General features: G+C 37.1%; 5 protein-coding genes across 9 annotated transcripts in view; 2 read left to right on the top strand and 3 right to left on the bottom strand.

The window, feature by feature from the left end:
- Window positions 1-23,836, bottom strand: part of LOC135775799 (uncharacterized) — a 78,196-nt gene extending 54,360 nt beyond the window's left edge. For both annotated transcript variants that reach the window (XR_010543940.2, XM_065286300.2), the window contains exon 1: window positions 23,544-23,836. The gene's annotated coding sequence lies outside the window, so the exon portion shown is untranslated. The remainder of the gene's footprint in view (window positions 1-23,543) is intronic.
- Window positions 23,837-32,363: 8,527 nt separating this feature from the next.
- Window positions 32,364-105,613, top strand: nkain4 (sodium/potassium transporting ATPase interacting 4). Of its 2 annotated transcripts, XM_065286301.2 has the most exons (7): window positions 32,370-32,636; window positions 56,299-56,436; window positions 60,829-60,909; window positions 68,537-68,725; window positions 84,838-84,898; window positions 97,766-97,850; window positions 102,811-105,613. In XM_065286301.2, the coding sequence occupies exons 1-7, from the start codon at window positions 32,583-32,585 to the stop codon at window positions 102,818-102,820; spliced, it is 618 nt and encodes a 205-aa protein (XP_065142373.1). In that variant the 5' UTR covers window positions 32,370-32,582; the 3' UTR covers window positions 102,821-105,613. The 2 variants fall into 2 exon arrangements, with proteins under 2 accessions (XP_065142374.1, XP_065142373.1); XM_065286302.2 differs by lacking the exon at window positions 97,766-97,850 and having other exon boundaries at window positions 32,364-32,636.
- A 2,044-nt stretch (window positions 105,614-107,657) lies between these two features.
- birc7 (baculoviral IAP repeat containing 7) lies at window positions 107,658-114,367 on the bottom strand. Its single transcript, XM_065286303.2, has 7 exons — window positions 113,698-114,367; window positions 112,991-113,090; window positions 112,735-112,816; window positions 112,479-112,518; window positions 109,408-109,629; window positions 109,050-109,115; window positions 107,658-108,080 (listed from the first exon to the last, which is right to left on the bottom strand). The coding sequence occupies exons 1-7, from the start codon at window positions 114,260-114,262 to the stop codon at window positions 107,878-107,880; spliced, it is 1,278 nt and encodes a 425-aa protein (XP_065142375.1). The 5' UTR covers window positions 114,263-114,367; the 3' UTR covers window positions 107,658-107,877.
- A 492-nt stretch (window positions 114,368-114,859) lies between these two features.
- ddx23 (DEAD (Asp-Glu-Ala-Asp) box polypeptide 23) lies at window positions 114,860-122,717 on the top strand. Its single transcript, XM_065286304.2, has 17 exons — window positions 114,860-114,966; window positions 115,458-115,630; window positions 115,731-115,838; window positions 115,944-116,037; window positions 116,132-116,197; window positions 116,321-116,459; window positions 117,005-117,138; window positions 118,577-118,689; window positions 118,903-119,046; window positions 119,223-119,448; window positions 119,556-119,701; window positions 119,804-119,981; window positions 120,125-120,367; window positions 121,065-121,216; window positions 121,300-121,408; window positions 121,829-122,003; window positions 122,119-122,717. Exons 2-17 carry the CDS (start codon window positions 115,458-115,460, stop codon window positions 122,340-122,342), a joined length of 2,424 nt encoding a protein of 807 aa, XP_065142376.1. The 5' UTR covers window positions 114,860-114,966; the 3' UTR covers window positions 122,343-122,717.
- Window positions 122,718-128,143: 5,426 nt separating this feature from the next.
- Window positions 128,144-144,179, bottom strand: part of cacnb3a (calcium channel, voltage-dependent, beta 3a) — an 86,293-nt gene continuing 70,257 nt past the window's right edge. For 2 of the 3 annotated variants that reach the window (XM_065286305.2, XM_065286306.2), the window contains exons 13-14: window positions 141,216-141,386; window positions 128,144-133,431 (exon numbers count right to left, since the gene is read on the bottom strand). In XM_065286305.2, the coding sequence (XP_065142377.1) occupies window positions 133,057-133,431; window positions 141,216-141,386 (546 nt within the window). In that variant the 3' untranslated portion in view covers window positions 128,144-133,056. Of the gene's footprint in view, window positions 133,432-139,591; window positions 139,640-141,215; window positions 141,387-144,179 lie in introns of all 3 variants that reach the window. The other variant, XM_065286307.2, reaches the window with a different exon arrangement.

Here is a 144,179-nt window from a genome sequence, read left to right on the forward strand (position 1 = left end):
ATAATGGTTGAGAAACATTGTCCAAAGCAACCTTTATCTGCCTCCTAAGTATTTTGCTTGATATCGTTTTTGTACCAACATGCAACCTGGCAATCCAAAGCACTGTTTTTGATGGGGAAAAGATTCAACCTAAGACATACAGTACTTGCTTACGAATCTGGAGGTCACGTGTTTGTGCCCGTGGCCCAGTGGCATTTTTCACAGCCTGACAACACCTCTGGGCTTTCAGAAACCCATATTGCTCTATAAACCTTAGTGGACCACCTTCACTACTCACAGACTCATCCATCAGCTCTCTCAGAATCCTTTACGCCTTCATACACACCCATATTTCCCAGCGGAAAGCTCAAACGTCGGAAAACAATCTGAGTGCTAAAACAACCATACATACAGACAGGAAGAACCAATTTGTTGGTGCAAATGCTCTTTTATTCATTTCGTATGACTTTTTCGGTCTCTGTTCCTGAATTATGCCTCTTTTGCTATTTGTCACAAAATCAGACCTGACCGTTTTAAACCAATATAAAATTAATAAACGCTATTATAAGATACAATTTAACCAAAAAGTTACGGGGTGCAGCTGTATCATGTCATAGGAGAACTGGCCCTCTCGGCTAAGGTTTTTTCTCTACAAGTGGAGTTGCCACTGTTGCCCAGTTGGCTTACTGGGAGACTGCAGACATTAGCTTAGCATTTTGTAAAATCTGCTGATATAGCTATTGTATTGATCCAGCTACAATATTAAAGACATAACTTTGTACAGTAGGTGTGCAGTGCTGAGAAGCACTTGATGTTGTTACAGTTTCTATGCTTTTTTATGGTATTATTGCAAATTCCTTAAGCCTGGGTTTCCCCATGCTGCCTTGCGCACAAATTTATTCATGGTGCAAGTCTAGCATGGAAACTATGGACTTTTTTGTCCCTGAAATAGGGAACCAATCACAGAACGGGGAGGGGGCAGCAAGACGATGACGACATCTATGCGACACACCGATTGGCTATGAGCTATGTACAGACGCATTTGAGCGCCCAATAAACGGCCTGGGCATATGTAAACCACGCATCAAATACGAGAAAATGAACATGTGGTTCCCAGACCACGTCTCATTCTCTATGAGACTGGTCTGGTGTTAGCCAGGCTAAAATTCCTTAGATAATTTATATAACGTCCTCTTATATGATTTTTTCTTCTTTTAAGGGTCATTTTCATGTAAGATGGAAAGGCATGTCTAGTCTAAAGTTGCCAAAGAATAGATAAAATATGTTAAATTGTGAGTAGAAAGTATGCATAGGAGGTCATAAACCAGAAATGATTTTACATGTCCATTTACAACCCTAAGAAATACTCTATTATTACCTTATTCGGAAGGGTCATGAATAATAATGTTGAGCTCTGCTCGGATTGGTTGTAGCTCACATTAGTAAAAAGACCTTACGTTTGAGCCTGTATCAGATGAAAATAAAGATTTTGAGAAAAAAATCAATTATTCTGAGATTGTAAATGGACGTTTCTGAGTGGTAAGTTTGTGTTTTTTCATTATGGACCTGCAAAATGTAACTGTAATGTCAATAGTAGAACTTCAGCTTAAACACTAGCATATAGCATTAAAGGTAGGGTAACACATTTGATCCTGAAACATTTTTAGTTATGCTGGTTAAAAGTCTCCTCACATCCTGATAGAAGTCACTGTGTTAAGTTGTTTAAATGTATTTGTAAAAATGTATGTCATCTGTGAAAGGCGTAGGACCAAAAAATGTTCAACAAATCATAGATTTCGGTCCGAACGGACGTTTCCTTTTATGTCCCTCATACGTAAGCGTAATTTGAATTCCCACCGCGCAGCGAGTCCACGCAGATACCATACGTCATCGGCGCGTTCACGTGCGCTCTGTCTTTAAACAGCGAGAACAGCAAACTTTTCTGCTGAATTGACAACCTACACAGGAGCAACAAAACTAAATGCATCTTTTATAACAACAACAGCAAAAACTGCCTGGATCAGCAAGAGCAAAAATCCAAATTAACATCGGTAACTTTACTGCTTTACCGCGAGATGCAAACAGCTACAGGAGGCAAAGGGTCTGAAAGGGTCGTTGCACTGTTTATTTTGGTAAGGTAGGTACGCGATATGTTTGTATTGAGATGGATTCAGATATTCTACTTTGATGAAACATTGTGTTGCTTATTAAATTTGTGTTCGTTTACGGATAAGCATAACGATATAGTTACTACGTCTACACAATCGAACGTGTGCTTAAACTAATTCTGATGTAAACCAGTTGTTTATGTTGGTTATTTTGGAAGTGTTATTCACTTTGTACTGCAAAGTTTTCTCACTGGTGAATGAGACATGAGACGTGACCGTCTGATCTGTGCGTGTTCATGTGTTTGGAAAGAGGCGTGACTTTGGATGGCGATTTGACTTGAGGGTGGGATCGAGATTTCATTGCTAGGCGGCTACCGTTAGCATTTTTCAAAATGTGTTACCCTACCTTTAACTAGCATATAGCGCCGCTAACTCAAAAGTCACAACTTTGTTTTTAGCATTGTAACAACATTTTAATTCATTTAATGTTGGGGCGTACATCACAACTGTAACGTCAAAGTTGATGTTATTTAGAGATTGGTCTGTTTTTAGTGGTATTTTGAATACACGAGGTTTATATTAGAAGGAGGAAACAATCATGTACAATATGTCATTACCATATACAGAGTCCTTATTATTCATCTATGCCTAGATAAATACAGTTTTTACATTCTACGGCAACTTTAATATGACGCTTGTTATTTGAACTAACTTAATGTCCGATATTCGAAGAGAAATTACCATTTTATTAGATTATAATCTATCTATGAGGATAATACAATGTGCAATTAAACTATATAAATATATATATGTGTGTGTGTGTGTGTGTGTGTGTGTGTGTGTATATATGTGTATATATAGTATAATTGCCCATTTTAGTGTCCTCATAGATAAATTATACTCTAATATCTATCTCTCTCTCTCTCTCTCTCTCTCTCTCTCTCTCTCTCTCTCTCTCTCTCTCTCTCTCTTATATATATATATATATATATATATATATATATATATATATATATATATATATATATATATATATATATATATATATATATATATATATATATATATACATATATATACATATACACATATATATACATATACACATATATATATATATACATATGTATAGGCTACTTTATATACAGCAACAGAACAAATTAAGAGACCACTCCATTTTTGCCTTTGTATTGTGGTCATTTCAATACAGTGTCTGTTGAATGACAACCAAAACAAAGCTCAGGAGTAACAATAAAATCAATTAAAACACATAAAAGATTCCATCAAATATTCACTTTTAATACCTGTAAAACATTAGCATTGTGTTGTTTAAAAATGAATATAAAATCTTTTTGTCAGCTTGTCCGGTTTCCGTTTTCTGCAATAGCTTTCCATTGATGAATGGTTAGGATAGGACAAAATTAATAATGATAAATAACTTTTTGATATATTTATGGTAAGAAATTTACAAAATATCTAAACCTGATCTTTAAATAAAAAAATCTATCCTATTTTTGGCATAAAAAACAACAATTTTGACCTATACAATGTATTTTTGGCTATTGCCACAAATATACCCGTGCTACTTATGACATATGGTTTTGTGGTCCAGGGTCACATATTTGCCACAGCCATAGAATCACCTCTTATTTACCAGTCTAATCTAATCACCAGTATAATCTAATCTAATTGAATACCTCTTATCGTAATAGGACTGTTATCATGCCCAGGGCTACACTGTTTTCCATTTATTTCACTATTTTGGGCTTGAGTTTGAACCATCCTCTGACTGTGTATTTTATTATAACACAAAACAGCAAGGTTAATCCATCATTAACCTGCATTATCATGTGTGTGCACGCATTTGTGTTTTTTGACATTTGTGTGATGGCAGCCCCAGAGAGTTTAGATCTGCTCTTCCTTCTGTGGTTTAATTTTGGATGACTCACCCACTTTCCACCTTCTTCTGCAAAGGTGCAGGCAACCTCCACCCTGCCTCCACATCGATGCACGAACCCACACCCACACGATACTGCACCCGGGACGCATCGTGATCAAACGCCCCGAAACACAGAGACCCTTTTAGCATCCAATAACTCTGTTTCCAATGGGAAAACAAAGCAGAAAGGCGGGAGATCGTCTGTGGCGATAGAAAGAGTAACTGTCATTTCCATCCACGATCATATCTGTGAACCCGATACAGAAAAACTCCTTCGAATTTTCAATGATTGTTCACAACGCAAGCACCGTTACATAATTCTCATGTGAATAATATATAACAGCCATGTGAGATGTTTGAAGTGTACAGTATGCAGCAGAAAGACGGCGAGGGGTTTAATAATCCCCCATTAAAAATCATATCAAACATCAGTCCTCAAATAGAATTTCAGAACAATCACCCAGAATATTCTGGCTTATTTTCAACCAAAAAGTCTTTGCGTTTGTGTCTAACTTAACATTTCTGCTCTTACAAAAGCTGTATAGTCCCATATACAGTTAATTGTAAGCAAGCCATTCCTACACCAGTGACGCGCTGGTCAATGTATAAACAACCCGCACCCGACAGACGTTTTCAACTAGGCCGCCCGCAACCTGGACCGCAAAAAAAAATTGTACCTGACCCACATTTTTTTTTTAAAGTAGTAATTGTTTAAAATAGTTAATTGGCATCTTTATTTCAAAAGACCCGACCGACCGCGACCCGAATATCATAAAAAATATTTTTGAAAGACTCGTAACCGGATTTCGCTCATTTCGGATCAACCCGCGCATCACTGCTACACAGTCAGAAATAAAGGTACAAAAGCTGTCACTGGGGCGGTACCCTTTCAAAAAGTACAACTTTTTACCTAAAGAGTGCATATTAATACCTCAACGTTACATATTGGTACCAAATGTAGACATATCTGTACCTAAATGGTACATATTAGGACCTTTTGTACCTTTTTTTTGTGTAAACACCGTCAAACTGACATAAAAGACGGGGTGCATGATTTAAAAATAAAAAATAAAACGGGAAAATGGAGTGGGGCCGACTACCAAAACACACTTGTAGCCAATCAGCAGTAAGGGGCGTGTCTACTAATCAACATTGTTGCTTGAGTTGCGTATGTGTGGGGCGGGTCTATCAAAAGAAGGTCCAGATTCTATTGGGGTAAGGGCGTGTTTGTTTAGGTGATTTCAAATATAAACATTGGCTTTCGAAGATCATGCACCCCTCCTTTAACAGACAATGCTTTGATTGGTTGAGCATAACAACCAGCCTGACACAGCTAAGCTTGACTTTAGGGTGGGGTCATCTGTTTGTCCAACCAATGGAAGACAAGAGAGTGGTTTAAAATTACATTTGGCAATATTAGTTAGGCAAAAATTAATTCTCCATGGGTTTTCACTGTACTGTAAGTGCATTATTACAGTAGAGATTTTTTTATTGAGAAATGAGAAATATTATAGCTCCTGTGCGTAATTTAAAAAAAATTTCTTTAAGTTGTATCAAAATAGTTTAAATTCTGGTAAACAAACATTTATCAAGGCCTCTGGAATCAATTTCATTGTGTTTTCATGCAAACGGGCATGAATGTAGAATATTTTAGGTATGAGACATTTCTGAAGTTATCTGAAGGTTATGCATTTTTCTCGGTTGTTTTTTTTGTATATATATATTTGTATATTTTGCTAATTTCACTGTCGCCTGGTCTGTTGCTCTATAAAGTGTTTGTATGCCTTTATGAACTTTTAGTTGGAGCGGTGGAGTGAACTGTTACAATCACAGGTTAATGGTGTGCTCATTGATTTTATAGTGCTTGAAAGCCGGAGCAGGTTTACGCCTGACAGACTTATGAAAAATGTAGTCCCGGGTGAATTTAACCAACATCTATCTTTCCTTGAAATCTTTTTCTCACTCAATCGTTGTGTCCTTTCTTACTTATCCGTTGACTATTTTTAACCTTGTGTGTGTATTGGTATACACAACATATATTTAATCAAGAATACATTCACTATTTTAAATTATTCAAATATATGGCCACCATATTACAGTTTTTCTGAATTGCTAAAACACTAAACCCCAATCTCTGAACCAAATTCATAGTGGCCTGAACCCATTTGTCAAATCATGCACTCTTTTTGCAAAATTCTAAACACAAACTTCTCACTAAAACACACATTTCACACTGCAATGCACTTGTTTTATAAATGCTAAACACAGGCAGGCAAAAGTTGAACACAACTAAAACACCGTTATCATCGAGTAAACACAACAACTCAAAATTCTACACACTTTTATCTAATGGTATTTTTTACCAATTGTGTGAATTGGAAACAGTCTGAGAGGCAGATGAAGAGTATGAGGAAGAAAAGGACACTAGAGACAATGCAATTGGCAAAATTTGCAGTTGGATTGCTGACTTTTTACAAAATACAAGTGCTGCTTACAGTAATATTGAAAACTTACTATGACTTGCAGTACTTACAGTAAAGTATTCACTATATTCACTGAACTAAACTTGTGATTACAGTAATAGAGATTTTTAACAGTATTTGTCAAGTGTGTTGTTATGTACAATAAACATGTATTTTTCTGTAAGCAGATCTCCTGGATGTTGTGTTTTCCATTTTTTAAGGTAGTGTCTAATGGATGCTTGTAGTGTTTTATATTATAGACTTATGTGTGTATGATTTGAAAGCTTAGTTTGATTTTGAGTACAAGTGAAATGGTTTTGAAGCAATTGTTTGATTTTGCTGGAAGAGTCAGGGGTTCTGTGAATTTTGTTTAAAATTGGGATTTGTGTTTAAGGTTTTGAGAAAATGAGTGATGGTTTCAAAAAATGTGTTTTAGCAATTCAGAAAAACTGTATACCTACTATACAGAACTTGATCCCCTCTTTATATGCACTGTTGCACTGGATATAATTGTTTGCCTGAACATAAACAGAAATGTTAAAACTAAAGTAACCCCTTACGAAAATTAACCATGGTTTTACTACAGTTAAAACCAAAAAATCATGGTTAGTGTAGTAAAACCATGGTTTTGCTGATAGACACCAAAAACCCATGGTTATTACACTTTTACCACAATAAAACCATAAGGGACAAATGTGGGCCAGGTTATTTTCAAGTCCTGTTACATCACTGAATATTGATATAAAGTTCTCTCCCTTCAATTAAGTAATGCTAACCTATTGATTGGACTGACCAAATGTACTCTTTAACTCGATAAATCGTAAAGGTCAAACCATATTAAAAGTCTAAAAACTAATAAAGATGATTGACATTCATTGACTCTCAATCAGGATGATAATAATCCATTTAGTCTATTTATGATATGGTGAACCGAGCATAACGCTTTGAATAAATCATGAGCTTATTTTGCAACTAATTGGGTTACTAACAATCTCATTAGGGTTCGCTGTAGTTCACAGAACAGTCTACCTATTGATCAAAGAAATCGATACGACACAAATCTATTCATCACGTCCAATAAAACACAACCTCACTGGGAATGAACAAAAGTGACCTTTTTAATCATCTGTAAAGAAAGAAAAAGGGACAAAATGAAAGAAAGTGTATGTGTATGTGAGATAGATAGATAGATAGATAGATAGATAGATAGATAGAGAGAGAGAGAGAGAGAGAGAGAGAGAGAGAGAGAGAGAGAGAGAGAGAGAGAGAGAGAGAGAGAGAGAGAGAGAGAAACTCATGAGTTCCACTAGGGACTGTGGGATGCTTTCATGTGGAGGTGCATGCATAACTAAACTAAATTAATTTAACAAAGAAAACTCCAGAAATAGACCTCCCTCAAACCTACACTAAGAAAGGATGTGTTAATTTTTTAATTGCATTCAACCACATGTTTTAGCAGGGATTTTAAAGAATACTTTTAACATTGACCCTAGTCTTATCTGTTGGTTGTTGAATTTTTTAACTAATAGATCTCAACGTGTAAGAGTGAATGGCATTTTATCTGATGTTCTTTTTACCTCCACTGGTTCCCCACAGGGATGCGTCCTCTCCGCGGTCTTATTTATATTATATACAAATGCATGTCAAAGCCAACATACTAGGCGTCATATTATTAAGTATGCTGACGATTCAGTGATCGTGTCACTGTTGACACACAATGACCCCGTGCATGGCGCTATTTTAAATGATTTTACAGAGTGGTGTAAGTCGTCCTTTATCAATATCAATACGGAAAAAACTAAAGAAATGTTGATAGATTTTAGAAAGAATCCTCCACCCCCCACCCACTCTTCTATTAATGATCAGGATATAGAAGTGGTGAAGCAATACAAATACCTTGGAATTATTATTGATGACAAACTCACCTTTGAGCCACAGGTAGACGCTGTCTGTAAGAAATCACATCAACGTATGTTTTTTTAACGTAAACTTCGGAATTTTAATGTTGATAATACTTTTATGAGGATGTTTTACTGTTGTTTTATTGAATCCACTATTTCATTTGCTCTTGTGAGTTGGTTCGGGTCCCTTTCACTTAAAAACAAGAACAGGCTTCAAAACATAGTGAAGGTGTGTGGCAAAATTTCCCACAATCCCTTGCCTGATTTAAACACTCTATATGAGACTAGGACTGTCAAGAAGGCACATTCAATCTTAGCTGATCCATGCCACCCATTGTACGGCTGTTTTATTTTGTTGCCGTCAGGTCGTAGATTCAAAGTGCCTAAATGCAGGACCAACAGACACAAACATTCTTTTGTCCCCGCTGCTATAGGTGGTCTTAACAAGTTAATGTGAGTTGCGGACTACTGTGTTGTATGTATTTAATTTATTTCAGTTGATTGTATGGTTGTTGTTTTGTGTAATGTGTATTGTAGCCTGCTGCACAACAAATTGCCCCTCGGGGATAATAAAGTTTCTTGAACTTGAACTTGAACTTGTTATCCTATTTAACACCTTATGTGTTATTTTAACATGTTATGTGTCATTTCTTGTTGATTTTGAGTTCAAATAAAAACAATGTGTTAAACAACACCAAGTGTGTTGTTCTAAAATAACACAGAGATGTGTTAAGGACAACACACTAGATGTGTTGTCCTTAACACATCTCTGTGTTATTTTTACACATTCGTTTTAAGAGTGTACAAGTCAGGCATAAAAGCTTTCTTATAGAGTATAAACAGCTAGCAGCTATATTGGCATCATAAAAAAGCATTATGATTTATTTCTCCATCCAACACAATGTAAGATTTTTATACTCTTAAAAGAGATGTCTAATATTATTTCATGCATTTCGACTTATTAACACTGTTAAACAGTTAGATTCTCATTCTAAACATGAGAAAAGTTAAAATAAAAGACAGTTGGACGTATGATGGAGGATTTCTGTGAAAAAAAACTTCGTCAGGATTCGTACAAATTTCGTAAAGTTTAAAAACTGTTTGTCTATGGTCTGTATGAATAACACTGTTACCATGCTAAACATGGTAAAAAGTAAAAAAAATAAAACACGGTTGGACGTATGACAGAGGATTTCTGTGACAAATACACTTCGTCAGGGTTCGTACAAGTTTCGTAAAGTTTTTTTGAGTATGGTCCTGTATAAATAACACTGTTAAAGAATTCGATTATCACGTTAAACATGGAAAAAAAGTTAAAAGTAAAAAAACAGTTGGATGTATGACGGAGTTTTTCTGTGCCGAACACACTTCACCAGGGTTCGTACAAATTTCGTAAAGTTCATTTGACTATGGTCTGTATGAATAACACTGTTAAAGAGTTAGATTTGACGCTAAACATGGGAAAAAGTTAAAAATAAAAAACGGGTGGACGTATGACGGAGTATTTCTGTTCCGAATACACTTCGTCAGGGTTCGTACAAGTTTCGTAACGTTTTTTTGAGTATGGTCCTTTATAAATAACACTGTTAAAGAATTCGATTATCACGTTAAACATGGAAAAAAAGTTAAAAGTAAAAAAACAGTTGGATGTATGACGGAGTTTTTCTGTGCCGAACACACTTCACCAGGGTTCGTACAAATTTCGTAAAGTTCATTTGACTATGGTCTGTATGAATAACACTGTTAAAGAGTTAGATTTGACGCTAAACATGGGAAAAAGTTAAAAATAAAAAACGGGTGGACGTATGACGGAGTATTTCTGTTCCAAATACACTTCGTCAGGGTTCGTACAAGTTTCGTAACGTTTTTTTGAGTATGGTCCTTTATAAATAACACTGTTAAAGAATTCGATTATCACGTTAAACATGGAAAAAAAGTTAAAAGTAAAAAAACAGTTGGATGTATGACGGAGTATTTCTGTGCCGAACACACTTCACCAGGGTTCGTACAAATTTCGTAAAGTTTTTTTTGTCTATGGTCTGTATGAATAACACTGTTAAACAGTTAGATTCTCATTCTAAACATGAGAAAAGTTAAAATAAAAGACAGTTGGACGTATGATGGAGGATTTCTGTGAAAAAAAAACTTCGTCAGGATTTGTACAAATTTCGTAAAGTTTAAAAACTGTTTGTCTATGGTCTGTATGAATAACACTGTTACCATGCTAAACATGGTAAAAAGTAAAAAAAATAAAACACGGTTGGACGTATGACAGAGGATTTCTGTGACAAATACACTTCGTCAGGGTTCGTACAAGTTTCGTAAAGTTTTTTTGAGTATGGTCCTGTATAAATAACACTGTTAAAGAGTTAGATTTGACGCTAAACATGGGAAAAAGTTAAAAATAAAAAACGGGTGGACGTATGACGGAGTATTTCTGTTCCGAATACACTTCGTCAGGGTTCGTACAAGTTTCGTAAAGTTTTTTTGAGTATGGTCCTGTACAAATAACACTGTTAAAGAGTTAGATTTGACGCTAAACATGGGAAAAAGTTAAAAATAAAAAACGGGTGGACGTATGACGGAGTATTTCTGTTCCGAATACACTTCGTCAGGGTTCGTACAAGTTTCGTAACGTTTTTTTGAGTATGGTCCTTTATAAATAACACTGTTAAAGAATTCGATTATCACGTTAAACATGGAAAAAAAGTTAAAAGTAAAAAAACAGTTGGATGTATGACGGAGTTTTTCTGTGCCGAACACACTTCACCAGGGTTCGTACAAATTTCGTAAAGTTCATTTGACTATGGTCTGTATGAATAACACTGTTAAAGAGTTAGATTTGACGCTAAACATGGGAAAAAGTTAAAAATAAAAAACGGGTGGACGTATGACGGAGTATTTCTGTTCCGAATACACTTCGTCAGGGTTCGTACAAGTTTCGTAACGTTTTTTTGAGTATGGTCCTTTATAAATAACACTGTTAAAGAATTCGATTATCACGTTAAACATGGAAAAAAAGTTAAAAGTAAAAAAACAGTTGGATGTATGACGGAGTTTTTCTGTGCCGAACACACTTCACCAGGGTTCGTACAAATTTCGTAAAGTTCATTTGACTATGGTCTGTATGAATAACACTGTTAAAGAGTTAGATTTGACGCTAAACATGGGAAAAAGTTAAAAATAAAAAACGGGTGGACGTATGACGGAGTATTTCTGTTCCAAATACACTTCGTCAGGGTTCGTACAAGTTTCGTAACGTTTTTTTGAGTATGGTCCTTTATAAATAACACTGTTAAAGAATTCGATTATCACGTTAAACATGGAAAAAAAGTTAAAAGTAAAAAAACAGTTGGATGTATGACGGAGTATTTCTGTGCCGAACACACTTCACCAGGGTTCGTACAAATTTCGTAAAGTTTTTTTTGTCTATGGTCTGTATGAATAACACTGTTAAAGAGTTAGATTTGATGCTAAACATGGGAAAAAGGTAAAAATAAAAAACAGTTGGACGTATGACGGAGTATTTCTGTTCTGAATACACTTTGTCAGGGTTCATACAAGTTTCGTAAGTTTTATTTTGAGTATGGTCCTGTTTAAATGACACTGTTAAAGAGTTTGATTTTCATGCTAAACATGGCAAAAAGTTAAAAATAAAAAACAGGTGGACGTATGACGGAGTATTTCTCTCTGAATACACTTCGTCAGGGTTCATACAAGTTTCGTAAGTTTTATTTTGAGTATGGTCCTGTTTAATTGACACTGTTAAAGAGTTTGATTTTCATGCTAAACATGGCAAAAAGTTAAAAATAAAAAACGGTTGGACGCATGACAGAGTATTTCTGTGACAAATACACTTCGTCAGGGTTCGTACAAGTTTCGTAAAGTTTTTTTGAGTATGGTCCTGTATAAATAACACTGTTAAAAAATTAGATTCTAACGTTAAACATGGAAAAAAAGTTAAAAATAAAAAACAGTTGGATGTATGACAGAGTATTTCTGTGCCGAATACACTTCACCAGGGTTCGTACAAGTTTCCTTAAGTTTTTTTTTAGTATGGTCCTGTATAAATAACACTGTTAAATAGTTAGATTCTCATGCTAAACATGGGAAAAAAGTTAAAAATAAAAAACAGTTGGAGGTATGACGGAGTATTTCTGTGCCAAATACACTTCGCCAGGGTTTATAAAAGTTTCGTAAAGTTTTTTTTTTTGAGTATGGTCCTGAATGAAAAAACAGTTGGACATATGACGGAGTATTTCTTTGCCGAATACACTTCGTCAAGGGTTTGTACAAGTTTTTTTTTGAGTATGGTCCTGAATGAAGGACAGAATTCCTTGTATGGGCACTTCTACCAGAAAAGCACATATCAACCACAGCGAAAGCAAGAGCATGCCCCATAATATTTGGGATGTGTATCAGCAAAAATCTTATGATACAATATGCATCAAGATAAAGGGGTTGTGATGAAATATGTTGCAATACATTGTGATGCTGTCATAAAGAACACACCACCATATGCAAACCTTAAAAAGAATGCTGTCAAACAACAGCTTTCATGATTTTTTATATATATCAATATTGTTTTTTTTGTTTGTTTCTTCACTCAATATCGTATTGCCAAACAAAATATCATGATGCGAACATTTATCAATATTTTCTTTCACTCTGCTTTGTTTGTCCATAGGTTTATTAATCAATGCATAAATATTGTTCCTGTAGCTCAGTAGCAGAGAATTGCAGTAGCAGTGCAAAAGGTTTTAAGTTTAATCCCAGGGAACACACATACTGATAATGCATACTTGTTGTAATGGATAAAGGTGTCTACCATTTGCATAAATGTAAATATTGGGGGTTGTAATTGCTCATTTTAATAATTAGGTGGTTACCTCCTCCCATCCTCTTGGCAACCACGCCCCTGGGTACAGCATGCCACTGCCAACATAAAGGATGTGGGTTTGAATCCCATCATAAGCATTTGCCAATTGCATGAATGTAAAACATATTTTTATCAGGATTTTTTAAAGCTGTATGTAACATTAAAGATTCATTTATTTCGTGCATACGTACAGTAACAGATAGCAGAGATAGCAAATGGTGCTCTGCTGCCGAGCCACATTTTAACATGTGCCTGCTTCTTGCAAGCATTTGCTAAAAATAGACCAGCACTAGTCTGCTGTTAGTTCACACTGGTAAGGAAGACAGTACTGGATGGGTGTGTGTGCGTCACCATGTGTATCTGAACGCATCTCTGGGTGCCATCGTGTGTTTCTTCACACGTAAGACCACATAGTCTTTGAACTACCACAACTGATTTCCTACCGCACACACTGTTTTACTCTTTCACCTCCTGGCAGACTGCAAAATGTTGAGACTTAATACAATGTGTAGGTGTTGATAAGTATGCAGTTGCCGTTTGCCAGAGCAACAGTGCAGAGATTATGTGATTGTAAACATACTGACTATAAATAAACTCTACGATGTCTCTATCGTAGTCTCCATGGTGCCGTTTAACTGACACTATAATGAAAAACAAACCAAGCACTCGATTCGTTCAGTCCGCTTTTAAATCACACATCCTGTTTCCTCACCGTTTTGTGCTGAAACATCTCAGATTAGTCAGTATATGGTGGTTAAATGACTCGAATCGACTCGATGTCTGGCTTCGCAGCAGACAGTCGGGTCTCTGGGGATGCAGGAAGGATCTGCTATATATTCTGTAAGGGGGTCATGGGGCTGATCCAGAAGTTCTGTCATATAGGATGGATGAAGCGGTGCATTGTGGGACATTTGTGTGGGAAGAATCCGAGTACGAATAATTAAAGAGAGCGTTTGTCTTGGAACAGTTTTGTGCATGATGTAATGCACGAAACATACATTTGTGCTTGGAAAGATTTTTTAATTGTAAAAAAGATATTAAAAGTGTGTCTCACATGATTTCTTGTAAATGAGAATTTTTATCAGGCTCCCATGTTTAGATTTGGTGATTTCACTTTAAAAGAAAACACCACTGTTTTCAATATTTTACTATGTTCTTACCTCAACTAAGATGAATTAATACATACCTATCTTTATTCAATGCTTGCACTTAATCTTTGTACAGTGTGTTGTGAATGTGTTAGCATTTGACTAGCCTAGCCCAATTCATTCGCAAGGATCCAAACAGGGATTAATTTAGAAGCAACCAAACACTTCCATGTTTTCCCTATTTACAGACGTTCTAATATTGACGGAAGTTTGAGCGAGAGGGGGAGTAGTCAGGAGTGATGATGTTACTGCGTGCTGAGGTCAAAATGCTCGTCCGCCATACAATATAGTTCTCATTTTTTATTTGCTTAAAAAAATCACCATTTTTTTTTGTGCCATAATGTACTTACTCGTGTAACTACTCATGTAACAGTCTTTAACTCTTTCCCCGCCATTGACGAGATATCTCGTCAATTAAGAGAAAACGCTTCCCTGCCAATGACGAGATTTTCCGTCTTTCCGCAATACCGCTATTATCCAGCGGGTGGCGCCCTTCCGCAACTTTTTAAAACCGGAAGTATTGCCCTATGGCAAGCTGCTGCATGTCCGTGTCTGTTTTAAAGATCGCTCTGAATGGGATCTCTATGAAAAGTCCGTCATAAAAATGGAATTATCTCTGCTTTTTGCTCAAAATATGGTGTTTTTGCAAAAACCTACCCATATTCAAAAGCTGATTGCAAAAGAACCACTAAAGGTAGGATGAAACGGTTTTTTTGTTTGAAAGCAGAGGGTCTGTTCTTTCATATGGTATATTGTATGTTTATATATTTAAAGAAGAACATTTTCTGGAAGGCATTAAACTTTGGTGAAAATCATGAAAAACGCTGGCGCTGGCTGGCAACTTTTTTTAAAAATGCTGGCGGTGAAAGAGTTAAATAGGGACAACATGGAAGTGTTTGGTTTTTCTAATTTCATCCCTGTTTGGATCCTAAGGAATGAATGGGGCTAGGCTAAATGCTAACACTTTCACGACGCGCTGTACAATGTTTAAGTGCATGCACTGAAAAAAGATACATCTAAATGGAGATAAGAACATAGTAGAATATTGAAAAACTGTGGTGTTTTCCTTTAATGGCAATGACAATTTTATTAGTCAATAATTGAGAAATGTCACTTTAGTCATTTAATTGGTTTTAACAAATTTGACGTTTTTCCAACGCCGTTTCATGGCAATTCGTATGCATTTTACGAGGTGGCTAATTCGTATTAATTCGTTCAACCACATTTGTATATTTTTGTACGATTTGCTTTTGCCCCGTGACATTGGGGTTAGGGTTGGGATTTCGTAATTTTTTTATAAAAATCATATGTATTTGTACAATTCACTACGTACGAATTCATACGAATTAGCCAGCTCGTTAAATACATACGAATTCTGATGAGATCAGGCTAGTCTTTCTTCTAAAACACCAAGTCCTCCAGTTGTCTTCAGGACACATTTTTAGGTATTTTTGATGAAAACTGAGCGGCTTGTGACTGTTTGATTTAGTTGACGTAGTTGCCAGTGTACAGACACAGAATATGCTAGCAAGTAATTTATGAATTTTTATGGGCTGTTTTTTAGTATAATAAAAAATTAGGGCTGTTAATAACGCGTTAACGCAAATTCATTTTAACACCACTCATTTTTTTTAACCCCACTAATTTTATTAATGCTCGATTAACGCAACACGCAATTTCTGTTTGACCCTTGGTCTAGCCCACGGCTGGATGAATTGAAACACAGCAAGTGACCCATGCTGATGAGTTGGAGGTTTTCATAAAAATAAGAACTTTAAGCTCTCGTCTAGCGAATCCAATGCTCTAAATGGTCATTAAACATCTAAAATGATCTTTATCTGTACCTTTCCTGAGAGGTGGACCATCCCAAATCCATAATCTAAAGCAAAGACGCGTCTTCATTCACTTGTTCGTATTTTGTTTTTGTTTTTAAAGCATGCAGAGAAATTATAGAAATTATAGAAAATAGACTGCAGGACTTGCTTGATGTTAAAATAATTATTAAGAGAGAGAAAGTTCAAGACCCAATTGATGTTAAAAGAATTATTAAGAGTGACAAAACTCAAAAGCGATCTTCCTGACGCTGACGTCTGAAGCGCATGAACACAAACGCACGAGTGCGCAACCCCAATATATATATATAGACATCTACACAAAATTACAGTTTTAAAAATATCTGTTTTGACAAGAATTCACGCAGGTATGACCTATAATCTGGTATATCTGAAGTGAATGTTTGGTTAACTGTTGAGGAAAAGTATCTGTTGTGTAACATTATATTAAACCCTTGCATTAGCCTACAGTATATCTTAAAGCGGTCTTTGCCAGCACAGGTCAAAAATGATGCAGCAGCAAACAGAAATGGAGAAAGAACTAGGTCTTCTAAGGGAAAATCATGTATAAAACTATGGCTAATGTTCGGTTGAAAATGAAAACAGGCTGTTGTAAACATACATTTGCATATAGCATATACACATCCAAATCCATGTTGATTAGAGCATTAAAAACTTGAAAAGTGTTAAATTTAGGTCAATTTAGAACAGCTAAAAATGTTAGATTAATTTGCGATTAATCGTGAGTTAACTCATGAAATCATGTGATTAACTCTAGATTAAATATTTAAGTCTATTGACAGCCCTAAAAAAAGTTAAAAAAAAAAACAAAAACAAAAAAAACGTTGGCGCCTACTTCAGCAGGTGATGTCAGCTCGTAACATGCACTGAACAACCAAGGAGGAGAACAAATTGTTGAATAAAATATTTTGTTTTCTTTCCGCACTCGTCGCTTCATAATATTAATATTGAACAACTTATGGCACATGGATCTTTTTTGACAATGCCCTTTTATTCTTTTCTGGGCTTGATTGTCTAAATCAAACTACAGTTTATGGGACAGCCTTGTGGTTCTAATTAAACGTATCTATAAATGTGTTCTGAAGACAATTTTAGCACTTGGTGGTTTAATTAGAACGACACATGACACGTCATTTTAGGGTGAATTAACCCTTCAAGCTCTTTAAATATTTATTTTAAAAAAATCATATTTAGGATTCTATAGGTAAACAAGAAGATATATTTGAGTTTTGGTGTCGACATAGGGGTACTTGAGTTTTACTGATATGGCTGTGGGTGTACATAACACAAAGATTGGGAAACAATAGCATACAATTTATTTCCAGTGTTACTCAAGCATTCCATCGCTACCTCAAATATCTTTATTTTACAGACAGATCTGTGGTGTGTGTGTGTGTGTGTTTTTCGGGCGGATGCTCTGCAGCTTACAATCGCGCTGCACTTTTCCTGTCGCGTACAACCTTGCGTAACAACACTCTATTACCCCAACCAGAAACCAGGACCCAGAAGAGGACGAGGAAAGCTGATTTCAAATCATACTTAAAATAATACATAACCACTTACAGACATCCCTTCAATAGGACTGTGATTTGTACTGTATATGTCATCTTTCCCAAATGGCTAATTTCCAATATATTCTCACTTTCGTTTAATACTCACCCTATAGAGCATCATAATCTCTTTCAGAAGCAGAAACTAACAATGATAACGGCAAACTAGTGGCATCAATAACACCTTTCACCTTTCTTTAGTCACGAACGAATTATGCCTGTAACTTTTGGTACCGTTTGGAGACGGCGTTGCTATTTTAAAGTCAGAGAACCGTCAAAGTGATTAGGCAACATGGGTGATGATGAGTAGAGAAAATAGATAAAGGCTATTATGCCCTTCGCCCCGAAGAAATGAATCAATATTGTGTAGTGTTATGGATGAAGCCTGTTAGTCTAATGCGTATCACAACAGGCCCCGAAATACTGCTAAGTGCTTAAATGCCTATCGAGTTTGATGCAGCCCATTTCTATTTCCTGATCATATGATAGCCAGTGATGAGAAATAGATGGCAAGGGGGGTTCCTGTCTGCCTGTATGAGAGGAACGGCAACATGAATCTTACTTTCTGTCATCCGTGGTGGGAAGAAAGAAACAAGAGAACGGCTCTCCGCCGGGGCACCACCTCTCCACCAAGCACGGCACAGAAGATGACGCCAATGAATCTAAGGCATTCAGGTCATTCAATAGCTACAGTTTGTGGGATTAAACCTGACTGTGGATAACAAGGCATTGTTTTAAAAAAATCTACTAAAAATCCCTATACTCTTTCAAAGTGCACTATTTGAAGTGAAAGCAAAAATAGTGAATATATACTTCATAAGAAGGTTCATAAAGTTATCGATGATCTCTGCATATTTAAGCCTAATCTGTGGTTGTGTGTCACACGTTGACCACTCTGCGTATTTTTGACGTAGGCTGCATTTGTGGGTTTCCCTTCGCTCTCATCTTCGTTCCTCCTTTGGTCTCCTCCAGCCCTGCTTCTGTATAGTGTTAAAATATTAAGGATATTTTTTCCAGTCACTGCATTTGATGTCCTAAACCCTCCCCACGGTCACACATATTCCTCTCTGATCCATAGGGACGATTCATTTTTCCATCTATCACACACACACACTTCCTCTGTTTGAAGCGTAGCGGTTGTTACGTGACCCTGAATACACGTTAACACAAACAGTGACAGGAGTGCATCGCGTGCATACTAAGCCCATGCCGTGCACAGCGCACGGGGGAGAGCGTCAGCAGAAAACGGATAGAGAGTCCAAACTGACCGAATCGTGCACCTAATTCACAGCGAGCTGGTTTCTGCATCCTGCTGCAAAAGCGTGACAGTCACATGATAACACAGACTCCGGCCATGTGGTTAAAAATAACATCTGTCAGGATGTTGCAGGTTTATAAATATACAGTCAACAAGCGGAAGAAGTAAGCTTTTTAAGACTGTTAGTGGTTTTGGTGGACAGAACATGACATGGCCTTTTTTTGAGGATGCACCACTTGAAGTCCAAGTTTAGTTGATGCAGGCCTTTTTACACCTGGTCACTTCATATGTTTTCTCTAATCAGATAGTTATCTGATTTTTTAAAACTGTTCCATTTACATTTGGCCACATCTTGGTAAAACGGATTAGAATCTGATCTTTTAATCCCGCCCAAAATGCAAATACACTATTTATTACTCCGCCTTAAAAAACTTAAGACGACGTTTATGCAACAGAAGGCAGCACTTACTGTATGTTGTACTGTATGTTGGGCAGGGGACGCGTGTCTCCTTGCTCAGCATGAGCCGAAGCTCGCCGTACAGTGCAGCAGGAGAGTGACGAAGCGGTGATTTAACGTACAGGTCCATGACTTTCACTTTTAAGTTTTATTTCTTTGTTTAATATCATTAGAGTTTCTCATTAAGACTCTTTTATTGGTTCTAGGAAGCTTTTTTACCCGCTGTCGTTGCAACGAGCGTGTCGTCTTTGTTTGTTTACTTCTTTGACGGCTAACTTTCGGGTGAAGTGCTTACGTTTGGGAGGAGTTATGCACTGAAAGATGTGGTTTCATCAACCAGATGTGTTTAGATTTGTCCAGTTTCGTCTGAAATGCGTCCCAGACCACCTCCTGAAGTGGTTTGAGCGGATTTAAATTCGTCTCGAAAACGTTTCGAAGGGCATTTACACCTGGTCTTTTAACGATCGGATAGCTATCCGATCAGAGAAAACGCATGAAGTGACCAGGTGTAAAAAGCCCCTTAAAGTATAAGCTGAAGTGTCAAGTATTTAGGGTAAACTTGCCTTTCACTTGAGCAACAGCAGGCAACTGCAGGATCTCTTAAACCTAAATAAAAATTAAATCCTAATTCTAATCGAATGACTTCAGGACTTTTTTTGTTTGTATCTTAAAAAAAGTGAAAAATAAATATGGAAGGACATTAAAACTTTGCTAAAATAACAATGCTGGTGATGGTGGCCTAAGACTTTTGCACAGTATTGGTGCACGAGGCAAAAACTAACGCAGGGTTAGTTGTAACACGGACTGTTTACATGTTGCACAAGATTGAGCGTTTTGGTTTTCCAGTATTTTTTCACGCCGCCAAAAGACGATCTCCCGCAAATTATTGGAAATGTATAATGTTTTTCCAGAGAGTTATTGATGAACGAGTGTTTTTGTGGCATGTAAGCACATTTTTTCATCATATGTTTTTTTCGGTTTCTAAGTTTGGTGTGTAAGATACCAAATCCAATGCTATGTCATATTGATCAGTGTCTTGTTGACTAAAACATAGCATCGTTTTGAAATATGTCTGCAGCTCTTAGCAACTTTTTTGGTGGGCTTGAAAATATTTTGACCCAGCGGAGTTATTTGTAATGCTGTGTTACAACTCACCCCTAAGCACTTACGATATAAAAAACAGCTAATGTTAAAGTAATTCTTGCTTTTGTTTTAAATAGGCTACACACAAATGATTACTGGCTGCCAACAAAATAAACATGCCTGTCTTATCAAAAATCGTGTGTCAAATAAATTTTTGTTCATATCTTTAATATTGATTGAATAAGGTCAAGTCAAAGATTGAAATTATAATGAAATGAATGGCTAAAATCAGACTTTAATGCTCATTATCTCAGAATTTGATTTTGAAACTGTAGTATGGTTATTACAGAAAATATATTTGTTATACAGTAATTGTGTTGCTTTTTCTCACATATTTAGACATTTGTATCCATTTATAATTAAACTATTGTTAGAAAAGGGTTGGATGAATGAATACAGTGTGGATACCTGTCTATTGGCAGATATATAAACAATATCCACTTAAGTATATAGACAAAATAGTATTGAAATATTTGCCTGCAAACTTCATTTAGCAAGTGTTACAACTAACCCCCTGCCTGTTCCAATTAACCCCACCTTTTTAAGTAAGTTGTAACGTTTGCACTTCTGTCACGTTTGGTGTAATTGTCCAAGAATGGTAAGTAAAAAAAAAAAAAACTTTAAATGTTCATTTGTAGCAGAGATGTGTAAAAATATAATTAATCAAACTCAAATATTTTTTAAATGATTGAGCCAAAACTAAAAAGCGTTAGGTTGTGCCCCGCTCTCCCCTACTGTTTATTCATGAAACCCATGTCAATTATGTATAATTGGCATGGGTAGGGAGTGAGAGTGGTTAAATAATACACTGTCAGAAAATTGGTCCAAATATGTACCCCAGCTATCACTGGGGCGAAACGCTTTTTAAAAAGTACAGCTTTGGACCTAAAGATTTCATACTACCTTATAGGTACAGATTGGTGCAAAATGTCTACATATCTGTACCTAATATTAGGGTACTACTGCCCCGGTGCCAGCTAGGTACATATTTTGACAATTTTTCTGACAGTGTACCGTATAGGCAAATTATATACAGAAGGTGTGATTCAATGTAAATGTATACTTAAAGTACATGTATTTTATAAAGATATAGACATATACATTATTTTATATAAATTGCATACATTTTTGTCTGAGTATGACATAATGACAGGTGAAACAAAACGACTGCATTCACTGAACCCGCTAAAGTATGTAGTCCACACACACACACAAACACACATTCTGGTTTCCATGTTTTGTGGGGACATTCCATAGACGTAATGCATTTTATACCATACAAACTGTATATTCTATTCCCCTTACCTGCCCCATTCCCTAACCCCAACCATCACAAAAACCTTTCTTGTACCTTAGATTTTCAATTAACATCATCTTGTTTGATTTATAAGCTTGTTTCCTCATGGGGACATCAAAATGTCCCCACAAGGTCACAAAAACACTGGTATTCCTATCTTTGTGGGGACAATTGGTCCCCACAACGTGATAATTACCAGGTACACACACACACACACACACACACACACACACACACACACACACACACGCACACGCACACACACACACACAGTAAAAGCTTGACTTGCAGCGTAAGAGGATTTCATTCATCCATATTCACTACATTGGACAGACTCTGGCAGTTTTTTCGGTCAAGCATGCGCTGAGGGACATAAGCTCCTGGTGTGAAGTCACTTTCTTGGTTGAATGAAGTCTATCCTGCTGCACCCAGAATAACTTGACACTTAGGCATCACACTATTAATTGCAGTCTCCGAATGCAGACACTACGAATCACAGGTGCTAGGAAACACTAAATTAACATTAACCAGTCGCACCAATACATCTACACTGTCAAAACTATGTACCCAAGCTGTCACTGGGGCAGCAGTACCATTTCAAAAAGTACCCCTTTGTACCTAAAGACTTCATATTAGTACCTTAGAGATACATATGGTACCTAATGTATACATATCTGTACACCCTAAGAAAGGATGTGCTTATTTTAACACATTGTTTTGTGTTGAACTACTTAACACATTATGTGTTATTTTAACACTTTATGTGTCTTTTCGTGTTGATTTTGAATTCAAATAAATGAGATGGACAACACAAGATGTGTTAAAACAACACAAAGTGTGTTATTAAAAAAAATAACACAGAGATGTGTTGTCCTACAAGGTGTGTTAATTTAACGCATTCATTTTAAGAGTATACCTAATGGTATTAGGACCTTTGAAAGGGTACCGCCCCAATGACAGCTGGGGTACATATTTAGATTTTTTTTCTGACAGTGTATGTATTTTTAATATATTTGCATATTCATGTACCATGCAATTGTAAGACCACCTAACATGGATATATATCCAAAAGTCCATGCAGTATCATGGATGCTCAATAAACCATGCCATTGTGTACAAAAATCCTATAGATATTGTAGTATTCTTCTGTACTATTTCTCTGTAAGTGGAACAGGACAATGAGAAATTCATTCAGGGCACACTTATAACCCATCTTTACCTCATTACTTTACTCTCCCCCTTTTACCTCACATCTCAAGAAAATACAGAATCGATAAGGACATCAATATGAGCCCATTCAATATTCTCAAGTCTACTCCAAAAGATCTGAGTGCAGACTTAATTATGTTTTTAAACATGTACTGTCATAAATGTTTCATATCTACTGCATACATTTAGCCTATATAGAATGGTTATATAAAGTGCCAGATAAGAGTGTATTAAACTTAACATCAACAATGCAAAGCATTAAAGGCGAAAGAATAACCATCAAAGTTAAGCATTTTTGTGATATGCGTAATGTGGCTATTTATAAACCATATGCATGGAGACATCATCGTGCGCGCTTACCGTGCGTTTCACCAAGCCAGAGAGACTGATGCTGCGCGCAGGATCTCCATCCTCTTCGATACACTTCTACTGTTCGCGATCATAATGTGAATGTGCAGAGAGACGCGAAGATTATAAGGTTTCCTCCAGGACACAGAGCACCAGACTGGGCAGCATGGCTGGTATATGTCGCTAAATAGATCTGGTGTAAAGCGCAGTCAGTTCCGCCTCCTCTAGACTGAGTTTAGAGAGACAGCGAGCGGAGACTGCGATGATCGTTCACTTTCTCCTGGCATATGGAGCATGTGATGGAGAATCATCCCTCCATCGTCGAGAACCCGATCAGCGCCACCCAATGGAACAAAAACTCATTAAATGAATGACTTTCTCTATAGTCTTCTAACGCAGGGGGTTTTCAAAGCGCGGGGCGCGCCTCTCAGAGCATCTCAGGGGAGGTGAACAATATATACACATTTTTACATTATTTATAGATATTAGTTGAAATTACGTTGCTACCGTCATGAATTTAAGTACTGATTATACGTTTGTGTTCAGGAGCAGTTTACAACCGTGTTTTTTCGGCGAAGCCCTTCCATGTCAACGGAACTTGCTGTAACGTCACTATTTAGTGTTTAGTGAATAACGTTGACAGAAATGCGCGTCATATGATTGCTTTGTAGTATTATTAAGCAGCCGATTTTCTCACAACAGCTGCGCTATAATGCAATGCAGTACAGTATGCAATGCAATGCAATTAAACGCGCAACTCATTGCGCGGCGCGCATTCGAGTGTTGCGTTGGTATATGGGGCTCTAGCACATAATGCAGGGCCTATCTTTTACAAAATAGTACAGTGATGTTTGCATTATTATAAATAGTGATTTAAATTTCAGTTTTTGTATTTCTTTTACATTTCTTTTACCACTTTTAAGTCTTCTGATTGTTTGGACTCCATCCACGGTTGATAAAGAGTTATTGCAATTTCAAATAGCTATGTTCTGATATTTAAATATGGAGCAGCATAGTTTTGCTCTGTTATTTTTCATCATTTGCAATATAGTATCAGTCCCAGGCTAAAATGCATGTCTGAGCTGCATTCATTTAAAACACTTTGCACTGACATATCTGAACATTAATGCCAGTGTTTTGTCTCAAGATGCATTGTTTTTTGTACTTAAATGTCCTAATATAACTAAGGCCTATCTAAGCCCTGTCCAGGAAACTGTCCCATAGTGAGTTTTAATCTGTAATAAAAAATTGTGTTTCGCCAAATTAACATATGTTTATGTTTATGATTTATATTTAATTTTACATAGGCTTATTCACATTTTTGTTAATAGTTTTGTCAAAATGTAAATATTAAATCACAAAATTACATTTTTGAATTAAATATTGTACATTTTGTTTGCATTTTTTAAAACTTAAATTTATCCATAATATTTAACATCAACACTGTATATTCCATAAGAAGTTAACACTTTACGATAAGACCCGAATCCATTCATTTAGAAACTAGACAGCGAGTCATACATAAAGTAGTATAAAGTACAAAAGGCTGTGCTGTTTTGTGGAATACGTTTACAGCTAAGGGTGTTGTTAGGCATGACGCAAAGGCCTTCAGCTGTGACATATTTAATATACAGTACTAGCCTTGTGTACCTTATTGCTTTTATAAAACCATTACCAAACAATACAAATATTAAAGCAAACATATAACTTTCATGAAGTAAAACCACTAAAATCCTTCCGCTGGAAAAAATGTATTCTGACTAACTGTAAACAGCAACAGAATGTTTCACATATATTTACGTTGCTAAGGCTGCTGAGCAAGGATACACAGAATTGTTGGGGGCACTGGTCATAGCTGTTTCATCATAAATAAAACACACACTGTAAAGAGTAAAAGTTGGATCAACTTTTTTTAATTGCTCAACTTGAATTTTATCGCTTTAGGTTTTACAATTTAAGAAATGTTTAAAAGTTTATTCACCTTTTGGTTTAAGGTGAATAAAAAAAGTGAAAAATAAGTGTTACCAATAAAAGTAATTTTTAAAGTAGATCCAACTTTTTACTAGTGATGCACCGATGTATCGGCTCACCAATGTGTATCGGACGATTTTTGATGAATTTGAAACTATTGACATATAGGCAATAGCATGAGAAAGGCCGACACCGATTGTTTATTAATTAACTGCGTGGAGGCAATACGTTGCATGTCTTTGGCATAATCCAGCATTTAAAAAAATATCAAAATAATTAAATACTTCCCAAAATAAAATCTGTACAAATTATAGTTTGTCAGACGTGCAATGAAATAGATAAAATAGTAAATCACGTAGTTAATCATGTGAGAGATTAATCACTCACGTGAGCCATGCGGTCACAGTTAGAGTATTTTGGAAAATGTCTGCAGTATGCAATCTTTTCAAAATCTTGGAAAAAGACCAAAAATTTGCAAAATGTTATCTTACCTCTCTTATTAGAATGTTTGTCAGTTGAATGTCAAATAGATCCAATCCGTGTTTAGTAAAAACTATTTGATGCAGAAATAATTTTTTTATGTTTAATATGGGTATCGGTATCAGCCAATAGTTGTCTGTTTAAATCGGTATTGCCCCCTTAAAAAATCATATTGGTGCATCCAGGGGCGGACTGGCCATCTGGCAAACCGGGCAGTTTCCCGGTGGGCCGACGTACTTTTAGGGCCGATACATCTCATACTATCTTTGTCTAAGCAGCCCAGTTAGCGTCTTTTTTTCCTCTAGACAGACCGGCCCACTCTCATTTAAGCAGCAGCCCATTGGTTATTTTTTTGAATGACATTAAGCTGGCCCAAACACCGATTTGGTTTCTGTGCAAGCGAGCGTGCGTCGTTGGTCAGTTCACGTGTCAAAATAGAGAGAGAGAGAGAGAGAGAGAGAAAAAACGCAAAGGAGGCGCAGAAAAACTGTATGACAAAAAGAAGCAGGCTCTTCAGGCAGACGATTTAAAATGTGTTAAAAAAAAAAAATGTTTTCTGCGGCAGCAGGACCTTCAACTCACGTCGCTGATGATGATGATGGTGGTGGCACTGGCAGCAACAGCACACAAAGTGTCAGTGAGGAGAGGGAGAGAGATGAGGGAGAAGTGAGTTTAGTGCCTGCGGTAAGCAGAACTGCTTTCAAAACACAAGTGTAGATAGATACCCTTGATAAAACTGAGTCAAAAACACAACATTATGGTGATAAAGCTGCAATAAAATAATTGCACTCTTGTGACTATGAGAGTGTTTCTGATTCGTAGATTTTTCGTTGATCTGTCTGTTTCAAAACGTATCATTTCTCTTCAAGCAAAATAAAACAATCCAGGAGATCTGCTTACAGAAAAAGATATGTTTATTGTATATAACAACACACTTGACAGATAATGTTAAAAACCTCTATTACTGTAATCACACTAGTTTAGTTCAGTTAATGTATGATTTCCTGTAAGTACTGGAAGTAATAATCATTTTTCAATATTACTGTCAGCAGCACTTTTATTTTGTAATAAGTCAGCAATCCAATGGCAAATTTTACCAATTGCATGAAGCTTGTTTTAGGATTCATAAGTGTGGAATATACAGTTTTATTGCATTAATAAATAACACGTTCTAGAAGTGTTTGTTGTGTCAACTCTCACTCTTTTCTACCTGCTATTAATGGGGTTTAGTGCTTTTATGAAATTGGAGTTGCTATTGCTATACATATGTAAAGGCGTGCAAAGATGTGTGGTATTTGTAATTATACACTGCAAAAAATGATTTTCAAGAAAAAAAAAATATCTAAACATTCTTAAAATAAGATGCTTTTTCTTGATGAGCAAAATGACCCAAGAAAATAAGTCTAGTTTTTAGACCAAAATGTTTAAATCTAAGTGATTTTGTGCATAAAACAAGCAAAAAAATAAATTTTTCTTGCATTTAGTGTTTAAGAAAAATGTTAAAGAAATTTTTGCTTACCCCATTGGCAGATTTTGCTTGTTTTATGCACAAAATCACTTAAATTTGATATTTTTGGTCTAAAAACTAGACTTATTTTCTTGGGTCATTTTGTTCATCAAGAAAAAGCATCTTAATTTTAGAATTTTTGGATATTTTTACTGAAAACAAGACAAAAATACTAAAAACATTTTTTCTTGAAAATCTTTTTTTGCAGTTTATGTAGTGTGGGCCGGTTTGGGCCAAAATGCCAGGGCCGAATTTTTGTCCCAGTCCAGCCCTGGGTGCATCTCTACTTTTTACAGTGCAGCTGTTGAACAATCAGAAAAAAGGACTGGTACTAACTGTTTTATATAAAGTACAAGTAGTGTCAGTTTTAGCAGATGTTATCTGGGATAGAGAGAGACATTGGATTGTTGTGACTGACCAATCTGAATCAAGTATTCCAAAAAGTGGAATAGTAATAGTTAATGCATTACCTAACAGGACTTAACTACAATATAAGATGGAACCATATTGAAGTGTTACCCGTAAGATATTATACATTAGTTATGGTTGTTATTCTACTTTACATTATTGTATAAAGCCATAAATTATATTCCATAAATAAACTGTAAAAAATCTGGGATTATTTTCATCCCAATCAACGTGTTGTGTTAACTCAGAAAATCTTTATATTTGACCCAGCAATGTGTTAAAACAGCCCAGCATTTGGGTTGAAATATCCCAATGGGTTGGCCTCGTCCCTTTATTGATTTTGGGTTGAAAAGAACCCATCATTTTTAGAGTGTATACTTAATTATACACATAATATGAATAATAATTCATTTCCCACACTTATTTCTATACTACAATGTCCTTTTGCTATTTTTGTACTTTCACCAACAATGTGATTCATTCTATATGCCCAAAATTACCCCTCAGGGAATAGTAAAGTTTATTGTACTGAACTGCAATATAACTCTTTCTTGTACTCCACAAAAATCAATAAATGTAATCAAATATACCAGTCACACTTTGCATAAGTACTCATGTTATGGTGTATTACAGTATTACTCAGTACAAGTATGTAGGCTACTAAGACTAATAAATAACACATGCTCAATATGCTTGTGAGATTATGTGGCTTGAAATGACACACTGTTATTGCTATATTTATATTTATATGTATGTGTACATAAAGCTTCTGTAATATAAAGTGGTTTCTAAATAGGTTTAGGGAAGAAATACCCTGCTCTGGCTATCTTTTATGATATTTAAAGACACTAGTGTGTTTTAGTTACACAAAGTTAACAGACACACATGCATACGTTTTTAGACGTAGCTCATGATACCACTAAACTGACTTTATACTCAATGTCATTGTGAGCAGGTTTTACACTCCTCCTTCGTCTGATTGTAGTCTTTATTTATGTCTGGCTCACAGCACAGGTCTCGTCTGCTGACCGACCTGTCAGATGCATTAGCTCCTGCTGTTTAAATGATGTACAATACAAAGCTCTAAAGCTCTGACCCTCCATTTAGCGCAGCACACACCAGCAGGCTTAACTGGAGGAGACCTAGGATCTCATCAGATACTCTTACACATATAATACAATTTGACATTGCCACAGTTTTGTGTCTGTGCGTGGCTATGCAGACATTCCTGAAGTATTTAAGGTTCAAATCAGTAGGGACTTAAGTGAATTTTAAACTAACTGCAGTATAGGATTAGGGTTAGTTTACACAGTCAAAAAAAAAGGGGTCAAAAAATGGTCCTTGGCTATCACTTGGGCAGTGATAGGTCCTAATATGTACCATTTAGGTACAGGTATGTATACATTTGGTACCAATATGTACTAATATAAACTCTTTGGTGCCTGGTTTTAGTCTCTCCTCCGTCAGTCTTGTGTGATGTGATGGTTTGGACATCGTTTTGCCCTGTGTGTTTTCTGTTTTAAGCACATTTTAAGGCATATGTTGTTGTTCATTTGCTTTCATTTATGTGAGCTGTAACTAATATTTAAAAAAAAAAAGTCTTATTGTGACATCAAAACAATATTATTATATATATCTTCACACACACTTACTAAATATAGTTTCTTAAAGAACAGTACTTGCAGTTATCACGTTCCAGAATATCACATATAACTATTTATAGCACTTTGTGTATAAGCACTTCAGTGTGTGTGTGTGTGCATGGGAGAGATGCTTTTAAGAGCGGAAGCAAAGGCTTCAGTGATGTAATAGGAAGCGAAGTGTGCCAAGGCAATACAGCTCCTGTTTGTAAAAGATTCATCACATTGCTTCATGTTTAGAGAAAGGAGAGAGTTGACCAGCACAGGGGAGGAACAGATTTTAGGGGCTTTTCTATAATAGATCGGCCCAGAATCACAGCTGTCATAGATAGAGGACAACGGTTAGGACAGATCACGTGTGAAGAAAATATTCTTCAGTTGATTCTCAAAATACTGCATCATTAATGGGCATGTTTTGTTTATAAATTTGTGTAACATTTTACTGCTTTCATGTTTATATTCATATGGATCTAAATGTGAAACAGAAATGGGTGATGGAAAGAAAAAAGAGGAATGTACTGCAGATTCAGGAGGATTTGAAAGTTTCAGGACGGCAAATGCAATGTTTTGTTGTACTGCCTCACATTCATATTTGCTTAAGGACATTAATATTAAATATGTTTATGCATATAAAATAAATGGTCTGTTCTTGTAACTCATCTGGTAAACCCTCAGAAATAAAGGTACAAAAGCTGTCACTGGGAGGGATGGGGAACTCTTTAAAAAAGTACAACTTTGTGCCAAAAGTTACATAATATATATTTTTTTGTAGTATATTTTAACCTTTGGATGTTTTTTGTGTTGATTGATTGTAGCGCTTTGCGTTTAATAAAAGCGCATTAGAAATAAAATGTATTATTATTATTATTATTATTACATTGATACCTCACAGGTACATTTATGCATTTAAATGGTACATATTAGGACTTTTTCTACACTGCAAAAAATGACTTTCTTACTTAGTATTTTTGTCTTGTTTTCAGTAGAAATATCTCAAAATTCTTAAATTTAGATGTATTTTCTTGATGAGCAAAATGACCTAAGAAAATAATACTAGTTTTTAGACAAAAAATAAAATTTAAGTGAATTTATGCTTAAAACTAGCAAAAAATATTTGCCAATGGGGTGAGAAAATTTTACTTGAATTAAGTGTTTAAGAAAAAAGAAATCTTATTTCACTTTTTTTTTCTCACCATTGGCAGATAATTTTGCTTGTTTTAAGGACAATTTCACTTAAATTGTATATTATTTGTCTTAAAATTAGACTTATTTACTTAGGTCGTTTTGCTCATCAAGAAAAAACACCTTAATTTAAGAATTTTTAGATATTTCTATTGAAAACAAAACAAAAATACTAAGTAAGAAAGTAATTTTTTGCAGTGTAAAGGTATCATCCCAGTTACAGCTTTTGTACATTTCTCCCTACTAAAAAGATAAGCTATAGACCATCATATGCTGGTTGGCTGGTTTTAGAGAGGTTTTGGACACTTTTTGACACACCACCACCTTAAATCAGCTTGACCAGGCCGGGAAGCTTGGCCAGCTTGGCTAGGCTGGTCTTAGCTGGTTTAAGATGTTAGGAGCTGGTTTAAGCTGGTACTTCCAGCCTGGAAAAGCTGGTTTAGCAGGTGGGTCAGCTGCCTGACCAGCTAAGAGCTAAAAAGTGCCCAAAACCCATCTAAACTAGCTTGCTACAACATCTTTACCACCTTAAACCATATACTGACCCTTACGAAGAACAACCATGTTTTCTTTTTGTAGTAAAAGTGTGTAACCATGCTTTTTTACAACCATGGTTTTATTACAGTAACCTTGGTCTTTTGGTTTTAACTGTATTAAAACCATGGTTCGTTGAAAATTAACCATGGTTTTATTGTGGTAAAAGTGTAGTAACCATGTTTTTTTGGTGTTTTTATTACTATCAGCAAAACCATGGTTTTACTACACTAACCATGGTTTAACTAGGGTTTTTGAAAACCATGGTTGTCAAAACCATGGTTATGTTGTGGTTACCATGGTTTTACTACAGTAACCATGTTTTTTTTGTTTTAACTGTAGCAAAACCATGGTTAATTTTTGTAAGGGGAATGCAATGTGTCATTTAAGTCGCATGTGGATTGAAGCGTCTGCCAAATAAAAATAATCTATATACTGTATTGTACAAATAGTAATCAAAAAAGGCCTAAAATATACTCAGTTGTAATTAACAGAAAGCTATACCACAGAGCAAAATTTTACTTGCCTTTAACCCTTTTCAATATCAATGTTTACTAGCAATGTGCATGAACCACTGTATTTAGAGGGGTGCTGTTTTAATACACAGCCGGTAGATGGCGCCTTTGAATTATTAATGAATTTCAAAGGTCACGTCTCTCTCTCAGTTTATGAAATAGTTACAAGTCACAAATCACGCAAACTTAAGTGTAACCTATACATATTAACTGAGTGCGTTTGTTTTATATTATAAACTTGGGATAATATAGCTAAGACTTTTATATACAGGTGCAATAACTACCACGCGAACCCTTACAAAAAATACCATAGCAACCATAACACCAAAGCTGCAGCCTTGTATTAACCACCATAAAAGAACTAAAAGAAATACATTTAAATTAATTGCTTCGGATTTGTGACTTTTTAATGAAGATTTAATATTAGTTTAATATTGTTTTACAGTACTGTAGCAACTATTGGTCAGATACTATGGTGGTCCAAGTGTGAGGACAGAAATCCCATGCACGCGCTCCCGCTCTGGCGTATTCACTCCCGGGCTGCTTGCGTGAACCAGCTGTAATTTACATGCGCGTGATTTAAACACCCCCTTTTCCCCACGCTACCCCTCCCCTATTGCCCCGTACACCCCATTCTTCTGCCTCTTTCTTCTTTCTACTCCACTCACTCACTGTCTCACGCGCTCGGCTTCACATTCATTGAGTCCAGCTTTAAACAATGAGAATGGAGGCGCTTTGTGTCGGACAGACATCGACTCGCGCCGTTGTGTTTGTTTAATACTTTCTGCTCATATTCGGGATCTCGATAAACACAATGGGGTGCTGCAGCGGACGATGTACCCTAATATTTCTCTGCACGTTTCAGTTGGTGAGTTTCTTTTTTGATTTGTGTTGGATAAACGCGGATAATAATCAATGTGTTCAACATATGATCGCTCTCTGGTGTACTCCATTCCTCGTGTTATTGCAATGTTGCTTTATATACTGTACACAATGAGTCCATTGTGGCAGCTGGTAAACAATTGTGACACTTCAGCTTGTGTTTCCGTTTGAAGTCTTTTGTCTTTAGTTGGGTTGAAGATGTGTTGTGAAGCGATCCTTCCTTCAGAAGTGACACAGATGTAGCCTAGAGTTGTGACTTTTATTGCTCTTTATTAAATTAGGTAGCGGTCAACCAAACCATACTCGTCTCGTGCTGTACATTACGTATCTAAAGGACTAACGCCTAAAGTTTTGTTTCTGTTTTTTTCAACCTAATTTATATATTTCAAATTATTTTAATAATATGGTACTCATTGTCATGGATCATATAAGTTGTGACAGGCAATAACATAATATTTTGCTTTAAAAGTGTCTTATATAGCTGGAAATCATGATTTTATGTTGTCTGAATTAGTCAATTCTGTTTTTATCAAACTCTTTTAACAAGGTAACAGTGTTGGCAGTATGTAACAGAGATAATACATGATAAGAATACAGGATACTTTTAAACAGATGATCAGATTTAGCAGATTATTTTTTAAGTCATCTACATTACAAACAAAACATGGCTGGGTTTGACAGCTGATGGTGTTGAAATCTTGTTGCGTTATCTTGAGGCTGATTCACACTGATCTGACAAACACCAAAAAACAAATAAATAAACAAATTGTTCTATCACTGAAATAATTTTAGAGACATTATTTAAAGGTAAAAATACTACATAGTGTTGCTTTAAAGAGCATTAAGAAAATTGCCTTTAAAGTTGTCCAAATGAAGTCCTTGGCACTGCATCCACTCACAAAAATAAAAGTTTTGATATAGTTATGGTAGGAAATTTACAAAACATCTTCATGGAACATGTTATCCTTTTAAAATCGGTAATTTTGACCCATACAATGTATTTTTGGCTATTGCTACAAATATACCTGCACTACTTAAAGGAACATGCCCACATTTTGGGAATTTAGCTTATTCACCATATCCCCCAGAGTTAGATAAGTCCATACATACCTTTCTCATCTCCGTGCGTGCTGTAACTCCGTCTGACGCAGCCCCCGCTAGCTTAGCTTAGCACAAAGACTGGAAGTGAATGGCTCCAGCTAGCATACTGCTCCCAATAAGTGACAAAATAACGCAAACATTTTCCTATTTATGTGTTGTGATTTGTATAGTCACACCGTGTACAAAAAACAAAGTCATATGAGACACAGCCATCTTTTAACGGTATACATACTAGGAACTATATTCTCAGAAGGCGAAGCACTGCTACTTGGACTGAGGGATTTGCACAACTCTGACAGAACTCTCAGCTCCACACCAGGGGGCTTCTCGGGTGCTGCGAGCAAATCACTCTGCCCAAGTAGCAGTGCTTCGCCTTCTGAAAATATAGTTCCCAGTATGTATACTGTTAAAAGATGGCTGTGTCTCATATGAACTTGTTTTTTGTACACACTGTGACTATACAAATCATAACACATAAATAGGAAAATGTCTGCATTATTTTGTCACTTATTGGGAGCAGTTTGCTAGCTGGAGCCATTTACTTCCAGTCTTTGTGCTAAGCTAAGCTAGCGGGAGCTGCGTCAGAGAGGGTAACAGCACGCATGGAGATGAGAAAGGTATGTATAGACTTATCTAACTCTGGGGGATACAGTGAATAAGCTAAATTCCCAAAAGGTGGGCGTGTTCCTTTAAGACACATAGGTCACAAATTGTTTCACATAATAGATTTAAATATTTTTAAACATTAGTATGTAAAAGTGCAACGTGAGGATTCAACTCTACAGTTTCACCCTTGGTGCTAAATTGATTTGTTTACACTCCAGACAGATTTGGGAGGAGCTTTGTTTAGTCATTATTTTAGTGTTCCTGTCAAAAACAGATATTCATTTCTCCAAGAAGCTATTATACTGTGATTGTCACATAATCTTTATTGATGCTTGCTTTCATTCATCGTATACAAAATCTTTATAACTCCTTTGTCAGTGGTTGGTGTCCTCTGTGTCATATAGGAACGTTGAGCAGCTGCCCTTTGCATTGTTTCAGTATGAGCCTCCCCCATCCGCAATCCATGACAGCTAAACTGATCTCATGACAGCATTAACAGCCATGGTGCACAGAGACAGATTGAATGACATTAAAATATGACTGCCGTTAATACTGTAAGGTAGCAACCCCCTTCCCACGACGCCAATGGCTCTCCTCTTGATGCGCCCCAAAATCTTCTCTGACAGGGGCATTGAAAAGTCGCTGACACTTGTCCCCTTAAGACTAATGTGTAATACACCTTGGCCCCCATGCGTGTTTACACGTCACACAGGCTTCACTACTGTCAGCCCTTCTGCCAGCTCTGAGCTTGACAAGACCCTTCCTTTCATTTTAAAAACCCCGGGGAAAAAACATTCTTGGGCTTTGATGTAGCTCTGCTCTCTGATTTGATATACGATCTTTTTATATCCATGTCACTGAGTTTATCAAACTAGTTCAAATGCTGTCCATACTGACATCACATGACTCAATCATAAAATTAGATGATGTTACACGTGTGATTAAAAAGCTGAAAGTCTGACCATAGCTTTATATCCAGTTGTTTAGACCAGTGGTTCTCAAACTGGGGGCCGCGAGATGGTGCCAGGGGGGCCCCAGTTTTATGACATTTTATAAAATACATTCATTTATCATGAATTCTGTGTAATTAAACCTAAAAAGTAATAAGCCAACTAACCAACAGCACTACTAGGTATAATTTTATATGTTTTGTTTAATTAAAATATTACATTTTAGAACTGTTTTTGTCATCAATTTTCTTTCGGGGGCCGTGAAGGAATGCACTGTACACAAGGGGGGCCGCATGCTGAAAAAGTTTGAGAACCACTGGTTTAGACAGTTCAGTATTTGTCTGTTTCTTCACTCACCCACCCTGAACTACCTATTCCTGTCTACCTGAGACTCGTACACACCTGTTTCTGTGCGAAGTTTTGAGAAACAGATAAACACAAGAGCGTGAAAACCACAGGTGAACAAACACAGATACAAACTCACGTTTTGGACTCGACCCTTTTTAGCTCCCGAGGGACATTTGGTTTGGTATTTTATCTGTGCTAGAGGTAATAGATGGGGAGTTACTTTACAGACACTTGAAGCTGTCATCAGCTGGTTTAAAGAGACGGTGAAGGGTGGTGAAGGGTTTTTCACGCACTTCTCACATTTATTGCCTGTATGAAGTCTCTATTTGTTAATTGAATCGGACTATTATCAAGCAAATCATTTTTCTTTGCTTTTCTTGTTCAATTTGCACCAAATGTATACATATCTGTACCTAAATGGCACATATTAGGACTATTTTAAAGGGTACTGCCCTATTGATATTTTTTGACAGTGTATTTTATGAAGTCATACGGTAGCTTTGTCGGAATGAGATGATAAGTAAATGATTTTGTGTAATAGATGTCTGGATATTGCATGCATATACACAAAACATGCACTTGCTCATACAATAAATGTCCTCCAGAACATCTTTCTCCTACAGAAACTGTACAAACCAGAAAGTAGAGCTTATCAGTCAGAGACAGAGATGTACTTGTGTGCTAGTTATTATAAGAAAGACATTAGCGAGATAGATGTGTAACATAATGGTGTGTGTGTGTGTGTGTGACAGCTGCTGAATTGTGAAAGTGATTGATGAAGGATTTTGGATAATAGATGGTAGTGGCTTTGACCTCTTTATAGAAGAAGCAGAAGGACTGGTGGAGAAATACAATAATGAGGTCAGGATGAGGTTATACTCTGACTGCTGACCCGTAAATACACACATGCCACATCAAGGCCTGGATGCTTGTATGGTTATCTTGTACAGCTTCATTATCTAATGGTTATAAGTGCATGTTACATGTTAACAGTGGAAAATGAAACCATTAGCTCGGTTGGATCAGCTTGGAATAGACCATTTGCGTGTAGTCGTCACAGTTACGTCACTGCAAGATGCGTGCGTAATGTGGTGGCAGACAAACATTGGAAATGAATTACACATAAGTGAAACAAGTAAGATACCTCAAATGTCTTGTTGTGCTGTTGAGTGTCAAAATAGTAATACAAAAAAAAGATGTCCTTCATTTTGTAAGATAATCGTAAGTGTTAAAGGTTGCAATCAGCCCTTTAACGGACAGACTGTAGTAATGAAATCATCTAAAAATCTTTTAATAATTAAAAAATAAAATAATTAAAGAAGATGTCCGGTGTTGTGTAAATGTCGGATCCTTATGTGTTTCTTATAGCGTTCTCATCATGTTACGTTTATAATTTATTTAGAAATACTAAAGATTTGAATGGGTTAGACTGAAAAAGCAATAATATCACAATAAATATTTCATAATTTTTCCGTTTTCTATAATATCTTCTTCCTGTTTGTTCTAAAATTATTATGTTTGCGTACTTAATAAATATATAAATATAACACACACATGATGTTATGTGTTATTAATATATAAACAGTCAGGGCCGGCGCCACGTCACTGGCACTATCCCGCCCCCTCAGATCACCATTAATGTTGAATGGGATTTTAATGATAAAATGCGCTATTTAAAAATCACGTTTGCCTTGTGTATTGTCTTCCTAAAGTGAATTTTAAAGTGTAATTATTTAACAAAACAAAAAAACAAGTGTGCATATATTACCGTGACACACGCCCACTCATGTGTAGCCTATAGGCTTGTTCGAATTCATCAGGCGAAGACGTCAAAATGCCGTGAGAGCGAGACGAAACGACACATAGTATGATTTCTCGAATCGTTCTCGCGGTACTTTGACGTCATGTGGTTGTTGGTTCTTGCAGCCGCGCCTGAAGTTGAACAAGTTTGTGTTGACGGCTTGAGGCACGCCGACAATGAGCCCGCGTTCTGAGTCTCAGAGGGAAATCAAGATGTCGAAGTGGGAAATTATATAAAAATTTACAGACAGGATTGTGAGGGTGACATGGGCCTGCCCTGTAGCAATGGATATATGGAAAATAGCATTGGAAGTTCTACAAACCGGACTCCGGATTGCCGTGGCGTGGATGAATTATCGGAGCATTTCAGGTGCAAAGATCCAAATGTTCGGCTGTCATTAAGTCAATTCGGGCACCATGAACTTCAGCCAGACTGTACATAGTTTTGAAAAGTTCAGATGTTCATGTTCTTCAGCATCCTTGCAAGTCAACGTACAACTAACAGCCTATTATTGTTCTGCATTTAACGTTAAAGGTAAGCCTGTACGATCTCTCTCTCTCACACACCTGTTTATCAGGAGTAAATAGATAAAAAACAGACATTGTTAAATTTGTAATTAACGAATTTGAATTAGCCTATCCTACAGCATAGCTGTATATGTAAACGAGTTATTGTCATTTTGCTATTGTGGTTCTCTAGCCGCTTAATCGCTAGCTTGGTGCATTACTTGTGGCAGTTAAAATAACTACGTTATATGATCAAATTGAACCAAAATGTTGATAATAAAATCTTGCGTTTGGACCGTTTTTGGGCTGAAAACCATCAACTCCATTTGCCAACACTGCCCCCACCATTACGTAAAATGTATTTCTACCTCTGAACTTCAAATGAGTAGTGTTGTGCTAATATGTAACGTTAGGTATGCGTTTTTTTGTTGTTGTTGTATTGTTCAGAGCTCTGTACGTTGCTCACTATAGCTGTAGTTTTTGTGGTTGTATTACAGAGATGTTTGTTTATAACACTTTAAAACTTAATGTACCAAACCTATGTATTTTCTAGCTGGGGGAATTATATGCATTCATGTGATCGCCCCCTCTGGTATTTTAGACGCCCCCTCATCAGCGCTCGGCTGGCGCCGGCACTGTAAACAGTCCTATGAATATTAATTTGTATGTTAAGATAATAGTTTTATAATAACAAAGTTTTAGTTTAAACTAAAACACTCTTTTATACACTTAAAACGAATGTGTTAAAATAACACATCTAGTTTGTTGTCCTTAACTTAACACATCTTGTGTTGTCCTTTTATTTATATGAACAAAAAAAAAAATCTACGAAATTATACTTGTGTTAAAAAGTTTAACACAAAACAACCCAAAATTAACACACCCAGGATGTGTGTGTGTGTGTGTGTGTGTGTGTGTATATATATGTGTGTGTGTGTGTGTGTGTGTGTGTGTGTGTGTGTGTGTGTGTGTGTGTGTGTGTGTGTGATAACATATGAGTTTGTGCTGTGTGTAATTATTATGTATATATAAATACACACACATTCATGTATGTATTTAAGGAACATTTACATGTATATATTTATGTATATTTTTATATATTCCATATTATATATAAATAAAAAATGATATATAAATAAAACATTTCTTAAATGTATATATATGTATGTGTGTGTGTTTAAATATACATAATATTTACACACATCACAAACTCATATATTATGCAAAAAATTACTTTATTTTGTATGATTAATCTATTCTAAATATATATATATATATTCACATACAAAATAAAAGTTTGTGTTTGCATAATATCTGTACTGTGTAAAAAACATAATATTTACACACATCACAAACTCATATATTATGCAAAAAATTACTTTTATTTTGTATGATTAATCTATTCTAAATATATATATATATATTCACATACAAAATAAAAGTTTGTGTTTGCATAATATCTGTACTGTGTAAAAAAATACACACATACATGAATTTAATAAAAATGTTATTTAAGTATATTTTTATTTATATTATCATTTTATTTTTATTTATTATAAAATTTATAAAAATATATAAATATACATGTAAATGTTTCTTAAATATAAACATGTATATAGACCGTTTCATCGGGCGCACGTGCAATGACCCGATAAGTGTCGGTCCAAACTTTACTTCCGGTTTCTATTTGTTTAATGGTCTGACTAGTTGCTGAAACTGAACTCTTAAATAACAAAAAATTCCTATGTAATCTACGTGTTGTTTATTTTGCTTGTTATATAACTAAAATACTTTAAAAGGACTTTGTTGTTATTTATTCTTCGCAGAGTTTACCGGAAGTTACGTGATGACCACAAATGCCGCGTGTTTATGTTGTTACTGCGTAAACCATATATATATATATAAAATAAAATCGCAATTAAATAAATAACATTTTATTAAATTTATACATGTACAGTTTGCGTGTATTTACACAAATATAATATGCAAACACAAACTTTTATATTGTAGTGATTAATCGCAATAAATCTTTTGACAGCCTACTACAGGTATGGTTTGGCACTGCAGTGGAAAAGCGGTTAAACTTTAATCCATGTTTATGGCTACTTTTGCTGCACAATCGTCATAGTAAACATGATTATTGTTTGCGTTCACTAACTAAGGGATGAGTCAAGCACTTTCATGTCATATATTGACGGCATGTTATATATTTCATCAATAGAGCTTAAGTTGTATTGAACTGGTAAAATTCCTTTAATGTACTGTAAACACACCCACCCCATCTCATCTATAGGGGGAGGTAAAATTGACATGTCATGTGTTTTACCCTTAACCCACCGCTGAGAGCCAGACTAACTAAACAAACAGCTCTTCCCATGGAAACGAAAAATCAAGTAGCCAACTTCGCAAAGTCAAAGACCCTCGCGGGAGGACAGAGAACCGGGTAATTTGTGGTTTAATTTGCTCACAAGGTGCCATTACAGGGGCTACAGGGGTTCACTGGTTATGTTGATGGAACCTTTTGCCCTCCCGTAAAGGTTAATTTGCCCCTGTTGGCTATTCATGACAGCTGGGGAGATAGAAACACCCGGCGGTTTTACGAGACGTGACATCAGCCTTTATCCTGAAGACAAATGAAAGCAGAAATGTGCAGCTCTGTTTATCAGCTGATTTGCATATGATCTATCCATTCAGCCCAATATCCAATGTGTATCCCTCACCCAGACAAGCAGATGAATATTTATAATTATAAAACAAAGGACGTCGCCCCTTGTTCTTTTCTCGGTATTAACAACTTTTCATTAATGTACTTGGAATGTAATAAAGTATAATTAGCCGAATAAATCAAGCAGCAGGAAAAGCAAATTTACACCTCTAAAGCTTATAAACAGTTGAAAGTAAGTATACAGTATGAATACAGTTTCAAGCTTAAAGTTTTACTTTTCTTTAAAAGACACGCATTTTAAGGTGTTAGCTAACCTAGTTTAACATCAAGGTTTCAATATGAACATTGGGCATGGCTAGAAAAAGTCAGCCATCTATCCTCATCTCAACCGCATGGTAGTGGACAGCTACAGACTGTATATGTTTACCATGCTAACTTAATTTAATATATTTACTTGAATATGCAGTTTCAGGTTACTCTAAAAGCAAAACCTTCGAGGTGCTAGTTTTATAACTATATGTTTTTTGGGCTCTGATCCATGCTGTCTATTGGCGCCATCTCGACAAAAAAGTATTTTCATAAACAAGTGATCTGAAATGCTTGCCGAGCATATGTGCACCAGGCGGATTTAGCCTGACCGTTGATCCGCGTCTTGCTTTTCTTCGCATTCAAATGACCTTTTTTAGATTCTAAACTTTAGGCACTAAATTGCTTTCATAAGTAAGCCCACTCTTAAACATGAACCCATTTTTCTAATGCTTTCTCAGGAAAGCCCGCTGAGCAGTGATGGAGAACCTGTCAGATGAGGACTCCAGCCAGGAGAATATAATGATACTACCTGTAACCATTATTGATACCTCAGGAGAATTCAGATGAATGATGTTTCTCTCTGAGCTCTTTTCCAAAACCTAGTCAGATGCCTTGCTGTTTACTGCCTACATAGGCATCTATCTTCAACTACTTGCCACTACACACTGTCTGAAAATGAATCTTTTTTTACAAAGTTTCACACATCCCTCGCTTGTTTATTAGTTTTTTTGTGGCTAGTTTGATTATGTGTATAGATGAAAATCAGTCATGTGAACTTTTACATCATGCCGCCATCTTGAGGACCTAACGTTACCGAGTACCAGTAGGCTACTGACAAGCATTGGCTAGCTTGCTACGATATACGGATTTCTTATCTTTTACTCTCTATGAGTCGTACGGATACAGTAAAGGGCTACAACACCTCGACTGTCATATAAAGAAACGCTACTTTAAAAAAATATCTTTGTTAGGGTGTGATGCCTACTCGATCCCTGATGCGTTCTTCCAGCCGCTGTCCACTGCTATGGTGTCCGCTCGTCATCTTTGCCAGACGTAAATAATCGATTTCCGAATGCGAATGAATAAATCTCATATGAGGCTCCTTTTTATAAAAGTTTTTGTTTACATCTAAACTGTGTATAATAAATATGTATATATATAAATATGAACACATTCATGTATAATTTTAAGGAAAAAAATGTATATATTAAGTATTTATATTTATATATAATATAAATTATATATAAATATACAAATGTATATACACATGTAAACATTTCTAAAACATATACATGCATGTGTGTACATTTATTTATACAAAGTTATTATACACAGTTCAAACACATATATGATGAAAACAAAAACGTTTTTCTGCTAACGATTAAATCGCGATTAATCGTTAAGCATCCCTAATTTATATTTATTTAAATTATGTTTATGCTTTTATCCGATTAGTGGAAAAAATAATTGCCCGGTTAATCTATTATGAAAATAATCGTTTGTTGCGATTTTATTTAGTAGTCAGGTTATTCACATGCTTTAAGCGGTCAATATTAAGTGTTGCCTGCCAGATCCGCATCTGTTTGAAAATGCTGTAGGACCAGTAGGTTTCTGACCTCTCAAGGACCAGAATGTGTACATTGTCTTATTGAATCATTATCCAGCCTTGAACCACCAGCCTGTTTGCTGAGTACACAACAAAATGCTTTTGAACAGGGTCGATTGATGCTTTCACTATGAATATTGACCACTTTAAAAAAAACCTGAAGAACCTGTGCTACAGCGGGCCAGTCATTCATCCAGATTCTAATCAATAGCAATGGTGAAAGGTGACACTGATCGTATAATACTCTTAAAGATCATTAAAAAAGAGAAAGTGAATAAAAAAACTTCCTTTTTTACTAAGAGTCTATTAAAATATGCAAAAACAACAAACAACTTTTTCTAGAGTCTATTTTTAATGTTTGCGAGAGAGACACACACAAGCTTTGAAACTAGCGTACTACCACCACAGACACTATTATAGTTTATAGTTATTATAGTTTGAAAAATGTTGTCAGCATCACATTTATTTTAAATGAATTAGGCATTCCCAGAATGCATTGCGACAAGCTCTGGGTCATCCCTTATGGATAGAGTATATTTAATAGTTTACTATATTTAAAAAAACCTTCCTGTGTCTGTCTTTAATTCTTTCTGTTCCCTCTTCTTGAACATGTGAGAATTATTGACTAAAAGGTGCTCTAAGCAAATTCACGCGTTTTAGACCCTAAAAATTTTTTTTGTTACATACAGCAAACATCTCCTCACTATCTGCTTGCTGCTGTCCGCTGATCAAACTGTAAAAAAACGCGATCTCTGTAGACAGCCCAGGCTCCACAAACTACAATAAAAACACAGTGGCCAAACCTAGCACCACGAAACATAACAAAGTCTTTCAGCCAATAAATGACAAGAAGGATTTGGGGGTGGGGGTTGGGCGCGTTCATGAAAGCACGGAAGGGAATGGGGGGGGGAGTTAGCTACGCTCCGTTTGTATGAAAACAGTTCAAACATCAACAAAAAGTGACGTCTCACAGATTCGCTTATAGCGCTTTGAAGAGCAACTGCTCAAATGGGCAGGGGAACCATAAATAGGGAAAACATGAGTGTTTTTTTGGCTTCTAAATTCATCCCTGTTTGGATCCCAAGGAATGAATGGGGCTAGGCTAAATGCTAACACATTCACGACGCACTGTACAAAGATCAAGTGCATTCATTGAATAAAGATAGGTATGTATTAATTTGTCTAATTTGAGGTAAGAACATAGTAAAATATTGAAAAACGGTGGTGTTGTCCTTTAAAGACTAATTATGAGGTTGAACCCCAATACTCAAGGGCTTTGTTATTTGCTAGTTGTCACGTTGTGTATTTAAGGAAGTTGCTGTGCCTCACTGTTACTGTGCGTCACTGTCCTGCCATGTTTGCAACACCTCCAGGTCTTGCTAGAGACTACTGCTCATGCATAAAGTCCCTCCGCCTGATGATGTCATTCTTTACAGTTTATGATTTGCTCTTTTTACTGGAAGGCGGGACTAGATTGGCCATAATGACCGTTGCAATCTCGTTGAAATCCTATTCATAGAAATAGTAGTGATGCATCTTGTTAAAATAAGATAAATATCTTTAACTGAACTTGTAGTAAATTATGTGGTTTTAAATTTGTAAAAGAGGAAGTTGTGCAACTTTGTATTGAACTTGCTTACGTAATTTCGACTGAAACAGGAGGTTATGGCTGGACATATCGACAGGCCCCTCCCTCTTTTAGAAAAGCCAATAGCGTTGAGTTTACCTGACAGCCTGGAATCTGGTGCACGTTCAAGTTCAAACCGGTGCACAACGTTTTGCTACGTTTTCCGGGTTGAATTACAGGTTTCCTGGAAACGGTGTGCAACAGGGTTTTAGATACGTTTTCTCTTGTTTGGTGGGTGTGTCAGAACTGCAGTCCAATCAGCAGCAACATTTAAATAAACCAAGAGGTACTTGAATGTTACATTAAGCGTATTAAACACATATTTATAACAATTTCATCCGGCTCCAGAAACATTTAAAAAAGAACACAAAGAATGGCCTTCTCAGCTACTGTAGTTGCAACACTTGCGCCATCAAAACAGGGTGTTCAACACATGACCGTTTCTGTTTAATAAACGTTGTACATTTTGTTGCGGCTAAACGCAGCCCTGATGAGAAGCCTGTCAATGTTCACTAGCATCAGATAGTTAGGAAACAAAACTGTGGATGGTAAATTTCAGACTGAAACCAATATCGTGGGATCATCTACAGGTTTTCTAAGGGGTCAATTTCATTGATTTCGTGCTGACCCTGAGGTCAGGCATCTCTGCTTGTGCATTCGGTATGTTTGTAAATGTGAGGTGTGTCAGGATGACTTTTAATTGTGGCGATAAACTAGCAACCATGCAATGTCTCCTTTTTCACTAAGCAAAATTTCTCATTGAATGTGCTTAACATCATAATTCATGTTTGAACAGATTTTACTGACTAAAAGCCACTATATGTTTTACAAGCTGTATTCATGTTCTAATTAACGGCTTTATCAACCGGACAGCTGACTGAGATTGGAGTATAATTACTTTATGGCAAATAAAGATGAATTATGATGGATTTTACAATGATGAATGCCACAGAGATATAATTATAACACACTTTGATGAAACACATCTGGCAGCTGTCACGTTTTTGCTGTGTTTAGGAAAAAAGGCAAACTACGCTTCAAAGGAAATGTGATGGGGCAGGTTTCATTTGGTAATTTTTTCATCAAATTAATGTTGCGTTTGAAGTTATTTCCACAGGTCAGTTTAAAATTAAAGGTCGCTCCTTGACCCTTGGCAAAAATTTGTGCCTAGCTATACTTTTTAAAAAAACAAACGGTGCTAAATAGCACTAAAAGAGGTTCTTGGCTCGTAATCATAGAGGAACCATTTTTAGTGCTATATCACCTATGAAGAGCAATACGGGGGTCATATAGCACCACATATGTTTCTACATAGCACAATATGGTTCCGTTGCTACACGGGTACTTCATCAGTGCTATATGGCACTTAAAATGGTTCCTCTATGATTACAAGCCAAGAACCACTTTTAGTGCTATTTATTTAGCACCGTTTGTTTTTAGAGTGTACTGCTCCATCGTAAATTTTAATATTTAAAAAAACCTCTGCAAATACACAATAGGAGACAAACATCAAGGGGAGTTTTCCTGGACAGGGTTTATCCTAGTCCCAGACGGAAATACATGTTTAAGCTGCCTAATTTAAAAACAACTTGCACTGACATATCTAAACATATATCAGTGCCATTGTTTTAACTCAAGATGCACATCAGTAATGTTATTTTGTAAGGTTTGATTGTAAAAATTACTTAAAGGGGCCATGGCATGAAAATGTTAGCATTGCCACTTTGTAGTGTGAGCAAAAATTAGGTCTTTGAAATTTGGTCCTCCTTATGATGTCATAAGGAGCTCTTATTATAATAATACCACCCCCTTAATATGCACTATCCCACCACAGCACTGCCATTTAGTAAAAAAAAATAATTGACAGCACATTTGAGTTTGAATTGCATCAAACCACCATCATTGTGATCAGTGTTTGCACTTCATCCACTCATTTGCATTTTAAAGGAATAGTCTATCCATTTTCAATATTAAACTATGTTATTACCTTAACTAAGAAGAGTTGATACATACCTCTATCATCTTCGATAGGATTTAGCTTAGCCCCATTCATTCAATGGTACCACTCAGAGAAAAAGTTAGAAGTGACCAAACACATCAACGTTTTTCCTATTTAAGACGAGTAGTTATACGAGCAAGTATGGTGGTACAAAATAAAACATAGCGCTTTTCTGAGCGGATTTAAAAGGGTAACTATATTGTATGGCGTAATAGCACTTTTGGGAGTACTTCGACTCGGCGCAGTAACACTCTCCCTCTCCCATTATGAGAGGGAAAAGGGGGGCGGATTTTTCAGCCGAGTTGAAGTACTCCCAAAAGTGCTATGACGCCATAAAATATAGTTCCTCTTTTAAATCTGCTTAGAAAAGCGCTACGTTTTATTTTGTGATGATGATGTCTTTGGACACTTCTAACTTTATCTCTGTTTGATACCATTGAATGAATGGGGCTAAGCTTAATGCTATCGAAGTGTCGCAGTGCGCCCCAGCGCTTACGTGCATGCACTAAGATGATAGAGGGATGTATCAACTCTTCTTGGTTAAGGTAATAACATAGTTTAATATTGAAAATGAGTAGACTATTCCTTTAAAGGACACACCCAAAACGACACATTTTTGCTCACACCCAGGCACGGATTAACGCACGGGCCTACTGGGCACTTGCCCAGGGCACTGGGCCAGCAGGGGGCCCTGTCAAATTTACTGTGTCTATTATTTTCAAATAAATATTTTAATTTTAATTTTATGTTCAGTAAAGTTGTGTTAAATATTGATAATTATGTAGTTTTTTTGCAGTTGCAAAGTATTAACTAGTAAATAAATCAAATAAATAATTTTAATCTATTGCTGCGCTGTTGAGAGAGACATCTAGAGGCGAGTGAAAAGCATTGCGTAATATAAAAGTCACGCGCAGAAGATGGTTACTCAAAAACCAAAACAAAAATGAGTTTAAAACCACAACCAAGTGGATCAATGATAAGAAAGCACAAAAGGACAGCTTTTCCTCACCCTGCCAGTCAGCAACTGTGAAGGAGAACGTTCATTTTCTCTAATGGCAAGAGTAAAAAACGAACTAAGAAGCAAAATGTGTCAAGGACGTATAAATTCACTGTCTTTAGGGGCTGGACACACAAAGCTTTTACGCCCGCGGCCAGCGCATGTTTTCAATTGATTCCAATGGAAACTCTGCGTTTTTCAAATAAGTAAGCAGCTAGCGGGTTTTTTCCGCGCTGAAAACCGGCGCTCTGGGTTTTTTCCGCACTCAGCGCTGAGAGTTCAAAAATATTCAACTTTGAGTAAAATCTCCGCTCGTCAATGTCAGTTCTCACACGGCCGTCCAATTCAAGTGGAGGAGGGGCGGGACATTACCACAGCAACCAACCGGCTTACAGCTACCAAAGCGCTCGGCTGAAAAAAAGTTTTGGTGTTTCCAGCCCCTAAATGCCTGTGGTGAACGACTGTGAAATGTAATGAAATGTCTGCTAAATGTAGAAATGTAAAATATTTATGGAATTTTCTCCTGTGATATGATTTGGAGAGGTCAGAATCTTTTTGATTGAGTATGTTGTACAGTATGTATGTTGACAGATACTGGTAAGATATAAATAAACCAATTTGTGGTGTGAAAGTACAGAATATTGTGTGCATTCTCTCCCCGTGTATTAGTGCCATTGTTAATCCTGTAAAATGGGGCATACAGGCAGAGGCGAACCAACACTTGAGCCCTGTGCATACACGTGCAACGCTGTTGCCCAAAAAATTGGTAAAGGGGGCCTTTGAGACATCCGTGCCCAGGGCACATCATCGCCATAATCCGTCCCTGACTACAAAGTGGCAATGCTAACATTTTCATGCCATGGGCGCTTTAAATGTACTAATATAACAAAGGCCTAGTCCTGGATTAATATAAACCCTGTCTTGGAAACCGCCCTCAAGTGTTTTAATGCTTGACTAAATTTTGTGTAGCAAAAAAGGGTTACACATAGGCCATATCAGATTTAAGTTAGGAGGAAGAAATTACCGTATAGAAACGATTTTGTCTAAACAACGATTTTGTAGTTTAGAGATCAGGGAAAAACTGAGAAACCGGGGTAATGGAAAAAACATGAAATGGCTTTAGGTTTAATTTCTATCTTTGTATCTGTCTGTGATGTTTGTACAGCAGGCGTGTTATCAGAGATAGAAAACAGAATCTCTATTTATATCAGTAGGAATGATGGGTGACCTCTCTAATGAAGACCCATCTCTCTGATGTGGGTATAGTTAATTGCTGTCATGGGTCACGGTCTGGAAATCACACCCTCTCTATCATTTAGAAAGCTAGGAATGCCACACATAGGGATGATTCATTTACTAAAATATTATCAAATACAACCCTATTGTAAAGTCTTACCAGTTTTGTTTTGTAAAAAGTGTGTTTGTGAGGTGTTATGTTTGTCTGAACAACATTTAAAGCCTTAAAGGCCACTAAAACCAGATTAGGGTTGTTCAAATATGTTCAAACTTTGCATAATTGGTTTCCCACTAAGCAACCTTATAGATTTATTAGCCCTGAACAAAGCGTTTGTTGTTTCGTACGCTTTAGAGAGATGGAAAATGTTTCTCATTCTCCAATTTGTCCTCATTCCTAATTCTACCCACGTTCGCATGCATGCATAAGTATCTTCTCCAAATGATTTAAAGGCTTACGCGCGCGCATTTATAAGATTTGCGCCACTTTAAACAGATGATTACGGCAGCGGAGCGTGGCCTCGCTGTAATCGATCAGAGACGACAAAGCAGCATTACACAAGTTGATTTGTGGGCTAGCCGAAGCTAATCTAAGGGAAATGGCCGGTTTAAGGAGCGGGGGTGAATTTGATACTACGGAGCTCGGACAGCTTTGCCAGGAACCTTTGCTTCATCTTTCAGCTTCTAAAAGCATTCGGCCATTCCTCCACATGCTAATGAATCCCACAAGTGAGAGAGGAGAGGAAAAATCCTCATTCTTCATCATTAGCCGTTTAGTGCATGTCCTGTATGAAACACTAAACACACATCTGTCCTCTTCTCTTACACTTGAGCTTCCTAGAAGTTTAGATAGTGTGAGATTTACAGACCTTTGTATTGACATATTATTGGATAATATGTATTTTATGTGTATTTTCAACATAAAGGCTGTTTCAGACTGTAAATTATTAGCAGTTATACGCTGTTATGTAACATACCTCAAAGTGGCTGAATGTTATGGCAGCATAATGTGGATTCTTTACAGAGAATGTAATCCCAGAATGCACTGCAACATGCATGGTGTAAAAAACAAAAGGAGGGGTCCTATGGTGTCAAAACAAAAAAGCATCGTTATACGCCTTTCATGTCACCATGCCCTTTTCACACAGACATTCCAGAAAAATACACAGAAAATGCATCCTGGATTTTTCATTCACACTGCCAATAATTTGCCGGTATCTGCAAGGTCGAGTGAAGACACTAAAGGTAAAACTAGGTATCACAATGTAGACAAGGGGTCTCCAACATGGTGCCCGCCAAAGCACATTGTATTAATAGTCTCAATTTTAATATTTATATATTACATGTTTTTTATATTAGCTTGGCTTGGTTTATGCATGTTAACATTTGAAACACTAGTAAAACATATCAACAAGTAAAATAAAATAAAATCAACAAGTAAAACAAAAAAGTTTTGAGTAGACTATATCAAAAAGTAGCCCTCCAAATTGTTTAATCCATGCCACAACTGCAGGAATTACATTAAATTGCTGGTACTTTTTTTATTAACATCATTATTGTGATTAGATGTCAAATTTCTGGCTTTAAAAGCAATCATTGACATATTTCTTATTTTATTTATGTTATTACTGGTTAATAATATGTCAACCAATTAATACAAAGGCCCACCATATTAAAAATGTAATTCCATCCATTTTCAATGGTCTTGCTGTTGTCTTAGTCTTGACTGCTTTAGTCTCGGTCTTGTCTTAGTCTCGACCTCTTAAAGTCTTGGTCTTGTCTTGACCTCGACACTCTCTGGTCTTGGTCTTTTTTGCTCTCGGTTTAGGTGGTCTTGACTACAACACTGTTAGACAAACTATGAATGCCATTGCTTTCAATGGGAAACCACAGGAGTGGTTTAAAGTAAAAATATACTGTATTAAAAAAGATTTCTACTTGTACACATACACAAGCCAAACAACTGAAATTATCCTGCATGTCAAAAATTGGCGATAAAGGAGGGGATACACTGTGCGTTAAAAAGTGCCGCCTAGAGGTACCTTAAGCATCTTCAAAGTGACTTGAAAGACATGTCAGGATGCTTTGTTTTCTTGATGTCTTGGGAGTGAGAATGTGTTGCAGCAATTTATGTTATATCTCTTGTGCACTCGTAATAAGAGTTATCTGTTTGCCGCACATGTTGCTACAAAGAAATCATGGTTTTTCCAGACTTTGACCAACTAACAGAGTCACACCCCCTACCAAATTCCAGAAGCGGATTAGCCTAATTCCCACACTTAACAATAAGAGTCTGTCTTTCGGATTTTTGGCTGCTCAGAAGATTACTAATGCGTCAGTTATCACTGTTATCCTCTTGTGTGTTGTTAGAGATGATTTGATTTCTCTTTTTTTTCCGGCGAAAAGCCATTAGCTTGCAAGTACTGGTTTGTGGTGTATATATTTGACATTTCTCCACAGCAAGACAGCATGTTCTCCCTAAATATGTGGTCAGCTGAAAACACGGTATACTGGAAGTTAGTGAACTACTGCTATTGATGTAATAAACATTCAGAGTCTTATTGTACACATGAAGTGCATATTACACTGGGTGCAACCTAGAAGTATTCATGGGTCCACTTGAATTCGAAACCCTGAGGTCCAACCCGTGTGGGGTTAGTCGGGACTAAAACGGGTCGTATATAATCTTAGCGGCCTTGTGTAATTTAAAATGAATTTGACACGAGAAGACCCAAACTATTTTGCGTTTGTGCATGGAGTCCTTTTCCAACCCCTCATCTGTTTGCCAAGAGCGTTTCAATGGAAGCTTGGTAACTTCCGGCGACATGAGCGACAGTGAACGTTGGCGACTAAATGGGGCGTGTGCAGTCGCACAACAAAGTTGAGAAAAAATTAGCAACTTTCAGGAGTGACTACCAATGAGAATGAAGCAGTGGAGTTCACGTCATCCGTCTCTCGTCAGTTACTGGAGTGGACGGTACTCATTTGTTTATGTCAAGCAGTTTTTGAAATGCCTCCTAACAAACTCATTGAAAGAGACGAGTGACACAAAATCACTTATAATGTGAATCTACCTCTAGTCTTTACTGTTGCATAGTCCAACATTAATCGCAACTAAAGCTTGCTTATAGCTGGGACCATGTTCATACGGTCTGACTTTAAACAAACATAAGGACTATTTAAATCATACAGTGTGCAGCGGTGTAATTGTACACATATTTTTATTGAACGATCTCTGTACAGGACTTCCAGTTTGGGGCACTTGTGTAACGAATGCAATAGAAGTAGGTAACACTAGACTTGTTTTATCTGCGGAACATACTTCAAATCCCACACAAATATAATAAGTGGCGGACCGCAAGTTTGACCATTACACGCATGTCTCCTACTTTATACGATTCAGTCAATTTGCAATGAATAAAAGTCCCGCCCTGCTTTTATATCTCCTTCATTTTCCAGTTTCCTTCAGAATGTGGCACACTGCAAAAGATGCATTTTTGCAGTGTTCAAAATAATTTGCTTTTTTATTAGAGTTTGTATTAGAGTTAAAGTCCCTAAAGCAATACGTCTGTGCTAAAAGCTGAGCTGACCCAGAAACAGCTTGATAATTCCGTAATGATGGAATTATGAGGTGTCTGCTGCTACACAGTGTGACTGATGTTTATAATTGTACAAGACAAATCTCTGTAATTAAATCACATGAGTCATATCACTGAAATGCATTCACTGTTTTGTACTGACTAGTTCTAGGTCGCATTTACACTGCCTGATTAAAGTGACTTAATTCCAACAAAAACATCTGTGGCACAGAACAGATATGGAAAAAAATGCATAGATTCCAATATTCTCCGATTGGTTTCAGGATTCATTCATATGTGGAAATAAATCTGATATGAATTGGATACATGCGTTCGCCTTTGCAATTTAAGCGGGCAGAATGGATATTCCCATTGCAAGATGTTTCATGCGTCATTAAAAATTAGACACTGGCAAAAAACCTTAACTCAGGTGGATACCACCTGCGATCACATGACTATTCTTAGCAGCGCAATGGAGGACGACGTCTACACTTAGGGCGCACTCATATTATCCAAACCAAACCATGGCCCAGCGCGATTGTCCCCCATCCCTACTCCCCCAGAAGCATGCACTCACACTGTACTTTGACGGATCATTAGGATGCGATTGTTTTGAAAATAGCAGGAAGTAAAGCGCTCTCTTAACACTGGAACCCATCATAATGTTAAGTCTATGTTTTTTATTAAAAGTCATTTGGTGCGCGATGACACACAGCCCTCTCACATACCTATCATTTTGCTTAGTTGACCTGTCGCGTGTGCAGTGTAGACATTCACGTAACCCTGCTGCGTGCATCATAAGGTTTTAACGAAGGCAGATGAAGGTGATTGGTCACGCATTTGACGTCTCGCCTTTTGAAACGCACTCGGGCACAATTAGCGAACACTGCGCCTTCCGTGCCTGAGCCCAAGTGAACCACGCTCCAAGGCACGATTAACCAATCCATGCCCGGGCACAGTACAGAGCAATCACACTTGTCAAATGAACAAGGCTTTTGTGGTTAAACGCACCAAAGCACGGTTTAATTTGGATAATGTGAGTACACCCTTAGTGGAGTAAAGACTTGCTACAGAAATAAATCTCTATAATCTTGTATAATCATTTTGTCTGTGTCCATTGCATGTTGCGACATTTTACTTCCTCTGAGGCTTAAGCTGGTCTGAGTCAGTATGTCTACCTTAAAATAGTTTTCCAAAGTGTTCAGTGTAAATGCAGATATCGGATAGAAGTCACTTTTAAAAGATGATGTAAGCGGTCGTTTACATTGCTGTAAAATCACTGTATGTGTAAACACAGCTCTCTCTCTCTCTCTCTCTCTCTCTCTCTCTCTCTCTCTCTTTCTTTCTGTCATTTGTCAGCAGGTTTTAATGATGCTCTGCCTGCTTCTCTATTTCTTCATGATCACTCCTGACATGTTTTCGTTCCGTTCTTTTATCTACTCATTGTTTTCTCATCCATCACCCCCACCCCCTTTCTTTTTTGACACAAGCTGCCCCACTACTGTGTGTTCAGCTCCTTCTGTCTGCTTCAAACAATGTCCAGGATGATCACACTTAATTGTACCTGCCAGATCTGCACTTGTAAAACGAAAGATGATGGAAAGGGTTCTCCACGATGCCATTGAAGAACCATTTTTTGTTCCAAAAAGAACCATTCAGTCAAACGTTCTTCTAAGAACCATTTCATACCTTTTAAACAATCTAATGAACGGGTATACACTAGAAAGGACCTTTTATGAAACAGAAAGGTTCTGCAGATGTTAAAGGTTTTTTATGGAATCATACAACCAAAAATGGTTTATCTCTGGCACCAGGAAGCACCTTTATTTTAAGAGTTTGTGATGCGTCCAAAGGCCACAATCCCCCATCACTCATGATGTCATAGGATGCTGGGTTTTGTTTCTTCTGGGATTTGGTTCTGAAATGTCAGCGCGAGGGCTGGGCAGTAAAAAGAAAAGGAGTCATGTGGAACTGTAGACTTTCTGGGTATTTATTTGATTATTATACTTCTTTTGGATGAAGTTAACAAATACCGGGCATTGTGTCTGTCTCCAGATAACGGTTTTAATAACTCTGTACCATTTTGGCTGAAGATTTCTCAAGGTTCCTGTTTGCTTTCTACACTACTGATAAAATGTATAGCCTGACTACACTATAAGTCACTACTGAATGTATAAATGATTGATTGTGTTTCGGGAACAAACGTAACCTGTGTTAAAAGTCAGGAGTAGTTTACCCAGTCATTGCTTATTGGTTTGCGTGATATTGAAGCAAAGTGCGATAATAATGCAGTATTATGGGCCAGATTTGCGCCAGTGCAAACCATCATTTTGGTGTTAAATAACGACTGTTGGGATTTACTAAAGACAAGCAATGGATAATTGAAATGGTCTAGTTGTGGTTGGGACTGACCTTTTTGCATATGCATTTCTAGGAGTTTCCCTTTCAGAAGGGAGGGGAATATTTAAATGATTCCCGCAAAGGGATTTTACTAATGTTTGCGCGTTTGATATAACTGGTATGGGAAAAAATGTCTTAAACCATTTTGCACTTGAAATGGCTGCAATTGTAGCTGATAGGAGAAGTCTTGGTAGAGATCAGAGAATACAGGATTTTTTACATGTAACAGTTTATTTGGGATGCCAGAGGAACATATTATTCAAAAATGTTGTTTGCCAAGCCATGTTATTTCTTTTTTTGCTGGAGGAAATAAAAGAGGATTCACACAATACCAGGTGTTTTAAAACTTCTTTTAAATCTTCATTTATTGTCCTCCAGTTCTTTTCAGTGTACTCTGGCTTTGTTACAGTAGCTGCGATGTCCGTGGTGCTGAACTCAAGTGCATCAGGCATTAGTAGATCACCCGCACCTCATCAGCTCTGCTTATTTGCCCGGCTCTTAGTAGATTGCATTGATCATTATGGAAATCAGCTATTGTGTCCATTTAATTTTGCGCCTTTTTAGTAAATAACCCACAGATATTACCACTCCCATTTGTATTAGCTTTTATGTAATAACTTGTTTTAATAAAGCACTAATTCTGAATTGGTTCTCTGTTGCTTTAAAGTTGCACAATTGTCTTTGTTTTAAGGAAGAAATTGAACCCCCATTTTATGTGCAGTCTTGTGGCATTGAAGTTATCTGTGTCTTATTTTTTCCTCATATGATAAGGAATTAGAGTAGAATTTAAATTGCTATATTTCCACTTGACATTTAATTGGCATTTATGATTGAAGAGAAATCTCAGCGTGTTTTATTCAAGGTGTCATACAGGATTTTTTTAACAAGAACGACATTAACGTTTGCATTTCATTAGCATATTTTACAGAATTCATTGGCAATCCATGGTTTCCTTTCATTCATCATCTCACAGCATGTGCTTTCGTCCAGACACAGTCTGACTGAATTCTTATTAAACAGTCTTTTACCACGAGTCACAATGGAGGTCCGAATGACACTTATGCTTCATATAATACACTCTAAAAAAACAAACGGTGCTATATAGCACCAAAACAATTGCTTTGGATCGTAACGATAGAAGAACCATTTTAGTGCCATATAGCACCGGTGAAGAACCAGTGAAGCACCAGTGAAGCACCAGTGAAGCACCAGTGAAGCACCAGTGTAGAACCATATAGGGGCCATATAGCACCACATATGGTTCTACATAGCACTATATGGTTCTACACAGGTGCTTCACTGGTGCTTCACTGGTTCTTCACCGGTGCTATATGGCACTAAAAATGGTTCTTCTATCGTTACGATCCAAAGCAACTGTTTTGGTGCTATATAGCACCGTTTGTTTTTAGCATTGTGCATTATTTGATAAGTGGAGTTACGTTGACTGCAAATACACATAAGAATCAAGTTGTAATGAAGCAGGACATGTACATCTTAACAGCCCTTACACAAATTAAACATGTTTTTATGTGGTAAAAGTGTAGTAACCATGTTTTTATGGTGGGTTGATTACTATTAGCTATTTACTACATGGTTAATTTTTGTAAGGGAACATCTAATGCTGTACTTGAAGAGACGTCTTGATGTCTTGTGTTTGTGTAATGCTGTTATACCATAGTAAAAGTAAAACAAATCATTACAGAGATGTTTTTCTACTTTGAAAGTGTTGAGTAGATTAAAAAGAGTTTGACACGTGAAGTTTCTGCATCAAAAATCCTTTGATAGTCCTACAAGCAAAATCATCAAAGAGAAAAAGTTAAAAATGAGTTGTCATGCAGATCAGTTTCTTTTAACTTGAACTTCAAATCATTCCTCAGCTAAAATCTGCATATTAATATATGTTGCCTCTCTTTCTCTTTTAGATGGTGGCATTAGAGAGGCAGGTGTTTGATTTCTTGGGCTATCAGTGGGCTCCCATCCTTGCCAACTTCTTCCACATCCTGGTTGTTATCCTGGGCCTGTTTGGCACCATTCAGTACCGACCTCGCTACATTGTGGTGGTAAGTGCTGCTTTTAACTAATATTTAACTCAAAGGAAACCATGTCCAGGTTAAATTTCAAACCAAAATCTAAAGAAAAATGATATATTTTGCAAATTAAAAGAAAAACCGTGTCTAGAAAAAAGTCTAGTGTTTTAGTTATCATAAAAATATTTGAGTAACTAATAATGTCTAATATTTTTATAAATAATAAGTTAATAGTGAGTAATTCCAAAGTCCCTTTCGGTCATGCAAGACTAAAGTCCTATCTACTTGAATCGGGAAAGACATATATCTATAAAATCTCATGATAAAATCCCAATTAAACCACATATTTATGATTAACATTAAACTTGACTTCAACTTTACAAAACTGGCACCTCACAAGAGTTCGCTTTATAGAGAATCATCAGATTTTATTGAATAATGATTGGTTCTTTTAATTGGAAGCTGGGACTTCCAATTACCAGAGCAGCCATATTGTGTCTTGCTTAACATATTTCACTCATATCTGTAGTTATTTCTGTCATTAAAATCAACAAGTACAAATACTAATGTTATACAAATACTAATAAGCGTTTTGCAATGTAAATATAACCCCTGGTTCGAGAAATCTGGTTGGGAGATTGATAATAGCTATGAAATGTTATTGGTCGTAAAAATATGTTTGGTTTGTACAAACAACATGTAATATCTTATATCTTTTGACTTGGGGGTGAAATAGGACCAATACATTTTGTGAAATGCACTCAATCATGCTAAGCAACTGTTAACAACAGTCCGTTTGGCTTATATGCAAATAATGTTTTTCAGCCCATGCAAATCTACTTACTGTTGATCAAAGAAAACAGTCCAGTGAAGCCCAACTGAGCTCAGTATAAAGCACTCAGCCTCACAGTCTCTGGACTGGCCGACACACTCAATGGCATTTTAATTCACTAAATCTGCAACCAATTACCATGTATTAAATGATTAGAGTCCAGATCCTCTCAGTTTCTCACTCGGTCAATCCGTGTCGTAACTTTACAGGATAATTATGATTATAAAGCCGTTAGTTTTGGTTTGTAAGATGGGAATTTAGCTGTTTAAAGAATCTATTTGCTTTTTGAAGGGTATTACACAAGAATGTAGGTGACCCCAAAGCTAACAGACGTGGACTTAAAGGCCCAAAATTCCTATTTTGAATTCATTGGGTATTTTAAAAGGGAATTTTCATCACGGGAGGGTAAACATATAAACCGTCCTATCTATTTACCCTTTACCTGGCACAGCACTTTTTTGAATGGGGGGGGGGGGTGAAAAGTGGGTATTTTTTGAGAAGTCTTGTTTTAAAGAATACACCGTTTTTTACAGAAGTGTCTGGAGGTGAAAACTAAAAACGATTTTTTTTTATAGCAGTTAAAATGTATTGTTATAAATAAAAATAATGCAATATAGTTTTATTTTATACATAAAATTATAAAACAAAATGAGGTTTGTGTTGGTTTATTGTGAGATTTGCTGCATACTCTCGTCACAAATGAATAAATGACAGTCATTGCATTATTACTACTGCTAAAAGGTTTTGAAATATAAAAAATACATTCTTAGACATTTACAACAATATATAGTCTGTCGTGATAGATTAACATTTACAGGAAAATATTGAAGTAAACTTGGGTCTCCCGCTCATGGGACAATGGCAGTTATTGGGTTAAACTCTAAAACTGTATATTATGAACACATATTTCGAAATCTGTAGTAGCGTTAAAAACTTCAAACTAGGTTAATTAAAGGTTAACCCAATTTGGGTTTATTAGAGATTGCGAATTGCAACCAACCTCAATTTGGGACACACGTTGTCATCTGAGACAATGTAGGGATGAAACACGCTTTATAGAGCAGTTTGTCCGTTTAGGGCTACTGTAGAAACAAGATGGTGACTACCATGTAAGGAGACATGCAGTGTATGCAGATAAAAATGGCTAACAATACAGTTCATTATGTAAGGTCTTTATACACCACTGATAATATAGTTATGTAGATTATATTGCATTTATGTCAAGAGATCCTTCTAAAAGTTCCACATTGCACCTTTAAATACTTAATAACACATTGTAATGCATATACGCATATATTTGACTACATCACAAATGTGATAATAAATTAAACTTCAAACACAAAACTCTCACATCACTCATAAACCAAAAGAACCCAGGTGAAAACAGAACAGATATAGTGAGAAATCTTTGACAGCGGAGATGAGAAACAGAGATCAGAGATGTTATGTGCCATGCTGACACTCCTGGGAACGTGAGGGAGTTTTGCTCGGGCTTGTGTTTTTGTGGTGGGTTGTAAATGCTCTTTCTGCTCCACACCAGATTAAAATTACACTTGTCACTATATAACAGTGATTTAACAAATGACTCATGCTATCTCAGATTCGTCATTTACCTTCAGGACATTCATCTGTGGAGAGAAAGACATTTTAAAGCATGGGGTTTTTATCTCAGTGCTGCTGATCTGTTAGTTTCTTTCCTAAGTAGTAATTACAGCACACACAATATCCAAAATAAAACTGATTTCTTTATAGAAATATTTTAAGTGAATACATTTTTACATTTCTGGTATGCTGTTATTTGCTAAATAACTTAAACTCATCCCTTGGTAAACGAACAAAAATATGCATGAAATGCCCTAAGAACGGACCTTTTGGTAGGGTTATAGGAATACTCCAGTTTCCTAAAAATAAAATCCTGATAATTTACTCACCCCATGTCATCCAAGTTGTTCATGTCTTTATTTGTTTAGTCAAGAAGAAAATAGGTTTTTTGAGGAAAACATTCCAGGATTTTTCTTAATTTAAAGGGGCCATGGCATGAAAATTTGACTTTTTCCATGTTGAATTGCTATGATTGGGTCCCCAGTGCTTCTATCAAACTTGAAAAAGTGAAAAAGATCAACCCAGTAACTTAGTTTTAGTAAACCATTCTCTACAAGCACATGAAAAAATAGGTTGTTGAAATTTGGCTCTCCTTATGATGTCATAGGAGCTCTTATTATAATAATACCGCCCTTTAATCTGCACTATCCAACCACAACACTGCCATTAAGTGTAGAAAAAGAGAGAGAGAGAAAATAATTCACAGCACAATAGGCTTTATGCCCAGCTGCACTACATCCTGAACTTCAGCCAGCTCCTTGTTTCCTGTCCGCCATTATTGGACAAACTGATTAATCAAGGTGTGTCTGATTATTGTTGTTGTGACTACTGAGGTCATGCACACCTGGATTAATCAGTTTGTCCAATAATGGCAGACAGGAAACAAGGAGCTGGCTGAAGTTCAGGAAGTAGTGCAGCTGGGCATAAAGCCTATTGAGTTTCAATTACAAACAAACCACCATCATTTTGATCAGTGTTTGCACTTTATCTGCTCATTTGCATATTAAAGGACACACCAAAAACGGCACATTTTTGCACACACTTACAAAGTGGCAATTTTTAAATGTTATAATAAATATTTATATGATATTTTAAGCTAAAATTCATATATAAATAAATAAATAAATATATATATATATTATTTATATATTCATTTCTTTATTTATTTCATTTAATAAAAAACAAATGCAACAACAGCATTTAACATTTAGCTGCCATCTTCTCTAACCTACCGTCAGTGGGTTTTTGACCTTCTTTTTGCCCTCAAACTTAAAATTTGGAGTTTGAATGAAACCCAATTTTTTCTTGAAATCTTGGAGCCCATTTTTAGATTATTTCAAGGAGACAAGCTCTGGATAAAACCCTTTTTCCCCTCTTTCTCTGATTTATTTAGTTGTTTATATGTATATGCATATGTTACAGTGATTATATGTTCAATTGTATAGGAGTATTTATTATGCTTGTTTAATTTTTGCTTTTTTCCCTTAATTTTATTATATAATATTCTGATACTTGTACTGTGCTTGTGATGCTTTTCTTAATAAAACAATTAATAAAAAAAAATTGCAGTTTCAATTCAGCTTCAAGGGGCTCTAAATGATCCCAACCGAATCATAAGGGTCTTATCTAGTGAACCGATTGTCATTTTTGATAAGAAAAATGCAAAATAAGCACCACAACTTCTCATCTTGCACTAGCCGTGTGATGCGCCAGTGCGACCTTACGTATTTGCCCGACCTTTACGTATTATACGTTCATTAAATACTTTCTATTCAGAAATACCAGTGTGTTGGAAGAATCCATTAAAAGTTTGATAAAAAAGCTAATTTACAAGAAAACATGTCAGACGCACTTAGAGGGTTTTGCATTTAAGCTCCTTCATTCTTTCTGTGGTATTCAACCACATGTCACAGATGTTGTTAATAAAATTTTACTTGTATGAAATAAAACGTTTGATCTTCTGAAGTTGTAATGTGTATATCTTTTTACAGTACACTGTATGGACGGCGCTGTGGGTGGCCTGGAATGTCTTTATTATCTGTTTCTACCTGGAGGTTGGAGGACTGTCAAAGGTAAGAGAGCTAATCCCACCTGAGGTCACACAGGGGTCGATCACTCACAGTTTTGGGTCTGAGGTATTTTAATGACCCTGTTTAAGAGTTAAATGAGACAATTAGTGATGTCAGAGGTGTGTTTGTACCTACAGCTTTGTGTCATTCTGGTGTTACTTATCTCAAGTGTTTCAATGGTAAATAAAACAGCAGATTGTTCCAGTAAAGTGTATTTGCAAAGGAAATGAGGTTAGAGCCCTCAGGTGTTCCTGAAAAACAGAAGGTAACAGAAGCAGATGTGAATTCTGTCATCAGTTGCTTGCCCTTAAACCACGTGTGAATTTATTTTGTGAAACACAAACAGAGATAGATATATGAATATCCGAGTGGATCCAATAAGTTATGACTCACTTTAATGCCTAATAAAGAACGTAAGGAGGGTGCACACCAAAAGCGTTTAAAAGCGACTGAAAACTTCAGGCAGATGCCGACTGCCGGCGCTTGCCTGCTTCTTTAACTAAGAGCTTTGGTTGCAATGATACTTCTGCTTTGTTTATCTTTATATTGCTGAAATTGACGACCTGAGCGTTTCACCCAAAGTTGAACATTTTTTTACTCTAGGTGCTCAGCATTGAGCGTGGAAAGAACCCCCGAGTGCGGGCAGTCAGCACAGGAAAAAAGCCAGCTGCTGGCATTTGCACAGTGCTTCCATTAGAAAACAATTGAATTTTTTTGTTTTTTAAAAAAACACTTAAAATTGAGTAAAAACTATCTCAAAATAAAATTGAGGCAGTCACCTGGACGCTTTAAATATTACCCTGATTACACCTGTTGTTAATATGCGATTTGGACAATTGGATCACGAGTGGATGACCCTAAATACAGGTGCAAAACATTTTGAGCTCGTCCACGTTTAATCACATTGAAGCATATTGAAAAAGCATTTTGAACAGCCACAAAAGGCCGTCTACTCTCCTTTTATTGATTTAAGGAAATGTAGGGGAGAGTGGGGCACAACCTAACCCTGTTTTGGTTCTGGCTCAATCATTCAATTACCAATTGTGAAAAGCGATATATAAATAAAATTGAATTGAATTGAAATTACCATTCTTGGACAATTACACCAAACGTGACAGAAGTGCAAAAGTTACAACATACCCCATAGGTGGGGTTAATTGTAACAGGCAGGGGGTTAGTTGTAACACTTGCTAAAAATTAAGTTTGCAGGTTAATATTTCAATACTATTTTGTCTGTATACTTGAAGTGGAAATTGTTTCTATATCAGTGTATAATAGACAGGTATCCACACTGTATTCATTTATCCAGCCCTTTTCTAACAATAGTTCAATTATAAATGGATACAAATGTCGAAATATGTGAGAAAAGCACAATTATGACGAAACATTTTTATATGTGACCCAGTCTGTAATAACCATACTACAGTTTCAAAATCAAATTCTGAGATAATGAAAATCAAAGTCTGATTTTAGCCATTCATTTCATTTATAATTTCAATCTTTGACATGACCTTATTCAATCAATATTAAAGATATGAACAAAAATAAATTTGACACACGATTTTTGATAAGACTGGCACATTTATTTTGTTGGGAGCCAGCAATCATTCATGTGTTGCCAATTTAAAACAACGGCAAGAATTACGCTAACGTTAGCGTTTTTTTATATCGTAAGTGTTGAGGGGTTAGTTGTAACACAGCGTTAGAATTCACTCCGCTGGGTCAAAATATTTTCAAGTCCACCAAAAAAGTTGCTAAGAGCTGCAGACATTTCAAAACGATGCTATGTTTTACTCAACAAGACACTGATTAATATGACACAGCATTGGATTTGGTATCTTACACACCCAACTTAGAAACCAAAAAAAAAAAATTTGATGAAAAAATTTACTTTCCACCAAAACACCTGTTCATCAATAACATTATACATTTCAAATAATTTGCGGGAGATCTTCTTTAGGCAGCGTGAAAAAAATACTGGAAAGCAAAACGCTCAATCTTGTGCAACAATGTAAACGTTCTGTGTTACAACTAACCCTGCATTAGTTTTTGCCCTGCGCATCCCTACCGAGCAGAATGTTTTTACATCGTTCCTGACATCTAGCATGAACCCAAAGTCTTTGGTGCAGATAAATGTAAAATTATTGGGTAAAATTAAATAAAAGTTTAAATTATACGTTTTTTGCACACATGGTCATATAGACAGTTTCATCGGACGCATGATTTGAACTAAGGTAATTAAATGGTTATTTATTTAGCTTGTTATCAGAAACTATCTACTCGAAAGGGTCTCTGTTGTTATTGATCGTATGCGGAAGTCTACTGGAAGTAAAGTTTGGTCCACAAAAGCTGTTTGGTTATTTTGTCCTATAGCGTGCAGAGCTTCTCCTCTGAAGGCAGTCTATGTAGGCATCTGGCTTCGTAAGTGGCTTCATAAGCTGGCAAGCTATCAGATAAAGGTGTCAGAATGTACGTACAGTATGTGGTCACTATGTTGAACAGCCAAGCACAAGTGTACACTAGCGTACTTGCGAAAACCTGGAAAAACTTCTCTGGGTACATGTGCTGACAGGTCATGGAAACCAACTCTGAAACCCAAGGGGGCTAGAAGTGAGAAGTGGACTCGCTATATAATTTACACATTCTCTCTGTACGTTCTTGTTTCATGGACTCACATTTCTTGTTCAAACAACAAAAAGCACTTATTCACTTTCAGAAGGTGGAGTGAGATTGAATTATAACATCCCAAAGTCTCAGTAGATGCCTGAAACAGAGTAAATCTTGTACACTTGTAATGAGCCGCTGTAATATTAGATGTAACCTCATTTGAGGTGGTTTTCTAGAGCTGTGTAGGAAAAATTGGCTAAGATTGCGACATAAATGTTAGACAGCTTTGTGGGTGGCTAGCGGATGTTTTATCCAAATATATTGCGTTCGCAGCATGCTTGCAGACAGCAATGTGCATGCAAATCTAGACTTATTTTAGGGGGGCTCCCTAAAAAGGTGCCAGCTGTCAAGACATAAATCTATGATCACAAGTGTCAGCATTATCACTCAAGTGATAATAAGATACTGAATCCAGGAGATAATGTCTAAATCTATTTTCATTAAAATGAACTTCTTAATATAAGCTCATTATAATGACTATAACAAAGATGACTTTAACAATCTGTCCAAGTAAGCTACATGAATGCACATCATTGCAAAATCAGAGCGCAATCGATAACACAACAGAAAAATGCATTGCATTCTCAGTTTGGACACAGGGGGCGCCATTTTTACATTGTAACATTTTTATGCATTTGGCAGATGCTTTAAAGGCAGGGTGCGTCATTTTTGAAAAACACTTTGTAGCAATTCAGCAGTAAGGGGCGTGTCTCTTAACCGACATCGTTGCCTGGCTTGTGTATGTGTGGGGTGGGTCTATCAAAAGAAGGTCCAGATTCTAATGTGGTGGGGGGGGTGTTTGTTTAGGTGATTTCAAATGTCAACATTGGCTTTCAGAAATCGCGCACCCCGCCTTTGATCCAAAGCGACTTACAGTGCATTACAAGGTATAGATTTTTTATCAGCATGTGTGTTTCATTTTCATTTCAAATTGAGTAAAGAGCATTTTTTTACAATTCACCAGATTGTCCGACCTCCTCACTCACTTTTTTCCAAGCAAGATCCTTTATATTCCTGTTTCAATAAAAGTACGAAGATGTGTGTCCGGGTGTCCACATACAGTGACAATGATTTTGTCCTCCATTGTTGTTTCGCTAAGTCATAATCATGTCACTGTTAGAGCAAACTCCTGATTGGTTAACACGGCATGAAAATCTACCAAAGTTCAGATTTTTCGACTGCGGTACGCGCATCAAATGCCCGAAATGCTTAAAGTGATTTGCGCGAATCGCGCCGCAGGATGTCTATCACGTCTTTGCATTGAGTTGACATGTAAATCACTCGTTCTAAATGCTTCATTCGTGTCTGGTGTAAATGCACCATTAGAATCCTGGTTTGTCTTTCATAGTCTGGCTCTCTCATGCTCATTCACACCCTTACCTCTCTATACTGTGCTGTCACAGGTGGGACGGTTTTCTTCACAAAGCCCCCCTTCCCCTCTGTAAACTCAAAACACATGAATATTCATCAGACAGATCTGCTGTCCAGAATGCATCAAGTAGAACTGCACTGACCCTTTGTATTCCCTCTCTCTGTGTTTATATCTGTGTGTAAGCGTTTGTGTTTCCTTCATTAGGCACTTGCCGCCCTGCCGTCCATATGTAGCAGTGGTGTGTGTCCATCTGTTGTGCTAATGCCCTTGTGGAGCCCTTAGCCACCTGCTCCCCATAACACCCCATCATTCACCCCTGCAGAACCCCAGACACCCGTTCATTAACACAGCCCATCCTAAATCTTCAATGAAACACTTCAAAACATGTGCTGTCTCACCAATAGCAAACAATTAAACACATTCATATTGAGCTGGGAACTTAGATTAAACTGTGCTGGGTAATCACTTTATAACAGTTTATACTTTCTGCACCATTTACGTAATGTTGCCGCAGAATGGCTTGTGTTGAAATTGCAGAGACAGATGAGTATAGTTGCCTGCACACCTTAGCGACTACATTATGTAAAAAAGCATTTTGTACATTTTGTTCTAATGAAAGCTGCTCTGTTGAGTTTAACCTTGCTTAGTACACAGCTGTATGCTTTACTGTGTAATGTAGGAATACATGAATTTGTAACACTATAAAAATGATGTTTTCAAATCAACACATATTTTTGTGTTACTTTAACTTAACAAAAAAAGTTGAACAATTTTAATGTGTTTTTATAAGTAAGCGTTAAATTTGTCACCTATTTTTAATTTAGTCTTAGTCTTGTGCCAAATGTCCTTGTTAGTTTGAGTCATTGTAAATAGATTCAACACACGCTCTCTTTGGTGACGTGGTTGATTACGTTACTGTTGATCATCTGTCCATCATCGTATAAAGAGCGCCCTGACAATTTGATTGGTCGACCAGCTTTGGGTCTCGCATAGTTGCTCCTCAACAGAGAAACCCAAGACCGATCTTCCTGTCCTTAAAATGTTGTGGGCGGGGCTAAGATCGGCTGGCACCCAGGCTAGGTGGTTTCCAGGGCAGGGATTATCCTAAAACAGGACTAGGCCTTAGTTTAATAAGGATAAATAACTAGTTTGAACAAACATATACACTAAAAACATATATTGTGTGCATTTTGAGGCAAAACAAATGGCACTGATGTGTTTTAAGATATGTCAGTGCAAGTTGTTTTCAGTTTGGACGGCTCTTACGTTTATTTTAGTGTAGGACTAGTCTATTCCCGGTCTGGGAAACCACTCTAAAAGTCTTGTCATTTTAGTCTAGTTTAAGTCAAAAGAAAACTCTATGGGGCGGTTTCCCGGACCAGGATTAGCTTAATCCAGGACTAGGCCTTAGTTTAATTAGGAAATATAACTAGTTTTAACAAACAAACCTTACTAAAAACATTACCTGTGTGCATTTTGAGGTAAAACAAAGGGCCCTGATGTATTTTAAGATATGTAAGTGCAAGTTGTTTTCAGTTTGGAGAGCTCTTAAAAGTGTTTAAGTCTAGGACTAGTCTAATCCCTGTCCAGGAAACCGCCCCTATATATCTTAGTCAAGTTTTAGTTAAATTTCTGAGATTATTTCTGATAACCATTTCAGTCAAATAGTGTTTCACACATCCCAAATATTGGTTAAATATCACCTGACAAAATACACTTGTTGAATGATTTTTGTTGAATGCAACTTTTTTAAACTTGTCTGGAAGAGACGTTGTAAACGAAAATGAAGAGAGATTTTATCTGATTTTATGCAAAACATTTTAGTCTTTTTTCGTCAACACTAATGCATGTTAATTTAGTTTTAGTTAGCATTTTTGGACATCTGTGCAGTCTCGTCATCTTAGTCATGGAAAAAGGTCGTTGACGAACATATTTAGTCTCGTCTCGTCTGATGAAATTTAAACTATTATAAGTTATGCCAACTTATCACAAGTCAAAACTTAAAATAGTAGGTTAAATTGAATTGCAAAACCAAGTTGTTTTAACTTAATGCTGCATTTTTACAGTGGAAATGTATAAAAAATGGCATTGAACTCAACAATTAGGGGGCGTGCACACCGAGGCGTTTACGCCGATGGCCGGTGTATGTTTTCCAATGTTTTCAATGGAAGCGCCACGCTTTTTAAATGCGCAGGCAGCTGAGCGCAGAGAAGGGGCGGGACAAATATCACATCCAGCCCGCGCATTGTTCAAAAAAAGGAGAAGTATCAAAGCAACCAAAGCGCTCACCTGAAAAAAAGCTGGCAAGCGCCTACAGGCGGCGTCCACCTGGCATTTTCAGCCGCATGTAAACACTTTGGTGTACACACTACCTTATGCTGCATGGACATAGACTGTTAAAAAGCTGGACGTAGTGTCCGTGACGTCACAGATAGGTTTCTGAGGAACGTTTTTGAAGCCAATAGTAGACTGTGCTTGCCGTCGCCATCCTGGACATGCGTCACAGTGCATCACTTGCAGACATCTGAAAATGGGTAGAGATTGGACAGTTGCCCCTCCAGCGACACTTATGTCGTTAGGAGGTGTTCTTAAGTGGGATGTCCTAATAACAATTACAAACAAATGAGTAACCGTCCTCTGTGTAACTGACAAGAGACGGATGATGTGAATTCCACTGTAGTCACTGCCGAAAGTTACTTATTATTTGCATGAAGTGGCACTTTTCTCAACTTTGTTGCCAAATTGGATACGCCCACTTCCTGTCACAAAGTCGTCAAGATTTCATGATATAAATGAGATTGTTCATAATTTTTGATTCATAACTACATGAAATGAAATAAAATAAATAAATGACCAAATTTGATATTTTTTTCTAACTTTCTTTCAAAATATTATTAAATGTACAGTATTTCTTTCATATTTCTTGAACAGGAGACTCTATAATACAAAGCATATTTGTTAAAAGGAAAGAACAGGTTGAGTGCTATAGTCTCTTTTTCTCTGTGTCTCATTGATTGTGACATTTCAGTGAGGTTATCCTCTCATGCATGACCTCAGACTGTGCCTGTCAGTCTTATACTGAAGCAGTGATTAAATACGGGACAGGACCGTCTGTATCGACCCGCTCTATGAACACACACACTTCTCCATGACATAATATGTGGAAAAAACAGTGAACTGTCTGAGGATAACATCTGCTGGTGATGATAAAGAGGACTGTCACCTCTATCTCACTGTTAACCAGAGAGAGTTCAAGGACTAGTTATGCACTAATAAACAGATAGGGTCCATAAGTCACTTTGACAACTGGTCCTTTATGTCATATGATCTGGAGAACTTTGTTTAGTGGCAAACAGTCGTGATATTGGATGTCAGCTGCAGTATTAGTAGTACAGGTTAGCACAATACTAAATAAACATGTACACAAGGTATTATAGGTTTCAGTGGTCCATAATCTTGATCTCTCTCTATCTCTAGCAGAATCTTTCTCTGTCTGTGTTAAATTATGCATTGAACGTATTTTATCATCCACCCCCTTGTCACTCACTCGTCTATAATATTGATCAGAGTTTCTCCCCTCTCTCTTTTTAGGACAGTGACCTCTTGACCTTTAACATCTCAGCTCACCACTCCTGGTGGAGCGAGCATGGGCCGGGATGTGTTCGAAGAGAGATCCATGCCAGCGAAGACCAAACACAGTCCTATATATCAATCATGGGCTGTCTGCTGGACTACCAGTACATAGAGGTTCTTCACAGCAGCTTCCAAATTCTTATCTCTGTAAGTCACTTCAAAACACAGACACACACACACACACGCACACAAAAGGTGGTTCTGATTTTGCTTACATGTGGGTGCCCAACACAATCTCATGTCAACGTATTTTACAAGGTGGCTAATTCGTATTAATTCATACGACCACACTCGTACGTTTTTGTACGCTTTGCTTTGGCTCCTGTGACGTTGGGGTTAACAGCGGGTTAGGGGTGGGGTTTCATTATTTTTTCATGATAATCGTACGTTTTCCAATTGGCCAACTCGTAAAATACGTACAAATTTCTGTGAGATCAGGCTGGGGTGTAAACTTAATTAATTTCGATTTTTTTTTTAACCATCTCTTGAAAATGGTTCATTCTCATTTAGGTTAAAATGTTGAACAGACAAACCAACTAATGGCAAAAAAATTCACATGACAAAATTTACTGCTAATATTTGTGTGATGTCCCATCCAAAAAGATGATGACATTATTGAGGTATTAGCCAGTGATTTTCAAACTTTTTGGCGTGCGCCCTCCTTGTGTAGTGTGCATCCCTTCACTGTCCAAAAAAAAAAGACTAACACAAAACAATCTCAAACTTAAAATTTAATTTAAACAAAACATATTAAATTATACAATGTAGAGCTGTTGGTTGGTAGCTATATTTTTTTGAAGTTTGATTACATAGAGTTTATGATGGTCTTTTTTTAAATGTCATAAAAGTGGGGTCCCCCTGTTGTCTGTAGCCCCCAGTTTAGAAACCACAAAAAATAGCTGTACATTTATTACAGAATAAAACAATGTTTAAGGGCTGCAAAAACGATTAATCGCAACAAAAAGTTTGCAGAATAAAATTTAGTGTTAATTTAATGTGTTTACAATTATAAATATGTATATATGAATATAATAAATATATTTATTTATTTATTTATTTATATAATTTAAAGATGTGTGCGTGCGTGCGTGCGTTCGTATGTAACTAGTCAATATTTGATCAAAAAAGTTTATTAAAGTTGTTCTAAGACAAGAATTGGTATTGTTAAAAATTTTAAGACAACTTTTGTGAAAGGTTTTGATCCACTTCAAATCTTGACTAGTGTGTAAAGTAAGGAATAATTGACAACGGGCCATTGAATTATAAGAAAATAATGCACACCCAAGGTGTTGTGCCGTTACATATTTACTGTACATGTGTATATGCATTTATATTGGGTGTGAATTATTTCAATTATTCCTTACTTCATTTATGTATATAAATGCATATACACATGTAAATATGTCTTAAATATATACCTGTATGTGTGTGTATTTATATATACATAATTATTTAACACATTACACACACATATATAATGTAAACAAAAACTTTTATTCTGCAAACCATTTGTTGAGATTAATTGTTATGGAGCCCTACAATGTTCCCCCCAAACATTTTTTGTTTTTATATAAAAAGTAGGGAATTAAAATATTATTTTCAAAAAAGTACCCTAAACACCACCCTGCTTTTACTGTAGTTTATATATATGCTAACTATGTGCTGTATAATACCAGCTTATACATAACATAAACTAAAAGTGTCCCTATATTATGGGTTCATATACTCTTTAATTACCTCCTGTCTGCACTCAGGCAGTCCTTAAAGATGCTTTAAAACCTTGCCAGACCAAAGTGTACCCTACATACACAGTAAATGTATAAAACGCCCCTTTTTAAGGGCTGAGGCCCTGCTGCTGTGCTGAAGTGGCTCTTTGAGTTGAGGTCTGGCACAGCTCCTGGTTTCAGCTGGATAAACTACAACTACAACTGCAGCCAGTAAGCAGAACCAATATGAGCTCATACTCAAGAGATGTTTTCAAGCGGTCATGTACAGTTGCCCCAAAAAGTGCTTGGACACTTAAACTTCACTTAAAATGTATGCATGCCATTGCATTAAACAACACATTTTCAGAAACACTTTACAATAAGGTTGTGTAGTGATGTAGTACTCGTGACCGATTTCTGCTTTCTCTGACTCGTCTCGGACTCGTTCCCTCAAAGACTCGGTCTTGACTCGGTCTCATACAGAACATAGATTCACGTTTATATAGTTTAAACAGAGACAACAAAAAAGTTTGGTGAAATGTTTGCGTTTTCAGTACCCTAAAATGCTGTTGTCATGTAAACGAACAGCCAAACTGCATAAAAACGTTCCCATTTACAGTTGTAATTGTTGTTGTGTAAAGGGCCCCTGCATTTGTACGTAACGTCATAACTTTATTCGGGTCCTGTGATAACATTAACACATTTGACAGACGCTTTAAAGCCCATTAAAAGGTATACATTTTTATCAGTATGCGTGTTCACTGGGTTCAAATCCATGACCTTTTGCGCTGCTAACACAATGCTTTACCACTGAGCTATACAGGAGCATTTGATAAGTAGGAACTTTTGTTTTGGCACACAAGGCACGGTTGCCTTGAACCATGCGCAATTGTCCACCCCCATATGCTTGCACGTGCACTTTCGCTCTGGGCCTGAGCACACTTTTTTTATTAAAATGCGACTGTTTGGAAGAAAAAGGAAGTGAAGCGATCTCTCAGAATAATGGAGCCCATTGTAATGTTAAGTTTTTGTAGCAGAGGCAGATATTGTTTAATGACTGTCACGCAGTTGCCAGTGTTTCACACCTGCTTGTTGCATACACATTTTTCTTTATATGATCGTTGCCTGAATATATAAAGAGCTCGGATGCAAAACCTGTTAAACGCCACCTCCATCATAAATGAGATAATGATATTGACTGAATGCTCTTGGCATGTATTATATCTTCATCAAATACATTCAATTCAAATCTGCTTAATCCCACCCTCAGGCCATTCAGAAACAGTACTTTGTTGGCAGAATCCACTAAACACCACATCGACTTTATACACTTGTCCTCTAAATGCACGAAAGATAAATCAGATGAATGACGACGTGCAAAACGACCGTGGATCACATTCAAACATGTGTCCCTTGTAAGTACCTGGACCTAAATATGTGGACCGTATGTGGTATGTGTCACATGGATCACAGCGCCCCCTAATGTGTGGCTTAGTTTCTTTATTTTAACATTTTGACTTTCATCATTTGCAGTGTTTCTAGTTGCATCTTTAGTGATTTTACAGTTGTTTACTAAGATTTATTTTTAGAAGTGGAATTTTTGGGCCAAAAAAACTTGTATGCAGGGGTGTCAAACATACGGCCCCCAAAGGCGTCCAATCTGGCCCGTATGATGATTTATACAGTTTTATTAAATATGAAATGCAAAACCCTTTTAGGCGGGCGTCTAGTTCGTTTTTAATATGAGAGACTTGCGGAAAGCAGCAAAACGCGGAACATAAACTCAACACAGTGCCCAAAAATCTTGATATTTTATTGTTACCGCTCCGATAAAGATCCACCGATTCTGATAATCCACTTCGTGTTTTCCCGCCCGCTCTGCAGCATCTCTGTGCACTCTCTGCCTGGAGAGCGAAGACGACAGTTTTCCGAAGTTCGTTGCATTAACAGGTAGATTCATTACATTAAATCAGTTGTAAAACAATAGAATTAGTAATTTGGAAGTTTGTTTATGTATTTCTTCCGGTAATGATTTTCTATCGGTGATCTAAAAGTGCTAACAACTTGGCAAGCACACAACAACAAAATATCCACATTCTTAGTATTAACGTTACAATACTTATCTAATCGATTTAATCTTGCCGATCAGATCTAAGTTAATATAAACACTAAATTTGCTGCTTTGTAGACAAAAACACCAATGCCTTGACAAAATAAAGATAGTGAATGGAAAGGGAGGCTGCTAAAGGCAGTTCAACATTGCAAACATGGATTCAAAGCTCCATCAAGCCAGCAGGTAAATCATATTGAATATTTAGCAGATTGTCACACTTTAATTCTTGTTATTATATTTCCCATTATAATCACATGCTAGTAATATAACACATCATATTTATAATACTTTATTAAAACCATAATAATAGTACCACCCCCCTTAGTGCCCTTTTTGGTTTGGGCCACTGCCACTGCCCCATCTTCATTTTCATTTTCTAAATGACTTTTCTCATTACAAATATATTCCAAAGAAAAGTGAATGGTTTATAAATAATTTTGGCATTAAGGAATAATGCAAAGGAAGTAAAATTAAGGCCTTTCAACCTAAGGCCAGTGGGTTTTGTTCAGATGGAAATTTGTGTGTATAATATGTACAGTATGAGTGTGACCTTATGAAATGTAGTTTTCACAGAGCTGTGTGTTTCTCTGGTTTTCTCGCTGAACAAACAAATTAATTAATTGGTTTGTTTAGTTAATATTAACACAATTATCAGCACACTAAGGTTTAAAAAAATTATCCGTCCCTCACATCATGGCGTTATTTACCATCCGGCCCTCAGCCTAAAATGAGTTTGACACCCCTGAGGGTTTTGCATTTTTTTTTTTTTATTTAACCAGGAAAGTCCCGTTGAGGTTAAAAACCTCTTTTTCAAGGGAGTCCTGGCCAAGAGGCAGCAAAAACATAGTCAGTTACATTTATAAAAATTGTTACAATACAAATAATTAAAAACATTTACAATTTATACAGATCATTTCAGGTTCTCTCAATCTGGCCTTAAAAACATTTAAGGAAATAAGTTCCGATAATTTCAAGTCTTTTTGCAAAGAGTTCCATGCAGAAGGAGCGGAGTAAACAAAAGCCCTTTTTCCCAATTCTGTATGGGCAAATGGAACCAAAAGCAGCAAGTTATCATTTGATCGCAATGAATAAGAACCAGCACTTCTCCATGTTATTAAATTACAGATGTAAGATGGTAACAGACCCAGCATGGCCTTATAGATAAAAATATGCCAATGCCCTGATCTTCTGTTAGACAATGATGGCCATCCCACTCTGGAATACAGTTCACAATGATGAGTCAAGTTTTTACAATTCGTAATAAATCTCAGAGACGCATGATAAACAGTGTCAATCTTATACAAACATTGTGCTGAAGCGGTCCTATACACCAGGTCTCCATAATCTAAAACAGATAAAAATGTTGCTGTAACTAGCTGCTTTTTTGCTTTAAAAGAAAAACAAAATTTATTGCGAAAGAAAAAGGACAGTTTAAGTTTGAGTTTCTTCACAAGGTTGTCTACATGAGGCTTAAAAGTGAGAGCATCATCAAGCCAGATACCAAGATACTTATAAGAATGAACCACCTCTATAACATTTCCAGTCAAAGTGAACACAGAAGGAGGAGCTTGAAAAACCTTCTTGCTATTTCTAAACAGCATAAGTTTGGTCTTATCAGCATTGAGAATCAGCTTAAGCTGCAATAGTGTATGTTGAACCACATCAAAAGCCTTCTGTAAAGACTCAACCGCTTTAGCTGGGGTTGATCCAAAACAATAAATAATCGTGTCATCAGCATAAAAATGCATATTAGCATCCGACACATTTTGGCCTAATTCATTTATATACATAATAAACAACAGAGGACCTAATATTGAGCCTTGTGGGACCCCCTTGTGAACCTTCACTAATGCAGAACATAGACCGTCACATTTAATGCACTGAGTCCTGTCCCTAAGATAATTCATAAACCATGAAACTGCAAAATCAGACAATCCCAAACAAAGAAGCCTATGCTTTAGAACAGCATGATCCACTGTATCAAAGGCTTTCGACAAATCAAGAAAAATCGATGCACAAAATTTCTTTCCATCAAGAGCTACAAATATGTCATTAATTACTTTTGTAACCGCAGTGATGGTACTGTGATTTTTCCTAAAGCCTGATTGCAGTTTAGAAAGGAGTTCATTTGTGTATAAAAACTCTTTTAATTGGTCAGAAACAAGGGATTCTAAAATTTTTGACAAAACACACAAGTTAGATATAGGCCGATAATTAGTTAAAACTGCTGGATCACCTCCTTTTAACAAGGGAGTAACAAAAGCTGACTTCCAAACTGATGGTATTTCATTATTTTGAATTGACAAATTAAAAAGAATTGTCAGGGGCTCTGCAACAAAATCAGCCGCCTTTTTTTAAAAAAAAGGCTCTATTAAATCTGGTCCAGGAGGTTTTCTGTGATCTAACGTTTTTAGAGCTGCATGCACCTGCTGTACCGTAAAAGGAACAAAATTAAATTGCTCTCCAGAAAACACAGGAGAGTATGTGCATGGAGTAACAGTGACTACTCCTGTCGTGTCAAACAGAGAACCAACTGATACAAAATGCTCATTAAAGCAATTTAAGACATCAACTCTGTCGTAAACCGGGAGAGAGTTTTTTAAAACAAATTTTGGGAGAACTTCATTATTTTTATTCATAGAAAGGGACTTGATGACTTTCCAAAATTTCTGCGGATTATTAAGGTTTTCACTCGTGACTGCTAAATAATATTCTGATTTAGCCTTTTTAATAAGAGAGGTACATTTATTTCTTAATTGTCTAAAAAGGGACCAGTCAGTGGTAGAATCACCATTTCTGGCTTTAGCCCATGCCACATTTCGTTGATGGATAATATCTGACAATTCTGGAGAAAACCAAGGGTTTTCCCGTCCCTTCACTCTGTGCTTTTTCCAAGGAGCATGTTTATTTACAGTTTTCTCAAAATTCTCCTTAAAAAGTGTCCATGCAAGCTCAACATCAGGCAACAGACCTAGCTGTCCCCAGTTAATCAAAGATAGATCATGATGATAGGCTTGTTCATTAAAATTTTTCAAATTCCTCCTTCTAATAATTTGCGATTTACATTTGGGTATTTTACTGCCTCTCGAAGTAGCAATAACACAGTGATCACTCAGATCATTGCAGAAGACACCCATGGTTAAAAATTTGTGTGGAACATTTGTTAGAATTAAATCAATTAAAGTAGATTTATCTGGATTTTTGAGATTAGGCCTTGTAGGTACGTTTACCAATTGGCTAAGACTGATAGAGTCACAAAAATTTTTAAAATCATCAGAAACAACATTTAGCCAGTCCCAATTTAAGTCCCCGGCCAGTAAAAGTTCCCTATAGTTTAATCTAGACAATAAAAGCTTTAAAGATGATAAAGCATCCCTTGAGGCCGATGGAGGTCTATAACACCCCACAACAGTTATTGAGAGGGGCTTAAATATTTCAACATTTAAGGCCAAAAACTCCATTTGCTTACTGAGAGACTCAGACAGAACAACTGATACTCCAAATCTTGACTTAACATAGATAGCTACGCCACCACCTTTCTTTGGCCTATCACTACGAAAAACATTATACCCATGCACATTTATATCTTCATTAGTAATTGATTTCGTCAGCCATGTTTCAGAAATTATCACTATGTCTGCATCTGTAGATTCAATCCAAATTTTAACCCTGTCCATTTTGGGAAGTAAACTGCGAACATTAAGATGAACAAATTTTAGTCCAGGCATTGATTTAAATTCAGCAGGGGTCAAGACATTTTGCAAACAAGGGCCAGGATTGGGCTGCACATTTCCAGATAGAAGTAGAAGTAGTGTAATCATCAATCTGCATTTCCCGGTATATTTTGAAACCGGCTTATCATATGCCGAAACCAGGCAATGCCTGTCCTTAATTGCAAAAGACAAATTATACAAAGCAAGAAAATTTTGCAGTTTAGGCAAATCCCAATACAAATCCATCCAAAAGTCTAGGTTCCAACAAAAATATAATGGTTCCTGGTGCATATCAATACTGAATTTTGTGCCACTATAACAGGTTTCCTGTATGCCCATCATGTTGTTAAAACAAATCACCCTAGAATCAGTACCCGATTCAAAGTTCCAAGTGACCAACATGGATAAAAAAATAAAAAACAAAGCCATCATCATTAATTTACTAATAATAATAATAACAGTACCAGTTTATCCTGTGGAGTATAGTCCAGCTTCCAAAATGCTATTGCAGGCTTAAGTTTGTTTTCCCAAACTCCAGGAGATTGTAGCAGGCCAGGCCCGTTAGCCTAGCATCCAAGATGAAGAGTAAGACTCAGGCTGTTTAGCCCAAGCTCCAAGAGATTGTAGCAGGCTCAGGCTGGTTTGCCAAAGCTCCAATGAAGATGTAGCAAGCTCAAGTTGGTTAGCCCAAGCTCCAAAAATGTAACAGGCTCAGGCTGGTTAGCCTAAGCTCCAAAAGGATGCAGCCGGCCCAGGCTGGTCAGCCCAAGCTCCAAAAATATAGCAGGCCTAGGCTGGTTAGCCCAAGCTCCAGACAATATAGCGAGCTCAGGCTGGTTTGTCCAAACTCCTGGAGAATGTAGCAGGCTCCAGCACTTTTGCTTGACTCTGTTTAGCCTGGGCCATTAAATTCAATTTGATCAGGCTCAGATTAGCAAAATTAGCTCAATGCTGAGGTATTTTTATAATAATCCACAATCTTCTTAAAAGTTCAGAATAAAATGTCCAAATAAATAACTTGTTTAACTTAAAACTACAACTTAGAAGGAATAAAATACTATGAAATCCATACTATGATGTCCATTTAAATGAAATCAGTCCAGAGAGAGACACTGAGCAAACCTTTTACTAGCTGCCATCTTGGAGCATTGAAAATAAGGCATTTCAATTACTGACTAATAACTTTTTTTATTGCCATTAAAGTGAAAAGATTGAACCTAAACATAAGAGCTTGATAAAAATGCTCATTTACATTTCATGGTTTTGCATCTGAACTCCTTAAATATTTCCTGTGTTTACACGAAGGCTGTGTGTCAGTTCATACTGTTTTCTCCTATCAGGGTATCAGTGGAAATAATGATTTGTAGTTATTTAAGAGCTCTTTGAAGGAGCCAGAAGGAGTGCCGGAAGTTTCTGATGATTATAAGCTCATGTCCCAACAATACTCACTAACACTAAGTTCATAGGTTAAATAAAGTGCCTTGCATGAAGCAAAGACTTCCACACCACACACACACACACACACACACACACACACACACACACACACACACACACACACACACACACACACACACACACACACATTCTGGTTTCCATGTTTTGTGGGGACATTCCATAGACGTAATGCATTTTATACCATACAAACTGTATATTCTACTTCCCTTACCTACCCCATTCCCTAACCCCAATCATCACAGAAACGCTTCTACTACTTCTCATTTTAAGAAACATCATTCTGTTTGATTTATAAGCTTGTTTCCTCATGGGGACATCAAAATGTCCCCACAAGGTCACAAAAACACTGGTATTCCTATCTTGTCCCCACAACGTGATAATTACCTGGTACACACACACACACACACACACACACACACACACACACACACACTACAGTCAAGTTCTTACAGGAATTTTCAGTTTGTAAAGTCTCTATACATTCTAATATTAAACGTGTTCTCAGTTTTGTCACTTTCTACAGTTTTGACAAGAATCATTCATCTGGAATGACATTAGATGGGGGAGAGACATTTGTCACCTGTGTGCTTACAGTGTGTGTGTGTGTTTGTGGGGGGGATTTAAACACTTTATTAACATTCCAGAGATGTTTGTGATGTCCTTTGTGTGTGAATATCGGTGTGTATCTTCAAAACTAGGTCACTATCAGACCAGCTATAGTAAAGTCACTTGTTTATGCTTCAAAGAATTTCAACACAAGTTTTAACAGATGAGAATAAAAGAGTTAGTAGCGGTGATAAGGAACAAATGAGAGAGTCATTAACCCAAGCCCTCTATGACAACTGTGTGTGTGTAAGAGAGAGAGAGAGAGAGAGAGAGAGAGAGAGAGAGCACCATCTGTTTTTCCCATTAGTGTAACCCACGAGGGAAGCTACCTGTGGAAACTCATAAACATTGTCCTTCAGATACAGTTTCTTGTTGTGGTTTTTATCTTTTATCACTGATCTGTGACCCATCTGAAGCACCTGTTTACAGATGCTCACATACTGACAACAGATTTCACATACTGACAACATACTTACAGATGATCACATACTGACAACAGACTTACAGATGCTCACATACTGACACATACTGACAACAGACTTACATATGCTCACATGAAAATAATAAACTTTCGGCATTAGGATGCAATTTTCCACAATAGATATGTATTGTATACGCTGCCTGATCGGGATGTGAAGACGCGTCGTGCTTTTAGGACTGGAGCGCGTCCTTGTAGAAAATACACATACCTGTATCTCTGTAAAGAAATCTCTGTTTTAAAGAGCTGAACCATAACTTCTTATTGCGATGACACACACGTTCTCACTACGGTATGCCCCTTGTGGCATTGTTTCTGTCTTTGTCAACACGCAACATTTTCCATGAAAGTTACTATAGTGTTACTAGGTCCCCTTTACTGGAGCGATCCCAAAACATTTACAGACGTGTTTGTGTTCGCACTGAGGTGCTCTGCCAATGTTGCAGATTTTTCCTGTGATCAAAGTGCTGTGTGAATGGGGTTAAAATGTGTTTCAGTCTTTGCCGTTAGTTCTTCACTTTTCATGTGTTATCAGCATTAGTGGGTGAAGAAGTTCATTCCTCTTTGTCCCTCACTATCTTTCTCTCTGTTTTCTCGCTTATGTCTCGTATCTCAGCTGCTCTTCACTTCAGTGCAGATAAGACAGCATCTTCAGATGGAGGAGACTGTCATGTTAGGCTTGTGTGGGAATTCATAAATTATTTTCCCATTATGCTCTCTGCCCTAAAGAGTCACAGTTTATAGCTGCGAATTAAGGGAACATTGTACCATAAGTTGAAATATTCACAATTTTGGATATAATGTTTATGAATATATTTACTTTATGTGTATACAGTGGGGTCCCAAGAAATAGTTAATTATGGATTTGCAAAACCCAAAGCATATTGGCAAGTTATTTATATACAGATATTTTCAAAGTGGAGATCTTTGTGACAGAGTGGTTATTGACAGCAAAGCAACATAAAAAAATTAAAAAAGAAAAATCATATTTCTTGTGATGCAACAAAGCAAATTCCATAGTTGTCCCTTTTGTACCTAAAGAGTCCATATTAATACCCTCAAGGTATATTAGTACCAAAGAGTGCAAATAAGTACATATTGGTACTAAATGTATACATATCTGTAACCGTAATGGGACATATTAAGACCTTTTTAAAGGGTACTGCCCTAGTGACAGCGTGGGACCATTTTTTGACCCCCCCAAAAAATCAAAATCCAGAGCTCTAAAAGTACGATTTTGAGTAAAGGTTTTGGTTTGTTCCTCACAGAGCTGTCTTATGACTTTAGGCGTCCTAAAATGTAGTTGTATGGACTAGTTTATGGTGCATTTGTTGTGAAGTTTAATAAGACACTTTAATTATTTAGATAAGTCCAGAATATACATTCTGCTTAACTTCTCCATTTGGTTTCCACAGAAGAAATAAAATTGGTTTTGCTCAAATATTGGTGAAATATTTTTTAAAGCATCCCTTATATTATCAAATATCTGGAGTTAGTGCCAAAACCAACAATTATTTAATCAGTAGGCTATTATTAAAGATACAGTATTTGTCTGTTAACTACACAGTTAAAACATGTAGGTATTCTAGGTACATTTTTTGCTCATTTTCTTTCAGCACCTAAACATATTTTTTTAAACCTGTCACGTTCAAACCGTGTAGTGTTATCGCAGGCTCAGCTTGTTTTCACATCCATCTAGACTTTTGTTAAGTACGTGTCTGAGAACGTGATTAAGAAAAGTTTCACTTCAAAGTGTCTAGCTAAACTCCCCAGGCATGTTAAATCACTTATCATGTTGTACACACACATGCAAGTGGCTTTTTGATTAGACACGTTCAGCTCCAAACATCTGAAACCTCTTGGTCTAGTAGTTGCTCTGCAGTCAGGAAAGGTGGAAGTTTTTAATCTCTGATCTGATTGTGTAATATGTGTGTGTGTTGCTCTGTTATGAAGTGATGTTGTAAGTGTTATGAATCTGATGTGATATGGCTGGGAATTCTGCCTCCAGGCCACTGAATGAGAGAGACAGACGTCATTGAACGATTGTGTATTACTGTATGTGTGCACACACTCACACTCAATGGGTTAGATTCATTACAGAAGACATTGTGAGACATTGTTAACATTATGACGAGTTAATGTTTTATACGTTATGTCCTGACCTTCGTTCTCACAGGGGTCTGTTCCCATAAACGCACATACAAAGCAGTAAAGAAAAATTAATGAGAAATAATTTTCTGATAATGAAAAAATGAAAGTATACAATACATAGTTTGAAACAGAACAAACTTAATATTTAACATTTAGTAGTAGTGCTTGCCATTCCCTCATATAAAACTTTTTTTAAATCTAAACCACCATTGAAATGTGTAGCTCAAGCAGATATCAGATCAGACAGTACTATTTCACCAGGTCTAAACTCTGATAAAGTGCAAAGTTTAGATGACAGAACCAGGTCATCTGTGTAGGGCAGGTCTCTTTCAGGGCTCTCTCTCTCTCTCTCTCTTTAACTCCCACACTTAAATGTTAGCTAGTTAACTGAGTATTAATTAGACATTATGAAATAAACATGGAATTGCAATAAAGGTGCTTGATATTACAAATGCCATTCATGTAATGATTGAATACACCTAGTATGTGATGAACATATTCCTAAATCAAAAAGTAAGATCTCATTCAGACTGAAAAAGCAAGTCTTTGGGATCTTTAAATTTCACTTTTATTTTATCAGTTTTTCTTGCAATGCAAAATATCGCAGAAGGAAATAATGTTTTACATCATAATTATCTTAAAAAACCTGGGAGAAGTTTTGTTTTAAAGTTGTTGTAATAGTCAGTCCTTCTAGAAAAACGTGATTATGCCATCGCATGATTTAACGAATAATCATATTTATGCGGGGATGCATTTTTTTAAATACGCCGCACTTTGGCAGCATAAATTGCAGATTTCCTTGCAAGGCTTGCATGATTTGACAATACCCACATTTTCGTAGCAAAAATCGTATATATCTTAGCAGAAAGTTGAGAAATTTTGAATTTACCTCACACAAGCGCAGCCATGTCCCCTGGTGCCATGGGAAAGTTATGAAGTGACATGATTATGTGACGTGAACAACATTGAAAAGCCGCAAACAGTTTTTGCAAGTTACCGCAATGTTTGCAAGTTACCGCAATTTTTGCAAATTCCTGCAATTTCATCGCATAAAATAGCATAAATGTCCCACATATTCCATCGCATTTTTTAAGAAAACATACCGCAAGATCAAGGATTTTTGCTCGCAACAATCACAGAAAATTCCACGTTTTTCTGGAAGGAATGAATAGATGATTTCCTTCTGCGATATTTTGCATTTAAGAAAAAGGAGTAAATGCGAATAATGGGAGATGGAAATGCTTTTAGCAAATGCGTTTCCATCTCCCATTATTCACATTTACTCTTTTTTGCATAAGTCAAAGGGCCCTATTTTAACGATCTAAGCGCATTGTCTAAAGCGCACAGCGCAACGTCTAAATGGGCGTGTCCGAATCCACTTTTGCTAGTTTAACGACGGGAAAAATGGTTTGTGCGCCGAGCGCATGGGTTGGTCCTTTTTTAATGAGTAATGGGAGTATTTTGGGCATAACGTGCAATTAACCAATGAGAGTCTCAGCTCTCATCCCCTTTAAAAGCCAGTTGCGCTGGCGCTATGTCTAATCCCTATTTAGATGAAGGACTTTGTAAACTGAAAAACTATGCAGAGGAACAAGATCCCCAGTTTAAGATTAATGTTCAATAATTGTGTTGTTTTTTACTTATATTGAAATTGTAATTTTTTTTATTAAAAGCTTTAAAACCATTTTTCTTTTAGTCATGGAAGTAAACAAGCAGGCTTTTAATTGCTTTAAATGTACGGCTATCCAATATCATCAAAAAATACTTTATTTGTAACAAACAGGAGATAAAGAATTTACAAACGGCTCTCCTCACGTTTAAGCACTTGGACAGCGTCAGTTTTTTTAAGCATTACTTGTTTAAATGTTTCTCATCTCACCATATCCACAGGTACAGAGTCATCATATACAATAAATCCGTGAGGTAGCATTTAAAAAAACATTTAAAAATAGATGCATTTGTTTAAAGCAAAGCATTTATTTACTTACCAGGCTGCAGGTGAAGCAGCTCTTTGTGCCTTCTAACGTCTCATAATTGGTCCTCATTTATGTCCAAGAGACTCAATAATAATCATTTACATTCAATCCTTTAATCTTTCATATTTAAAAGCGTTGTTTTGCTGCTGCGCATTCATGTAATGTGCCGCGTTGTCGTCCCGTTTATAGGCGCATATTACTAATGCGCTCTTTAAATAACAAAAAACCTATTGCGCCTCAAAATAGCAACACGCCAACAATGCGCCTGAACACACCTCGTTTTCAGACCAGAACGCCCATGGGCGCAAAAGGGGGCACAAATGCATTTGCTATTTAAACAACGTGGTGCTAAACGTGAAAATGATAATTGTGCAGGGTGGAAACTAGCAAAAGACACTTGCGTCGCGCTTTGCGCTGCATTGCGCCGGGTGTAAGATGAAGCCCAAAAACCTCAAGCAAGCGTAAAAACTTTTTTTGCGAATTGAGGGATTTTTATTCGAAATTTGGAGTTTCCATCACTTGTTTCTTATGAGATTCTTAAAAATGTGCATAAAATCATGATAATGGAAACTTATGATTACGAGCCAGTGAACCACTGAGCCAGTGTTATTAAACTGTTGAGTCAATTTCAAAAGAAATGAAATCATACTAAATTCGTTGAAACAATCAAATGTTTCATTTTCATGGTAACATCAAAGTAAATAACAGTTCAAATGAACATTATGTAAAAAAACCGGGTTAAATCCTTGTTCAAAACAAATTCCACAGTAAAACTAAACTCAATTTTGAAATAATCCCATTCATATCTAAGGGTTTATGAAGACTAGACAGAGATTTATATCTGATATGAGAAACACCCTGAGGGTCCTCGGCACAAATGACCCAGAAACCCTCATCTTAACCCCCTTAAAAAGATACTCCACCGAAAAAAAAAAATGAAAATTACCCAATGATTTACTCACCTTCAAGCCATTTGAAATACATATGACCATTTTTTTTTCAGATAAACACAATCTGAGTTATATTAGAAAATGTCCTGGCTCTTCCAAGCTTTATAACGCTAGTAAACAGGGCTGGAGATTTTGAAGCGCAAATTTTTTTTTAAAACTAGCTTACAATAATGTCCAATACACATTCACCAGAGAGTATCAGCGTAGGATGTTATATAAAGCACCTTACAGTGCATTCAAGGTATACATTTGATCAGTAACACACAGAGAGAGACATGTAAATCAATCCACTTTCATTTCAATCCGCTTTCCTCCTGCAGTTGACAGTCTGGCTGTTGACCTTTCCTGTAATGCGACTGGTATTTCACACTCAATCTGTGTAATAAAAACTGAATGGAGCACTGAATCACAATAACATGCACAAAATGAATACGACAGCCTTGTGTCTCACCTGTGCTGTGGCATTCAGCCACGTGTCGGCACGCACAAACCTCTCGCTTCCAAACTTTGCCAGCATCCGATTCTCTCTCTAACACATGCAAACACAATGCATTCGCAGTAGATGTACACAAGGCCCTCTGCCCAATGACAGATTAATTGGATTGGATTGCTGCCACTTACTGGGTGCTGAGTTTGCCCTGTGTGTTTTCAAGCATGGCTTTGCCATCTGCCTTTGTGGCAATGCCATACCCATCAATATGGCCATCGTCCCGTCACACATACACACACACACGCATGACTGTTTGCTTGCCATTGAATTTGTGAAACGCCCTCAGATGTGTCTTTACTGTTATTAGCCGTGTGTTTCTGTGGCTATTGATAAAGTAAGCATCTTGCTCATCCTTTATTTGATCAAATACTGAATGGTGAGCATTAAACTTTCTGTGCATAACTTGTCCTTCAGCCTTTGTGCTTGTGGCTTTCATGGATTTGTGAGTGGGTGTGCAGTAATATTTCTCACAGTGGGAAAAAATGCCATAGACTTTGATTTGAAGGTGTTGAATAAGGAATCAGAGCCACAGCTAGTGACCAGTCTCTCTCTCTCAGCTATCTGTCTTTGTTTTCTTTCTCTGTCAATGAACTGATATGTTTCTGTTTGTCTCTTTAGCTGTTAGGTTTCATCTACGCCTGCTACGTCATCAGCGTTATCACAGAGGAGGAAGACAGCTGTAAGTATTTGACTCTCATGCTTTTTCTGTTGTCTGTATGTTTGGCAGAAAGTAGACTTTTGTCTGGTCAACTAAAAGGTGTTTGTTAAAAGGTAATGCAAAATCTACTTTATAACAGAGATGTTTACATCAGTATTAGTAAAGATCTACTGTATTTCCTTTCATTGTATTGTTACATAACCATTTAGGGGATTGTGGCTCTGTTTCATGTTGTTTTTAGAGGCAAAAAGCACTTTGATGAGATCCAAAGCTTATGAATTTTCAAAAATATGAAATATTCATTTACTGATTTTTAACCCATGGGATGTAAAACACAGTGCTTGGATGTATGATAAAACCTGTTTGTCAAAGTGTATGGTTACTCATGTCACTTGAATAGTGGAAATGTGTGTGCATTTGGCAGCACGTAACCATGCTTAATGTGCATTTTTTTTTTTTAAATCATTGCTCCACCATGACAGTAGTTGACCTGAATGAGAAAACTGATCAGAAAAAAAAACACTCTTTACACAAAAGCCCACTATAGTACCTCTTGCACAAACATAACATGAAGTCTATTGTGTAAGGTTACTGTGTTTACATGTATCGAGTTAGTTTTAAACCTGCGTAGCAGCACACATCTGCATCTTTTTCAAGTTAAGTCTCGTTTATTTATATAGTCTTTTTTCTGTTTTTTTTTAAACAAAAGAAAAAACAGGGAAATTAGTAAATACAGCCACAGAAAAAAAAACCCTACTGGCTTAACTTGCAATCTCATTACTGATTGGCTGACTTTGCTGCCACTTAAAAAATGTAGCCAATTATTTTAAAGGGGGAGTTCAATGGTATTTCAAGCATTCTGACTTCTTAACACAGTCATAGAGTTGTTTCCTCATGCTAAACGTAGGCAAAGTGTCAAAAAAGCAGTTGGACATGTTACAGAGTATTTCTGTGCCGAATGCACTTCGCCAGGGTTCGTACAAGTTTCGGAGAGTTTTCTTCGATTAAAGGTCCAGCTGACGTTTTAGGGGTTTTCTATACGTATCACTTCTTTATATGGGCACTTCCCCGGGAAAACCCCGCCCACCCATCAATCAGCGGGAGACGCTAGAGCTTGCAAACAGCTTATCATGCCACTCAGCTTTGTTTCATTTCAAAACTCAACAATGGCACGAATGAAGAAGTGTGTTTTTGGATGTAAGGAGAAGAAAGCCAGCCTTATGGAAACGATGGATATAGTTTATTATCCGGGATAGCAGCGGAGTTTTGCGTGTGTGTTTGATGCGGTGGATTTTCCCAACCGGGACACGAGTTGCATGCAGTAAGTAAGACTTCTATCTTATAATGGAAATAGGCGCGTGCATATTATATAAATGACATGAACATGTAGTGAATCATAAGTTAAACAGTGTTGTATAGTGTTGCATGACTCGTACTCGCTCCTCCCATGGTAGTAACTCCTCCTTCTTCATTTTTTCGTATGTTATCAGAAAGATTCGGTAAAGCTAATCTTTCTTTTATAAATCTGATTAAACTAAAGACTCTTCGGAGATATAAAGAATGTCATACTACTCTATAGGTACTCTAGATTAACATCAGAAATGCAGAAACAGCGTGTGTTACATGAGCTTTAAAGTGGAGGGACAGTTAGATGCCTGTGATGTCATAAGCATCAGTTTTTCAGATTGGGCCGTTTTCTGGCTGACATTTCTAAAAGAGGAATTTCTATGAGACTGAGATGTTTAGCATGTCTAGAACTTTTTGTATCTTCGTGAATGTGGGTAGACTACCATTATTCAACAAAGACAAGGTAAAAATGGTTTTTCATTCTCTGTCCCCTTTAAAAAAATCAAGGTTATTCCATCAAATATTCACTTTTGAATTGCTACTAAAATACATGTTAAAACTTTAGCATTGTGTTGTTTAAAATTAAATATAAACTTGTTTTTATCGCATTATTCAAAATTTGAAAACATTGCATCTTTTTGTTAATTTTTCAGGGGGGTTTATTTTTCTGCAAGGGCATGCAAATAAAAACATTATTTTTGTCAGGAATTTGGCAGAAATGTTGTTGGCAGTTGTCAAATTTTCATTTGTTGTGTAAGAATTTTTTTTTTAAAGGAATATTTAAAATTACAAAAAACAGGCATACATAAAAATTTAAATGAATTAAATGTGATTTTATAAGAACAATTTAAAAAAAATAAAGAACAAAATGGAAATAAAATGACTGGTAATTTAGGATTATTGCAAATTATATTGTCCTAAATATAAATAGATTATAATGTAATAAAATGGTATGTACTTTTTCTTCAACTATCGAACGTTTAGGGCCTTTTTAAACCTTTAAGTCTTTTAAAAAATTTTAAGGGTCTGTCAACAATGTACTAAAAACGTAAAATAATTAGTATTGAATGCAAACGAAAATGCTGTTTACCGTGTCTGCACGGTTCATGACTTGTGCCAGGGCTAGCATCGCTGATCATAACTTACATCAACTTTTACAAGCAGTGATTTTAAATGGATTTCTCCAAATAGCATGCCAAACTTTACCTGTCGAGTAGAAACTTTGCATGGGAAGCCCAACCTGGGCTGGGTTTCCCAAAAGCATCGTAAAAACGATCGTACGAATCATCTTAGAATTATGGGCCGTTTCCCAAAAGCTTCGTAGCTTAAGTAGCACTTGAAAATCATTGTAGATCTACGAGTGCTCTGGAGTAATCGTTCATTCATAAGTGCATCGTAAGACAGAAGTGTTACAAGGTCACCTGCAGGACAACCAGCAAATTGCACTCCTGCAATAACGATAATGTAATGTTTTAAATGTAGGCTATATTTATTTTTTGGGGGGTTTCTTTGTTTATTTGTTTAAATTACTTTAATATAATATATTTCAAATTCAAACGAGAAATACAATTTAATTGACTAAACATAAATTAATAAAGAAGGAAAACATATTTTGTACTATTCTGGTAAAAGTTGGTACTAGCAAACTGATAAATGGTTCCTACCAATTGCTGCTATAATTCATCTAGGGCTAGGCTACAGTAAAAATTTTTTTGAAGGGTATGGCATCTGATTAAAGAAAACAAATAAATATTTACGGTACAATGCAATAATCCCTACATTATATATATAATCCTAAACATATTACAAATAATAATAATAATCCAAACTATAAGATAAAATGCAGAAGGCATTTTGCAGGGGGACGAGTCCTAACTAAATACGGGAAATAATATTTCATTATGAACCATTTTAAAACATTTAAAAGGTCATTGAACAATAATAAAAATATTATAAAAAATATTAGTGCACATCGGCGAAGATCATTAGCTTAAACAAGCTTCTGCTACAAATTCGAGTCATTCTATTGGTGACATTTCAGCACTTGACAAACGGATAGCGACTCGTGAGTAGCACTTAAAACCCAGCTGCGAGCAATCGTTTCACGTGCATCTTTGGGAAACGCACGTAAATGAACAACGAATGTTCGTTAAGTAGCTCGTAGAAAGCGCTCTTAAGTGCTAAGTTTAATCGTTATCGGGAAACCCAGCCCTGTCCTTTTAGCGGATGCCAGCGTGTGAAATAGTCTCCCAAAAACACTCTGGTCTTGTTTCTTTCTTCATATGCCTTTCTCTTCTTGTCATACAATTCGTAAACAATTTTTCTCTTGCGACCCTCAGACATTTTGAAAAAATACGGTGAGAACGTAAGCTTCAATGAATGGCTGAAACCGTAGACCACCACACATATACACCTGAAAGTGCGCATGTGCAGAAAGCGAACCTAGGGATGAGCATGTACGACGGCCTTACGCCAACATATCATCAGAATGATTGACAACTGGGATGACCAAAAGTCTTGATGATCCACCTGGAAAAAAAAAATCTTCCGCTATACCTTTAAGGTACATTCACATTATAAGCGATTTTGTCACTTTGTGTCACTCGTCTCTTTCAGTGAGATCGTAAAGGAGGCGTTTCTAAATTTGTCATAAACAAATGAATAACGTCCACTCCAGCAACTGACAAGAGACGGATGACGTGAAATCCGCTGCTTTGTTCTCATTTGTAGTCGCATCCTGAAAGTCGCTCAAAATTTGCATAAAGCTAAACTTTTCTTAACTTTGTTGCGCGACGGTCACTGTCGCTCGTGTCTCTAATGTGTGAATTAGTAAATACGATGACGTCATCGTATTTACTAATTCACTAATGCAAAAATGGTATTGCATTCAAAATATTTTTTCAGTTTCAACCGTTTCAGTTTAAGGCCCCCAAAACATTGTCTAAATGCATAGCCAAATGCATACAAAGTTTTCAGTTTTTTATTAATCTCTGTAAATACTGTTAAGTGAGAGAGAACCATATTGAAGCCCAGGGATTGAGAATAACATGTAGCCGTATTCATACAGGTCAAACCACAGCCCTTAACTGATCACTAATGTTTGTTTTTTTCACCCCCTGTCATGAAAAATAGGGAATACTGTATTTTATTTTCCACAGATATAAATCCCTGGAGGGCTTAACCTCTTACAGGAGTCAGCAGACATCACAGAAAAAATTGACTTTTATTCTTTACAGTCATTTCCTGTTTGCCTTTGTGTTGCGATGACCTCCGGTCAGTTCAGAGGACAGGAAGTGTCACGTCTGTTTGTGTTGTACAACAGTGGGTCTGAATGGGAAACATGAGTACAGACTCGTAAAGACCAGTCTGTGGTGAACTTATTATCATCACACACATTACTTTGTCTCTTGTCATATGATGTACATTTACATTTGTGACCCTGGACCATAAAACCAGTATTAAGTAGCACGGGTATATTTGTAGCAAAAGAAAAAAAACAATTGTATGCATCAAAATTATTGATTTTTCTTTTATGCCAAAAATCATTAGGATATAATCTAAAGATCATTTTCCATGTACCTACCCTAAATATATTTAACATTTATTTTTGTGAGTATTTTTGAGAGTGGATGCAGTTGCTAATGACTTCATTTGGACAACTTAAAATGCGATTTTCTCAATATTTAGATTCCAGATCTTCAAATAGTTGTATCTTGGCCAAATATTGTCCTATCAATCCATAACAATTCTTACATCGATGGAAAGTTGATTTATTCAGCTTTCAGATGATGTATAATTGACCCCTATGGTTTTGTGGTCTAGGGTCACATTAATGCATTTTACTGATGCTTACAGTGCATTGGTATCTAGGGCTGCACGATAACAGGACAAATGATAATCACAATTATTTTACTCAAACTTTTGATCACGGTTAATAATCACAATTATTCTTTTAGTGAAAAACGTCATTATTTTTATTACACTTTACAGCCATGTTTATATAATGTATATACACACACACATTGTATATAAAACCAGAACAACCAGAAAATAAATACTAAAAGTTAATATATTGAGGCTTCTGACAATGTTTGTCTCTAACTTTTGTAAAAATTAAACTGTGCCTCTTTTGCATGTCAAATGGTAATAACAAAATTATATTAGATCAACACCACTTTTCTCGAAACCCAAATAATTCCAAACAATGGGTTATGACCCCTTTTTGGAAACTAACGTACGTACTTCTGCACTTTCATCTTGTTGCTCTGGCATTATGTTCATTCAGGGTGAATGACTGTAAATCTTGTAATGCCAACGTACTTCTACCATAACACAGACCAAGCTTGAAATTTAGTTGATGTCACGTCAGACTTCACTTTAGACGCTGTCCATCATTCATTCTGTATATTCTGACTCCGCCCATAACAACAAACAAACACATTGCTTGATTTTAGACCGTCTCTTTTTTTGTGCTTGGTCATTACACATTAACACCACATCAATTTTTATTAATTAATCGTGGGGCACGCATATAGACCAATTTCGTGTTTGCAAACAGAGATGACGTTTTTTGTGGACGGAGCCAAACTGGTTGCAGAAAGTGACTGCTCCGCAGTAGGGTTGTGAAGTGTTTTAGCATTAAACCGTGATTTTTATGGATCCGGTGTTCTGTCGAAGTCTGATTCCCCTATGTTTCCCTTTAGTGCAATGTTTCTTATAACGTTTTAATCACGTTACGTTTATTTTTTAGATAGATAAAAAGTTTAAATGGCTTGGCTACTGATATGCATGTATGTAATGTATATGTATTGTTCTTTTTTGCTAAATCAAATATTTTTACAGTCTGAATCGCTAAAGTACATATAAAAGCAATACTATCATGTATTATATATAATAGCGTTTATTAAATATTTCATAATTTTGCTGTTTTCTATTTCTTCCTTATATTTATCTTACGTGTTTGTTCTAAAACTATTATAAAAGTATTATGTTTAAACATACATTAAAAAGGCCTGTTTATATATTAATAACACTTTACATCGTGTGTGTTTGTGTGCTATATTTATATATTTATTAAGTATGTAAACATAATAATTTTAGAACAAACAGGAAGAAGACATAAGCTAAGATATAAGGAAATAAAAAGAAATAATAGAAAACGAAAACATTATGAAATATTTTTTAAAAATTGTGATTTTATTGCTTTTTCAGTATAAAAAACATTTATTCTGAATAAATTATAATTGTAATGTGATAAAAACGCTATAAGAAACACATGGAGGGAACAGACTTCGACAGAACACCGAACATCTTCTCTACTTATTTTCTATTCTAATTATTAAAAGATTTCCAGATGATTTCCTCGCTCCATTCTGTCCGTTTAAGGGCTTATTGTAATCATAAACACCTACGTTTATCTTCAAATGATGTCTTCGACGATGGTATTCTATAAAGATGAAAGCCATCTTTTTTGGCATTCTTATTTTGACACTTTACAGCACAACAGGACATTTTCTAGTGAGTTATCTTGCTCTTTTCACTCGTGTCTAATTCATTTCCACTGTTTTTCTGCAACCGCATTGCGCGCGCAGCTTGCAGTGACGTAACTGTGACGTCTACTCTAAATTGGTCTATTGTCATCATGATAAAAATATGATTAATCGTGCAGCCCTAATACTATTCCTTTATCAGTATTCGTGTGTTCCAGGGATCGAACCCATGACTTTTGTAGTGCTTTCCCAATGCACTAACCATTAAACCACAGGAACACTGTAAATCATTCTCCTAAAATTCATTGCGAGAATAGGGGAAAAAACCATTGCATTGACTCAGTAAGTGTGCAAACCATAGACTGCAAAAAAATATGGACGTAGTGTCCGTGATGTCACGCATTGGTTTGTGAAGATTGTTTTTTAAGCTTAAAGTAGGCGTTGCCTGCCGTCGCCATCCTGGCCGCGCGTCACCGCAAATCACTCACGGATAACCCGAAAATGGCTGAAGCTGAGGTGGCTAATTGCTTAAACCACCCCCACCTAGCTCGATTCTAGTGACAGCAGTGGCCGTTTACCCCTCACTCAAGTGGCCACGCCCTTAATTATGCAGAAGTTTAAGGTTTAATATAATTTAAACGGATGAGTTACAAGAAAATTCACCCCTCTCACAGTTATCATGAAGGGGAAAATTAGCTATACAGACCAAAAACACTTTTTGTACCAGGCTGTAAACAGATTATTTCTACTGTAAAGTTGGCCATTTTAACATGGGAGTCTATGGGAATTGACTCTCTTTTGGAGCCAGCCTCTAGTGGCCAGTCGATGAATTGCAGTTTAATCACTTCCGTATTGGCTTCATCAGAGAGATCGGAAGGTTGCCCCTCGGTGCAAACTCATATAGTGAATGTAGCGAGCAATGTAGTTCAGATGATTTGACCACAGAAATATTCGATGAGGAATAAGATCCTATTGGCATTTACTAAGAGGCGTGACTCTCAATTTGTCAAATACATGAAACAGTAGACAGGACCAAATGATGACCAGTTGTTGAACATATTTAGCACATAGCTCACATATTTATTAACTGTTTCATGGTGCTGTGTCTCTCTAGCTGTTAAAATTGAATAGAACTGGGGACATTTTTGAGATTACTTCTGAAACTCTAGAAGAGACACATGCCAGTTTACTGCCATGTTAACGTATTTAATGATGACTTATGAAAGCCATGTGAAGCTATGGAAATATATTATTGATCTCATTTCTGACCTTTCTATCTTAGGAGTGATGTCTGTTGTTTGTGAATTGATGGGCGAAAGCACTTCTTCTCATGTTACTTATCTCATGTTACATTCCTGTTGGAAGTAAGATGATTTGTGCTAGTACGTGTGTGTGTCTGTGTGTCTACGCAACCCAGTTGGTATATTTTCTATCATCCAAAGCTGTGTGTGGTTCATTTACACGCTCATTTGATGTGGGGGATTTAATTTCTGCACTGCACTTTCTTGCCTCTGAAGTCTCTCTCTCTCTCTCTCTCTCTCTCTCTCTCTCTCTCTCTCTCTCTCTCTCTCACACACACAATAATGTGTTAGGCTACATCTTTTCGCCAGGTTTTTTCTGCCTTCTCCTCTCATCTTTCACCCCACACAATTTTTCTCTCTTTCTGTTTCTGTTTTAAATGACTCGCATCCATAATTAGTTTGTAGTTTCGGTCTCACTGTTACAGCTGACTCATTAAAAGCAGCGGTGGTCTCCCAGCATAAGTGTGAATCTATCTAATGACACCAGACAGAGACAGACCAAACCGACTACCAGCTGCAGGGATGTGGGGGATCTTGGGTACCAGTCTAAGCCCCATTTCTTCTCCATTATGAGTGACCTGCCTGTACCAAAAGAAAATGAAAACCTGGCCTTACATCAGAGAGAGTGTGTGTGTGTGTAGTAATCCTATGCAGACCAAAAAAGTGATGCATTTTATGAAAGTGCGTCAAATAGTGCAGTGCTGAACATTACAGTTCTTCTCCTCTGGAGTAAAGGAAAGAGATGTACAGTGTAGATTCAAAGGGAATTTTTTATGCGTGTGTGCTTGAGTGGTCTTATTTCATGAGAACCGTGTCTGATCTCTACCTGTGATATGAGATGTGAAGATGCGGAGAAGTGATATAAGCTGACTGTGAAGAACAAACCTGTCTTCTTCACACACTTGCACAGAGAGCGTGTACATGTGGCTGTTTAAACAAGAACATACCATAGACATCCTTTGTTTTTTAATTATGGCTAATATATATAATTTAATAGGTTAAAATTAACACTATTGGTAAGTGTTGTAAAAATGATATCTAGATGCAATTAGCATTTTTTGTAGATGGAGTATAATCTATAGAGACCTATTTAACATATAAAGGAGGACATGTTAAGGAATGAATATTAATGAGCTCATTTAAATATTTCAGCATTGAAGTAACGTGCGAAATGGCCAACGAAACCTTATGTCAATTTGTAATTATTTTACAAGGTGACTATCAGTACAATCTCATTTCATACTGCTTTTGCTCAAGTCAAATGTTTTTGTCTAATAATCATTCATTTTTTTGTATGATTCACATTCTCAAATGCATGTAAATTATTCACCTTGTAAAAATAGTTATGAATTCTTCTGAGATCAGCTGAAATAGTGGCTGTTTAGTGTGTTTAGTATTGTTCATTTGCTGCAGGTGAGTTGTAGGAATAAATTCCCAGAATTCCCCACATTGCAGTGCAACTCGTGATCTCTGGAGCTTTGCAGACGTTCTCTACACTAATGACATGTATGAGCTTAAAGCCCCATTTAAGATAAACAAAACAGTTGCACTCAAAAAGGTCTGCTGTATGCAACGTGCTGCATGTCTGGCAACAGAGGCAAATGCTCCAGTAATTATCACAGTTTGCGTTTGTATGGATTAACTGAAATGTTACGAAAGTTTTAAAAGTCAAAGCTGAAAAATATCCACTGGAAGTAATTGAATGGTGAAACGTTTGATAAACTGCTGTGGCAGCTTTAGTCTGTTCTCTTTAACAATTTTCTTTGAAGGAATACTTCACCTTAAAAAAATCTGTCTCCCCATTGTTCTTCAAACCTTTATGGTAGATAGATAGACAGACATACAGACATGTAGATCGTTAGATGGAGAGACAAACATACACTGACAGACAGATAGATCGATAGACAAACAGACAGACAGACAGATGGATAGACAGACAGGCAAGATAGACTAACAAATTGATTGATAGACAGACAAACAGACAGGATAGAGAGACGCAAAAACAGACAGACAAGATAGACTGACAGACAGATAGTCATACACACAGACAGAGAGGATAGACAGACATACAGATGCACAAACAGAAAGATTGATCGACATACAGACAGGATAGACAGACAGACAGACAGACAGACAGACAGACAGACAGACAGACAGACAGACAGACAGACAGATAGATAGATAGATAGATAGATAGATAGATAGACAGACAGGATAGACAGACACACAGACAAGATAGACAGACAGGATAGACAGACAAACAGACAAGATAGACTGACAGACAGACAGACAGGATAGACAGACACACAGACATGATAGACAGACAGGATAGACAGACACACACACACAGACAAGATAGACTGACAGAAAGACAGACAGGATAGATAGATAGACAGACACACAAACAAGATAGACTGACACTCAGACAAGACAGACAGACAGACAGACAGACAGACAGACAGACAGACAGACAGACAGACAGACAGACAGACAGATAGATAGATAGACAGGATAGACAGACACACAGACAGATAGACTGATTGATGGATAGACAGATAGACAGACAGGATAGACAGCCACACAGACAGACAGACAGACAGACAGACAGACAGACAGACAGACAGACAGACAGACAGACAGACAGACAGATAGATAGATAGATAGATAGATAGATAGATAGATAGATAGACACACAGACAGGATAGACAGACACACAGACAAGATATACTGACACACAGACAAGATAGACTGACACACAGACAGACATACAGACAGACAGATAGATAGACAGACAGACAGGATAGACAGACACACAGACAGATAGACTGATTGATGGATAGACAGACAGACAGATAGACTGATTGATGGATAGACAGACAGACAGATAGACAGACAGGATAGACAGCCACACAGACAAGATAGACAGACAGATAGACAGACACACAGGCAAGATAGACAGACAGATAGAGAGAGAGAGAGAGACAGACAGACAGACAGACAGACAGACAGACAGACAGACAGATAGATAGACAGGCAGGATAGACAGCCACACAGACAAGATTAACTGACAGACAGACAGACATGATAGACAGACAAGATAGACGGACAGACAGACAGATAGATAGATAGACAGACAGGATAGACAGACAGACAGACACACAGAAAGGATAGACTGACACACAGACAGACAGACAGATAGATAGACAGACAAGATAGACGGACAGACAGACAGATAGATAGATAGACATACAGGATAGACAGACACACAGACAGATAGACTGATTGATGGATAGACAGACAGACAGATAGACTGATTGATGGATAGACAGACAGACAGATAGACAGACAGGATAGACAGCCACACAGACAAGATAGACAGACAGAGAGACAGACACACAGGCAAGATAGACAGACAGATAGAGAGAGAGAGAGAGAGAGAGAGAGACAGACAGATAGACAGACAGACAGACAGACAGACAGATAGATAGACAGGCAGGATAGACAGCCACACAGACAAGATTAACTGACAGACAGACAGACATGATAGACAGACAAGATAGACGGACAGACAGACAGATAGATAGATAGACAGACAGGATAGACAGACAGACAGACAGACAGACACACAGAAAGGATAGACTGACACACAGACAAAACAGACAGACAGACAGACAGATAGATAGACAGACAGACAGGATAGACAGATACACAGACAGATATACTGAGATAGATAGATAGATAGATAGATAGATAGATAGATAGATAGATAGATAGATAGATAGATAGATAGATAGATAGATAGATAGATAGATAGATAGATAGATAGACAGGCAGGATAGACAGCCACACAGACAAGATTACCTGCAGACAGACAGACAGACATGATAGACAGACAAGATAGACGGACAGACAGACAGATAGATAGATAGACAGACAGGATAGACAGACAGATAGACAGACAGACAGACACACAGAAAGGATAGACTGACACACAGACAAAACAGACAGACAGACAGACAGACAGATAGATAGATAGACAGACAGACAGGATAGACAGACACACAGACAGATATACTGAGATAGATAGATAGATAGATAGATAGATAGATAGATAGATAGATAGATAGATAGATAGATAGATAGATAGATAGATAGATAGATAGATAGATAGATAGATAGATAGATAGATAGATAGATAGATAGATAGATAGATTTCATAAAGTAGTTATCACACAATACAAATATTAAAGCCCAAAACAATTGTATCAAAAACTTTCATGAAGTAAAATGACTTTAAGACTTCTTCAGCTGGTGAAAATAGTGAACAGCTTTTATGTATGTTATATTGTTAAGGGTTCTGCACAGTGATACACAAAATTGAGTGGAGCTGTCATAAATATAACACAGCTATTGACCAATCAGAATTATGGACTGGAACTAACCGTTTTATACATTTACATATATTTTGTTCCAACAATCGGTTGAGCTTTACCAGTGGAAGACAAAATAGTGTGTGTGTCAAAACCTATTTATCTCCTGTATGGATCTCCTGGCACTGTTTATGTATGAAAATTGTGGTAATGATAATCAGCGTTAATCATTAGATAATTATTCTTACATTTGTATTCACTTTATGGATTATTTTATTGCATGCAGTGATCATTTCATGATTCATTTATGTTCCATGGCTCATTTCCAAGTTTCATTTGATTCATTCATTCATTTAATTTCATCTTTTGTTTGGTTTTCAGTTGATTTTATTGGTGGATTTGACCCATTCCCACTCTACCATGTCAATGAGAAACCATCTCATCTTCTCTTAAAGCCTATGCATCAGTAAGTATCCATGTATATGTGTGTGTATTTGTTCAGGTTTGGCATAACATTAACATTTAAAGCTGTTACACTCTTTAGCATAAGGGTTTTTGTTGGGCTGTGTCATAAAGAACCTTTAACATCCACAGAACCTTTCTGACTCATAAAAGGTTAATTGTAGTGGAAGATGTTTCTTTAGACTATGAAATGGTAAGTGCAGAAGAAAAGGGTCCTTTTAGGGCCGGGGGCGTGACAATCAAAGAAAAAAAAAAATACATGTTATGATGAAAATTAAAATATTTTTATTTAAAACACGCTACTCTCCGAGATGCACTTGACGGTCTTTTGTGAAGCGAAATTGTTTTATTATTTTTTTCGGACGACCTAGTTAAGGCGGTAGGGTTTCCCAGCTTAGGCGGGCCGCCTGAACTGCAAAGTGCTGATTCTGGGTTTTTATCATGAAACACTGGGTCTCATGAACTAAGCATACGTACACACAAATGTATGTGTAAAATTAGTGTATGGATGTTTTCATGAACAATTCAGGATTCAACAAAACAAACTTTCATACTAAAATGTATAGAAATATTCAACAACTTGCCACACATACTCAATAATCACATGTGCTATACTCAAATACTTAAATTGTAATGTATATAATAATAAAATGTATCATTGATATAATATTTAAATATCTTTTCTATATTATATATTACTCTACACATAAAGAACAGTTGACAGATGTTTTTATTCAAAGCGACTTACAGTGCATTACAAGGTATACTTTTTATCAGTATGTGTGTTACCTGGGATCAAACCCATATCCATTTGCTCTGCTATACTGTAAAAAAAGTTAAAGTAAGTTACCAGGTAAAAAGTAAGTTACTTAATTGCCTTAAAGGGACAGTGATATTACGCACTACCCGAAAATAGTCCCCTTGGTTATTTTAATAGCAGGGAACTATTTTCAGTCTGCGCGTGCTGCATCCATGGTACGGCAGCAAAGTCCTTGATTATTACACCAGAATGAGAGTATAGTTCCTAGCCATATCTGCCTAGAAAATCACAACTTTAAATTTTCCGTCGGTCTTAGTACATGATGTAACTACAAAAGAGTCAAGTTTTAAATAGGAAAAATATTGAAACTCTGGTTATTTTTTAGCGTGATGCTAATGGTCTAATCAGATTCAATGGATTATGGTAAGCTATGCTAAAAGTGGCACCGCCAGACCCGGAGATCGGCTGAATGGATTCCAAAACGGTAAAAATCAAATGTTTAACTCTAGGGGAGCTGCAAAATGAGTATATTTTCAAAAAAAGTTGAGTGTCCCTTTTTACGTTTTAAGTGTCCCTTTAATTTAACTTAAAAATATTAGTTGACACAACAATTTTCAAACTTTTTTGAGTCAGCTAATATTTTTAAGTTGAATGAACTCAATTTTAAGGCAACCAGGTAACTTACTTTTTTTTAAAGGGGATATATTGGGTCCCCAGTGCTTTTATCAACCTTAAAAATGTGAAGAAGATTAACCCAGTAACTTAAAATTGTTAAATTGTTTTTTACATGATCACTTATATACCTTTTAAAATCAGCTTAATAGACTAGATGTATATGCTATACAAAATGTTTACCAATGGCAGAATAGTTGTTTGGGCCCTTTTTTATCTGTCTTGCTTGATGTCACAGCTTGCACCAACCAAACAATTCCCACTGAGGTTAACGGCAGATTTACAGTGTAAAAGCATTATTGACCTCATTGATTTTCACTCCAGAGTCGTACAATAACTAAAGTTCAGACAGATTGACTCAGTCTGTTCGCTCATCTCTCAGTACAGTGAATGAGAGCTATAAATCTCTCTTTAAATAGTTTAATGACTGAAATGCTGACGGTGGACTCTACTACCTGCTGCTATCTGTCCTCAATCTGAAATCTTGCTCTTTAGTGTGAATTTTGAAGCAGGGAATGTGGATCAGACAAGTAGTGATCCCTCTGAGTCCAATGCTGGCCTCATTTCAATAAGCTCTGAATTATTCAGGATGTTTAATGAGTGTGTGTGGAAGAAGCCTTTTTAATTTCAATGTGTGCACATAGAGGTGCTAAATGCATTATATTGGCCTTGGGGACAGTTCTCATGACAGTTTAATCAGAGGAGATGAAAATAAGACAAGTGCTTGTCCTGTACCAGATACACGAGCATCTCACAGTCACAGAGATTTAATGAATCACCCAGCAGGTGTCTGTCTGTGTGTTTTGTGTGGAAGCTCATGCACTCTCACGCTGTAAAAATATGCGGCATTTTTGTTGAATCAACATATATTTTTATGTTCTTTGAACTAACTAAAAAATTAAGTTAACCAATTTCAACTTGATGTTATAAGTTATGTCAACTTTTCACAAGCCAAAACTTAAAATATTAGGTTGCATTGACTTGCAAAACGAACTTTTAACCCTAATGCTGCATTTTTTAACAGTGCAGAAAAATGTAAAAAAGTACACCTTTGTACCTTTGTAACAAATCCAGTGGCAGCTGGTGACTTCTTCTTTTTCGAAGGTGCACGATGCGTCAAAACAAAATATGTATTTGTTGCGTCATGTTAACCTATGTGCATTACGCTTCGTGTCAAAATAAGTGTTCGTTGCATCGTGTGAACCTATGCGCATCACGCGTCGTGTCAAAATAAGTGTTTGTTGTGTCATGTTAACCGATGTGCATTACGCGTCGTGTCAAAATAAGTGTTTGTTGCGTCGTGTGAACCTATGCGCATCACGCGTCATGTCAAAATAAGTGTTTGTTTTGTCATGTTAACCGATGTGCATTACGCGTCGTGTCAAAATATGTGTTTTGTGCATCGTGTGAACCAAGGCACATCACGCGTCGTGTCAAAATAAAATGTTTGGTGCGTCGTGTGAACCTATGCGCGTCACGCGTCATGTCAAAATATGTGTTCCTTGCGTCATGTGAACCTATGCGCATCACGCGTCATGTCAAAATATGTGTTCCTTGCGTCATGTGAACCTATGCGCATCACGCGTCATGTCAAAATAAGTGTTTGTTGTGTCATGTTAACCGATGTGCATTACGCGTCGTGTCAAAATATGTGTTTTGTGCGTCATGTGAACCTATGCACATCACGCGTCGTGTCAAAATAAGTGTTTGTTGCGTCGTGTGAACCTATGCGCATCACGCGTCATGTCAAAATAAGTGTTTGTTTTGTCATGTTAACCGATGTGCATTACGCGTCGTGTCAAAATATGTGTTTTGTGCATCGTGTGAACCAAGGCACATCACGCGTCGTGTCAAAATAAAATGTTTGGTGCGTCGTGTGAACCTATGCGCGTCACGCGTCATGTCAAAATATGTGTTCCTTGCGTCATGTGAACCTATGCGCATCATGTGTCATGTCAAAATATGTGTTCCTTGCGTCATGTGAACCTATGCGCATCACGCTTCATGTCAAAATATGTGTTCCTTGCGTCATGTGAACCTATGCGCATCACGAGTCATGTCAAAATATGTGTTCTGTGCGTCATGTGAACCTATGTAGATCATGCGTCATGTCAAAATATGTGTTCTGTGCGTCATGTGAACCTATGTAGATCATGCGTCATGTCAAAATATGTGTTCGTTGCGTCATGTGAACCTATGTAGATCATGCGTCATGTCAAAATATGTGTTTGGTGCATTGTGTGAACCTATGCGCATCACGCGTCATGTCAAAATATGTGTTCTGTGCGTCATGTGAACCTATGTAGATCATGCGTCATGTCAAAATATGTGTTTGTTGCGTCATGTGAACCTATGCGCATCACGCATCATGTCAAATATGTGTTCTCTGCGTCATGTGAACCTATGTAGATCAAGCGTCATGTCAAAATATGTGTTTGTTGCGTCATGTGAACTTATGCGCATCACGCATCATGTCAAAATATGTGTTCTGTGCGTCATGTGAACCTATGTAGATCATGCGTCATGTCAAAATATGTGTTCGTTGCGTCATGTGAACCTATGCGCATCACGCCTCATGTCAAAATATGTGTTCTGTGCGTCATGTGAACCTATGTAGATCATGCGTCATGTCAAAATATGTGTTTGGTGCATTGTGTGAACCTATGCGCATCACGCGTCATGTCAAAATATGTGTTCTGTGCGTCATGTGAACCTATGTGCATCATGCGTCATGTCAAAATATGTGTTCTGTGCGTCATGTGAACCTATGTGCATCATGCGTCATGTCAAAATATGTGTTCTGTGCGTCATGTGAACCTATGTGCATCACGCGTCGTCAAAATATTTGTTGCGTCATTTGAACCTATGCGCATCACGCATCATGTCAAAATACGTGTTCGTTGCGTCATGTGAACCTATGTGCATCATGCGTCATGTCAAAATACGTGTTCGTTGCGTCATGTGAACCTATGTGCATCATGCTTCATGTCAAAATATTTGTTGCGTCATTTGAACCTATGCGCATCATGAGTCATGTCAAAATATGTGTTCGGTGCGTCTTGTGATCCTATGTGCAGCACGCATCGTGTCAAAATGTGTGTTCGTTGCGTCATGTGAACCTATGTGCATCACGTGTCATTTCAAAATTTGTGACGTTTCGTAAAGGTTAAGAATAAAAAAGTCTCTTTTATCATAAACCCTTTCGACACGTGTGCAGCAGGCACGTATTTTGACATGACGCATGATGCACATAGGTTCGCATGACCCATCAAACACATGCCCTACAGGACTTTGAAACGTGCTTTGTGTTTCAATGTGCACCCTGACCAAAGTGCTGTTCAAAACACATAATAAAAGGAAATAAAGTTGTGATATCAGTATTGTCTTTGATATATTTGAACATGACTGAATCAACTAAATTTGTACCTCAGAGGTACATTGGTACCAAATGTAGGCAACAGTATTGTAAAGTGTTCACAACAACCTCTTAACTGTCCTAACCATAACTCATGTTTGTATTTGTGCTTATCAGGTCTTCGTAAATGAGCAGCTCAGATGATTCATCCACTCCAGTAGACTTTTCCTCATTCATTGAGATCCACTGCTTCCTCATTAAAACGCTCTTCAATCTTCATTATCAACCCCTGTGGGTCTGGACGAAGACCGGAGAGTCGGCCGTCCGATCCAACTCTGGACAATGTACAGTTTGAACAAAGTGCAGCTGCCTCATTTAAATGACATTACAAGTGGCTGTAAAACGTATCTAAACAAAAGGTCCACTATTTTTATTAGGCAGGTCTACATGCTGTGTGTGTGGTCTGGGCATGGTATGCATTATATGATCTCATAGACAGCAACTCTGTGCTTTGTTCAGAGTTACTCTGAGGAGTTCAGATGTTGAGGTTAACCGAGTTCCAGCTCTTTGTGAGGAGGGCCAATGAATGCTGTTTACCTTCACACAGGATTTGCACATGTACACAGTAAAACAGAAGAGTAAGAGGAAGGGTGGTTTGGAAAGTGGGTGGGGCGCAGGGTAAAACACAAAGCGAGCAAACCTCCTGTGGATATTTTACAAAAATAGAAGTTGTTTCATGTCAAAATATGATTTGTGATTTTGAATTACATTAGTTTTAGTCTTAGCCAAGCGGTTTTGGATGCAGCATCCCCCCAAAAATATTTATATATTTTTCAGCCAGACTTCAAATATGTCAACACGTTAGATAACTTAAAGGTACACTGTGTAACTTTTAGGAGGATCCCTTGACAGAAATGCAATATAATATGCATAACTACATTATCAGTGGTGTATAAAGACCTTACATAATAAACTGTATTGTTTTTATTACCTTAGTATGAGACGTTTTTATCTACATACACCGCGGGTCACCTTACATAGAATTTCGCCTTCATGTTTCTACAGTAGCCCTTAATGGACAAACTGCTCTATAGATTGCGTTTCGTCCCTATGTTGTCTCAGACAATGATGTGTTTGTCCTGTCATGGCTACAGTAGCTTCTCTATGCGTTTCGAAAGGGAGGGCGTAGGCCGTTGGTTGCAATTCGCAATCTCACCACTAGATGCCACTAAAACCTGGTATGTTTTTTTAAGAAGCACACTTTACAATAAAACATTGAAGTAGATTTTTAACAATATACTGTTCATGGGGTAAGTCATAAATACAATGTTTGTAATGTAATGTTTCTGTATCGGTAGTCGTATGTTAATAAAACAGCTATTCTCTAAAAATGCTTGGTTATTTTCAACCCACCATTGGATAAAAAATACTTAATTTAACCTACAGGGTTGTTTTAACCTATATTGTTGGGTCAAATATAAACATTTGTGTGTGTTAACGGTTGGGTTTGTACATTTTTGAGCCAACGTTGGGATAAAAAAATAACTCAGCATTTTTTATAGCATGTTGTCTTGAATTATGCCAATGGACAAAAATGCTTTAACGTTACTTTGATCAGTAAAATGATGAAGGTCTATGTTTGCAGATAAGATTTGCTTTGTGATCTAATGCTACCGAATTCATACATTTGAAGTGTGACTCAAATGGCCAAATACTATTTTTGATCACTGTACAGTCCCCATCAGTGTTTTTACGCATTATGTTTTTAATGATTCATTTATATAAAAATATTTTCTGGTATATCAACCTGTCAATCAACCAGAAAATAGCCGGGGCTTCCTTTTTGGTATTGAGTCCCATCACTTATCACATAATCTCATATTGTTTGCTTTGTAGATCTGTCGGATATAATACACTGTCAGAAATAAGGGTACAAAAGCTGTCACTGGGACGGTAACCTTTGAAAGGTTTTATAATATGTACCATTTAGGTACAGATATGTGCCTTTGAGGTACCAATACGTATTGTGCTCCCTTTAGGCACTTTTTGAAAGTGACAGCTTTGTACCTTTATTTCTGAAGAATTGTGCTTTAATATCATGTAATATTTTCAGCATGTACCCTTATGAATATGAGTAACGTTTGAGTGATTGTCAGTGTCTTTCACTGTTGATGCAAAGCTACTGTATCTGTTCGTTAAAAAAAAATAAAGCATTCAGTACATTTGGTTGACCTGACATGCAATGCTAGATGTATCATAATGTGCATACATTTATTTTATACATGGAGGAAGGGGTTTGTTTTTTTTTCAAACTGAGATGTGAAGGAAAATTGGATGCCAATCTGAACAAGTTGCTTAGCCGAGTTGGTTATTAATAGCAGATATTATCAAAGACTTTGTGTGCTGTATAAGCAACATTAGGTGCTAATGGATCTGGGTTATTTTACTCTGTCATCAGTTATTCTCTTATGTTCTTCCACACCCATGGCTTCCTTCTGTGCATCGCAACAATGTCTTTCAATTAAAGATGTGTAAAGTCTTCTGAAGCCATGAAGCGATAGCCTTGAATTAAACGTGCCCTCAAACATGTCAAGGTTTTAAGTGTGTAGCAAGTAAATTACAGATTTGTGTAGCACTTGTCTTTGTCATCACATGCTCATGGACTTATGCTGCCATCTAGTGTCCAATATGCATACTTACAACCACAAACTCTATGGACTGGAAAGATATCATTTTTTTTTACCAATCTTTTACAATATCTGTGTAATTCTACATAGGTTAGGATGTTGAATATAGGTCAGTGTTATAAAGTTATGTCGCTCTCTTTTTCCTGGTGTCACATCTTTTGTTTTGATCAGGTATGTTTTTGTAAACCTTTTTACTGTTTTGACCTATTTTCCATAGTGACTGCCTGTCCAATAACACGTGTTTGCTGAGCAGTGTGTAAATAGATGTTTGTTAATAAAATATTTGCTTTTCATCTGCTGACCACCAGTGTGTTCATGTGTGCTGCTGGCCTGAAAACTCTCACATGAAGAAATCCTAAATATTTTTTTCGGTAACTGTATACTATAGTGCAGGGGTCTCCAACTTTTTTGTGAGCAAGGGCTACCACAATGAATAAAACAATCTGGAGGGCTACTTTTTTGATATTTATATATATAATATGCAAGCACCATGTTGGAGACCACTCCCGTAATATATATATATATATATATATATATATAGTACATACACAATAACTGTAGTATTAATAACTATATTAAATAAAAACAAAACTGTATATATGCTGTCGTATGTTGTAGTATTTACTATAGTGGGGTTCAAAAACACTATATTATCTGTCAATTTTACTACAGTTTACTATAGTACAGACTAATACATTCTAAAAAAAAGTGCTGATGGGTTATTTTCAACACCGTGTTAGGTCAAAAAGTGACCAACACAACCCAGAAAATGTATATTTGATAGAACAATGGGTTAACTGTTAGAAACCACTAGGTATAAACCAGAGGTCTTCAACCTTGGATAGAGAAGGGTTAGAGAGGAGGCGCAGGGGCTTTGATGGTTAAGATTGTTACATTAAAAAGATATTAAAAATATTTTTTTTTTGGTATACACAGTCGCAAATAGTTAACGTAACATTGTGTACATAACATTATACATTTACTGAATACATTTTAATTTGAAAATTTTAATCAAGTTTTAATTTTTATCATATAAATTATTTTTCGAAAAAATCTTTGGAGGACCCCCAAGGGGGTACCCCCTTTTGAAGATCCATGATATAGACAGTTTAATTAAAGGGGACATTTCACAAGACTTTTTAAAGATGTAAAATAAATCTTTGGTGTCCCCAGAGTACATATGTGAAATTTTAGATCAAAATATCATATAGATAATTTAATATAGCATGTTTGCAAATTGCCACTTTGAAAAAAAATGCATTTTTTGGTTTGTCCTTTTAAATGCAAATGAGTTAAACTCTGCACTAAATGGCAGTGCAGTGGTTGGAAAGTGCAGTATTATCCGCTTCGTACATCACAAGGGGAGCCAAATTTCAATGCCCTATTTTTACATGCTTGCAGAGAATGGTTTACCAAAACTAAATTACTGTGTTGATTTTTTTTCACATTTTCTAGGTTAATAGAAGCACTGGACACCCAATTAACACTTAAACATGGAAAAATCTGATTTTCATGATATGTCCTCTTTAAACGCACGTTGTCACAGTTACGAAAGTGTACCAAAGTGAACATCCGGTCTGTATTTATTTATTTATTTAGTATTATGTATTATTATTTTTTAAGTGGTTAAACTGATCTCTGAAACAAATACCTTGTAGAAAAAAGCTTTTGGTTTGCTAAAGACGAGGGGAGATGACGAACATGTATCACGGAGAGGTTTGGCAGCCAGGCAATATACTAGATAACATTGTATACATTCATTTTACACAGTAACATTAGCTCAGTGTATAGCTGATACATGTTAGATATGATATCAGAACAAAGATCATTTATTTCCCTTGTTATCAGAAATAAACTACTGTATAAGGACTCTGTTGTTTGGAAGTCTACCGGAAGTTGCGTTTAGTCCACAAAAGCCTTTTTGTTTATGTTGTTGCTTCTGAAGTCGTCTATAGCGGTGGTCTCCAACATGACCAAGTTGCCCACACAGAGTCTGTAAGTTGCCCACCAAAGCACATTCTATTAATAGTCTCAATTTTAATATTTATTTTAATTAATTAGCTAAGCTTCTTTTATGTATGTTAAAAATATATCAACAAATAAAATACATTTTTAGTAGATTATATCAAAACAGTAGCCCTCCAGATTGTTTTATCCATTATGGTGGCCCTTGCTCACAAACATGTTGGAAACCCCTGGTCTATAGATTAAATTACCACCCAATCCCTTTTTGACCCAATGGTGGGTTGAAAAAATAACCCAGAATTTTTTAGAGTGTACTATTTATTCATGTCAACAAACAATAAATTGTCTGGTCTAAAGGGCTTAATAATCAGTCCTTAAAAAGACACTGTAAACAAACATAGTTATGCAAATTGTTTTTATTACTAAAAATATAAGTGCAATGTAATAATAGTACACTAAAAGCAAAATATAACTCTAATTTGCTTAAAATATGGTTTAGGAACTAATAATATCTATTGAGCAATTTTAAGCACTACACATCCCAAAATATATGCAGTATTCTTCTTGATGTTGCTGCATGCATGTGTGATCTTCAAGACATAAATGCTCGAACACTCCCTCGGACAACTGCCCGACAGATGGGGCAGTGCCTCAGACTGGCTGCGCAGTCGGTGCAGACGACCAGATGACCACAGGGAATAAAGACCACTGATACACATTTGTCCATGCAGACCTTACAGGTTCTCTCTTCCTGAAGCCTTCTCAACTGTTCCTCTGGACTAAGGTCAGATCGAACTAGAAAAATATTTCAAACACAAGAAAACTGTTTGATCTTAAAGTGGATTCAAGCTACACGTTTAACCCTTAATCAGTGTTTGGTGTCCCAGGGTACCCCACTGAACTTTTTCTTTATTTTTTAAAAGTGCAACCTTCATCTCAGAGCCATGAAACTCTGTGACTAATCTTTTTAAACATGCACAAAAAAAAACTGGGTTTAATTTGGTTGTTCTAAAGGTGTGTAAAGGTGTTTGGGGGTCAAAACGACCCCACATTATAAATGAATAGAAAATAATAAAAGTAAATCCATTATAAATCTGAAAATGTCTACATATAAACCAAGGGTGATTCTGAAACATAAATAAAAAGTGAAGTTCCAACTCATACACACGCACAAAATACAGTTTTTTATGTATTTCAGAATGTTTAAATATATATTCACAAAATATATATCTCAAAGTTGTGAGGAGAAGTTGAAGCGTCAAGAAAAATTAAGTGAAAATGAAAGAGTCATGGACCTTTATTGGATATATGTGGTCATTGCACGTCTTTCTTTAATTAAAAATCCTAAAGTTTTTCCACAAACCAGCAGATGTCAGTATTCTATCCCTGACACATAGAGCAATGTCCAAAAACAATTTAGATTAAATTAAGATTGACATTTAAGTGATATTTTCTTTAAAAAAATATTTTTCATGATGGCCTAGTTAAGTAATTGTGCAGTAAATAGGTAAAAAAAATTAACATTTTCCACAAAAACAGCATAAATGTATAATTGAGAAGTAAATAAAAAAAGATATATAGTTTTCCATATAACAAATGTATATTTCCTTATGCAATCGCTCTTTAAATGTTTGGGGTCTATCCTTTTTGATCACTGATTAAGGGTTAATCGGTACCTGTCTTCACTGGGATCAACCCCAAAACCTAATGCAATTCTGTACAATCAATACAGCAATAGAAACAGGAATGCATGTTAATAAAGACCTGTCTCCCTGACTGTAGTCTGCGTCCTTCCACCTGTACTGCTGTTGCTCTGGGTAGCCACAGTCTCTGAGGGAACAAAACATGTACTTGTTAGAGCTAAGAACAGGACATCCCATAGGAAAGTTCTTCTCAAACCTGTCCCGAAGGACCCTCCAGGGTTCCTCCAGGACAGGATTGAGAAGAGGAGAATGAATTGCAATATTGTTGTTGCAATGAAAGGCACCTTTAAAATTTGATGTACCCTGCTTGTGGCTCAAGATGCAAGGTATGGTTCTGTAACAACATTTATGTCTCCTCTAAATTAAAATATCTCTGGTATAGGTGCATCTATACATTTTAAACACATGACGCTCTACACCTGGTTGGGAGGACTCTGCCGTCTGCCTTTCCTCCTCTTCGGCCTGTAGGACGTCGGTCACCAGGTCAGTGACTGAGGTGTAGTGCGAGCCGGTGAGCAGGTAGCGTGACTGCACCAGACTCTCCACCAGTGAGCGCTGGAAACCCATCTGCAGCGCGGCCTGCACTACAGGAGATAACATAACTGCTGCCTCCGAATTCTGACCCCCCAACCCCTCTGACACTGGGGACAAAGGAACAGTGAATTGGTGCAAACAGGTGATTTAGCTATACTTTCTAGCTATATATTAAAAAAATATATATTTTAAACTTTTAAAAGTATTGTAAAAACTTTCATAAATGAAGGAGAAACATTCATAAATGTCTTAAATAATACAAATCTGTGTATTCTAATATGCGTTTCTAAAATACGACCCTGTCGGTGAAATCTTTGATTTAACACTGTTGCCGGCTGTTTTTCATTTCTGCGGGGTTGAAGCGACCCCCATAATGATAGTGACATTTAGCCCCAAAATGCAAATTTTATAAGATTAACCCTGCCAAAAACGCAAATGTTACCCCCAGAACGTAAGTTTTACTGGAGAACGCCCCTTAAAATGCGATTGGGCTGGTTTTGGACAAGTTTTGCAGGGTTTTGCTGTAATAACCTGGCAACCATTATTAGGAGCATCAAAGTTTGTTTTTACTCATTGACTCATTGACCCTACTCAGTTAATATTAAAGTTATCAAGGTTATATTTTTACTGAATGTTTCATTACATCACACCCATGATGAGCTATTACATTATAACCACCCCATCTCAAAGCAATGAGCCAACCTGGCAACCAAACGATGGCACAGTTACAGTTCACAGAGCAATATATACAGTATACCACCCAAGGACCAGCTTTCAGTCAAAATTCAGCTGAAATTAGTGGTTCGATTTGGAAAAACGGGTGTGCGCTACATCACAACCACCATATATGTAATACACGAGAATTGAATGACCTTCTATTGACATTATGGTACTAGATACCCCAGGAAACATATTGCCACCTTGTCAAATCAATGCTTCGTCTCAAAGCTGCTGTTTTGCAGGCCAAAGGGGGCCCTGAATGATATTAGGCACGTGGTCATAATCATAGGTGTCATTTACACTGGGGACGCTGGGGACATGTCCCCACCACTTTTTGAAATGGCTGATTTTGTCCCCACCACTTTTTGAAAGCATTTGGTTAAAATGTTCTAAAAATTAAACAATACCTGTGCTACTTACACTGCAAAAAATGACTTTCTTACTTAGTATTTTTGTCTTGTTTTCAGTAGAAATATCTAAAAATTCTTAAATCAAGATGTATTTTCTTGATAAGCAAAATGACCAAAGAAAATAAGTCTAGTTTTTAGACAAAAATATACAATTTAAATTAAGTGTTTAAGAAAAAAGAAATCTTATTTTTAGATTTTTTTCTCACCCTATTGGCAGATAGTTTTGCTTGTTTTAATCACAAATTCACTTAAGCAAAAAAATTTCACCCCATTGGCAGATATTTTTTCTTGTTTTAAGCACAAATTCACTTAAATTGTATAGTTTTTGTCTAAAAACAAGACTTATTGTCTTACGTCATTTTGCTCATCAAGAAAATACATCTTGATTTAAGAATTTTAAGATATTTCTACTGAAATCAAGACAAAAATACTAAGTAAGAAAGTCAGATTTTCAAGAAAAAAATCTTAGTATTTTTGTCTTGTTTTCAGTAAAAATATCTAAAAATTCTTAAATTAAGATGCTTTTTCTTGATGAGCAAAAAATCTAGTTTTTAGACCAAAAATATCAAATTTAAGTGATTTTGTGCATAAAACAAGCAAAAAAATCTGCCAATGGGGTAAGCAATTTTTTCTTGAATTTTTCTTGAATTTAGTGTTTAAAAAATTTTCAAGATTTTTTTGCTTACCCCATTAGCAATTTTTTTTGCTTGTTTATGCACAAAATCACTTACATCTAGTATTTTTGGTCTAAAAACTAGACTTATTTTCTTAGGTCATTTTGCTCATCAAGAAAAAGCATCTTAATTTAAGAGTGTTTAGATATTTTTACTGAAAACAAGACAAAAATACTAAGAATTTTTTTCTTGAAAATAATTTTTTGCAGTGTACGACTGGTTTTGTGGTCCAGGGTCACATATATTGTGTTGTGTGCTTACAGTGTGTTTTCTTTTACATAATAATGAATTTCATTGTAATCATTGACTTTACGCGCTGTTTTCTGCAGTATGGTGCTTTGGCACTGTTCGGTTGAGCTGGTGTTGTAGGGACTGTTAGATGTGCAGTCGACATTGTTGAGGGTTTTATGCTGAGTATTTTCGTGTTGTTGACTGGCCTGCTCACTTTTGATGGGCCGTTATTCAACATTTTTCTTGTCCTGCTGTAATGTTTTCTTCATCTGATCTTTTGTCCCCACCACTTTTCAAAACAAACTGACGCCCCTGGTCATAATGCAATGGCTCATCTGTGTATGTAGTCGGTGTTGACTGACTAAAATGATGTTTTGTAAGCTGTATACTAACAATTCAGTGCTCAGTGTTCTAGATGGGTAGTTCAATGTTGTTTTATATTAGAGATGCACCGATACCGATACTGGTATCGGGTATCGGCCTCGATACCACATTTTCTAAAGTACTCGTACTCGTTAAAAGTCCCCCGATACCTGGAATCGATACCACGGTCTGAGAAATGTCTATGTTTGAGCGGCGTGTAAGGGGTTAATGCCTCTTGTGTTGTCCAAAGAGGCAGAGTTTACAACAAACTGGAAAACTAGTCCTTTGTTTTTTTTGTTAAATTATATGACTAAAGCTGTTACCTGTAAATTTAAATCATGTTTTTTTATTAAGTACTCGGTATCGGTATCGGTAAGTACTGAAATGCAAGTACTCGTACTCGTATTCCAAAAAAGTGGTATCGGTGCATCCCTATTTCATATAGTCATAATAAAATATGTATCTTTTTGTCTGCATGTGATTAACAGTAGTTCAATTCTTTCCCAATTCTATCACATAACTTCAAATCTACAAACACACAAATCTGTATTCATTTACCTGATGTATTGTTTCCTGCAGTTAAAGGCGGGGAGTCACCCTTTAAAAATTAAAATACAGATATATTTAAAGCTTACATTGCTGTTAAACATGAACACATTTGGCCAATGTTTTTATATACACAAAGTGACTGTATTAACCCATAACATATTATTAGTATGTGCATTCTCCAGGATTCAAACCCATGACCTTGGTGTTGCCAGTATCATGTTCTATTAGTCATATAATAAACTGATAAAGTTGAATTATAACTTACCACTCTCTCACTCAGGTTGAAAAGGGATTGTTGAATGTTGCTCACGTATTCTCGTCCTCGGCTTTGGAGTAAATATTCACATCTTTAGAAGAACATGAACATAAAGAATTTTACCAAAAATTAAAAATATCATAATGGCCAACATTCTCCAGCAGTTCTCTTTCACAGACAGCATTATTTGCATCTTATTGTATTGTAATTTAATACTGTGGGATCTGAACTTATTTTTCTTTAATATAAAAAAAAGATCACTCACTGTGGAAACCATTTTGCGTGTTCCTGCCATGGGTCATCTCCTGGTTCCCAGTTCCTCAGACCACCATCACAAAAGAAACATTTCACATTGTCACCATGACCTGAAAAACACAGCTATCGTGTATTATCATCTCAAAATATCACAACAATAGATACAATGTAAAATCTACACAACCATGAGGACCTCATATTAAGGAGTTTTTACTGTTTTCTCCATTAGTACAGTAGGTGACCCTGCTAAAACACTAGAAACCATCACAGAAATTTTATATTGGATTCAATGGGCGTCTGTGATGGTTTATATTGTTTTTTTTAAGCAGGGAAATCAACGTTTGATACCATTTACAAAACATAAACACAAAATCAAAACACTGGGGTTGTTTTGTAACGTTATTTGTAATAATTTAAATTGTAATTTTTGTAATTAAATATGTCTTTTTGTATTTGTAAAAGGGGCAGAAACGATGACTCTTTTGTAGTAAAGCGCACGCGCTGCTGTGTGAGGCTCGCGGGCTCTCTCGTTCATTCCGTTCATTCATAGTGCGCGTGATTAGAAGGGCGCGTGACTGTTGGCGGAGAAAGGAGGAACGGCTAAAGTTTCACTTCACAGTTTCGCTGAACCGAAACCCCCCAAAAGCCACAATGCTAATTGTTTGATACGAGCGTCAAGTATAACACAAACACCTGTTTTTATTTATTGTGACAAACCTGTATAGAAGAAGCCAGCTCGTGCCAGTGTATCGGGCTGCACGGATGCTCCTGTGGGCCAGTTGTGGAAGCTGGTCCGTCTGTTGTCCTCTGACTCCATCTCCGGGTACGCCGCCTGTCCGGACACCTCCTGCTCGTCCATGGTCATCCTCTGCAGTTGACTCAAAAGCTGTCCATCCACTGAGTCAGAGGTGCCCACTGGAACATTGCCCACGTCTCTGCCCATCACAAAGCGGCATGTGGGAAAATGTTTCTTATGTTCACTCATTGGGGTGTCTCCCTGAACCCAGTATCTAAGTATCCCATTACAGCAGAAACATTGCACCGTGTCACCGTAACGCAGATAGAAAAATCCAGCGCGTGCTAGGTCCGCGGGACGCACCGGCGCATCTCTTGGCCAGTTTTGGAAAGTCTGGAGTCTTTCATCCTCACTCCCCATCCCGAGCCGAACCTCCGCCTCCATATGCCTGCTCCTCTCGCGCTCATCTCCACGATCGCCCTTCATGCTGCTCACCTTCCATACCGGACCGTTCAAGTGTGTTTTAGCCTCACCTGCATTGGCCATACAGCCTATTATTGCCTCTGGTTCGGGTTACTATGTCACACAGATTTCCAGAATATAGCAACAGTCACACTGTTCTGCCCTGTGGTCATGCACTGAATAGCATAAACAATAGATGCCCTTCATTGTGATTGTCATCTCTAACAAGTGTTAAACTGTCGCATGTATATATATATATATATATATATATATATATATATATATATTTATAAATAAAATAAAATGTATATGTATATATAAAATGTATATATGTTAATATATTATAACGTATTTAATATAATCTAATGTATATTACTAAATATAATAAACGTTACTTAAAAGCCGTTTAATACAATAATTATTATTATTAATATTTATTTTAAACCCTGTGATGCTATCCACCTGTTCATGTTGTTTCCCTGCTTTACTGTGTGTATTATTGCGCGTATTCGGCTACTTGACGAGTGAATATAACTAGACAAAAATGATTGATTTATAAATATTAGCTGATTTGTAAACAAATCTAAACCTGGATTAGAACATATACGCCATGTTATTATTATTATTGTGCGGCTTCTTTAACATTTCTTTGACTACGACTAAAAAAAAATCTTTGACTACGACTCCCATGATCCTTCACAGGAAATACGTCACATATCCGGTGAGCATCATGGCGGCTTTGTAAAACGAACAGACCTCGTATGCGCCTGTAATTTTATGGACTAAAGGTGAGAAAATACTTAGATTTCATGCACTTTCATTAACCGAATGGTTAGAAATCTTAAGGAGTTTAACGTTTTATTGTAGTCTGTGAATTTCTAGCGGCTTTATTTATTGGAGAAATATGTGTTTGTTTATCATGTTCAGAAACCCTACCCCATTATTAAAACAGCAAACTAATACATTTAACTTACAGCCACACTATTACCCCGTACTATATTTAGCTGTTTAACGGACTAAACTGTTACATTTTTAGTATTTTTGTAAACATCTGTATTTAATATTTGCGTTTGTATGTGGAATGTCTAGTGTCAATGCATGTGCAAAATACATTTTCTGGTAAAATATTTTGTATTTCTTTATAAATGTGTTACAGTGTGTTTAAAAGAAGTATCTTGCCTATATTTTCTCAATAGGCATATATTATGCACAGCATTGTTTTACACTTTAAACATCATTTTAAGGCTTTGTTTACTCGCTTTTTTCGCTATTATTCCAGATGGCCGGCGAGTCTGATAAGAAAGACTTGGACACCGCAGGCAAGGAGCGGGACGCTCGTAAGCGCAGCCGGTCTCGATCCAGGGAACGTAAAGGATCTCCCGGCAGGGAGCGCAAACGTCACCGGTCTCGTGAGCGCAAACGCTCTCGCAGCAGATCCAAATCTCCAGACCGGTGTGCACAACTAGATGCTCTTTATATCCTCTCATATAAATAATAATGCACGTTGTGTTGGTGGTTCTTTAGATTTACTGAGCTTCACTGTTGTCTTTAGGGATCGTCGTCAAAAAGACAAAGAAAGAGACAGAGAGAAGGACAGAGATAGAAGCCGCAAAGACAGAGAGAGAGACAGAAGGGATAAAGACCGGTCCAGGAAATCCAGGTAAGCACACAGAACGCTCGACATAATAAAAAATGTAAGCGTTTTAATGTTTGCTACATGTCTGAATCACAAAATTACTTTCATAATAGTTATTTCTCTTTTCAGGAGCACTTCTCCTAAATCCAGGGATTTAAAACTAAAGAGAGAAAAAGATTTGAAAAAAGAGGAAGATGAAGATGATGAGAAGAAAAAAGAGAAGGTGGCCCATCAAAAGTCATGTAATGATAGATGTTGTATGATGGTTGCATATTATGTGCATTTCTGACCTACATTTTTTTGACTTGATTTTTTAGGTGCAACCTCTCTCCCTTGAAGAGCTTCTAGCCAAGAAGAAAGCAGAGGAGGAGGCAGAATCTAAGGTGAAGAGCTTCTTAAAAAAGAATGTACCGCAGTGGGCTTGTTTACTGTGTGTCCCCGGGTTGTTTTCTTGTTCTTCTGTGTTGTTTGATTTGTAAACTACAACTTAAATTCTTCTGCTGCAGCCCAAATTCCTGTCTAAAGCAGAGCGTGAAGCTGAAGCTATCAAGCGAAGGGAACAAGCGATGGAGGAACGGCGCAGACAGGTGGAGGAGGAGAGGAAAAAACGACGAGTATTTCAGGACATCGGGAGAAAGATGTTAGGTGTGTATTCTGCTGTGACTACACATTTGATTGGGCTTAAGTGGGCCGTTCCTTTCACACAAAGTATGCTTGGGCCGTCCATGCTCCACCTGCATGACCTAATTTTCATCACTAGGAGGTTCCACGGTTGTCTAGCCAAAGTATAGGTTTTTTTTTACGTGTACGTGAGGATACAGTTTGCGTGGTGCAATTTTCTTCACAAGAAGAGTACGTACTGTACTCGCACAGCTAGATTTTAAAACATTGCGTACATTGTATGTCTAGGTCGCACATGTGCCTACAGGAGAATGTAGTATGTAGCCTCTACTATGGAGATGCATTGCATTTTGTCACAATGTGCATGCGGCGAATGTCTGTGTGCACATACGAGTCAAATAAACAATACTTTGCAAGGCTGTGCATTCGACCGTGCATTCGCGTACACGTAAAAACAGAATATACTCTCGATTTGCGAAAATGGTGTAAACTCAGACATGCTAAAATAAAAAAAAAGGTGCAGTAAGGATTGAAGAGAACATTGATGGATGCATTGATTTTACCTGCAGAGGATCCTCAAGAGCGAGAGCGGCGAGAAAGGCGAGAGCGGATGGAGAGAGAGAACAATGGAAATGAAGAAGATGATGGACGACAGAAGATCAGAGAGGAAAAAGACAAAGTAAAGGAACTGCATGCCATAAAGGTAAACCATTTTTTTTCACACTGTTTGACATTGCTTTTAACCCTAAGAGGCTGTTTACACCTGGTATTAAAGCTAACATAACACACGCTGTTTCTGCTCATCTAATGTTAATCTTGAGTACCTATATAGTAGTATTTCATCCTTCATATATACAAAGAGTCTTTAGTTTTAACAGATTTATAAACGATAGATATGCTCTAGCGATTGTTTCAGGAAAATGGTGAGATCCCAGAGGCGTCCAGCGGGAGGAACGAGTCACGAGCAAGCAACACACACAAAACATTATCCCATTATCTCTGGATAACTTATGATTCACTACATGTTTGTGTAGTTTACATTATATACACTTACGTGCCAACAAAACAGACATTTGCGACACATGATCCAGTTTGGACCACCCCATTAAAACGAAATCCAGCGTGCAACAAACACACTTGCAAAACTCTGCTGCTACCCCCGGATAAACAAACTAAATCCATTGTTTTCATAAGGTTGGCTTCCTTACATTCAAAAACACACTTTTTCTTTTGTGCCATTGTTGATTCTTGATATAAAACAAAACTGTTGTGTGCAGTGATGCCTGTGACTTCTACTCAGAGGAACAACGCTAATGAACGTCCTCGTTTGCTATCACTTTGATTGTTGTGTGGGCGTGCTTTTCGGGGGCAGAGTGCCCATATGGGGCCAATGATACATAACGGGTGCCCATGTTAAATAAAAACAAGGAGGTGGTGTAAGTTTGGCCCAGAAATACTCGCTCACACGCTCAACTGCTTTTTTGACACTTTGCATTTGTTTAGCATGAGGATTCAAAAACTGTCTTAGGGGCTAATCACACCAACCACGTTTTAAACGCTTCGAAACGCAAGGTGCTTTTTTCTAAAAAAAAGAGCAGTGCGACGCGGCTTTTTATATTGCTAAGCAACCACCGAGTCAGCTGTCTTGTCAATCAAATTTTAAAGCGTGAGCGCTCTTTTGCTGTTAACTGTCATATTAGCAGAAACTTTAAAAAGAGGGTGCTTGCTCTGACCTTGTTTGAGGGTGAGAGATGCACAAACACGCAGGAGAGAGTGAGCAAGCGCCCTCGTGAAGTTCTTCAAAGCAATTCTAAACGTCCCTCACCACAACGTAAGGCCCGCTCTCCCCTCATGCGATTGGACAATGGAAAGACGTGAATGACGTCGGGCACTTCTCCCCTCTCAGCGTTCCTTCAAAGGCGCGTGCTGCGGCCGGCGGCAAAAACCGCAAGGCGCTCAGTGCGCATAAACAGCGCGCAAATGCTCCCTGCCCATAGAATATCATTTAAAAAAGGCGCCTGCAACTGCCATAAACGCTTTTGATGTGACTGGCCCCTTAAAGAGCAACTATGGTCCAATTCACATTTTTACATTTCCTTTGTTGTGTAAGTGTACTCTTACTTTGTCCATATCATCTTTAGGAGCGCTATCTCGGTGGGATAAAGAAACGTCGGCGCACACGCCATCTGAACGACCGAAAGTTTGTCTTTGAGTGGGACGCATCTGAAGACACTTCACTCGACTACAACCCAATGTGAGTGTCTGTTTAAAACAGTTCTGTTCAGTTTACAAGTAATTTGATTGTACTGCATTGTATTTGGCTCTTAGGTACAGTAATATCCGTATAGAGTTACTGCATTAAAAACTATCATAGGTCTTCAAATGACAGAAGACTGAACTTAACCTTTATTTATAGCTAAAGAGTCACATAATAACAGCACAAGTTTGACTCTCTGGGTGTGTTTAGATATAAAGAGAAGCATCAGGTTCATCTCTACGGTCGCGGTTTCATCGCTGGTATCGATCTCAAACAGCAGAAGAGAGATCAGTCCCGTTTCTATGGAGACCTGATGGAGAAGAGACGGACCCTTGAGGAGAAAGAGCAGGAGGAGTAAGACACATCTGTCCATTATTACATGAAGTTTACCTTAAATATTCACCATGATTTGATCTATTGTTGTGTGACATTCAGTATTAAACCTGCACTTTGTGTAAGTACAACTTTAGGGCACGCTTACACATCCATCAGTGATTAATATGCTGTCAATTCCCTTGCGTTTTGCGCAGGGTGCGCCTGAAGAAGGTGCGTAAGAAGGAAGCCAAACAGCGTTGGGACGACCGGCACTGGTCTCAGAAGAAGCTGGATGAGATGACAGACAGAGACTGGAGAATCTTCAGAGAAGACTACAGCATCACAACCAAAGGAGGGAAGATCCCCAACCCCATCCGCAACTGGAAGGAGTATTCACTGCCGCCACACATTCTCGAGGTCATCGAGAAATGTGGTTATAAGGTCAGATCCTTCACATCTCATGCATGCTTAACTGAACCGAGTTTAGGTTGTTCTTAATCCATAAATGTTCATTTTTAATGAAAACTTTTATTTTTTGTCTTTATTAGGATCCAACTCCTATCCAGAGGCAGGCAATTCCTATTGGTTTACAGAACCGTGACATCATCGGTGTGGCTGAGACTGGTAGCGGTAAAACCGCAGCCTTCCTTATTCCTCTATTGGTCTGGATCACCACTCTCCCTAAGATTGACAGGTGAGTTTTTTTGACGTAAGCAAGTGTTTTAGGTAAACGGTACATTGTGCGTAAATCCGTATAGGAAAAGTCTCTAAGCTTGTATGTGTGTATTAATTATAGAATTGAGGACTCTGATCAGGGACCGTATGCCGTAATTCTGGCCCCAACTCGTGAGCTGGCACAGCAGATCGAAGAAGAGACCATTAAATTTGGCAAACCGTTGGGAATCAGGACTGTAGCTGTGATTGGTGGAATATCCAGAGAAGATCAAGGGTTCAAACTCAGAATGGGATGTGAGGTGAGAAGTCAAATCCAGCTTGTTGTTGTTCTTGATGAGTTATAATAAAACCTTTAGGCATTATTTGAGTGGCATTCATTAATTGTAAACAGCAGATTTCGGCTATATACATATAATTATGAGTTTTCTGCTGTCGTTTTCAGATTGTCATAGCCACACCTGGTCGTTTGATTGACGTGTTGGAGAACCGATACCTCGTTCTGAGCAGGTGCACGTATGTGGTACTGGATGAAGCTGACAGAATGATTGACATGGGTTTTGAACCCGATGTACAGAAGATTCTTGAATACATTCCTGTGACAAATCAAAAGCCAGACACAGATGACGCGGAGGACCCAGAAAAAATGATGCAGAACTTTGAGTTAGGCAAACACAAATACAGACAGGTAAGGGATTACTTTGTCAAATTGTATTTTCAAGGCTTAGCATGTAATCTTTCAAGCCATGGACATTACCATAGTAAAAATATGTATTCAGTTATAATCCAAATATCTATATGCAGTACATCTAACTAGGGGTGTCCTCGACTAAGGATTTACATTTTCAAATCAGAATTGTCGAATTTTTCTATAGTCGACCGATAGTTGAATCATCTATGTGTGTGCAAGGGTTGGGAGGGGGCCAGGTACAAATATGTAACCTTTATTTTCTTTCACAAGCAGCACACATAAACAACTGTCTGATAAGGAAATTGGTATTAAAATAATAAAAAAGAACTATTTGAAAAAAAACCTACTTTTTCCAAATGTACCTGCAATTACAATCATATAATAATCACCCATATATAATATAATGTATTTTTTTTAACTTGAACAACTTTTATAACTTTAGACAGTTGGCAACCGTATATATGCCACAGGAGACTTCAATATAGCATTAATGTCAAAAAAACATCTCCCCTTAAATTGCTATTGTTCTCGTCTCTTTACATTAAGTGTCAGTTAAAGGAATATGACTTGGCCTGAAAAAAATTTCTCAGAATTTTTTTCACTTTAATCCATGAGTATTGTTCTTTTAATGAATCAGTCAGTCCATCTTCACAAATAAATCATCTCATGTTTGTCGTCATTTTGTTTTTTGTAGACGGTCATGTTTACGGCCACTATGCCACCAGCTGTGGAGCGTTTGGCGAGAAGTTACCTGCGGCGTCCAGCAGTCGTGTACATCGGCTCTGCAGGCAAACCTCACGAGAGGGTTGAACAGAAGGTCATCCTCATGTCCGAGGGTGAAAAGAGGTCAGAGCACACACACCAAGTCTTTCATATCCTACACAAGCCGTCTTGCCAAAACATTTTCCCCTAAACATTCTCATTTACAGGAAGAAGCTGTTGGAAGTTTTGAACAGTGGCTTCGAGCCGCCCATCATCATCTTCGTTAACCAAAAGAAGGGTTGTGACGTTCTGGCCAAGTCTCTGGAGAAGATGGGAGTGAGTTCATTAAAATTCTGTAATAAAGTAGAGATGGTGATAGTAGATGCTTTTATGTACATTTTACTCTATTTCACAGCTAAGACATTTTTCATATCTATAGTTATATTACATACATTTAAAGTGCTTTACAGAAGATTAGATGGGGCAGCCGCAGCCCATTCTCCTATGCATGTGCCAAATATAATCTAGTTGCAATGTCTGTTCTGTATAAGTCATTAATATTAGGTAAAATTTCAGTAGTGATTATAAAAGGTAGATACAGGCAGTGGTCAGTAAAGTATGTTTTGCTTTCTAGAGTATGATGTAGTAGACGACCTTTCGTACATTTTGAAGTCTTATCAACAAGGCTGTACTGTTCATTTTTGGCCAATATAAAATAATTTGTCAAATTAACCATCAATGTTTTATTTCTATCAGTACAATGCTTGTACACTTCACGGTGGTAAAGGTCAGGAACAGAGAGAGTTTGCACTGTCTAACCTGAAAGCCGGAGCTAAAGACATCCTGGTGGCCACAGACGTGGCAGGTAGAGGTATCGACATCCACGACGTCTCCATGGTCCTCAATTATGACATGGCCAAGAACATTGAAGGTAAATTATCGTGATTCTTAGTCAAACTGAGATGTTTTGAACCGTGGTTGACATTAATTGGATTCTGTTTATAGTGTCTTATACATTGAAGATTAATCGATGATCTTTTCTCTAGACTATATCCATCGTATTGGCCGAACGGGTCGTGCTGGTAAGAGTGGTGTAGCCATGACCTTCCTGACCAAAGAGGACTCGACCGTCTTCTACGATCTCAAACAGGCCATCCTAGAAAGCCCTGTGTCCAACTGCCCGCCCGAGCTGGCCAACCATCCCGATGCCCAACACAAACCTGGCACCATCCTTACCAAGAAGAGAAGAGAGGAGACCATCTTTGCTTAAGACCAAACCGCTAGCTACTCATTGCACTCATTCAGTGTCAATGTTTTCTTTTTAATATTTTATTCCTTTTCCCATTTTCTCTGTGTTCATCTACTGGTTCTGCTTTCTTCAATTAAATGTGATCAGATATTGAAGGAATTTTTAGATAAATAGAAAAACATGCTACAGATAGCCTCTGTCACACCACCCCATGATTGATAGTTAGAAGCATAAGCATATAAAGGCACAATCACCTGCTTTTTACATTTCGTCGTGTTGGGACCTTAAATTGTGGAAAAATACCATTATGTCAATATGAATGCATATATACGTATTGTTTTCGAAAGACAAACTTAACCATTCTGTGGGTTTGAAAATAAAGACCTTTTGACAAAGTTTATGTAGTCTTACTTGAAATTTTAGATAATCATACAAGTGCTAAATTAAGATAAGTCAACCTGTATTTTACATACCAACAAACACTCACCTAAAGTATTATTAGGAACACCTGTTCAATTTAACTTAAATGCAATTATCTAATCAACCAATCACATGGCAGTTGCTTCAATGCATTTAGGGGTGTGGTACTGCTCAAAACAATCTCTTGAACTCCAAACTGAATGTCAGAATGGGAAAGAAAGAAGATTTAAGCAACTGACGGGTCTGAGTAATTCACAATCAGCTCAGTTACTGGGATTTTCATGCACAACCATTTCTAGGGTTTACAAAGAATGGTGTGAAAAGGGAAAAACATCCTGTGGGTGAAAATGCCTTGTTGATGCTAGAGGTCAGAGGAGAATGGGCCGACTGATTCAAGCTGATAAAAGAGCAACTTTGACTGAAATAACCACTTGTTACAACTGAGGTATGCAGCAAAGCATTTGTGAAGCCACAACACGCACAACTTTGAGGCGGATGGGCTACAAGAGCAGAAGACCCAACCAGGTACCACTCATCTCCACTACATATAGGAAAAAGAGGCTAGAATTTGCACGAACTCACCAAAATTGGACAGTTGAAGACTGGAAAAATGTTGCCTTGTCTGATGAGTCTCAATATCTCTTGAGACATTCAGATGGTAGAGTCAGAATTTGGCAAAGCTCGAACATTTCAAATTTCTTGAACATGACAAAGAGTTCACTGTACTAAAATGGCCCCCACAGTCACCAGATCTCAACCCAATAGAGCATCTTTGGGATGTGGTGGAACGGGAGCTTCGTGCCCTGGATGTGCATCCCACAAATCTCCATCAACTGCAAGATGCTATCCTATCAATATTGGCCAACATTTCTAAAGAATGCTTTCAGCACCTTGTTGAATCAATGCCACGTAGAATTAAGGCAGTTGTGAAGGCGAAAGGGGGTCAAACACAGTATTTGTATGGTGTTCCTAATAATCCTTTAGGTGAGTGTATACCAACAAGGCAACCAGAAGAGAAGAAAATGCCTAAAAATCAAGAAATTCAGACTTGGAAGTGTTAAAAGTACATAAAATGTTTTTATTATAACTAGTGGCATTTTATTTAAATATAAAGCATATACAGCATCAGGCAGGATTGAATTTTTTCATGTCTTGTCATAAAGATGATGGGGCGAGAGAGAGAGCGTACCTACATCACATCGCCTGAGAAACACATCACTGTCCATTGGGATTATTGTTCTACCTAGTGCATTTATTGCATTACAAAGCAGACATCAAAGAAAAAAGAAAAAAAATAGTGCAATATCTTTTTCTCTACTTGCACAGAAGAGGAAGTGTTAATGTTCTAAGGCGTTTCGTTTTCTTTCCATGTTTGTATTGCATACAGAATAGAAGACAAAGGACTCAAATTATACTCGTTGTTGTAAAAATTGTGCTTCTTATACCTCGGAAAGAAAAAAACTTGGTCGCTGTATTGGTCCACCAGAAAACAATGCCATGCTATAACATATAATGGAAATAAAACATAGCATGTACTCTGACATTAGAAGAAATGTAAACTTCAGTTTTTAGTTCCTACTTTAACACCACCATATTCTAATATAATTCAACTATAAAATTTTTAATGGTGTACTTTTTTAGCAAAACAAACAAAAAAAAACTTTTAAATCAAAGTTGTATAAATTTATTATGATACCATTTGAATGACAGCTGTGATAATCTGATTTTGTTTCAGTTTAATGTGCTTACAACGAAAGTCTAAAGGGCAAGACATTCTGGGGTACGTTTCCCAAAAGCAACTATTGTTATCAATAATTTCTGTCGTTACTAATAGAGTTCTATGGATTTTACGATCAAAAAAAAACCTTGGATGGTCAAATAATTGATGTACTTTAGCTCATTTAGTGTTAATACATATTTATCTAATAAAATATTTTATATATATATATATATATATATATATATATATATATATATATATATATATATATATATATATATATATATATATATATATATATAAAAGTAAATATGTTAATTCTTAAGGTAAATGAACTGAAGTAATTCTCAGGGTCACTTTTTGATATTTGTGTGTGTATAAACGCAAAGGTTTTACGTGGGTTTTGACATGAACTCAAAATATTAGTGGGATGACCCTCTGCATTTCCTTCGGTCTGTATATTGGTCATACACTGATGGAAGGAAAGCTGCTGGGTGATTAATTACACACACACAATGGCGAGAGACTGAAATGCACCAATTTACTTTTTTTTTCACATACCTTTCTCAGTCAATGCCGGCAATCCTTACAAGTAATCTGAGATTTAACACCTGTTGATTGCACAAAATAAACGAAATAAACAACAAAACGTTATGTTGCGGTCTGTATGAGCCACCAGTCCCTAACCAACCTAAAAATTGGGGGCTCGTCCGGGATAGGTTGTCATATGAGTCTTGTGTTTCTGTCAGAGGTGTAAAGTACTCGAGTAAATGTACTTCGTTACTGTACTTAAGTATTTTTTGGGCTACTTTGTACTTGTACTGAGTATCAAAAATATAGGCAACTTTTACTCTCTACTCAATTACATTTTCGATTGGGTATTTGTACTCTTTACTCCACTACATTTGAAATGACACTTAACGTTACTCGCTACATTGTTTATTCGTCAAATAAAAACGAGACGAAAGTGTCAGAGGGTGATGATGGATAGAATCTGTGGTCGCGAGGTTACACGCAGACACACAACTGAGGGACTTCATTTGGCGCTGCGCAGAGCAATCGTATGAAATCTAAGTACTGCGAGAGCGAATCAAATGCATATGGAGAAGTCTGGTCTCGCGGTACTTTGATGTCAAACGCTGAATGGCTTGCGTTGAGCCACCGTAGCGGGACATCTGCGTGCTGCGTATGTCATAAACTGTAGAGAAAAGTTCGCGTCTGGACTGAAAGAAGAGATAAAGAGCAAACATATGGATGCATATCACATTTGCTTCAGTCAAGGGACCCTTTGTTAAACATGTGATGCTACAATCAAAACAGAAGTGATGCGCGATTGCAGGAGGGTCATCCCGCAACTCAAAGGCAAGCACAAATGTTTGTATACTCTTGATGCTACTTTATCAGCTAACCTGAGTTACATAACTTGATATAACTTACTATATAAGCCAAAATAAACCAGCGAGGTCCTGTACTGATTGCCCGAGTAACTTAAGTACATTATAAGATTGATAATAAGTGTTCAATTTCACTGTCCTCACATTTAATCAAGTATGCTGTAATGTATTTACTGTAAGAGGGATGCATGACGGAAGAAATAGTGCACTTAATGTTACGTACTACATGTGTTTACAATTAATCTTTCAAATGAACAACTTCACGTTTTTAATATGCATTATCATATATCTGTTGGTGTAATTTTAGTTTACTGGATTTTTTTAAAATATTAAAATTATATCTTTTTTAGGATAGGCCTATATAAGAATATTTGGTAACAATTTACAATAAGGTTCATTAGGTAACAGTAGTTAATGTATTAACCAACTTGAACAAACCATGAGCAATACATTTGTTACATTATTTATTCATCTTTGTTAATGTTAGTTAATAATAATTTAAGCTTTAATTGTTTGTTCATGTTAGTTCAGAGTGCATTAACTAATGTTAACAAGATTTAAATAAAGTATTAGTAATTGTTGAAATTAACATTAACAAAGATGAATAAATGCTGTATAAGTGCAGTTCATTATTAGTTCATGTTAACTAATGTAGCTAACTAATGTTAACTAATGAACCTTATTGTAAAGTGTTACCATATATTTATATCACAAAGTTAGGCTATATATTTTTCAGCATGGCACATTTAAATTTAATGTAGATTTCTAGACCAAAATCTCATGGCATTTAGTTGAATAAAATTAGACTAAAGCTAAATCAATTCAGATGACAAAAATATGACTAAAACTAAATTACATTTTAGTCAAAAGACTATGACTATGTTTAATCTGTGTTTGTTCTGCCAGGTCAAAATTTTGAGGTGTTTGATTTCTTTTCTATATTAAGAAATAAAACCTCATAAATAAACTTTCTTAGTTTTCACTGCCCAGACCTACAATGTCTCTTTGTGTTGAGGACTAGTGCATCTTTGAGCCAACATTCAGTACGAGTAAAAATACTTGAGTACTTTTAAATTGGGTTACTTTAATACTTTTACTCAAGTCATATTTAAATTGGTGACTTGTAACTTGTAGTGGAGTAATTTTTACAGTAAGGAATTTGTACTTTTACTCAAGTATGGCTTTCAGCTACTCTTTACACCTCTGGTTTCTGTTATTTCTTTTCTCATGTAAAGCTGCTTTGAAACAATGTAACACTATAAAAACAGTTTATAAATACATTTCGATTGATTCATATTAACAGAATGTAAACCCAAAAACATATATTTTAATATTTTAGGTTCAATGACTTGCCCAATAAACATTCATTGCAAGCATACCTGTGCGAACGCATTCTTTTTGCACAAAAAGTAAATTACATATGCTATTGATACAGCTTAACGTACTGAACCCAGAACATTGCTTTAATGCATAAATCCAATTAAATGATATGGTCAAGATTTAGCAAAGAAAAAACAGTGGAGGTATTGAAGCCCGTGAGATTGAAATAGAGCTTAAAAATAGCATATTTTTTCGGCAGGAGCCCCTTTCTGTGCTCAGTATAAAACAGGGTGAATTGTCTTACTAACTAGAATAATACTTACAAACAACAAGAAGAATTGATGCAATACTAAAGTAGATCAGAAACAATCAAAAGAAACAATCCGATCTCATGCAACACTTGCATAGAATTTTTTTTAGTCATGCTCTGATTTTTTTAAATATAGAACAATAGTTTAAAGTGAGACATGTTGATAGCAAATAAAGATGCAGTACACTAAAAGAGTTTGAGTCAAGGAATTAGTTAAAATAGATGTAGTACCCTGACTTCCACACCCCAGAAAATGTCAGTTTCTCATTACCCTCTAAATGGCCGATTCAAAGTTACGTGTTAAGATTGGTGCTGTAAACAAGGCATCCAGTACTGTGACAAACTAACTTACATTAGAAAAGCAAGACCTGGGAAGATACAGTGACTTGTCCAATGACCTGAGATCAACAGATGCTATGGGTTGTTAACAGACAATTGCGACATTTTTTTGTTGACACGAAAAGGCTCATTTAGTCCTGAAACATATGAAAGCATGTGAATACAAACACTTTTAGAAACACGTCATAACGTAACTGTATTCCCAGTGTTTGCCACAAGGGGCACTATAGACGGTTTCAGCAGTAACAACATAAACAAACGGCTTTCGTGGAACAAACGTAACTTCCTGTAAACTCAGCAAAAAATCAATAACAACAGAGTGCTTCAAGAGTAGTTTATTTGTGATAACAAGCAAAATAAATAACAAGTAAATTACCTTAGTTCAAATAATAGCTAAAGCGTATCGAAAACTACACTGAGCTTACGTTACTGTCTAAAATGTGTACTATATCATGTTAACGACAGATCAGCTGCCAAACCTCCCTTCACATAGCATTGATCCATGATCGCCGTCTCCCCTCAAACATCAAAACATTTGTCATTTTCTACCAAGTATTTGTTCCAGAGTTCAGTTTAACCACTAGACCATTAAACAAACAGAGACTGGAAGTTAAGTTTCGTCCAGACGCGTAACTGCGACAACATGCATGCGTCAGATGAAACCGTCTATAGTATGCATTCGCATAATCGTCTTCATACAAACTTTTCAGGCCGACTACTGTCATAGCGAAGGGACTGTCTGAAGAAAATCTTACTGATGTTATTTGCACTCTCATCTGCAAGGCAATATTCAGCTAGCTAGATATAAACATGACAATTTTAATTAAAGTTGCTTTAAATTTTAAGTTGCTTAATTGGCATGTTAGAGGTTTACTTCGAAGAGAAAACTAGCCATTGAAAACAGTTTACCCTAAAGCTCACAATGGCCAGGTCCCTTGTGTTAACACTCAATTTTCAACACATAATTTAATTGCATTAACAATCTTCGATTTGAAATGCAATCGCGTAGAAAATCAATCTAGAATAGTTAGTAGAAGCATTTGCATATGGTATGTTTAAGCTCTAGCATTCACTGTGGCCACTAGTAAGTACTGTTTCCCATGTTTGGATTTGTTGTGTATAAAGGCTACAGCATGGCTCATTCTTGGGATTAGCCTTAATTCGATCTGAAAGACGAACCTTCTGTAATCTAAACTGAGGGCTGAGTTTTTTTTAAAGTGCATTCTGGGAGTGTACGGCTCCAATACAATCAACGCAACACAATCAAATTAGGGACAGTCAATTTAACACGGTCCCCATGAAAGACAATACATCAGTGCTGAGGACAAGAGGTGTTAAGGCATGCAACTATACATTCACTCAAGTCTCTGTGCATGTTTGAACTCTCTAATCTATGTAAACACTGGATTATATCGAAAGATTAGTTCTTAAGAAAAATATTTTTTTATTTCTCCTTAAAAGTATTTATCTTGCTTGATGACAACGGTTCATACTCAAATACATAGGCCATTACTAATTCTACATTTCTTTTTAGGTTTTAACTATAAATTTAACCCAAATCAAAACAGCGCTACATGTAAGTGTACTGCAACTTTATGAGGCTTCACATGACCATACAACAACCGACGTTACATATATTTCAATGCGTCTCACGTCAACAATCTCCATAGGGAATGCAATCCTGACTATGTAAACATTGCAATATTTCTTAAAAACAAGATACAGATCCACTAATGACAAAGTAAAGGAACTTTCGAAAGAATTAAACTCAGGATCTGGTTAGTTTTCATTCAATACATATATGTACACTAGCTATCCTTAGATGTGTTACTATTAACCTGTTGCAAAGTTTAAAATATAAACAAAAATTCATAGACTTTCTAGCCTAATATACTTAAAGTCTTCTAAAGGTCCTGTTCCAACCCTAATGTGCAAATAGTCCTAAATAATTGTATTTGAGACATGCAGTGGTACAGATATACAGGTAAACATTAAGGCCAGTCTGAATGGTCCTACACTGGATAAACCTTAGCCTTAGCTGCTACAGGTAACATCCGAATCTAGAAGTCATTGTAAAGAGAGGAAAAAAATAGTGGATTTTGTCATAACACAACCTTGTCGATATATGCTAATTACCAACGAAGGTCATTAAACTAGCCTGCATTTAACCTGACGCCAAAGAAAGTAATGACGCTATTGTGTTTAAGTAATTGGTGGTAACTGCCACTTTTAGCGTACAAAGCCTCGGAGAGAAAAGAGCTGTAGAAAAAGAAGGATGGAGGAAGATCACTCACTTGTTTGATATACCGTTTCTCATTAAATAAATTACTTGTGATGCTAAAACCCGAAGTATAGTCTGTTCACGGTTGAACACACAGCCTTGCAAAGTATAGTTTATTTGACTCATTTGTGTACGCAAACGTTTGACGCATGTGCATTGCGACAAAATGCAATGCATCTCCTGGGCTACATACTACATTCTCCTGCAGGCGCATGCGCGACCTAAGCGTACGATATACGCAGGGTTTTAAAAATCTGGCGGTGTGCTTACAGTACTCGTGCACTCTTCTGATGATGAAAAATTACATCACACGCATTGTACATGGAACCTTCGCATATACGTAAAAATTGGACCATACTTTAGCTATAACACAGTAGCCATCTTGGTCTAATGCTATTTCCAAGTCATGCAACTACAAAACCCGTCTACTCGAAAAATGGAATAGCCAAAGCCGGTGGTCAAACTTACGTGTCGATAGCTTATTCAATAAAAAAATGGTTTGTTAGCTTTAGCAATTTGGCAAAAAAACTGTACTTGTTAGGCTATTTGAAATAATGTGTGTTCACTTTTACAATGGGCCTCATTGATAAAGCGCGCATACGCACAGATTTGATCGTAGAGTGTGTTTTCGCATCATCTAGGCAACATTCATATTTATGAAAACAGTATTTGACGTGGAAAAGTGCTTAGCGCCATGTCATGGTTTGAGTAGACGTACACACTTTTGCTTGTCCGTTTTTGGAAATATACGCCATTCTTGCTGCTTGAAAAAGATTTAACATTGACAGGTGCTCTTTTATATTTCAATAGCTGGGTTTCCATTAGCCAGATTTTATGTCCATTTTGAAGTATCGCATTAGAAACGAGTGATGTAAACGCCAAATTTCAAATAAAAATCCCTTAAGTTTTTATGCTTGCTTGAGGTGGTTTCTGACTTTTGCGCAAGAGTAAATGCATATAATAGTGGATGGAAACGCATTTGCCGAATAAATTCTGACGTAGCGAACATTAAACCCACTTGACCGATCGTCTAGCTGTATTAGCGAACGTTGTCTTTTACGACATCATCGTAATGCCCTTGCTGCAAGTGCCTGCATCAAAAGCGTCTTCTTCTGTGCACAGCATTCAGTTTGGCAATTACAAACTGCACTGCTAGTACATTTATAACATGCCCAATCGTAACTAAATGTAGTCCTGTCTCCCATTATCTATGCGTGCCTTTTTTACTGTGGGTAACAAGAGTTACCAATATCATCGTTATTTGATCAAACAACTTGATGGAAACGCAACTAATTCGCATTTGTTTGTTTTTCTTTTTTTATGTATTTTAAAAAGGTTCACTTTACGTTTGGATGGAACCCCACTAAGGACATTAATTATGCATTGTTTAAAGCCGGAGATATGCAACGGTTCAGCTGTGCACAGTTACAAAATCATTTGCAATTTATAGATTTCACATCTGAAGCACTATTCGGACAGGATTAGTTTTCCAAACGACGTTTAGTTTCAACGTGTCCCCCAGGACGTCTGTGATTTTATGTACCAATTCAGACAGGATTAAAATTCTCACACTATTCCAGAGATGGGAGTGACTGTTTCATGCATTTGAGCGTTGCACAAGAGCACATGCTGTGGATACGCGTGTTTGTAAAAAAAAAACGGGATTAAAAACACAGAGGACCTCTGAGAAGCACGATTTTCTCAGAGGTCCCCCTGTAAAACTAATCCCGTCTGAATAGGGCTATAAACGTGTTGTCTATGTGTACATTTGTTTTATGAATCACACGTAAGTACACTTTTGCAAAACGATTGCAAGATAAAATTTTGGATGTTTTCTACACAACTTTTTATAAATGAGGCCACATGTCATTGCGAGTGAGGCAACTTAAGGGTTGGATGGTATTGATTCTTGTACTTATTTCCCATGAGTGGTCTATCTACCTCCTTTTCCTATCTCTGGTACTGATCACCCAGTGTATGAGTTGAAACTGTGTACAATAAACCTAGACCAGGTTTTAATTCATATTTATAAAGCAACGCATTCATCCACTCTCAATTCCAAAACACCCAGAAAGCTACAGGACCATTCTTTTCCCCAAAACTAAAAACACAGAAACCCGGTGAGCTACAAGCAGTTCTATAAAAAGCAAATACATGGACACTGATTAACTTGCTGCTTCTCCAGTTTTCTTTAGCTCAGAAAAAAATGATCTGACCCAGATTTTTTTTGCAGCAGGATGGAAATCGACTGCTTCTTTTCAGTCTTGGAATTAACCCTATGTGCAATCCCAGACTACAGTCCCATTAAGCAGTTGCAAAAGCCGAGCATAACCCTGTTTGCCCTGAATTCCCTTCTTTTACATATTCTGTAACACATTTATGTGGTGCTTTTGCAAGTGGCAATGTGTGCTACATCTGTGATAAGTGACGGCTCATGTCAGGTGCCTGAATGATTAAAGCCAGCATTAAAGGTTCGAACCCAAAAATAGTAATATTCACGTTAAAAAAGCATTAGCAACAAAGATGCAACAAAATGCTACAATATATTTTATGGTATCTAACAACTCATGCTTGAAAAGTGCTTTTCTTTTTCCCATAATACCTTCTGTGCTCATTATGTTCAGGGGGGGATTGAACTCCATGATAGGCAGAATAATAAGGTAATAATTGACTCATATGGTGTTTGGAGTTTTCCTCCAGAGGAAGCTCAAACGATGTTTTGATATGAAGATGTGGTTAATCTTAAAGGAGAAAAGTTGCGCTGTTTTTAAAAGCCAGTGTAGTGCAATACCTCAATGACAACAAAAGCTCAAAAAACAGCTGGATCTTTTCTTCAACCATGGACAGCTTGATCCACAAACACATACAGTGTGCTTTCTAGTTCTGCACCAATCCCATCACCCCGATTAACAACCTGACCCTGTCTTTTCTAACTACTCCAGATGGGGCGGTCAGTAGTTGTCTCTCGGCCAGGCGCGCATACGTTGGCGGTTGTTCCGTTGGTTGTGTCCATCCTGCGAGTTTCGCTGTTGCAGGAGTCGGTCCTGTGACTCGTGTCCGTTAGCACTGTTGATTCCCCCGGGTTGGTTACGGTTGGGTGGGTACATGTCCCGGTACGTGTGGCGGTTGGGTGTGTAATCATCTTCTTCCTCTTCCTCCTCCTCCTCCTCCTCTTCCTCATCCTCAGGGGGGTGCAGGGAGCTAGAGCCTCCACGGTGGAGGGATCGAGAGTCACTGGCCTCGTCTGAAGGCATGAGGCTGTCTTGCTCCCCCTGATCTTCCTCCTCAACCACCCCTCCACCCCTGGCAGGCGACAGCTGCTGGTTCTGAGAAAGAACAAGAAAGATGACAACTCTAAACAATATTTGGGTGAAACAGTTCCTTGAATCGTTTCACTCCAAAGAAAAATGACTGTGAGACCCATATAGACACAGTAAGCTCACAAATGTAGGTAACATTTAATGTGCAGTGAAGTTTGGGGAGTTTGTAGGAGACGTGTTTCGGCAGTTATATCTAGACATTTGCACACTGCACCTAATACCAATTTGCGTAATTGCCATTGGATAGCATTAAAACGGCAATATAACACATAGTTTAGTTCAAATTGTACAAGCAATTCTGACCAAAGTGGGGCGCATGATTTAATCTAGGAAATGACTCATACATCCTATAACAACTTTTAAATCAGTAAACTTTTTTAACATTAAAAGTCCAATTGTTTTTCAGATACAGTGAGGCGGGACAAGATCCTAAATAATGAAATTACTCAAAATGTCTGTATAAATAAAATACAAAAACTGGACACATATGCTTGTCTGAACAAAGCCTGTGGGCGCTTGGTGTCTGATATCAAATTGCTATGCATTTTCCTCTGGAGCAAAGATTCAGGATAGTTTTAGAAACAAAGTTGCATTCAAAAGGTAGTTAGAAGGGTTGCCACATTCACAAAGCATCAGTCTGTGCTCAAATACAGCCTCATTTCCCAAAGCCAAAGTTCTACAGGTTTCATTATAATGCTGGAAACAGGCAGCTCTATCTGCTTTGTGAATTCATCTTATGGAAGGAAGTTCTACGGTGTTAATATCGATCAACAAGGTGCTTAAATAGAGCAGCCAGAGATGGCAGTGTACAGCTCGCTCTAACAACTGAAAGTACAGCAAATAAACGGAACAGTGTAGAGGGGTCAGTGCATATTATGAGAGAAATGAAATCACAACAGGCCTTTTCAAATGGAAACTTTGCCCTGCCATGGGAGTTTACATCATTTGATTAAAAGGTGTAGTATGGAGTGTGAGAAAAGTCCCTGGATTTTTTACCTAAACATTACCTAAACCAGGGATCTCCAAAGTTCAGGAACTTTTCTACTTTTCAGGCTACTTTACTGAAGGCTCCTGCACCTGCATGTAATTTTCAAGTAACCCAGAAACCTCAAAAACTTGATTAGTTGGCTTAGCCGTATAGAAGTTGGAGCTGGGCTAGAGACCCCTTACCTAGACCTTAAAATTTCCAAATACCCTTTTAGAAGTGCTGCCATGTCCTGCAGAAGTGCTCACTACACCTTTAGGTATTTTGCCATATCTAACTACACCTGTGCTTCCTAGTTCCACACCAATCTCTTCACCCTAATTCACGACCTGACTCTACCTATCCTAGATTCTGCAGATAGGAAGGTCAGTAGTTGTCTCTCAGCTAGTCATGCATACACTGCTGCCTACAGAATTCTGACTGCACCTGTGAAAGTGCCGCCTACATTGTTAGATTGTTGGCTACACCTTCAGATTTCTGTCTGCACCTGTAAAAGTGCTGCCTACACCTTTAGGTTTCTGGCTACACTTTGGTGTTTATGACTGCACATGTAAAAGGCACTTTTACAGGTGCACTTTTAGATTTCTGGCTATACCTTATGAAATGCTGCCTTAGACCTGCAGATGTCCTGCCTACAACTTCAGATTTCTGACTGCACCTTTGAAAGGGCTGCATACACCTTAAGATTTCTAGCTCCACCCTAGGAAGGGCTGTCTAGTCCTGCAGAAGTGCTGCCTACACCTTAAGATTTCTGGCAGCCCCCTAGAAAGTGCTGCCTAGACCTGCAGACGTCCTGCCTACAACTTTAGATTTCTGACTGCACTTGTGAAAGTGCTGCCTACACCTTAAGATTTTTAGCTCCACCATAGGAAGGGCTGTTTAGTCCTGCAGAAGTGCTGCCTACACCTTAAGATTTCTGGCTCCACCCTAGAAAGTGCTGCCTAGACCTGTAGAAGTGCTGCCTACACCTTTAGATTTCTGGCTTCCCCCTAGAAAGTGCTACCTAGACCTGCAGATAGGCTGCCTACACCTTTAGATTTCTGGCTCCACCTTTGGGTTTCTGACTGCACCTGTACAAGTACTGGCTACACCTTAAGATTTCTGGCTCCACCCTAGGAAGTGCTGCCTAGACCTGTAGGACTGCTGCCTACACCTTTAGAATTCTGCTTACACCTTCGGGTTTCTGACTGCACCTATGAAAGTGCTGCATACACAAAGGTGTAGATTTCTGGCTACACCTTTGGATTTCTGATTGCACCTGTGAAAGTGCTGCCTACACCTTTAGATTTCTGTCTACACCTTCGCATTTCTGACTGCACCTGTGAAAGTGTTGCCTAAACCAGTGGTTCTCAACGTTATTCCTGAAGGCCCACTGCTCTGCACATTTTGTATGTCTCCCTTATTTAACACACCTGATTCAAATCATCAGCCCATTAGCAGAGATCTCCATGAACTGAACTGAGGCCGGCAGATAAGAGAGACATACAAAATGTGCAGAGCTGTGGGCCTCCAGGAACGGAGTTGAGAAACACTGGCCTAAACCTTTAGATTTCTGGCTACGAATTCGAATTTCTGACTGCACGTGTGAAAGTGCTGCCTACACCTTTAGATTTCTGGCTACACCTTTGGATTTCTGATTGCACCTGTGAAAGTGCTGCCAACACCTTTAGATTTCTGACTACACCTTCGGATTTCTGACTGCACCTGTGAAAGTGCTGCCTACTCCTTTAGATTTCTGACTACACCTTCGGATTTCTGATTGCACCTGTGAAAGTGCTGCCTACACCTTTAGATTTCTGGCTACACCTTCGGATTTCTGACTGCACCTGTGAAAGTGTTGCCTAAACCAGTGGTTCTCAATGTTATTCCTGAAGGCCCACTGCTCTGCACATTTTGTATGTCTCCCTTATTTAACACACCTGATTCAAATCATCAGCTCATTAGCAGAGATCTCCATGAACTGAACTGAGGCCGGCAGATAAGAAAGACATACAAAATGTGCAGAGCTGTCGGCCTCCAGGAACGGAGTTGAGAAACACTGGCCTAAACCTTTAGATTTCTGGCTACGAATTCGAATTTCTGACTGCACCTGTGAAAGTGCTGCCTACACCTTTAGATTTCTGGCTACACCTTTGGATTTCTGATTGCACCTGTGAAAGTGCTGCCAACACCTTTAGATTTCTGACTACACCTTCGGATTTCTGACTGCACCTGTGAAAGTGCTGCCTACTCCTTTAGATTTCTGACTACACCTTCGGATTTCTGATTGCACCTGTGAAAGTGCTGCCTACACCTTTAGATTTCTGGCTACACCTTCGGATTTCTGACTGCACCTGTGAAAGTGTTGCCTAAACCAGTGGTTCTCAACGTTATTCCTGAAGGCCCACTGCTCTGCACATTTTGTATGTCTCCCTTATTTTACACACCTGATTCAAATCATCAGCTCATTAGCAGAGATCTCCATGAACTGAACTGAGGCCGGCAGATAAGAGAGACATACAAAATGTGCAGAGCTGTGGACCTCCAGGAACGGAGTTGAGAAACACTGGCCTAAACCTTTAGATTTCTGGCTACGAATTCGAATTTCTGACTGCACCTGTGAAAGTGCTGCCTACACCTTTAGATTTCTGGCTACACCTTTGGATTTCTGATTGCACCTGTGAAAGTGCTGCCTACTCCTTTAGATTTCTGACTACACCTTCGGATTTCTGATTGCACCTGTGAAAGTGCTGCCAACACCTTTAGATTTCTGACTACACCTTCGGATTTCTGACTGCACCTGTGAAAGTGCTGCCTACTCCTTTAGATTTCTGACTACACCTTCGGATTTCTGATTGCACCTGTGAAAGTGCTGCCTACACCTTTAGATTTCTGGCTACACCTTCGGATTTCTGACTGCACCTGTGAAAGTGTTGCCTAAACCAGTGGTTCTCAACGTTATTCCTGAAGGCCCACTGCTCTGCACATTTTGTATGTCTCCCTTATTTAACACACCTGATTCAAATCATCAGCTCATTAGCAGAGATCTCCATGAACTGAACTGAGGCCGGCAGATAAGAGAGACATACAAAATGTGCAGAGCTGTGGACCTCCAGGAACGGAGTTGAGAAACACTGGCCTAAACCTTTAGATTTCTGGCTACGAATTCGAATATCTGACTGCACCTGTGAAAGTGCTGCCTACACCTTTAGATTTCTGGCTACACCTTTGGATTTCTGAATGCACCTGTGAAAGTGCTGCCAACACCTTTAGATTTCTGACTACACCTTCGGATTTCTGACTGCACCTGTGAAAGTGCTGCCTACTCCTTTAGATTTCTGACTACACCTTCGGATTTCTGATTGCACCTGTGAAAGTGCTGCCTACACCTTTAGATTTCTGGCTACACCTTCGGATTTCTGACTGCACCTGTGAAAGTGTTGCCTAAACCAGTGGTTCTCAACGTTATTCCTGAAGGCCCACTGCTCTGCACATTTTGTATGTCTCCCTTATTTAACACACCTGATTCAAATCATCAGCTCATTAGCAGAGATCTCCATGAACTGAACTGAGGCCGGCAGATAAGAGAGACATACAAAATGTGCAGAGCTGTGGGCCTCCAGGAACGGAGTTGAGAAACACTGGCCTAAACCTTTAGATTTCTGGCTACGAATTCGAATTTCTGACTGCACCTGTGAAAGTGCTGCCTACACCTTTAGATTTCTGGCTACACTTTCGTGTTTATGACTGCACCTATGAAAGTGCTGCCTGCACCTTTAGATTTCTGGATACACTTTGTGTTTATGACTGCACCTGTGAAAGTGCTGCCTACTGCTTTAGATTTCTGGCTGCACCTTGGTAAGTGCTGCCTATACCTACAAAAGTCCTGCCTATACCCTTACATTTCTGGCTACAACTTCATGTTTATGACTGCACCTCTAAAAGTGCTGCCTACACCTTTAGATATCTGGCTACACCTTAGGAAGCACTGCCTAGACCTGCAGATGTCCTGCCTACACCTTTAGATTTCTGGCTGCCCCCTAGAAAGTGGTGCCTAGACCAGTAGAAGTGCTGCCTAAACCTTTATATTTCTGACTACACCTTCGGATTTCTGACTGCACCTGTGAAAGTGTTGCCTACACCTGTAGATTTTTGGCTACACCTTTGGATTTCTGACTGCACTTGTAAAAGTGCTGCCTACACCTTTAGATTTCTGGCTACACCTTCAGATTTCTGACTGCACCTATGAAAGTGCTGCCTACACCTGTAGATTTCTGGCTACACTTTCAGATTTCTGACTGCACCTGTGAAAGTGTTGTCTACACCTTTAGATTTCTGGCTAAACCTTCGGATTTCTGACTGCACCTATGAAAATGATGCCTACACCTTTAGATTTCTGGCTACACCTTCGGGTTTCTAACTGCACCTGTAAAAGTACTGGCTACATTTTAAAATTTCTGGGTCCACCCTAGGAAGTGCTGCCTAGACCTGTAGAAGTGCTGCCTTCACCTTTTGAATTCTGCTTACACCTTCAGATTTCTGACTGCACCTATGAAAATGCTGCCTACACCTCTAAGTTTCTGCCTACACCTTTAGATATCTGGCTACACCTTCGGATTTCTGACTGCACCTGTGAAAGTGCTGCCTACACCTTTAGATTTCTGGCTACACCTTCGGATTTCTGACTGCACCTGTGAAAGTGCTGCCTGCACCTTTAGATTTCTGGATACACTTTGTGTTTATGACTGCACCTGTAAAAGTGCTGCCTACTGATTTAGATTTCTGGCTGCACCTTGGTAAGTGCTGCCTATACCTACAAAAGTCCTGCCTATACCCTTACATTTCTGGCTACAACTTCATGTTTATGACTGCACCTCTAAAAGTGCTGCCTACACCTTTAGATATCTGGCTATACCTTAGGAAGCACTGCCTAGACCTGCAGATGTCCTGCCTACACCTTTAGATTTCTGACTACTTTTTAGGTTACCACATGGCCTTTTCCATTTGGAGGGGTTGAAGGAATTGGAGGATGTAAAGAAAAATCAGGGTGGGTTTTTATTAACAGTTTGTGTGGGACAGGCAAACTGATGTCCCACCTACTCACCACAGGTCTGTAAGTATTCATTCAATTAATTCCTGTGTTTCAGAGAGCTGCAAACATGTCATGCATGAATAAGACAGAACAGACAGATTCAGACTTACAACATGTCAGTTTTGAACATCTTTTGTGGGCCCAAGACAATTAAAGGACTGAGAGTAAGAATATGAAAAGTAAAAAGGGACAAAACAGACAAACATTTAGTTTATGACCATTAACTTAATATCTTGACCATTATCTTGACAGTTATTAGAAACTACTAAAGACTTTTTAAATGGTGTATGTGAATTGTTTAAAACACAACAGAATTGTCATCGTAGTTTTTCTAGAATGTTGTGTACACATTAAATTCATTCAATCAAATTAACTATGTGTCATTATGTGACAATGCAAAACACAATGCAAATATGATGTGACTAATAAAGCAATGGTGATTGTCCAAAAGCTATTTAATAAAAATAGGTTTCCTATGAACCAATTATGTTGTCTTATAAAGCAAGGCATGAGCTTTTTAAGCAAAAGTCAATATACCGCAGCAATTTTCATTTACTTCCATGTTGATTTGATCTTGAAATAGGTGTAAAATCTTTAAAATCAGGTGCACATTATCAACTTATATGTCATTTATCAACATGACGACAGACTTTCTACAGAACATTACATTTTGTATTTAATTCCAGAACAATCCTAGTAACATCTTTGGCCTGGAGGATTCATACTATGACAGGTGGCCTATGGTCAAAATAGGTCAGGAAGGACCTACTTTAACATCTAGATCAGGGCTGTCAAAACCATTTAGGCTCAGGGCCGGATCAAAAAATGGGGGCCAAACTTTATCATGCTGACATTAACCATACAAACTAAAATACAACTAGGTCACAAACTGCTCATAGGTAAAAAACAGAATTTACCTACTTGAATACTTCCTCTTAAAATAAACTTGAACACAGTAATAAATAAAACCATTAACTTTTCTTTGCAAATAAACAATTTAAACACTAATGAGTACAGTCATTTACCCAACCAGACTAGGTTTGTTCTGCATTATGTAATATAATTATAATTTTCTTTCCAAAACAGCTTTTCTGAAATGATTTCTTTGTCATTTAAATATGTTTACTTTACTGATTCTTCAGTCTTTTTTTGTTTTAACACCTGATGCTACTTGATCGTTCTCATTTTCTATCATAAGCTGTCTGGTGTACTTATGTGTAGCCTATTTATAACCCGTGCTTCTCATTGTGACAATTCATTATAAACATACTGGTCATCCGCTGACCTCACCAAAAAAACCCCAGTCCTTTCTATATCTCCCGAAATGTGGGCCTGTCAAGTTCAAATGTTTGTACATTTTTTCTGTTTTTCTTTTGGGTTGGAATTTAGTATGCTAACTCGCACCTGACATGAACGCCCTGCCTTTTTCTGTCTAACTGGCCACGATAAAAAGGAACAGTGATTCTGCTAAAACCATTTGTACTGTCTGTCACTAATGCTGGAATCCTGAAGAGCGCGGGACTAGAGCTGTCCCATGCGAGACGCGGAGATCACATGTTTAGCATGCATCGCGTCGCAGTGCTTGCTGGGACTTGTAGCGCAATGCTGCGCAATTGAAGCGGGCCAAGATCAATTAAAAACTTATATCATTGCGCCGGCCCGATGCAAATGTGCTGCAGGCCTGATTTGATATAGATCTTCAAAACTTCTTCCATCAATTCAAAGGCATCTCACCTGTAGACTGGAGATTGCTGAGGGCGGGGTCATCAGGTTTTGCTCCAACAGGGGATTAAGAGGGGCAGTGCCTGGCAGATGAGTGGCACGCCAGTAGACATCCAGGTATTCAGCGAGGTGCTCACAGGCGTCCTCCAATTGGTTCTCATCCAAAATGACATCAAACATCTCCTGATGGGGAAACAGGGTGGAGCAGAAGATGACATGCAGGGGATGGAATTAGAAGATATTATATCAAATATCTTGTGATGGTGGTCAGGTGATGGGAGATGATGTTGAGCGACAGGTAGGATAATGGCTCTATGGAACAACATGCAACATGACTTTTGTCAGAATGTGGTTTGGAAAAGCAAGGGTCTACATCACTAGAACTGTAGCAATGCCAGTGTAAACAGGTTCAGATTAGAAATAAGAAATGAGATTTACTTAAATAGCAAACAATTGAAGTGGGAATGAAAACAGTTTGGAGTGTTTTGACTGGATCAGTTTTAATATTCAAAACAACACAAAACAAAATGGCAAGGTAATTAGACAGTCATAAATGAAATGCCTTTATTATATTGTGTCAGTTGTAGCTATAAAAACACCTTTTCTAACTGTACTTTGTTTAAGGGTTGTTTTTTGGTTGTTATATTGGTGTATATTTATATAGACTCTCAGAGAAAAGAGGAACATGAGGAACAAATTACTTAGAAAACCATTCATAGGGTATATAATAGGCATATACATATGCGCCGATCCTGTGGGTGCTCTGGGGCCAGATATGACAGATTAAATTAATTTTAATCAAATGCTTTTGAAATTCTGGAGCCTCTCTAATTGGTGGATCTTGCGAGTTGTAATTTCTGTAATGCTTTGATAAATAAGCTGAATAAGGGGCACCTCACATTTTACATTTACAACCGGATGGAAAATCAAACCGCGCTTTTTACTTTCTTTCTAATGTGCTTGGGCCCTCCCTTAACATCTCCTTTATTAAGCAACCTATACATTGTGTGACATTGTGCCATCCACCCACAGGCGTAAAAAGAAATCAGCACCTATGGGATTATACATTACTTCACATTAATCTGTCTTTATGTATAAAATATGATGCAATAGCCTATTCATCTTTTAAACAAGCTTTGTTAACACTTTACTTGAAGGGTTGTTCATAAGACAGACATATCACTTTCATAATCATGGCATGAAGGAGATTTTAAGCACATTTATGATAAAATTGTCATTAAGTGTCATTCGTTCAGTTATGTCATTTTTTATGCAAAGATGACATTGTTTGAAATGTCTTTGTTATGACAACTTGACATAAACCAATACATCATAACTTGTCGTAAATCTGTCATAAACATGACATAGCAGAATAATTATCAAACTTAAGAGACTACCTAGCTTTATGGGTTAACATTACATTAAACTGTCATTTAATACTATGTCAAATAATTTTAAATACCTTCACAAAATTCAACAGGCACGTCAAAATATTATACTTAGCTTTATGTATATGCTCAATATAATAAAAAACTGACAACTAACTGAAAAAAAAACAGACATTTTCTGACATAGAAGAAAAAAACTAACAAAACATTTAATTAATTTAATGTAATTAACGTTTTTTCCAGCGTTAGGACCCGACGCTGCAAGGCTTAACCCATTATTGTACTGTTTTCATTTAATTTTAGGTGAATCGGTCTCAAAATGCAATAAAATATCATTTTATTGATTTCAATTACTATTATTATTATTATTATTATTATTATTATTGAATAATTGATTTTATTTCTTAACCACCTAGAGGAAACTTAAAAAAAAACAGAAGAATATTCATGACGCTGTTATTAAACTTTTTGACAGAGTATTAACACTTAATGACATTTTATATTTGTGACCCGCTCTGGCGAAATGAGTCGGAAGTCGCAACGTTCTATTTTAAGATATGAGCCCATAATGTGGAAAAACAATGAAATTATCAAAAAAATTTTTTTTTTTAGCTAATTTCAAAGAACAGACATTAAAAAATATCTCCCAAAGTTTCGTAATCCAAATAATTGAGTAAAGGTGTTTAAATGACTATTAAAGTTGAAACAGTTTTACTAAATTCGCTGGAAATTGCTTTTCTCAAATCCTCTCGTCACCTCCGAGCATCTCCCGGGGATCCCCTGAAACGTCACTATCTCTCCAAATATGGTGTTACACGTTGTTTTAGAGCCAATCAGAAATCTTCATAAACGCTGATCATTTGTCAATAGGAAACCCCGGGGCACGCGATTGGTCCAGCCATCCTCCTGTCAGTCTCGCAGCACTCTCCTCTCCTATTTAACTCCTTTTTGAATTGTTTACACTGTTATTGTCAACTAGCCTACACAAAGATATGATTGCATAGGCAAGCATTATTTGTTTTCTTTTTGCTTGTCTCGCTGCCTCTCTCAATTTCTCGCGCACGCGCGCGCGCACACACAAACACACACACACATTCTGGTTTCTATGTTTTGTGGGGACATTCCATAGACATAATGTTCTATTCCCTTCCCCTAACTCAAACCCCAGCCATCACAGAAAGCTTTCTGTTACTTCACATTTTCAATAAACATCATTCTGTTTGATTTATTGCTTTAAGCTTGTTTCTTGGTTTACTGTAATAGCATTTATATTAATGTCTTTGGTCAAATTAAGCTGTAAAATAAATTGTTTATCCCTTTAAAAATGCAATGGATTTGGAAAGATATCTACAAAAAAGGGCAAAAAACTTTAAAGGCGTTTTTCTCAGGTTTTCAGTTGGAAAAAGAGGACAGACAACCTTAATTCAAATGTCTATATCTTTAAAACCATTCAAGGTATGACTTTGACTAGTATATCATTCGAAAATTTATGATCTCCTCTTTCCATTGATACCAAAATCTCAATTTTGACATTTGGGTCACTGTGACTTATTTTGCTGGATCAGGTCACATTTGTACAACCGCAGTT

This window comes from Paramisgurnus dabryanus, chromosome 21 (assembly GCF_030506205.2).
Source record: "Paramisgurnus dabryanus chromosome 21, PD_genome_1.1, whole genome shotgun sequence".
Taxonomy (NCBI): domain Eukaryota; kingdom Metazoa; phylum Chordata; class Actinopteri; order Cypriniformes; family Cobitidae; genus Paramisgurnus; species Paramisgurnus dabryanus.

Excerpts from the sequence above, each read along its gene's own strand:
- ddx23 (XM_065286304.2), top strand. The coding sequence starts at position 115,458 with ATGGCCGGCGAGTCTGATAAGAAAGACTTGGACACCGCAGGCAAGGAG. Across the intron at positions 118,690-118,902 it reads TCACTCGACTACAACCCAAT|ATATAAAGAGAAGCATCAGG; the intron begins GTGAGTGTCTGT and ends GGGTGTGTTTAG. Across the intron at positions 119,982-120,124 it reads AACTCAGAATGGGATGTGAG|ATTGTCATAGCCACACCTGG; the intron begins GTGAGAAGTCAA and ends TGTCGTTTTCAG.
- nkain4 (XM_065286301.2), top strand. The coding sequence starts at position 32,583 with ATGGGGTGCTGCAGCGGACGATGTACCCTAATATTTCTCTGCACGTTT. Across the intron at positions 60,910-68,536 it reads AGGTTGGAGGACTGTCAAAG|GACAGTGACCTCTTGACCTT; the intron begins GTAAGAGAGCTA and ends CTCTCTTTTTAG. Across the intron at positions 84,899-97,765 it reads CACAGAGGAGGAAGACAGCT|TTGATTTTATTGGTGGATTT; the intron begins GTAAGTATTTGA and ends TTTGGTTTTCAG.
- birc7 (XM_065286303.2), bottom strand. The coding sequence starts at position 114,262 with ATGGCCAATGCAGGTGAGGCTAAAACACACTTGAACGGTCCGGTATGG. Across the intron at positions 113,091-113,697 it reads AGCTGGCTTCTTCTATACAG|GTCATGGTGACAATGTGAAA; the intron begins GTTTGTCACAAT and ends TGTGTTTTTCAG. Across the intron at positions 112,817-112,990 it reads CACGCAAAATGGTTTCCACA|ATGTGAATATTTACTCCAAA; the intron begins GTGAGTGATCTT and ends GTTCTTCTAAAG.